At 42.9% G+C, this 121,896-nt stretch overlaps 8 protein-coding genes and 4 pseudogenes across 14 annotated transcripts; all 12 read left to right on the forward strand.

Annotated features, from left to right (window-relative positions):
• The first annotated feature begins 3,129 nt into the window (after positions 1-3,129).
• On the forward strand, positions 3,130-4,897 carry LOC307138094 (apolipoprotein A-IV-like). The gene is made up of 4 exons (XM_079836234.1): positions 3,130-3,197; positions 3,338-3,392; positions 3,691-3,841; positions 3,926-4,897. Exons 2-4 carry the CDS (start codon positions 3,353-3,355, stop codon positions 4,500-4,502), a joined length of 768 nt encoding a protein of 255 aa, XP_079692360.1. The 5' UTR covers positions 3,130-3,197; positions 3,338-3,352; the 3' UTR covers positions 4,503-4,897.
• A 24,863-nt stretch (positions 4,898-29,760) lies between these two features.
• LOC307138093 (uncharacterized protein) lies at positions 29,761-30,986 on the forward strand (the record flags this gene model as incomplete). The annotated part of the gene is given in 6 exon segments (XM_079836233.1): positions 29,761-29,880; positions 29,882-29,908; positions 29,912-29,916; positions 30,008-30,063; positions 30,169-30,319; positions 30,410-30,986. Coding segments are annotated over 6 exon segments (936 nt in total).
• Positions 30,987-42,351: 11,365 nt separating this feature from the next.
• Positions 42,352-43,592, forward strand: LOC307139014 (annotated as a pseudogene). The gene is made up of 4 exons: positions 42,352-42,507; positions 42,608-42,667; positions 42,773-42,923; positions 43,016-43,592. The product of its transcript is annotated as an uncharacterized misc_RNA (transcript).
• Positions 43,593-53,186: 9,594 nt separating this feature from the next.
• On the forward strand, positions 53,187-54,418 carry LOC307138157 (apolipoprotein A-IV-like; the record flags this gene model as incomplete). The annotated part of the gene is made up of 4 exons (XM_079836321.1): positions 53,187-53,342; positions 53,438-53,493; positions 53,599-53,749; positions 53,842-54,418. Exons 2-4 carry the CDS (start codon positions 53,454-53,456, stop codon positions 54,416-54,418), a joined length of 768 nt encoding a protein of 255 aa, XP_079692447.1. The 5' UTR covers positions 53,187-53,342; positions 53,438-53,453.
• A 1,213-nt stretch (positions 54,419-55,631) lies between these two features.
• LOC307139215 lies at positions 55,632-56,732 on the forward strand (annotated as a pseudogene). Its single transcript has 3 exons — positions 55,632-55,671; positions 56,115-56,265; positions 56,328-56,732. The product of its transcript is annotated as an uncharacterized misc_RNA (transcript).
• Positions 56,733-72,673: 15,941 nt separating this feature from the next.
• On the forward strand, positions 72,674-73,896 carry LOC307138283 (annotated as a pseudogene). Its single transcript has 4 exons — positions 72,674-72,829; positions 72,922-72,981; positions 73,080-73,227; positions 73,320-73,896. The product of its transcript is annotated as an uncharacterized misc_RNA (transcript).
• Positions 73,897-80,811: 6,915 nt separating this feature from the next.
• Positions 80,812-82,058, forward strand: LOC307138493 (annotated as a pseudogene). Its single transcript has 4 exons — positions 80,812-80,967; positions 81,078-81,133; positions 81,239-81,389; positions 81,482-82,058. The product of its transcript is annotated as an uncharacterized misc_RNA (transcript).
• A 6,252-nt stretch (positions 82,059-88,310) lies between these two features.
• Positions 88,311-90,941, forward strand: apoeb (apolipoprotein Eb). The gene is made up of 5 exons (XM_079837761.1): positions 88,311-88,584; positions 88,956-89,024; positions 89,227-89,380; positions 89,509-89,796; positions 89,904-90,941. The coding sequence occupies exons 2-5, from the start codon at positions 88,982-88,984 to the stop codon at positions 90,262-90,264; spliced, it is 846 nt and encodes a 281-aa protein (XP_079693887.1). The 5' UTR covers positions 88,311-88,584; positions 88,956-88,981; the 3' UTR covers positions 90,265-90,941.
• Positions 90,942-96,497: 5,556 nt separating this feature from the next.
• Positions 96,498-98,166, forward strand: apoc1 (apolipoprotein C-I). Of its 2 annotated transcripts, XM_079836235.1 has the most exons (4): positions 96,498-96,671; positions 97,280-97,348; positions 97,481-97,619; positions 97,795-98,166. In XM_079836235.1, exons 2-4 carry the CDS (start codon positions 97,294-97,296, stop codon positions 97,853-97,855), a joined length of 255 nt encoding a protein of 84 aa, XP_079692361.1. In that variant the 5' UTR covers positions 96,498-96,671; positions 97,280-97,293; the 3' UTR covers positions 97,856-98,166. The 2 variants fall into 2 exon arrangements, with proteins under 2 accessions (XP_079692361.1, XP_079692362.1); XM_079836236.1 differs by having other exon boundaries at positions 96,634-97,348; positions 97,795-98,094.
• Positions 98,167-99,888: 1,722 nt separating this feature from the next.
• apoc4 (apolipoprotein C-IV) lies at positions 99,889-102,519 on the forward strand. The gene is made up of 4 exons (XM_079838072.1): positions 99,889-100,199; positions 100,320-100,362; positions 100,504-100,585; positions 101,045-102,519. The coding sequence occupies exons 2-4, from the start codon at positions 100,320-100,322 to the stop codon at positions 101,226-101,228; spliced, it is 309 nt and encodes a 102-aa protein (XP_079694198.1). The 5' UTR covers positions 99,889-100,199; the 3' UTR covers positions 101,229-102,519.
• A 1,326-nt stretch (positions 102,520-103,845) lies between these two features.
• apoa2 (apolipoprotein A-II) lies at positions 103,846-105,592 on the forward strand. The gene is made up of 4 exons (XM_079837424.1): positions 103,846-104,049; positions 104,321-104,357; positions 104,802-105,030; positions 105,132-105,592. The coding sequence occupies exons 2-4, from the start codon at positions 104,321-104,323 to the stop codon at positions 105,289-105,291; spliced, it is 426 nt and encodes a 141-aa protein (XP_079693550.1). The 5' UTR covers positions 103,846-104,049; the 3' UTR covers positions 105,292-105,592.
• Positions 105,593-108,902: 3,310 nt separating this feature from the next.
• Positions 108,903-110,639, forward strand: apoc2 (apolipoprotein C-II). 2 transcript variants are annotated; one of them, XM_079836509.1, is made up of 4 exons: positions 108,903-109,027; positions 109,559-109,641; positions 109,770-109,929; positions 110,094-110,639. In XM_079836509.1, exons 2-4 carry the CDS (start codon positions 109,593-109,595, stop codon positions 110,188-110,190), a joined length of 306 nt encoding a protein of 101 aa, XP_079692635.1. In that variant the 5' UTR covers positions 108,903-109,027; positions 109,559-109,592; the 3' UTR covers positions 110,191-110,639. The 2 variants fall into 2 exon arrangements, with proteins under 2 accessions (XP_079692635.1, XP_079692636.1); XM_079836510.1 differs by having other exon boundaries at positions 108,993-109,027; positions 109,579-109,641.
• Positions 110,640-121,896: the final 11,257 nt, after the last annotated feature.

Below are 121,896 nucleotides of genomic sequence, written 5' to 3' on the forward strand. Positions count from 1 at the left end.
AACGTTAACTGTTTCATTACGTCAAAAGGCTTCGCGGTCCGGATTCGGACCGGAGTCCGCTAGTTGGCGACCCCTGGTTTAACTGCACTATAGGCGGAGTCCTAGTTTACCTTGCATGTGCACTTTGTAATTTTATTTTGTATCACCCTGTTTTGATCCCTTAGAAAGGGCTGTCGTTTGTGCAACAAAGTATTTGTTTCACCCTTTTATTGATGGGCAGTGTTACATTGTGTGAGCGATTATTTGCTCCAAGTGAGAATGTTGGTGTGAAATCGAACACTAAAGTATGCCAATGTTGTTTTCAATAAAACAAACATTTGAACAAAGCAAGCCGATCCACTTTTCTATGTTGATAAGAGCATTAAAATAAGAAAAAATAATGGGACAAAAAGAAATCAAGGGACATTTAGAATAAATAAAAATGTGCGATTAATTGTGAGTTAACTATGACATTAATGCGATTAATCGCGATTAAATATTTTAATCGTTTGACAGCACTAGTTTTTAGCTAAGAATAGACTAAAAAAGTTACACAGTGTAGCTTTAAAAAACTCACGCTAGAATATTTTCATCTTACGTGTTATTAACTATCTTGAACGATTCAGGATAACATGCACGCACATGCACAGTATTCTCTCTCCTTCTACTCTTACTTCACACGTATCTATCTCAAGAAGCTTGAACGCCATCATGTGGTGCCTTAATGTAAGGACACCACACAGCAGGCATGCCCCCTAAGCATGGCATTGTGGGTGTTTGTTCCTCGTAGCTCCATTGTCAATGCAGCGTTGAAGTTCCACTTTGAAAGGGAGCTCATTGTCATGCATCCGGTTTGACCGCACGTTTCCTTCAGACAAAAGAGTTGATTATGTCTAGTCATCTGGAAGTGCAAGTCACAGATTGTCAAACTGCTTGTGTATTTGACAAATGAATGGTGCTTAGATCAGATATTTTTATCTTACCCACAATATTCTTGGACAGCAACATTGTACTGTAAGTTTATTAATAAACAATATACATTTCTTAATAATTCTTCTTTATGGACAATCAAACATAGGCCACTTGAAACCTCATGAAAATAGGTTTACACTAATATGTTTACAAAAATAGGACATTCTCATAAGAGAGTGACACAGATGTTTTTTTTTCTGTGCTCTGAATTTCCAAGCCTACAGTAAAAAATGTTGTGTGTGTGTGGAGGAAATCAGATATCCAGTTGAAGTGTTGTAAGCGGACTCTGCCCCTCCACGCTGGCTGGATGATGGGAGAGGTGTGTCTGGTCTGGGGTTTAACAGAACATGTATAATAATGCTGAATGAGCCACTAGTATGTAAATGTAAATGTAGTATAAACTCTATAGGTTTATGTGAAAACAACAACTCTTACATGTCAATCAAAACTCAACTCAACACAAATTATCACATCAAATTATGTACACTGAAATTATACAATCTAAGGGAATGTGGGGAGTTAAAGTCGCTAATAACTGCATTTAAAGAATCTTTGGAATACAGTTATTAGTGTTGTTGTATCAAATAAGCATTTGGTCAAAATCCACCATTTTGTTTTCAACAAAATCTACTTGACAAAAGCACCATTGTCCTTGAGCAGAGCTATTGATCACTTGTCCACACTCATGTCACTTTTCAGTTAATACAAAGACCATCTGAATCAGACAACATGGCACATGTAACCCAAAACAAGTATGGCCCCATTTAATGCTCCAGTGTTTCCCATGTTGCTATTTTTTATTCAAAACCATCATTGCATTGCATAAAAGCATATTTAAAGGTTTAGTTCACCCCCAAATTAAAATTATGTCATTAGTTACTCACCCCCATTTCATTCCAAACCCGTAAGACCTTTGTTCATCTTCGGAACACAAATTAAGATATTTTTTTATGAAATCTGAGAGATTTCTGAACCAGCCATAGGCAGCAACGTCATTGGAACTTTCAAGGCCCAGAAAGGTAGTAAAGACATTGTTAAAATAGTCAATGTGACTCCAGTGGTTCAACTTTAATGTTATGAAGTGACAAGAATATCTTTTGTGAGCAAAAAAAACTAAAACTAAAAATCAAACAAAAATAACGACTTTCTTCAACATTCTCTTCACTTCAACATCGTTCTTCTACACTATTCACATAGTAAAAACAGTACAGCACTTCCAGGTTCTACGTCAGAATGCCGGCTTATTATTGGCCAGCTCCTATGTCAGCATCACACACATTGCTCGTGGTGCTCAAGTGAACAGCATCAGCAAATAATGAGCCAGCATTCTGACGTAGAACCTTTATACGTGAATAGCATAGGAGAATGTTTTTTTCGTTTTTTTTCCCCCCACAAAATGTTTTCTCGTCACTTCATAACATTTTGTGTGGAACACAAAAATTTTATATTTTGAATAATGAACTGGTCACACTTTCTCATGTAATTTCAATGCATGTGTGCTTTCAAACCTCAAAAATGACACAATGTAAAAAAAAAAATCTATTACAAAAATTATTTTCTTTGGTGTTCTTTTCACATAAACATTCAGAGCAGTCCCCATTCATTAGAAACATTTTAAAGCACTTTCTTTTAAGTCATATGTTTTCTAGAATGTATCATGACAAAATGTATTTATATTCTTAATTTTTTTTTTTTTTTTGTAAAAATCTTTTTTTTTTTTTAAGTATATTGCAAATTAAAAAAGTTTATGTAAAGATGTATTTAGGATATAAAAGATTACAAAAAACAAATAAAAATGTGATGCAGCCACATGTACAAGACAGCTGCCCCGTTCTCAGTTGAAAGTTTGCATCCCAATCTGAACTGTGGAGGCACAAAGGTCATAACTTTATAGTGCTTACTTAAAAAAAATGAAAACATTTTTTTTTAGAGAAATGGCATTTTCTACCCACTTGCTTATAAAACTAAAATACACCATGGCTCTGACTAAACTCTAGAGAAAGGTTATATTCAGGTATAGGTATAGATTCAGTATCAGTAGGTTCAAAGCACAACATCATGTGACAGCAGGCTGAAGTGACGGTGGGGGGGAGCGGCACTGACAACATGGCACTGGATGCTGGACTTTGATTTTTTTCTGTAGATTATTCAACTGCACACACACACACAGACACACACACACATATAAAGCCTCAGACGGTCTGGACTCACAGAAGCTTACAGGACAAATCCTGGGGGACTTGAAGGTAATTTAAGCTTAACAGACTATAATAAATAACTAAAATACTATTACAAATAGTATTTTAGTGTCAGTAAAATATATTGTGTAAATAAATATGAAATGTTTTAAGCGTAAATATTAATTTATTTTTTACTTTTTTTTTAGCAAACATCTGTGAAGATGAAACTGTATCTGATTCTTGCCTTTGTGGCATTCACAGGTAAATCATGTTAATGCCTTACCTATTTATCAACACATTTTGTAATATTAGATAAAGCCTATGTCAAGACTTCCATTGAATTTTGGTCTTTAATTTCATGTTGAAATACTATACCAAAAGAGCAATAAAAAAAGAGGAGGGAGGGGGAGGGGGAGGGGGGGCAATAAAACAGAAATTAATTATACAAAAAAATACAAACAAGAACAAGTACACATACTGCAATATTGAGCAGTTAGGGTATATTGGAAAGATTGGAAACTGTCTGGTGGATTTAGAACTATTTGTCATTTTTTTCCAGGTTGCCAAGCCAACCTGTTTTATGCTGATGAGCCCAAGCCACAGCTGGAGCAGCTTACTGATGCATTCTGGAGCTATGTTGCCCAGGCCACACGCACTGCAGAGGACACCCTGAAAATGATCAGAGAGTCTCAGCTGGGTCAGGAAGTCAAGTAAGTAATGTTTAGAAGTCTCAGTTTATGTTTGAAATACTAAAATCTCGAACTGCATTACATGTTTCAACTTTCACATCCCAGTACTAGACTGACCCAGAGTGCTGATATGGCTAGCGGATATGCTGTCACCCTCAAGAAACAGATGGATCCTCTGGCTGAAGAGCTGATTACCAGAATCATCAAAGAGTCTGAAGTGTTGAGGGAGCGTCTGGGCCAGGACCTGATCACTGTGAGAGACCAGCTGGAGCCCTATGCTGACAACCTCAAGAGCCAGATCCAGCAGAGAGTGGAGGAGCTCAGGGCGGCCATGACTCCATATGCAGAATCCCTGGATTCTGAGACCCTGAAGGCCACTCTGCTCCAGAAGAGTGAGGAGCTGAGAGGAAACCTGGAGCAGAGCGTGAAGGAGCTGCAGGCTCAGCTGGAGCCCTACACTGCTGAACTCAAGGAGAAGGTTGACCAGCGTCTGCAGGAGTTCCAGAAGACCGTGACCCCTCTGGCTGAGGATCTTCAGGCCCAGATTAGAGAGAGAGCCCAGATGGTCCAGCAGAGTCTCACACCCTACGCTGAAGACCTGAAGGAAAAGCTGGACCCTTACGCACAGGACCTGAAGGACCAGCTCACCTCCCTGTACGAGTCCTTCATCAAGATAAATTAAATGCTTCAAAGACTTCTTACTTTGTCACTTACAGAACTGCTTTTCCTTCCATGAGAATTGAGACTCCAAAATCCCACATATCTCCCATAACCATGACCTATATCATACTATTAGGCATCAACAAGATCTTTTTGGTCTTATGTCTTAAAGTTGATAGACCAAACACTAATAGGAAAAGTGATATTTTTTTGCTAAACTCCTGTTGTTTATACCTTAACCATTCATCTATATAGATGCAGACATTTTCTCTTTCTGTAAAAACTGTATTTATTTCAGTTTAGCAACTCTTTATTACCTCTGACATAAAATGTGTTGCTTCTTGCAAATGTATAAATGCCAAGTGTATAATTTGTATTATTTATCAACAATTAAACACCTGCTATTATTAACAAGGTTTCTGAATATTATGTCCAGTTTCGTAGATCAGTATAGCTTAATTATCATTCTAAATATTATTATAAATATATATAATCTATATATTATACAATTATGCTATTCACCTATTTAAAAAAAAAAATCTAATTAAGTAACCCTCTGAAAATGCACAAGGCTAAGGCTGGTTTGAAAGGTTCAAATGTGGCATTTGACACCATAATCAGACCGATTTATACAATATTTCTAAAAATCTGTAGAAGTGACAAAAAGAAGCAGAAATGATAAAGGTAATCTCAAATTATTTATTGTAACACATAATAAAGACTAGATAAGTTTGAGAACATTCCAAAAATGGACCTCTTCTGATCAGGCATAACATGACTACTGACATATGACTACTGACAGGTGAAGTGAATAACACTGAATATCTCTTCATCACGGCACCTATTAGTGGGTTTGATATATTAGGCAGCAAGTGAACATTTTGCCCTCAAAGTTGATGTGTTTGAAGCAGGAAAAATTTAAGGATTTGAGTGAGTTTGACAAGGGCCAAATTATGATGTCTAGATGACTGGGTCAGAGCATGTCCAAAACTGCAGCTCTTGTGGGGTGTTCCCTGTCTGCAGTGGTCAGTATCTATCAAAAGTGGTCCAAGGAAGGAACAGTGGTGAACTGGCGACAGGGTCATGGGTGGCCAGGGCTCATTGAAGCACATGGGGAGGTCCAACAATAAAACATCTGCCACATACTATTATTTTTCACTGATATGTAGAAGATTGCTATACTGTATGTCCAATTCAGAATAACCCATGAGTTTAATAGTTTCTTGATTGCACTGTTGACATCGCTAAACTATGTGTTGTAGACCTTAGTGGTCATCTTGTACTGTGTGAGCATGCAGAAATATTCTAATAAAATACATCTATGTATTATAATATAATATGTATAAAAAAACTGTTCATTTTATAACATGTGAAGAGGCTCAGCCTCCCTTGCCTCCTTGGACCAGTGACATTTTGTGAGCGGGTTTTCTTGTGATCCTTCAATAATTTTGACTTCAATAATTTTTCTCTTTTAGACTTGATTTTTTACAAATGCTGTCTTTAGCATGAGTCTAAACACGTCAATTAACTTGACATCACTTGTGCGACAGAGAGTATAAGAGGGCACCTGTGCAAAACGTCATCCACTTCTTGTCTGAAGGAGACGTGTGCAGGAATACCGAAAGGAAACTCTACGCTGCATCCCCTAGGAGTTGCTATGGGTAACGGAATAACCACGCTGCCATGCTGAGGGGATTAGTGCCCTATGGGCTGAACTAAGTCAAAGGAGACTAAAGAGAGGAAGCCTAACAACATTCATGTTCAGGCCAGCATCCAAGGAGGCTCACAGAGAGCCTACCACTCACAATCACTATCCTAGCGGAGCTCAAGAGAGTGTAGGCAGTAAAAGCAGTAGCCAAGGAGGCTCAAAGGCAGCCTAATGACTTGACAACACTGCCTACTAAAAAGCAGGGGCCTCACAGGAAGAAGCCTAATGTAACCCCTTATCCCTGTGCTGGTTATTGTACTGTAGGTAGCAAAACTACTTTAGTAACTGTAACACGAGAAAGGGCCCTGGGTCTGGTTCAAAAAAGAAATGCTAATAAAACAAATAACAGTGTTAAGTTTCTTTTTTATAACTAAAACAAAGCTTATTGGCGGTGCCTCCCTTTAGTAGTAATTTTAAGTTCCCTGAGAAAGGGAACTCGCGCTGCGTCAGCTTGACGCTACGGGGAACGCCTCCGGCGTGACAGGTGCCTGAAATTACTATTGAAAAACGTCAATCCTATTGACCGGCAACAGCCTATGATGTCATCAAGGCGCGACCAGGAAGTATATAAGGGCGCCTTGCCAACATGACAGTATCTCTTCATCTTCAGTGACTGTTTTGCCTGTTTCGCTATCGGGAAGCATCAACAGAGAAGAAAAGAATGAAGTGTGCGAAGAAGCAGCGACACTTCCGCAAGTGTGTGGATCCGTGCAACAGGTACCTTACACCTGATGACACACACACACTCTGCGTGTACTGCCTGGGGGAAGAGCACGCACGGGATGTTCTCGAGGGAGCATCCTGTGCGAACTGTGAGCGTTTTCCCATGAGAACGCTCCGCTCTCGTTTGGCTCTCTTCTCGAGGGGAGAGAGCTCAGCAGCTGGGAACGGCCCTGCTCGTGCTGAGGCTGAGCGGCGGTTACAGACTTGGGGTTCCCAGCTGGATCTGGCTCGTCGTCTGGAGACCGGTGTAGTGTTGGCAGACAACGAGCCAGATCGCGAGGGGCGGACCTCGGAGGAGGAGCAGGATCTGGGCTCCTCCTCCTCGTCCGCTGCTTTTCCATTTGAGCAGAGGATGGTTGAGGAGGCGAATGAAGCGCCTGAGGCTGAGGCTTCTCAACCACCCTGTCCCATGTATGGGGAGCTGTTGGAGGTGATGGAGCGCGCTGCAGGTAGACTGCAGCTGCCCTGGCAGCGCGCCAGGAGAGAGGACGTGCGTCCGGGTAGGCTGGACAACCGTTTTCTCTCCGCCCATGACCAACCAGCTCTCGGGAGCCTTCCATTCTTTCCCGATCTCCACCAAGAGATCGTGAGAGGATGGAAGAAACCTTATTCAGCCCGGATCCATCGACATCAGCGGGCTAATTTCGCTGATGTCGAGGGATTACCCGAGGCGGGATACGTGGCGTTGCCGCCCGTAGACGAGGCGTTTGCGAACTACCTCGCCTCCGGGCGGCTATCGACATTAAGGGCTCCCACCCTGCCGTCTGAACCTCTCAGGACGTCTGCGCGCCTGAACGGCAGGGCATACATGTCGGCGGGTCATGCCGGGGCAGCCTTACACACAATGGCGGTGTTACAGGCTTACCAGGCAGACCTGCTGGGGGACCTCGATCAGGGGGTGGGTCTGACCCCTGAGGCGGTAGCCGAGTTGCGCCGGTCCACAGATCTGTCTCTCCGGGCCACCAAGCAAACCGCTTTTGCCATCGGTCGTTCGATGGCGGCGATGGTGGCCACGGAGAGACATCTGTGGCTCAACCTGGCGGATATCGGGGGGAAAGAGAGAACCTTTCTCCTCGATGCCCCGTTATCGCCCTCTGAACTTTTTGGCACCTCCGTAGAGGCGGTGGTGGGTAAGTTCAGGGAGGCGAGGGCGCGCTCGGCAGCGTTTAGGACTTGCATACCGCGGAGGTCCGGGATAGCGCCCAGGCAGTCGGGTGTCCCGCTCCCGTCTCAGTCTGAGGGCTGGAGACAGGGGCAGCGAGCCAGCGTTGCCTCTCGAGCGCCCCCACCGTGGAGGAGCGGGAAGCAGAAGAGGCGGGACACCCGCAACCGGAAGAGGAAGGAAGCCGGGCTGGCAACCGGGACCAGCATAGGCGGCAGACTCCGCCCCCGAGGGCGCGGAGATAAATGCTGCTTTTCCCTTCCTCTCTCGTTCTCCCGGGCGCTTTACATCAGGCCGGTGGGCCTATGATGAGCAGGAAATGTACGATTCTGACGGCCCGCCTGGCTTGGTTGTCGAAGCGCCCCCCTCAGGTCGGCGGCGGATACTAGCTCGGTGGCTGGATTGATGCACCGCGAGGAGCGATTGGTGAGTCCCCCTCTACGAGGGTGAAACAATTTCAAAACTATGTTTTTCAGGACTTTTTTGACCGTCGCTCCCCTGAGGGGTTGCTTGGGGAGATTTTGGATCATCGCGGGATGTCGCAGGGCTGCAGCTCCCCGTGAGTAGGCTAAGAACGATCTTTTTTGCAACATTATGTGGTTGTGTGTGTATGCCTCACTTTTGCTAGTAGAGTCTTGCTGCCTCTCCGTGTTATATTTTCCCACTATGTGGGTTATTAATTTGCGCTCTCGCCCGAGGGCTTGTAGTGTAGAGGGCTAGCCATGTTTTCCTAGCGTAAAAGTGGGAAGTAGCTGAAGACCGGGTACGCGCTAATGCGCGAGCTGTCGTGAGATCTGCGCCCAGCTCTGCGGGGCTTTGGGAAAAGGGGTTTCGGGGCCTCAGTGTGTTATATTAGAGGTAATAATATTTCTTCCCGAGCCCTGAGTAGATCTAGTGCGGTATTCCGCACCACTTGGCCTAGGCTTTGTCAAGGATGGGGGCGTTCCCTTTTAATGAAGGTGTTCGCCCCTGGCCTGTCCTTTGATATAGAACATGGAGTGGTTTATGCATCCTTGTTTCAGCCTCCTCTTGTTACAGAGTCGTCCGGCCAAAGCCCGCCCCCTTCTCTGCGTTCTGGGGTTACGAGTAACGCAGTCGGGGTGTTGCAGCAGACAGCGACTTTGCCAGTGGTCGTGGGGCGGAGTGAAGCGTCTTTCGCTGGTTTTGCGATCAGACTTATCTGCTGTTTCCGCCTTTCAGAGCTTGGTGGCCGCCATCTTTGGCGGCCACCGGCCTCTTCCTGGGGGATGTTCGGCCGGTGGGTTCTATATTTTCTAAAAGAAAAGGTATTGTTTCACCCTTGCTCTATGTCTCTGCTCCACCTCCTTTAGGGCTCGGGTTGAACTGAACATCGGATAAACCTCTGTGAAGGTTCTGGTCGGATGCTCCCCTGAGGCCCGAGCATTACCAATGGCTGACGCCCTCGCACTTATGGTTGGCCGCTGAATGGAAAGTAAGACAGCCGCCCCGAGGCAGGTGACGTAAGTTGTACTCCCCTCGCTTTAGAGGGTCTTTGTTTAAGCACTTTCGCTGAGTACACTGCTGTTGGCAATGTGATTAGGTCCATGTTTGTAGGCGCTGCCCGAGAGACTGCGCCGTCCTAGGGGCCCTAGGACACGGCGATGCAAGTTGTACCTAGCTGCCTCTGGGATGGAGCCAGCCCCAGGTGCGGGCATAGGAGCCAGCTGGTTGTTAGTAGCCAGCTTCGGCAGTCTGGGCAGTTGGACTTCAGAACAGGTAGTAGGCATCAACCGGCCTCCCTGCAAGGAAGTCTCGACGCCGTGGCCCACGAGTGGGCCCTGGAGGCTCTTCTCCACTGGTGTCGACGTCAGCAGTAACCTCGTCAGCTACTCTCCTTGGGGATGAGTTCCCAGGTGTGAATTGGATTTCCAGGCTTTGTCAGCAGCAGACAGCTGCCGCCAGCCCAGGCGCAGCAGCCAGCCTTCTTAAGGCCGCCCTGAGGGGTAGGCTCCCGGTTTGGTTTACCTTTACTCAGATGGTAGGCCTGATTGGCCTCCCTGAGGGCCTGCTGTGGTCAGCAGGCGCTGCCTGGTCTCCCCCGAGGGGGCACGACTGGCATTGAGTCCCTCGATGGCTGGTATAAGCTGCTAGTAGGCGCTGTATGGCTAGCACGAGTGCTAGTAGGTAGTAGGCCTCAACCGGCCTCCCCTAATGCAGCCGCTGGGGCGGTGACCATGAAGTGCCATGAGTAGCACATTCTGGCTTGGGCGGCTTGCTCTGCTATCAGGTGGAGGCATTGCGCCTCCCTGAAATCGTTCCCCGGTCCCCAGGTTTGGTAACGGATCGTAGCACGGGATGCTATCAGGCAAAGCTGCACGGGGCTTCCCTGTGGGATTCGCTTGGAGTAGTAGGCCCCACGTGGCCTCCTCTGAGGGCACGCTCCTGTCTCGTGGTCTCTGGATAGGTCCAGTCACTGAGCAGAGGGCTGTGATGGAGAAATGCCCGGCATTGTTGCAGGTGGTAGGCCCGTTAGGCCTCCCTGATGATGCGAGTCCCTATCTTCCCTGCTACCTCGAGGGCTAGCACGACTGCGATCAGGTTTCAGGCCCGTTTGGCCTTCCTGAGGGCGAGCTCCGCTGTTGGACACGCGAGCAGTCGGCAAGGGTTACCAGGTGGAGGCTCCTCTAGGCCTCCATGGGGAGCGAGTTCCCCTGGCGGGAACGCACAAATGGCTTTACGCTGACAGCTAGTGGTCACCCGCTATCAGGCGCCGGTCTCTGGCCGTTCGCGAGACCTGGAGGCGGTGTTCTTACCCTAGCACGACGAAACTTACTGCTGCTATGCGGTCCCCACGGGAGGGGACTTTCATAGTTTGCCTACTGCATGGTTACCTACCAGGCAGGCTTATGAGCTCCTCTCGAATGAGGGTCTACTATGAGCTTACGGCCGCTTGGCGCTGGTTAAGGGTTGTAGGCCCTTCGGGGCCTCCCTGGCATAATCAGCCTGTAAGGCCTCTGGCCTCCTAAGCACGTTTTAAAGTAGGTGCTTGGTAGATCCGAGGATCGAGCGGCTAAACTCCCCTCGCTAGCAAGGGTTATATAGCACTTCGCTGAGAGCTGCTCTCCGGGATAACCCGTCTCTGAGATCTGGCTAGTGGATGTCACTGCCTTTTTTGCAGCACCCTAGCGGGATGCCTCTTCGGAGGCGAGTACCAGAGGCTCTGTACTGTACAGACAGGGTTGACCGTATTACGTGTCCCATAACAGACTGGGTCACCTGGTCAGGTCTCCCTGGTGGCATTCGGTGAGAACCTCCCAAATAGTGACTGGCATAGGGTTCCCTCGTAGTTCCCTTGCCACGTTCCCTTAAAGGAACCCCTTCTAAGTCGAATGGGTGGTTCCAGGCCTTCGAGCAGGGCCTGGGAAGGACCTCATGTGTGTGAAGGTTCCTTCTTGGGCGATAGCTTGGGCTATGACCGTAGGGAGCGCTGTCACTGACAGCCTATTGTGACCAGAAGGGGAGTGGTTCAGGCATTTCATTAGAACTTGCTTGTCTTGACAGTTGTCACTGCCAGAGGGCATGCACTCCCGTCGGCATGGCGGCGTGGGTAGATCGTTCCCCGTAGCGTCAAGCTGACGCAGCGCGAGTTCCCTTTCGAAAGGGAACGTCTCAGGTTACGAATGTAACCATTGTTCCCTGAGAACAGGGAACGAGACGCTGCGTCGCTGTGCCATGCCGCAGGGCCTACCTGCCGAAAACAGTCCCTTCAGACGATTAGATTAGATTAGATTAGATTAGATTAGATTAGATTCAACTTTATTGTCATTACACAAGTACAAGTACAAGGCAACGAAATGCAGTTTAGGTCTAACCAGAAGTGCAATAGCAGCAAGTGCAGGATATACAACGTTTGCATAAGTGCAGGACATGGATATGTACTGAGTATATATAAATATATCTATAAATAGAGAGATGGTTATTACTATAAACAGAATTTACAGGTGAATATGTACAGTGAATAATATACAGATGGTTAATACTATAAACAGAATTTACAGGTGGATATGTACTATGAATATAATATAATATACAGATGGCTATTACTATAAACAGAATTTTACAGATAGAGGTATACAATTATATGTTAGGCTAAAATGAGGAATATGGCAGTGGATTAAGGTAGTGCAATAAATTATGGACAGAAGCTATCCGAAAAAAGTGTAAAAGTGCAGTGGGAAGTTGTTGCATATTACAGTTAGAAGTACGGTGCAAAATACAAATGTAAACAGTTGGTACTGTAAAAACAGTCGGCAGTGCAAATGAGCATAATCCAGTTACGGTGTGGTAGTGCAAAATGAATAAGTAAACAGTTGTTACTGTAATAAACAGTCGGTAGTGCAAATAACAAAGTGAAGGTGGATGTGAGGTAGGAGAGTTATCAGTATATGAGGGGAGTGGATCAACGGGGGTTTGAGTTCAGTAAGGAGACAGCTCTGGGGAAAAAACTGTTCTTAAGTCTGCTGGTCCTGGTCCGGTGGATCCTGAAACGCCTGCCGGAGGGCAGGAGAGAAAACAGTCTGTGGGCTGGGTGAGAGGAGTCCTTGAGGATGCTGCGAGCTCGATGCAGGTAGCGTTTCCTCTGGATGTGTTCGATGGCAGGTAGTGGAGTCCCTGTGATGCGCTGGGCAGTTTTCACCACCCGCTGCAGTGCCTTGCGCTCCGCAACAGAGCAGCTCCCATACCACACTGCCACACAGTTGGTCAGGATGCTTTCTATTGCGCAGTGATAGAAGTTCACCAGGATAGCCGAGGAGAGCTGATTCTTCCTCAGTGTCCTCAGGAAGAAGAGGCGCTGGTGAGCCTTCTTGACCAGGCTGGAGGTGTTGGTCGTCCACGACATGTCCGCCGAGATGTGGATCCCCAGGAACTTGAAACTGGAGACACGTTCAACAGCCATTCCATTGATGTGGATGGTGTCGTGTGTGCCTCTTGACTCCTTCCTGAAGTCCACGATGAGCTCCTTCGTTTTGGTGGTGTTGAGGAGCAGGTTATTTTCTGTGCACCATGTGGCCAGGTGCTGGATCTCCTCCCAATAGGCAGTCTCATCGTTGTTGCTGATGAGACCAATCACCGTAGTGTCGTCCGCAAACTTGACGATAGAATTAGATCCATACACAGGCTTGCAGTCGGCGGTGAAGAGGGAGTAGAGAAACGGGCTTAGCACACAGCCCTGTGGTACACCAGTGTTAAGAGTGATGGATGTGGAGCAGGTGAATCCTGAACGAACATTCTGGGGTCTGTCAGTTAGGAAGTCCAAAATCCAGTTGCACATTGAGGTATTGATGCCCAGGTCTCCAAGTTTGGCTATTAACTTGGTTGGGATGACAGTGTTGAATGCTGAGCTGAAGTCAACAAACAGCATGCGTGCATAAGTGTTCTTTTGGTCCAGATGGGTGAGCACAGAGTGCAGCGCCATGGAAACGGCATCCTCTGTGCTCCTATTGCTGCGGTAGGCAAACTGGTGTGAGTCCAATGTGGATGTGCTGTAGGCTTGTGCATCTCCTGATCTGAAGGCAGTATTGCGTGACTTCAGCAGGAGTCGTCATGAGACAGCAGATACTGTCATGTTGGCAAGGCGCCCTTATATACTTCCTGGTCGCGCCTTGATGACATCATAGGCTGTTGCCGGTCAATAGGATTGACGTTTTTCGATAGTAATTTCAGGCACCTGTCACGCCGGAGGCGTTCCCCGTAGCGTCAAGCTGACGCAGCATCTCGTTCCCTGTTCTCAGGGAACAATGGTTACATTCGTAACCTGAGACGTTTACTTTCAATTATCCCACTAGGAATGTGACCTTTTAGTTAAACTGTTGTAACTTCAAATAACACAACAAAATGTGAATGGGAGAAATTATATACACTTTACTTAAGTATACGTGAAATATAGTATTCAGTAGAGGGAAATAAATGGTTTGAAATGGACAAAAAACAGTTAAACAATATACGATACAAAATAAAACAGTTCCAATATGACCCCTCTTTTCAACTGACACCAAGATCAATGAAAATGTAAATCATTAGAATGTTGGTATATCAAGTGGGCCCACACACACACACACACACACACACCTGCAGTGTTGGGGAGTAACGGAATACATGTACCGGCGTTACGTATTCAGAATACAAAATATGAGTAACTGTATTTCGTTACAGTTACAATTTAAATAGTTGGTATTTAGAATACAGTTACATTGTTGAAATCAATGGATTACATTACGATACTTCTCGGTTTCACGAGTTTATTCACTCTCTAAATAAATGAAGACAACTCCATGCATTTCCCAGAACGCCCTATTATGAAAACGCGCGGACGCGGTTAGCTTGATCACAATGAGTCGGAAGAGGAGCAGCGGGAGCTAGAGACAACAGAGAACAACAGAGCCAGGGCAAGAACGAAGCGTTCATGAACTTGTTGTTCAGCAAAATACAACGTTTAATAACAGAGTGTTGGCAAGCTGATATGGCTTCTTATCACAGAATGATGCAGACAATGCATTCCTATTTTATAGTATTAGTGATAAAGTCTGTCAATCAGCACTTTATTATTATGAAAATACCAGCTTGAAGAACTAAAAAGCGTTTCTATATTTTACTATATCTCTTTACATAAATATTATTTTCTATTTAAAATTATAATTTCGTAAAAACCCAACTACTCATCCGCCCTACGTGAGGGGAAAAACGTAGCTTTCTTCCACTTAAATTTTTATTTTATTGTATCTCTTTACATAAATATTTTTTACTCAAAAATTAGAATTTCGTTATTTTACTAACCCAACTAATGACTCATCCGCTTTCCATTAGTTTGCATGTGAGGGGGGAAACGTAGCTTTCTTCCACTTAAGAAGAGTTGTGCACTTTTAAGCTATTTTTATTTTACTATATCTCTTTACATAAATACTATTTTCTACATAAAAACTATAATTTCGTTATTTTCCTCACCCAACTAATTACTGGCTTTCCAATAGGTTACATGCACTTTTCACAATCCATTACGGAGCTGATCAATTTTGATCGTGTAGTTCATACAACCACCTTACAATATTTCAATAACATTTGATTCATTTTGTAGTCTATGCTTTGCACAACAAAAAGTTGATTGTGCTGGTAACAGAGTCCCATTTTCTTGTTCTTGATTTGTTGTTCTTCTGTGTTTTAATAAATGTGTGTTATCAGAATCACCTTCATTCTTTCATTTGATTTGACATTATGGCTAAGGCAAATTGTCTTTAAAATGAATAACCAGACAAGAGTTATTTGACGCTGAAGGCTGGGTTTATCTTAAACTGCCGCTTCCATGCAGGAGCAAGAGTTAATGAGCACAATCTTGTATACTAATAATTAATTAATAAGGACTGTTTTCTTGTACAAAATTAAATATTAAATATTTTAAGTTAAATTCACAGTGAGGCTAACAATGTCAAGATGCCTGACACGGTATTTTCATAACATGTCACGTCTCTGGCATAGACTACAATATTTAAAATAGTATTTATGCATTAGTTATATATTCTTACTTTAATTTACAGATAAATCCCTTCAGTACAAAGTTTTTAGGTTAACTATAGAATAGACTTAGATTAGTGACTAGATTAGTGTGTATCGCTCCTGCAAGACTCGCAACGGGGGCGGCACTCTACCGTGATGTCGGTCAGCCATCATCAGCACAACCGGAAGTAGGCTAATCCAAGTATTCAGAATACGGAATACGTTACAAATTACATTTTTGGGCAAGTATTCTGTATTCTGTAACGAAATACATTTTGAAAGTATCCTTCCCAACACTGCACACCTGTCTCTCATTCACTCAGTCTTAAACAAAAAATGTGTTGCAGGCCTGTGACATGGCTTGAGAGAGTAGTGGCCAAAAAACTAAACTGGCCGCTTCACTTTAAAAGTAAACACAAAAATAGCGTAAAGTTCTGCACAGGCTTTGTAGTACTCACACGGTAAAACATAATAAGTTGACTTTACTTAGAAAAAAGTGAGGAAACCGATTGCCTTAAAATTTTCAAGTAAAGCAGAGTATTTTTTTTTGTCGGCTAAACTTAACAAAATTTGTACAGAAAACTTGTTAATGAAGTATACTTAACTCAAAATTATTAGTTATGTTAACTTGTTATCAGTGCTCATATTACTAGGAAAATATTAGGAAACCGATTGCCTTAAAATTCTCAAGTAAGCTGAACTTAAAAAAATAAGTGAAGACAAAAAGCAACAACTGAACTCCATTCAACACTTATTTATTACTTATCAATAGTCTACAGGTACTAAAAACAATTAAGTAAGAATTACTTAATTGCATTACGTTGTTCTTACTTAAACCATTTAAGTTTTGTCAACTTAATTCTATCTGGGATCTGAGGAAGTGTACTCCCAGAGTGCATGGCATGAATAAATGAATTGCTTCGTTTTACTATTTTTAGCTTTATTTTACTATTTGTCTTTTGTCAGTATAACCCGAATAATGACAGCAAGTAAAATAGTAAAGGTCGTATTAATAATAAAAAAATTAAAAATTAAAAAAATCCTTGTTACCATTGTTGTGTTTTGCATGCTGAATGTTGAAGTCTGTGTGTGACACACTCAAGCATGGTCAAATGATATTGTGACAAATATAGAGAGATTATATCAACTCAATTAATAGGTTATGCCATAAATGAGGGCTTGAGACGAAGAACGTCTCGGTTACGGATGTAACCCTCGTTCCCTGAGGAGGGAACGGAGACGTAACGTTAGTGACTAACGAATGGGGGTTTTGCTTAGAAGCCTATCAACTTCGAGTTTTGAGAAAACGCCCAATGGCGTGCCAATGCCATGGGCATGCGGAATTTGCATACGTAACTCCGCCTCACTGCGTGAGTATATAAGGAAGTACGAGGCAATATCGCATTATGTTACCTGCTTGAGGAGCCAAGACTGAACTCCAGCGTTCCAGGCAGCACAACTGAAGTGGCAAGGGGACGTTACGTCTCCGTTCCCTCCTCAGGGAACGAGGGTTACATCCGTAACCGAGACGTTCCCTTTCGTTCAGTCACTACGACGTAACGTTAGTGACTAACGAATGGGGGTCCCAATATAATCCCGCCACTCAGCTGTCTTCCAGCGCCCTGCGTAAGTGTGAGTACCCTGTTGTAAGACTAGAACGGACGAAGGACTCCCACTTAACACAGGATTACCAAGGTACACTGGGAAGCATATCCCAGTGAGGGAATGCCAAAAATGCCTACCCGTGGGGAGGACTTAAGAGACACATATGACCCGCTGAGGGTTGCATATGGAAGATCTCTAGGGTACCAGCCGAAGGTGGATTTTTAACCCTAGGGTTGGCGGGGACACGCCAAGGGAAGAAACCCGCTCACTGCGGAGACTTACGGTGAAATACACATGTGGGGGTTGCCGGAGGGAACCATGCACATGGGGCACCTGGCCGGACATGAGGGTCTGGGCTCGAAAGGGCAGACTGAACTGATGTCGGCGTCGACAGTGCTGGAGGAGCTCAGGGCTCTCGGGGAGCTCACCTGAGGAAAATATCGCACGTATCCAGTCCGTGGAGTGGAGTGGCGAGCAAGCGAAGACACCTGAGCCTGGCCCATCACCGGCCCCTCGGGGGGGCGAGTACATAGTCGGACACTGGCTCCACTCGGAGATTGTAGAATCTGGCGAATGTGTTGGGTGTCGCCCAGCCTGCAGCTCTGCAGATGTCTGCTAGCGAGGCGCCATACGCTAGAGCCCAAGAGGAAGCCACACTCCGGGTGGAGTGTGCCCTCACACCAAGGGGACATGGTCGGCCTTGCTGCTGGTAAGCCAAAGCAATGGTGTCCACTATCCAGTGAGACAGCCTTTGCTTTGAGAGAGCACTTCCCTTCCGCTCTCCACCATAACAGACAAAGAGCTGGTCTGAGGTCCTGAAACACTGCGTCATGTCTACGTAGGCGCGGAGGGCGCGTACTGGACAGAGCAATGCCAAGGCTGGGTCTGCCTCCTCCAAAGGCAGCGCTTGCAGGTTCACCACCTGGTCCTTAAATGGGGTGGTGGGAACCTTGGGCACATATCCAAGCCGGGGTCTCAGGATCACGTGAGAGTTAGCCGGCCTGAATTCCAGGCACGCTTCGTCAACCGAAAATGCCTGCAGGTCCCCGACCCTCTTGACTGAGGCCAATGCGGTCAGCAGAGCCGTCTTCATAGACAGAAACTTAATATCGACCGACCGCAAAGGCTCAAAGGGAGGTCTCTGCAGAGCAGTTAACACTACTGCGAGGTCCCAAGAGGGTACGAGAGGAGAGCGAGGAGGATTCAGTCTCCTGGCTCCCCTCAGGAACCTGATGACCAGATCGTGGTGGGCAGATATTGCGGCCACATATACTTTGAGGGTGGAGGGAGACAGCCTTCGCTCCAACCCCTCTTGGAGAAACTCAAGCACGGACCCGATCGGGCATATCCAGGGGTCTTCTTGGCGGGAAGAGCACCAGGTGACGAAGAGGTTCCACTTCAACGCATAGGCATGCCGAGTGGACTCTGCCCTAGCGGAAGTGATGGTGGCGACCACAGTAGGTGGTAGGCCACTCAAACCTGCCGCGTCCCGTCTAGGAGCCACACGTGGAGGCTCCAAAGATCCGGACGCGGGTGCCAATGGGTGCCCCGTCTCTGAGTAAGGAGGTCCGGTCTCAGAGGAATAGGCCAGGGAGGGGCTGTCGCAAGGAGTATGAGTTCGGGGAACCAGGTCCGGCCGTGCCAGTACGGGGCGACCAAAAGGACCTGCTCCTTGTCCTTCCTGATCTTGCACAGGAGCTGTGCGAGTAGGCTCACTGGGGGGAACGCATATTTGCGTAGGCCCCGCGGCCAGCTGTGCGCCAGTGCATCCGTGCCGAGCGTGCCCTCGGTCAGGGAATAATACAGGCTGCAGTGGGAAGAGTCGTGGGAGGCAAACAGATCTACCTGTGCGTCGCCGAACTGTTCCCAAATCAGCTGAACCGTCCGGGGATGGAGTCTCCATTCTCCCGGGAGAGGCTGAAACCGCGAGAGCTCGTCGGCTGCGTGGTTCAGGACTCCCGGAATATGGACAGCACGAAGGGACCTCAGGCGCTTCTGACTCCATAGGATGAGATGGCGGGCGAGTTGAGACATACGGCGGGAGCGTAGACCGCCCTGGTGGTTGATGTACGCTACTACGGCCGTGTTGTCTGTCCGGACAAGCACATGTTGACCCTTCAGCAGCGCTCGGAAGCGGTGCAGGGCGAACCGTACTGCCAGCAACTCGAGGCAATTGACATGCAGAAGGCGCTGGGGTCCTGTCCAGGAGCCCGCGGCTGCTTGTCCATTGCACATGGCACCCCAGCCCGTGGCAGAGGCATCCGTCGATACGACAACATGCCTGGAAACTCGTTCTCTGCCATGGACGAAAACCTACAGGCTTTGGAGGGGTGCTTTGGGTCACCACGCCAGGACGAAGCGCTCTGAGGACACAGTTGCATCGCAACAGAACGTTCGACTGGGGGGACCCCAGTGTACCCATGAGCCGCGGCTCCATCGAGAGAGGTGAAGGCGGAAGAGGCCGCCAAACGTTCACGGGAAGACAACGGGGCCTTCCAGGAACGCGCGACCTCTTCATGCACCTCGGGGAAGAAAGGTATTGGAGGAGCGGCCGGACGGGTGTCCGGACGCGCCGCCCCCAAAAACCAATCATCCAACCGCGATCGCTCGGGCTGAGGCGGAGGGTTCCACTCCAGTCCAAGCGCTGCGGCGGCCCGAGACAGCATGGCTGTCAACTCTGGGTCCGACTCGGGCAATGCTGGCGCACCCGAAGGTGGCAGCACAGCCGAATCATCATCCTCAGATGACTCCAGCCCACCTTGTGATGCGGCGATAGACATCACTTCCTCTTCCGCCGCGCCAAACGCCACAGTCGGGACAGCAGGAGCCGGCCCCGATGTAGACGCCTGAGCACGGACCGGGTCAAGTGCCTGAGAGGGGGGTGTGGGCCGAGGAACTAGCGTCGGAGCTTTGTTCCACACCGTCACCCTCAGATCACCCTGGTCACCAGCCAAAGTGCCGCCTCCAGAGGAGACCGCAGATTGGGGGGTGGCGGAGGGGACTCTCGTTCCGGCATCAGCACGGAATTCACGGAGTCTCGATCGAAGCACTGAGATGGCCAGGTTCCCGCAGAGGGAACATGAGTCATCCACGAGCCCTGCCTGAGCGTGCTGAAAGCCCAAACACGTCACACAGCGCTCGTGCCCGTCAAAAGAAAAAAGCGATCTACCGCACCCAGAAGTGCACGGACGAAACATCCTGAAAAGGACGTGTCACGTGCAAGCTCTTTTATGAGAGGAAACTTTGCAGTCGATGCCGAAGCGCCCAGGGAAACACACACCAGCTGGATGCAGACCACTGCACAGATCAGCAGGCAGGAAGTATGCGATCACTGGAACGCGCCGTCACACCAACACCGACTGGAAAGCTGCTCGTCTCGAAGAAGCTGACAGAGTCTCAGAAGGCTGTAGGAGTGAAGAGGTAGGTACTCTTGGCTCCGAAAGCAGAAACATAATGCGATATTGCCTCGTACTTCCTTATATACTCACGCAGTGAGGCGGAGTTACGTATGCAAATTCCGCATGCCCATGGCATTGGCACGCCATTGGGCGTTTTCTCAAAACTCGAAGTTGATAGGCTTCTAAGCGAAACCCCCATTCGTTAGTCACTAACGTTACGTCGTAGTGACTGAACGAAAGGGAACCATATAAGTCCATATTTGCAAATTTTGAATAATACATTTTTTTTTATTTGGATTCTGAATATTATATGTATTTTTTTTTTTTTTACTTGAAGATAGACAACAAAAGCTTCCCAATTCTAATGAGATAAGATTTTTTAGTATCAATCTTAAAAATAAAAAGTTAGAGTAATTTACATTTCTGGAATGTGGAAGAACAGTATATGTCCAGTTAATGTGGAATAACAGTATAAGTCCAATTCATCCTATCATTTTAAGCCACTGGAGATTTGATTGCTTTATCTTAGTTTTAATACAGTAACAGAACCTTAAAGAAAATATTAAGCATTTCTTTCTTTCAATTTCTTTTATTTTTTGCCAACGTAAATCACAGAACAAAAACACGGACAATACGGTACGAACAATGAACAAGACATAGGCCTACTTATAGTACAAAAAATAAACATCAGTACAAACAATAAACCGTACATACAATAAACAATACATACAAACAATAAACAACAGTAATAACAGTAAACAATACATATTTACAATACATACATCATCATCATTCCATGCTATAGTTCCATATGCTAGTTTGCATATACATCTTCCTTTTTTGTTCCTTTAAGTTTTATAATACATTTCATAAATAATCACCCCATTCATTCATTTACTAAATAAATAAATACCTATATATTCCTATTATACAACATAAGATAAGGCATACAAGATAAGCTACAACTACTTTTATGATTACTTTTACACAATATACACAATATACCCCACCTTACCCTGCAGATGACCTACACATACCAGGCTACTCTTCACATTCTTATGTCCCATAAAATGCTTGGGCCTCCGCTGGCATGTAGGCTAGCATTTTCATAAGGTCACGGTGCTTCTCCTTCTTGACGGGCAGAGGGTCCTCGTAAGCACGAGTATACGTGGTGGAGAACAACGGAGCTGGAGGTGGTTGATTCTTCCTCTGTTTGGTGATCAGCCAGGTCTTCCATCCCTCGTAAAGGCTGTGGCTCCCTTTTGTGTGGACACACCATGGATCAGCAGCTGAAATCATGATTCAACAAGAAATTCAATAAAGATTCTTCCTTCACGCACATATCCCTAACACTGTTAATCTCAGAAAACCAGTTTAGTTTTAGTTTAGTTCTTCGGTTTTTTACCTGTCACTTTAAACCACATCATGGATGTGATTAGGAGGCCAGGTGGACGCTTTAATGTTGCATCAGGAAGCTGCCTGAAGTCCGCACATTTCATCTCAGTTACTTTAAATGGATGCTGCTGCCTGGCTCCACGGATCATCTCGGCAACATCGCTGGGGGTGTGGAGTGTGGACACCTTACGCCTCTTGTCCAGCGTGGCAAATGAACGGTCACAGGGAAGGAAGGAGTGACCAGACACCATGAACTTCTGCTCTATCTGACTGAAGTACCTTCTAGATACGAGTAATAAAAGTATATTTATTTACTTTTTTATGAATTTACATAATAATATTTACATATTATGTTTGTTTATGTATACAATTCTGCCAGCAGTAACGTTACGTATAACACAATCTATGAATGACGCAGCTGAGCTGGTGTTAGAGACGCACCTAAAGCGTTTCGATTCATTTCTCCGTGGTTATAAGGAGTACAGACATGTTTAAAACGTCCCCTGAATCCTAATTTTCTCAGCTTTCATTTCGACCCATTCATGAAATGATCCTTTAAACAGAGTGAGCTATATGAACTGTAGTAGACAGAGCCTACACGCCCCTCTGACTGTAACCGCTAACTTTAGGTAGATACTTTGTATACGGGTTTTCACTCACCTCTTTTGGTGGACTTTTTCCTTGTTTTTGCTCTCCTCTCCGGTTCACATATTTCCCAGCATTCCTCAAATACTTCCTTGCTCTGTCCTTCCATTCATTCACGTTCGCTCTCCTTTTTTTGCCGAGGTTTTGCCTATTAATGTCCGCAGCGGACATGAAAGCAACCGGTGTCTCCATTTTTCGTTAGTGGACATAAACGTTTTTTCCGCGTGAGACTATGTTAAATTGTAAAATACAGAGTTTTGGTCGCGCGAACACCCCCCAGAGTGATTCTGTATACAAAGTGGCACACATACATTCAAGTCACATGGTTATCTCAATTTTTGTTTTTTGGACTAATACGGTTGTTCGTCGCATGAACACAAATATTAGCAAAAATAATGTTAAAAGATCATTATTTGACATTAAGTATAGTTATGTTATACATCATTAATTGACAAATATTATATATATATATATATATATATATATATATATATATATATATATATATATATATATATATATATATATATATATATATATATATATATTAGGGGTGTAACGATTCATCTACTACATCGATGTATCGATTTATTTTCCTATGATCTAACTACATCGATCTGTGCTCGGCAAGTTGGCCTTCCGGACGACATATATCGATCTAACATCGTTTTAAAAGGTAATCAATCGATTGTATCGATCATAGGAAATAACGCATTGGATTTAAGCACGTCAGACTTTATATGGATGTTTTTTCTTAGCACTTTTAATGATAAAGGCGTTAAACGTTACTCGATTCAGTCTGCCTATCTGTGACATCATCTCCACGCACCAGCACTAGCGCTCATTGAAATGAATGGGATTGTGTCGCTTTGTCGCTGCGTGTCGCTGGCGGTGTGAACGGGGCTTGAGAAAACAAAACATAGCATGGCGGATGGCAGAGGAGAAGCCAACGAGCGAGAAATTATCAAGCCACCAGGAGAAAGAGCAAACGATACCTGTACTTTCAACCCTTGCTTGTTACCTGTCACCTGTGCATTCCTGGCACCAGTGTGCCAGCAGAGCGAGTTTTTAGCACTGCTGGCGACATAGTGAACGCACAGAGAAGTGTTCTGCGGTCAGATCATGTTGATATTTTTGAAAAAGAAATCTGTAGAGTCATTGAAGAGTAGTTGGTTACATTTGATCTTTTGTTAAATATTGTTTGTTTATTAAACTGAGAGTAGTAGCAGGTTCAGCCAGTTTATTCAACCTGAAGAAATGTTGGTTGCACTTTATTTTTGATATTAATATTGTATTTGTATTATTTTAATGTTGAAAAACAACACCAAAAGTAGCAGGTAAACCTACTATTAATTAAACCTGAAGAGAAGTTAGCTGCACTTTATTTTTGATATTAATAATGTAATGTTGGAAAACAAAAGCAGAGGTAGCAGGTTAACCTACTGTTGAAATGTTGGTTGCACTTACTGTGCTTTTATTGAAAATGTATTGAATATTGAAAATGAGAGCAGAAAAGGTTAACTTCCTGTTAATTCAACCTAAACTGTTGGTTGCACTTTATTCAAATAAAATTTGAATGCATTTGCCATTAATTGTTGTTTACTTGTTTGTTTATATCCATAATTAATTGATATACCGGATTCCCTTACAAGAAACAACAGGAATCTAGGAAACTTCACCTGCACTGACCAGTATCCAGATATTTATTTCAGTCACACAATTTTTGGCTAAAAAGTTACTGAATCGATTTCAAGTCACTGAATCGTTTCGGATCGTATCGTTCTAAATGAACCAAAATCGTCCTTGAATCGTATCGACAACCTCAAATCGTGATACGAATCGTATCGTTGTTAAAACGAATCGTTACACCCCTAAAATATATATATATATTACTTCCCTTCTTTTGAAATCATACAACTATGATTTCTTGTTACATTGCTGCATTAATATGAAGTTAATTACTATAATATGAATGAAGTTCCAAGGCTCCAACCAATCATCATCATCATTTCTCTTCATCCCCTATGGGACATAAGGCTTCAATGAGCACTCTCCATTGTATTCGGTCCCTGGCAGCATGTTGGGCCTCTCCCCATGACAGGTTCATCCGTTCCAGCTCTTGTGTCACAGTTCTGCACCAGGTGGTTTTGGGTCTCCCTGGTTTTCTTTTACCAGGTGGTGTCCATCTTAGGGCAACTTTTGTGATGCTGTCCTGCTCCATCCTTAACACGTGTCCTAGCCATCTCAAGCGTCTGTGTGTAATCTCCTTGGTGATACTCCAGCTTCCCGTTTTCTTGTACAATTCATTGTTGGAGATGTTATTAGGCCAAAAACTGTTACTGAAACTTCAAGTCTCCAACCAAAGGGAACACTAATCACAATTATGGTGAGAGGAAGTGGAGGAAATGAGTGATAAGTCTATAAAAAATTGCACCACCTCAAAAACACTTTGCCCGTCCGCCTGCTTGTTTTTTTGCTTTGGCCAAATGGTGCTCAAACCAGTAATGTTTACTTGAGTTTTCTAAGTAACGCAGGCATAGCATGCAAATAGTTCAGATTACTTAATTGTTTTAAGTAAGTTCAACAAATTATTCGACATTAAGTAAAGTATACTAAAAAAGTCTTAGTAAGAACAACTGTTGGATTTTACAGTGCACAACCTGAGCAGATGTTTGAATTCCAGTTTCAACGGACGTCAGGCACAACTGTACAGGGTGGCAAGTTCAGGCAGATGGCAGATAACAGTTCAGCACGGAATCCAGTGAAGACTATTCGACGTCACGAATCATCAGAGGGAATAGACGAGGAGGTTATCGTGTTCAATAAACAAATAACTAAAAAAACAACTGTCCGTTTCCTGTATAAAATGTTATATCATTATATGATATTTATATAATATAGTGCGATTAGCACTCTTTCCAGCATTATGTCATATTGAATATGCACAGTATTAAACACAAAAACAGACTATTTACCTTCAGACAAGTAAGCATCCCAGAAGAGCACAACGATTTGTCATCCATAATACTGGGTGTACTTTATATTATTAGAGAACTAATGCGAGAACTTTATCATATTATAGAGAACTAACGCAAGCTGCAAGTTCTTTTCACTTTTTTCCTCGCAAGCCGCAAGTGCTGCGCACATATCCTAAGCCCCGCCCACTCAAGAACAGTAAACATGGGTAATTACCCAATCAGAAAATAGTTCAATTCAATTAAATTCAAATTTATTTGTATAGCGCTTTTCACAATACACATTGTTTCAAAGCAGCTTTACAGAAAGTGCATTTCATAAATGTACATTGAAAAATGTTACAAAGAGAATGTTAAAGAAAAATGTTAGAAAAAGTTAAACAATCATGTATTAATTTAGGCCATAACAACGCTGGCGTTGAGTCGTCTCTTCACAGGCGTCAAGTCGTCTCATCACAGGTGTTGGGGCATCTGAAGTCTCCATGAGAGACTGGATACAAACTGGAGCTGACGAACTATTTACCTCTGGACTAGTGTCCCGAGATAACAACAGAAAAGCAGATGGGAAATAATTAGCATAGCTGCTGTTCAGAATATTAATGCTTTTGATCCGATTTAACTGTAGTATAAAAGGTAATTATAATGTGAATGCTTGGCTAAAGAGATTCGTCTTTAATCTAGTTTTAAACTGGTACAGCGAGTCTGAACCTTGAACAATATCAGGAAGACTATTCCAGAGTTTAGGACCTAAATGTGAAAAAGCCCTCCCTCCTTTAGTGGACTTAGATATTCTAGGAATGACCAGAAGCCTCGAGTTTAGTGATCTTAAAGAGCGCGATGGATTGTAGGACGATAGAAGATCCGTTAAATACACTGGAGCTAAACCATTTAGGGCTTGATAGGTCAGTAGCAATACTTTGTAATTGATATGGAACTTAATAGGTAACCAGTGTAGAGATGATAAAATTGGTGTTATATGATCATATTTTCTTGACCTAGTAAGAACTCTAGCAGCTGCGTTTTGGACTAACTGTAAAAATAGTCAAATAAAGATGAGCAGGTATTTTAGTGCAAGAAAGTTAGTGTGTATGAGCACATGTAAATTCTAGCACCTTAAAACCAAGCTTATTAACCCTGCAGTCTGTATTTCTATATGCATTTATGAATAAAATATTATCTGGGCTACACTAACAACACTCCAAACTCCAAAGGCCCATGGCACTTTCTAAAGGCAGTAGCCAGGGAAGCTCAAAATCCTGACAACTGAGTGGAGCTAATTGACCTATCAGTAAGCCCCTCCCCTTGAATGCAGATGAGCCAATAGCAGTTGAGTATCAGTTGCGCTGGGACCAGAACTCGGACATCTTTAGGTGTCAGCGCCATAGAGAAACATTGGAAAATCCGAAGCTCTCATCGGTTTGATGGAGTTTATGCTACAAAAATGCTAAAATGTCATGCCTGAGGTACTGTAACACTGATTCCAGGGATCCTGAGAGGATTTTCTGTTTGTCATACTCTCGTCAAGTTACGATTAAAGTCCCTGCTAACATACAAACCGAAATAACCAACTGTTCTCACGTCATGTAACACTGTAGGTAAAAAACACGAAGGTCTACATTTCAGTGCCTCTCCATATTAAACTGGTTATATGTAAAAAAAATTAATATTAGATATGTTTAAGGTCTACATTATCTGTCCTACTAAGGAGGACTCCTATTTTGATGGGTATTATAGTCTACGGGTAGTGAAAGGGAGAGCTTGCATGCAGTTTATCGGAGTTGTTTTGCAGATACAAAGTTTACCAGTTATTAACTGCACCCCCGAAAAGTCATAAGCTCTGTGTATATGTTTGTTTACTGTTAGTTGTATGAGTGTTTTTGTGTAATTTGCTGTGTATGTTAATGGTAATGCAACGGAGAGAGAGACTTTGTGAATGAGACGTTAAAGCGCACTTCTTATGCTTTGTTTGCATAGAGAAGAAGAAAGTCAAGTTATATTGTTTATGTACTATTTGAGTTTATCACATCCTGAGCAAATGGTCATCAATTAGTATAATGGGAATGGGTGTGGTACATAGAGAACCATTTCAGACAATGGGGATATGTCTCAAATTCATTAACATACAGACCACAGCTGTTACAACAGGAGCAAATTCATTTACATTAAGAGTTGTAAACTGTAACAGTATAAAAGGTTTGAGATTTGGATGTTCTGGGTGCATTCTGACACCGGTGCTCCCAAAGTGCTACATGTACTTTGTCTCTGCTGTGCAGCAATAAACTTCTTCATCGAGATATTCAACATCAATCAACATTTGTTCTTACACAACGCATTCACAACCAGCTTTCTTCTGAAAGCAGTGGCCAAGAAGGCTCACAAAGAGCACAAACTCAGCACCACTGCCTGCCGAGCTCTGAGGACGGAGGCCTGAATATGGCTATATATTTTTTTTCTTTTAAGAGGTGGTCTAGCAATGTCTTACATTCAGAACAGCTTACCAAGGAGGCTTGTCAAAGCATAATAACTCATAATCGCTGACTGGCTGGAGCTCTAGGGAGTGGAAGCCTCAAAATAATGACTTCAATAATGCCAGTATTGAAAAGGCAGTAGCCAAGGAGGCTTACACAGAGCCTGACAACCTAGCATACTGCCTAGCTGAGCTCTGAGGACGGAGGCCTCAGCATAACTCTCTAAAGTGAGAAGCGGCCTAATGACTCAGGACAGCTTACAAAGGAAGCTTACAGAAAGCCTAACAACTTGATACTGTTATCCAGGCAGAACTCTGTTATCCATAGGAGCGGGGCAATTATGTCCTGACAGAAAGGTTTTCTGCCATGTCTCATGCCACCAAACCAGATCTAATCTGTCATTGGTGCAGGCATAACCTCCTTAATTGTTATAATAATAACAGATTATTATGACGCGAAAAGTGCGTATTTAACCCCCTTGGGAATCAAGCGCACTATAGTTCAAACGTCGATACATTAACTGTGAAAAGAACATGCACGGATGCATTGCTATGAGTGCCTTAAACTCTCTGAAGAGCCGAACGTGCTTGTGCAAACACTAACTTCTATCCCTCAGGTAAGAGCAGAAAGGAAAAAAGCTCCTTGCCTGTCTCTTGCAGTCTCGTGAATGCATCATACAAAGCCCATCCAGCTTAGAAGAGTCAACAGCATTCCACCCAAATGCACGTCCCACATCCCTCAAGAATAGGCACGAACAGAGCTTTTCATAGAGAAATCCTCACAATGCGCGCATTTATTCCCTCAAGAAATAAACACGCATGCTCCTCACTTATGTACAAACAAAAAGTCTCCTGAAGACAAGAAGTGGATGATGTTTTGCACAGGTGCCCTCTTATACTCTCTCTGCCAATATCAAGTTCATTGTCATGCTTCAGACACCTGTAATGCCTCCGGCATTCCCCATAGCGACCCTTAGGGGACGCAGCATAGAGATCGCTTTTGAAAGGCAACTGACCCATATAGCATCACTAGTGGCAGTGCTCTCTAGTGGAGAGAAATGAATTTTCCCACTCAGCTCTGATTCAAATTATAGGTAGGCCAACTTATTATGTCAACTTTGGTGAAAAGGATTTATATGATAAAATTACAAACTACTTTACTGTAGTTAATAAGCCAAATATTGTTAATGAATAATTAAACAGTTTCTGTTCTTTCATCACTGGTGTTGGGATCATGACAATTCCATGGGATACAGAATAAGTTTATGTTGAGTATATTTCCTTTGAAACTACTTATTTATTACTTAATAAATGGAAAATTATAGTCATTGTTAATAAGGTTAACTCCTACATTCAAAGCTAAAGGACAAGAGTACAAATACTTAATGCCAGGAGAATCAAAAAGCTTTGAGTGACGTGTCAGATCTTATCAGGGTGTGCAGAACGTCTTTTATCGCTTGTTGTTTTATTAGGTCAAATGTTCAAACTTGGGGCTCTGTCTGGTTCTAGTACCTAAGATGAACCTTAAATAATTGGATTTATTCTGGATTTTTATTTTAAGATGTATTTTCATTTTGACCCCATTAAAACTTAATAAAAAATCATTACTGCTTTTACAGACAAAGTTCCACTGTTATCATTATCTGCGCTGAATCTGAAAGTCTGTGGTGGTTGAAGGTACAGTCAGGACGTTATGATGTGGAGTAGTGACAGCAAGGCACTCCCCACTGGACTTTGGGTTTCCACTACAGCAATCACGTCCCCATGCTATATAAATACAGATGTGAAACCGCCACCTTCACACTTGTTCTTCAGACAGGACAGCATCAATTAAAACACACTGACACAGGTAAGAACTTTTCAGTAAATTCAAAATACAGCACTATTTACATTTAAAAGACAGAGAAGTTCATTATGTGTTTTTTTTCTTTTACTTATAGACTAAAACTGAACACCATGAAGGTTATTGTGGTGCTTGCACTTGCTGTATTTACAGGTGAGGATTCAGAGAAAATTACAATGTGAAGATGTTTTAGGGTTTTATAAATTCACAGAGTATATTACAAATTAATTTGATCAAACTGAAATGCTCCATCAACAGGTTGTCAGGCCAACCTCTTCTATGCTGATGAGCCCAAGCCACAGCTGGAGCAGCTTACTGATGCATTCTGGAGCTATGTTTCCAAGGCAACACAAACCGCAGAGGAAACCGTCAAGATGATCAGGTCTTCCGAACTGGGACAGGAAGTCAAGTAAGTCAAGAATATTTACCTGCAGGACACTGATTTAAACTTTTTCTTATGCCCTGATATGAAACTCAAATGTCCTTCTCCATTTAACAGTGCTAGACTGACCCAGAGTGCCGATATGGCCAGTGAATATGCCGTCACCCTCAAGAAACAGATGGATCCTCTGACTGAAGAGCTGATGACCAGAATCACCAAAGAGTCTGAAGTGTTGAGGGAGCGTCTGGGCCAGGACCTGATCACTGTGAGAGACCAGCTGGAGCCCTATGCTGACAACCTCAAGAGCCAGATCCAGCAAAGAGTGGAGGAGCTCAGGGCAGCCATGACTCCGTATGCAGAATCCCTGGATTCTGAGACCCTGAAGGCCACTTTGCTCCAGAAGAGTGAGGAGCTGAGAGGAAACCTGGAGCAGAGCGTGAAGGAGCTGCAGGCTCAGCTGGAGCCCTACACTGCTGAACTCAAGGAGAAGGTTGACCAGCGTCTGCAGGAGTTCCAGAAGACCGTGACCCCTCTGACTGAGGATCTTCAGGCCCAGATTAGAGAGAGAGCCCAGGTGGTCCAGCAGAGTCTCACACCCTACGCTGAAGACCTGAAGGAAAAGCTGGACCCCTACGCACAGGACCTGAAGGACCAGCTCACCTCCCTGTACGAGTCCTTCATCAAGAGAAATTAAATGCTTCAAAGTCTTCTTACTTTGTCACTTACAAAACAGTTTTTTCTTCTGTGAGAATTAAGACACCAAAATCCCACATATCTCCCATAACCATGACCTATATCATACTATTAGGCATCAACAAGATCTTTTTTAACTTATGTCTTACAGTTGATAGACCAAACACTAATAATTTTTTTCACTTTCACCATTCATCTATATAGATGCAGAAATGTTCTCTTTCTGTAAAAAACTGTTGTGTATTTATTTAAGTTTAGCTACTATTAATTACCTCTGACATCAAATGTTTCTTCTTGCAAATGTATAAATACCAAGTGTATCATTTGTCTAATTTATCAACAATAAAACACCTGCTATTTATTAACAATGTTTCTGAATATAGTTGTGTAGATCAGCACAGCTGAATAATCTTTCTAAATATTACAAATATGCTATTCACATGTTTGTTTGTAATCTTATTTATTAGCCCAAGGCTAATACGACATACCTTTTAATAAAATTACCAGACAAAATAGGAGTTATAAATGGCCTTTATCTACCCATGAGAAGTGTTACAGTCAGTCACAACAGTCACTGTCTGGTTTGAAAGGTTCAAATGTGAATTTGACACAATATATAATACTCAGCCATATAATATTTCCAAAAGTCTGCAGGAATGGCAAAAAGATTATTTAAATAAAGCAACTCAACAAATATGGACATGCAGAAATGATTCATCTCATATGATTGCTTGTAATACATAATAAAGATTAGATAAGGTTGAGAACTTTCAAAAATGGACCTCTTCTGTTTGCACTAATGATAGATAATACATTATGTTAAAGTTTGTACTTCATTATCAGTGCTGACGCAGGTGTACGCAGTAACTCATGGGCCTGGTCTTTTCAAATAACATCCAGATCTGCACATCTGGTCACACAGAGCCTGTAGTCACAATATTTGTAGATAAAAACATCCTGGAGATAAAAATATATTTCCATTGCTATTTAAATACAGATATGAAAGAGTCATCACCACACTTGCTATTCACACTGGACAGTGTAAATTAAATCATACTGACAAAGGTAAGAAGATAAATTGACTATATACCAGTTTAAAATATGTTCCCCTTCGAGGGAACTCGCACTCGCAGCATCCAAGAAAGGTCTAATCCTTTAGGAGCAAAGATGGGCCAAGGATTGCCAGTTTGCCAACAAATACGTGAGAAAATTATTGAAATGTTTAAAAACAATGTTCCTCAAAGAAAGATAGGAAGAGATTTGGATATTTCACATTCAACAGTGCATAACATAATTAAAAGATTCAAGGAATCTGGAGGAATTTCAGTGCGTAAAGGACAAGGGCGCAAGCCTAAGCTGAAGAACCGTGATCTCCGATCCCTCAGGCGGCACTGCATCAAGAATCGTCATTCATCTATAAGCGATATCACCACATGGACTCAGGACTACTTTGGCAAACCTTTGTCAAGTACCACAATACGTAGTTACATCCACAAATGCCAGTTAAAACTGTACTGTGCCAAAAGGAAGCCCTATGTTAACAGTGTCCAGAAGCGCCGTCGACTTCTCTGGGCTCGGAGGCATCTGGGATGGACCATCACACAGTGGAAACGTGTACTGTGGTCAGATGAATCAGTATTTCAGGTATTTTTTGGGAGGAATGGACGCCGTGTGCTCCGGACCAAAGAAGAAAAGGATCATCCAAACTGTTACCAGCAACAAGTCCAAAAGCCAGGGTCTGTCATGGTATGGGGTTGTGTCAGTGCCCTTGGCAAAAGTAACTTGCACTTCTGTGAAGGCACCATTAATGCTGAAAAGTACATAGAGATTTTGGAGCATAATATGCTGCCTTCAAGAAGACATCTTTTCCAGGAACGTCCATGCATATTTCAACAAGACAATGCAAAACCACATTCTGCACACATTACAAAGTCCTGGCTGCGAAGGAAGAGGGTACGGGTACTTGACTGGCCTGCCTGCAGTCCCGACCTGTCTCCAATAGAGAATGTGTGGCGCATTTTGAAGCGCAAAATGTGACAACGAAGACCCCGTACTGTTGCCCACCTTTAATCTTGTTTGCAGGAAGAATGGGACAAAATTACACCTGAAACACTTCATCACTTGGTGTCTTCAGTCCCTAAACGTCTTTTAAGTGTTGTGAAAAGGAATGGCAACATTACAAAGTGGTAAATGCTTTACTGTCCCAACTTTTTTTTAAATGTGTTGCAGGTCTGAATGACAGGAAAGGATGCATATTTACAAATTACATGAAGTTGACCAGACAAAACATGAAATATTTTGTGTTCATATTGTCTGCAATGAAATACAAGTCAAAGTAAATGTAGAAATCACTTCTTTTTTTTTTTTTGCGTTTTCCATAATGTCCCAACTTTTTCTGATTTGGGGTTGTACAAAGGGACGCTGATGCATGCACACAACAGCTTTGGCTCTTCAGCTGAACGCTCTGTGTTGTCAGTCTTATTTGGTGTTGTTTGTCTACCAACGTTGTTTTCACAAGCATTTTCTCATGGCTTGCGAACTCCGTGGCTGGTCCCGTGCCTGTTGAGGCAGCACGGTTGATCAATTATGGGACTCGCAGATGGGTCTGTCAAGGGAACCTGAGAGTGCTGAGGCATCTTCTCCTTCCCTGTTTGACAGTTCCATTGTTTTCCTTCCCCGTGTGGAAGCCCGCGCTGCGGCTTCTTCCCCCGGGGTGGAGGACCCGATGCGTGAGCTGTCTGATTCTGAGGAATTAGACAGGCTCCGTATCGAGGCTTGCCATTTCACTAGTGTAAGATTCAATCTCGCGTTGCCAAGGCGGCGCGTAGGTTCGGGTCTGCTAGTAAAGTGATACAACGTGACACGATGAGAAGGCATGTGATACTGTTGGGTGCGAGGCATACAGTCAGCTCCTGAGGGTGCTGGCTGTTTTCATTGAGAAATATCTCGACGCGTACTGCCGTGCGCCTTTCGGGTGTTTCAGCCTCGCGCCTGTTTGGCTTTTTTCTCAAGGGTTGAAAGCCAATTGTATTATAACGGCTTGAGCCACGTTGCCGAGGCAACGTGTGGTTTACGAGTCTGTATAAATACGATAAAACAGTATCGTCTGATCATTATGGCTGCATTTAATTCTGAGGAATTAAATAAAATAGGATCTGACTTTGAGGAGTTAGATATTCAGCCTATCATTCAGACCATGTTTTCACCGTATTGTGGCTGCATTTAATTCCGAGGAATTAAATTTAAATATTATCTGACTTTGAGGAGTAAGATGTATTTTTTACTCAGCCTATCATTCAGACCAGGTTGCACGGGTTGGGTGATTATGGTGGCATTTAATTCTGAGGAATTGAGTGTAATGTTGGGAGCATCATGTTGCCGGAAAACCGTTTCAACTGATGCCTCCCTCACTGGTTGGGACGTGGTCATGGACGGCCGCTTTGCTAGAGGTCCGTGGGAGACCCGGCATTCTTCCTGGCACATCAACTGCCTGGAAATGCTGGCAGTCTATAAAGCTCTGAGGAGCTTTTTCCCAGACCTCCGCGGCCACCATGTCCTGAAACACTCGGAAAACACCTCGGTTGTCGCATATCTCAATCATCAGGGGGGTCTGAGGTCGCGCCCTTTATGCAGACTGGCGCATCAGATCCTCCTGTGGTCCCAGGGCAAAATGTTGTCTCTCAGAGCGATGTCCCCGGGGACCAAAACCAGGGAGAAGACGTCCTGTCGAGGCAGGGGCTGAGGCCCGGGGAGTGGCGACTCCACCCAGAGGTGTAAATAGGAAAAGTGTTTTTTTTTTTCACTTTCAGCGTTCATATATATAGATGCAGAAATTTTCTCTTTCTGTAAAAAACTGTTGTGTATTTTTTTAAGTTAAGCTACTCTTTATTACCTCTGACATCAAATGCTTCTTCTTGCAAATGAAGAAATAAATACCAAGTGTATCATTTGTCTAATTTATCATCAATTTATCCCTCAAGACACTGCGTCTCGTCGCCACACCTATCACGGGCAGAGCGCTCGCTTCATCGCAATAGCTGTTGTGTGTATACATCAGCGTCCCTTTGTATCTTCCGGGTATGCCGTCATCTACTACATCATGACGCAGCACCAATCAGTTTGGCTTGATTTCATTCATCCTTCAGACGCGCAACGCTGTGGGCGTTCCCAGAGTGTTGTCACTCGACGACGCAGTGTCTCGTTCCCTTCTCGGGGAACAAGGGTTACAGTCGGAACCCGAGACGTTTTATGTAAGATATTCTACATTACATTATATTTTTTTAAGTGAACAAGATGTATTGTTATTTTACAGGCTAATCTCCCAAAACTATGAAGGCTCTTGTGATCCTTGCATTGGCTGTTTTTACAGGTTGGATATATAATATAACCTTTGATATAAATTACTTAAAAAAAAAAAAAACAGGGCTCCAAATTCCAAACAGGATGTTAAATATTTTAACTTACCTTAATGTTCCTAGTGGATAAAACATAATACATCATGTTCTACCAGTCAAAAGTTTGGATACATGAATTTGTTGTGATCTTAAAACACTTTTGATCTTACAGTAGGCTTGTGTGTAGATTAACAAATTTAAATTACTATTTTGTAATGAAATAGTTGGAATGGCAGTGAAGGAACATTATCTTTCCTCATTGTCTGAAGAAGCTAAATTATAAAAAAATATAAGTTAAAAATATACTATTCCAAACCTGTATGGCGTCCTCTCCTCTGTGCACAAAATGTCAAAAAACATTTGTGTATAGTGCCTGGGCGTGCAGCACGCCAGGGCGGCTTTCCGCTGCGGCGATTGTGATAAGCAGCCGCTCAGGGTGCTTTGCTCACGGCTGGCCGTGTTCGATGAGGCCGGCCAGCCTCGTGAGCCCCGTGGATCGGTGCGGCGACGCCGGTCATGGGGCTCACAGATGGATGTGTCAGCGAGACTTGGGACTGCTGAGGCATCTTCCCAGTCTTCGTCTGACAGTTCAGATGTTCTCCCTCCCCGCGTGGAAGCCCGCGCTGCGGCTTCTTCCCCTGGGGTGGAGGACCCGATGTTTGAGCGGTCTGATTCTGAGGTATTAGACGTGCTCAGCATCGAGGCAGTTGAAGTTATAACGAGAGCTCGCCACTTCATATGCAAGATTCAATCTTGCGTTGCCGAGGCAGCGCATAGGTTACGGGTTTGCAATTAAAGTGACACACGCGATCGGTGTGCATGTGATACTGGTTGGGTGCGAGGCATGTAGTCAGCTCCTGAGGGTGCTGGCTGTTTTCATTGCAAAATATCTCGACACCGCTTTTCGGGTGTTTCAGCCTTGCGCCTATTGACTTTCTTCTTGAGGGATGAAAGCCATCGTTGCTGAGGCAACGTGTAGATTACGAGACCATGTAAATACTTATTAACCCTAAAGGGACCTTCGGGACAAATGTGGGCAAAATCTTTTTTTCTTTAATTTTAAAAATACTTCCCTTAAACGGAGCGGTACAAGGCTTGGCTACTTTTTCTAAGTTTGCCCCCTGACCACAAAAAAAATAAATTGACTCGATTTTATAATGTTAAGTGGTTGAAAAAAAAAATCCTTAATTGGGCCTTCGTGGACAAAAATGGGCACCCATAGGAATGAAAGGGAATTTAATAGATTTCAGAGCTTTTTTTTTTATTTGTCCAAAAAAATTAAATAAATCCAACACAATGCAGATCATACATACACATAAATGAAGGGGTGAGTCTGTACAACATTCTGAATGTGGCAAATACTCACACATGCACACACACACACACACACACACACACACACACACACACACACACACACACACACACACACACACACACACACACACACACACACACACACACACACACACACACACACACACACACACACACAAACAAAACATTCAATGAGCCTATAACAAAGCTTTTTTTTATTCATTGTGTCACTCAAACATACAAAAGCAAAGAATTGAATGAGCCAATGACAGAGAGCATTTATTTTGAATGTTCCAATCAGCCACTGCGAGCACACACACACACACACACACACACACACACACACTTGAAAGTCAGATCAAAACACTGCTGCAAGATTTGTTGTTGCTTACAAACAAAACATGTCTGCAGCATGCTACCTAAACCTCAGTGGCAGTTGCATTTTCAGTTCATTCTGAAGCAGCCCAATGCAAGGAAATGGTGCCATGTCTGTGTTAGCAACATGAAAAAAACAGCCTTGTCTGTAAAAAATGCAAAGAACACTCAATCACAATTACCTGCTGCCACAAGTGCATGTAAGCATAATAAATATAAATAGTGTTTTTGTCAGGTTTACATTGTTTATAGGCTACTTACCATAAAGTTAATACTTACTTTTTTTTTGTTATTTTTTGTTAATATGTTTATTGTTATTCTTACCTGTTTGGGTACCCGAAGCGTACCTATTTTGTTAAAAATAAAAATGTTACATGATCTCCTATTTCGTCTTTTCCTTATTGCATGGTCAGATTTGTCTAAGCATGTTTTGACATTTTTGTATAGTCTAAAACAACACAGATGCTTTTTTTTTAATTTACAATTTTAACTTGTGATAAAATGTAAAACTTAAGAGGTTACATTTGTTAAAACATTGGTTTATAGATTTCAGCCTTTATGCAGCTATGCAGCCATTGGGTACTATTGCTGTCTAGTGGCTATTTATATTTTATCTTTATTTAAATTTTATACCAACATAGGTCACCAAAGTCATCACATTTTTAGGTTTTAGCTGTCTGAACATACTGGAATTCTTTTTTTTACTGAAGTTAAATTAATTTTAAATATACATGAATTAAATATATAAAATAGATATATTTTACATAAAAATATGGTACTTTTAGTCGTAAATAAATTCAAAAATTCAACAAAAATAAGAAAAACTGCATAAATTGATAGTTTTTATATTATTGAAGACATTGATATAACATTTATTTAAAAAAATATTTGGGATCACACCTCAGACCCCCGTGCCCAAATGTGTCCACGAAGGTCCAATTAAGGGCTGTAATATGAAGGTCCCTTGAGGTCCCTTACGCGTCCACGCACTGAGAATCATTCTCGACTGCTCCCTGCCGGTCAGCCGCTTCAGGGGGTCGTGAGTTAGGCTCAGTGGACACCCGAAGCCAGCATTGAGAGGCTGTTTCCCTTAGCAGATTATCTCGGCGCATGGCTATGCCTCCGATTATATCTGCATGGGCCTGCGACTGTAGAAAAGGGGATACAGACTGCAGTTCGGTTACCTTCCCCCAAGCTTCAATGGGCTGGTCTGGACAGCAGTGGTCCCTAGGCAGGTTCAGGTAATGGAACAGGAAGTTCACTCCCTGTTGGTAAGGAGGCCACAGAACATTCTCCTCCGCCAGACAGCCGGTAACTTCATAGTTCCTAAGAAGGATGGCGAGTTGTGTCCAACTTTAGATCTAAGGTACTTGGATCATTCTCTGAGGAGATTCAGATTCAAGATGCTTACAATTCCTCCATCGTGATTCAGATCCAGTCTGAGGACTGGTTGTCACGATGGATCTAAAGAGGACGCATCCTTCCATGTATCCATCCTTCTGTGTCACAGGAAGTTCCTGAGGTTCGCCTTCGGGGGCGAAGCATACCAATATCGGGTTCTTCCATATGGCCTGGCTCTTTCCCCTCGAACGTTCTCGTGTGCATGGATGCAGCTCTGGCTCCATCTGAGTCTCTGGGGCATCCATGTGCTGAACTTCATCGACAGGGCTCATATTGGCCCAGTCGCGAGTAGCAGCAGTTCAGCATTTAGGTGTCATCCTTGGCTGCTCTCAGTGCTTGGGGTTGAGACTCTACACGCAGTAGCATTCCTCCTGGCACGTAAATTGCCTGGAAATGCTGGCAGTCTACAGAGCTCTGAGGAGCTTTTTCCTGGATCTCCGCGGCCGCCATGTCCTGATACGAACAGACAATACGTCTGTAGTTTTGTATCTTAATCATCAGGGGGGTCTGAGGTCGCACACTCTATGCAGATTGGCTCACCAGACCCTCCTGTGGTCCCTGGGGAAACTGTCGTCTCTCAGAGCGATGTATGTCCCCAGGGATCAAAACCAGGGAGCAGACGTCCTGTCGAGGCAGGGGCTGAGGCCCGGGGAGTGGCGACTCCACCCAGAGGTGGTGGAGGCCATGTGCAAGAGATTCGGCCCAGTGGAAGTGGATCGAGAGACGTTCCACTGTCCACTGTGGTTTTTCTCTGTATGCATATCCCCCGATCACTCTGCTCCCGGGAGTCTTGGAGCGTGTCAGCCGAGAAGGGATCAGCCTACTCTTAGTAGCATCCTGCTGGCCGAGTATGGGGTATGGTTCTCAGACATTGTAGCACTGCTAGACAGTCTCCCGTGGCTGGTCCCTCTGAGGAGGGATCTGCTGTCTGAGGCAGGGGGCACAATATTTCACCCCCGTCCAGAGTTTTGGGACCTCTGGGTCTGGCCCCTGAGGGGGCCCGGTACCTAGAGGCTGGACTGTCAGCAGATGTTGTCGAGACCTTGCTCAGCTCCAGGGCTCCATCCACCTGGTGGTTGTACTGCCTGAAGTGGAACGTGTTTTCCACTTGGTGTAGAGAGCGTGAGGTGGACCCAGTTAACAGCCCAGTGGCATCAGTGCTGAAGTTCCTCCAAGATCGTTTCTCTGCGGGTCTTACCCCATCCACACTCAAGGTGCACGTGGCTGCCATTGGGGCTTTCCGCGCTCCTGTGAGCGATGGGCCTCTGGGTAGGCACCATTTGGTTGTATGCTTCCTCCGTGGGGCTTTGAGGATGAGGCCTGCGACTCGTTCCAGAGTTCTGACCTGGGATCTGGTGGTGGTACTTGAAAGGCTGGCTGAGGCCCCCTTTGAGCCACTGGAGTCGGCTGAAGCAAAGAACCTGACCCTTAAGGTGGCCTCCTCCTGGCTATCACTTCTCTGAGGAGAGTGGGGGACCTCCAGGCCTTGGCACCAACTTGCCTGGAGTTTGCCCCTGGCGGAGTTAAGGCCATCTTACATCCTAAGCCCGGCTACGTGCCTAAGGTGCCATCTAGTGTGGCCAGGTCATTGGTTCTTCAGGCATTCCATCCTCTGCCTCACGTGACGGCAGAAGAAGGGAGACTTCACCTGCTCTGCCGGTCAGAGCTCTTTAAATATATTTGGGGAAGTCTACGCAGTGGAGGAAATCAGAACAGTTCATTAGGTTTTACAGCTTGCACCTCCCTGCGATGCCCGGCGCTAGGGTGCTCCAGTCCTAGATGTGCCTGGTCTCCAGCTTCACAATAGGGCAGGCGCGACCCTCGGTGTAGCCTAGTGGGTACTCGTTCCCCAAATTCGTCGTTCCGACGCAGTGCGAGTTCCCTCGAAAGGGAACGGCTCGGGTTATGACTATAACCCTTGTTCCCTGACTGCGTCTCGTTGCCACACCTCGTCACGCCTGGAGCACATGCTTCATCGCGATAAATGACATTACTATGCGCCGGCCCCCCTTATGTAGCTTCCAGGTATGCCGTCACATACTACGTCATGACGCAACACCAATCAGGATTGTAATAGTTTCATTCATACTTCAGACACGCTGTTGCTAAGGGAGCGTCCCCAAATTTGTCGTTCCGACGCAGTGCTCGTTCCCTTTCTCAGGGAACAAGGGTTATAGTCATAACCCGAGCCGTTTTCATTATATTGTGATGTTTCTAGCATTTGTATTGTTATTGCAACAATAAAACATCTGCCATATACTATTATTTGTAACTGATATGTAGAAGTTTGCTATATGTTCAATTCAGAAAATGTATGTTTTTTAATATATATTGTATAATAAGTGACTGACTAAAAACAACAGTTAATTTTATCACATCACATTTGAAGGGGCTCAGCCTCAGCGGCATTTTATGAGCATGTTTTCTTGTGATCTTAATAATTTTGACTAAATGTCAATATTAATATTGACAATATCAATATTTTAAATAAATGAAAATAATTTTCTACCACTGTTTCATTCGAGGTTGATTTTTCACTTCAGGCTTGTCTTTAATAAATGCTGATAAACCAAATAAATAAATAAATAAATAAATAAATAAATAAATAAATAAATAAATAAATAAATAAATGTTTTGCTTCTGTGCAAGAAGTAATCATATTGTTAATAATGTAAACAATTATTTAAAAATATATATATTTCTTGATAAATGGTAAACTAGCCCATATAGCATCACTCGTAGTGGCAGTGCTCTCTATGGTGAGAAATGCATTTTCCCATTCATCTCTGATTCAAATTAGATTGTAAGTAGGCCTACTTATGTCAACTTTGGTGAAAAGGAATTATATGATAAAATTACATATTACTTCTTAATACTTTATTTTGATGGTCCATTTTGAACATTCTGTTAAATGTAACTTTGCAACTACACGTCAATTAACTCCCATTAGAGTATTAGTAGACTGTCTGCTTAATATCTTTTAACTCTTTATTGTGATGGCCCTCCAAAAGACATTCCACTGGTTATAAGTAACTTTGAAACTACATGTCAACATATTATAATCCTAACCCACCTAACACTGTACTAAAACTCTAAGGTGAGCTAGTAGATATGGTGCAATATAACTTATAGTCGACAGAATGTGTTAAAGGGACCATCAAAATAAAGTGAAACCAATTACTTTCCTGTAGTTTAACCAGCCAAATATTGTTAATGAATAATTAAACAGCTTTCTGTTCTTTCATCCCTGTTGTTGGGATCATGACAATTCCATTGGATACAGAATCAGTTTATGTGGAGTCTATTTAATTTGAAACTATCTATGTATTTTAATAAAAAGAAAAATATTATCATTGTTAATAAAGGTAACTCCTAGATTCAAAACTATAGGACACGAGTAAAAATGCTTGATGCCAACAGAATCAAGAGGCTTTGAGTGAGGTGTCAGATCTTATCAGGGTGTGCAGAATGTCTTTTATCACTTGTTGTTTTATTAGGTCAAATGTTCAAACTTGGGGCTCTGTCTGGTTTTAGTACCTAAGGTGGACTTTAAATATTTGGATTTTTCTGGATGACTTAGTTTAGTCTTTAAGATTTTAATTAAATTAATGTTTCCAAATATTTTATGTATTTTTTATTTTATGTAGCCTATACCAATCTATTTTAACTTCCCTTTGATGACATATGTGTAATGTTAAGTGCTGAAATAGCCCTGAAAATATTTTGTATTTTCATTTTTGACCCAATTAAAACTTCATCAACAAAAATCATTACTGCTTTTAGAGACAAAGTTATCTGATTCTTATATCTTGTTACAGACAATCATTATCTGCGCTGAATCTGAAAGTCTGTGGTGGTTGAAGGTACATTCAGGACGTTATGATGTGGAGTAGTGACAGCAAGGCACTCCCCACTGGACTTTGGGTTTCCACTACAGCAATCACGTCCCCATGCTATATAAATACAGATGTGAAACAGCCACCTTCACACTAGTTCTTCAGACAGGACAGCGTCAATTAAAACACACTGACACAGGTAAGAACTTTTTAGTAAATTCAAAATACAGCACTATTTACATTTATGTAAAAGACAGAGTCGTTCATTAAGGGTTTTTTTTTTTTTTTTTTACTTCTAGAATAACACACTCTGAACACCATGAAGGTTATTGTGGTGCTTGCACTTGCTGTATTTACAGGTGAGGATTCAGAGAAAATTACTATGTGAAGATGTTTTAAGGTTTTATAAATTCACAGAGTATATTACAAATTCATTTGATCAAACTGAAATGCTCCATCAACAGGTTGTCAGGCAAACCTCTTCTATGCTGATGAGCCCAAGCCACAGCTGGAGCAGCTTACTGATGCATTCTGGAGCTATGTTTCCAAGGCAACACAAACCGCAGAGGAAACCGTCAAGATGATCAGGTCTTCCGAACTGGGAGAGGAAGTCAAGTAAGTCAAGAATATTTACCTGCAAGACACAGTGATTTAGACAATTTATTATGCCCTGATATGAAACTCAAATATCCTTCTCCATTTAACAGTGCCAGACTGACCCAGAGTGCTGATATGGCCAGTGAATATGCCGTCACCCTCAAGAAACAGATGGATCCTCTGGCTGAAGAGCTGATGACCAGAATCACCAAAGAGTCTGAAGTATTGAGGGAGCGTCTGGGCCAGGACCTGATCACTGTGAGAGACCAGCTGGAGCCCTATGCTGACAACCTCAAGAGCCAGATCCAGCAGAGAGTGGAGGAGCTCAGGGCGGCCATGACTCCATTTGCAGAATCCCTGGATTCTGAGACCCTGAAGGCCACTCTGCTCCAGAAGAGTGAGGAGCTGAGAGGAAACCTGGAGCAGAGCGTGAAGGAGCTGCAGGCTCAGCTGGAGCCCTACACTACTGAACTCAAGGAGAAGGTTGACCAGCGTCTGCAGGAGTTCCAGAAGACCGTGACCCCTCTGACTGAGGATCTTCAGGCCCAGATTAGAGAGAGAGCCCAGGTGGTCCAGCAGAGTCTCACACCCTACGCTGAAGACCTGAAGAAAAAGCTGGACCCCTACGCACAGGACCTGAAGGACCAGCTCACCTCCCTGTACGAGTCCTTCATCAAGAGAAATTAAATGCTTCAAAGTCTTCTTACTTTGTCACTTGCAAAACAGTTTTTTCTTCCGTGAGAATTGAGACTCCAAAATCCCACATATCTCCCATAACCATGACCTATATCATACTATTAGGCATCAACAAGATCTTTTTGAACTTATGTCTTACAGTTGATAAACCAAACACTAATAGGAAAAGTGATTTTTTTTTCACTTTCACCATTCATCTATATAGATGCAGAAATGTTCTCTTTCTATAAAAAACTGTTGTGTATTTATTTCAGTTTAGCTACTATTTATTACCTCTGACATAAAATGTTTCTTCTTGCAAATGTATATATACCAAGTGTATCATTTGTGTAATTTATCAACAATAAAACGCCTGCTATTTATTAACAATGTTTCTGAATATTATGTCTAGTTGTGTAGATCAGCACAGCTGAATTAACTTTCTAAATATTACAAATATGCTATTCACATGTTTGTTTTTAATCTTATTAATTAGCCCAAGGCATGTCGTATTAGCCTTGGTTTAATTAATAAGATTAAAAACAAACATCAGAATGACCTTTTAATAAAATTACCAGACAAAATAGGAGTTATAAATGGCTTTTATCTACCCATGAGAAGTGTTACAGTCAGTCACAACAGTCACTGTCTGGTTTGAAAGGTTCAAATGTGCATTTGACACCATATAATACTCAGCCATTTAATATTTCCAAAAGTCTGCAGGAATGGCAAAAGGATTATTTAAATAAAGCAACTCTATAACAAATATGGACATGCAGAAATGATTCATCTCATATTATTTCTTGTAAAACATAATAAAGATTGGACATCTTCTAGTCACTTCTGGTTGTACTAAAGATAGATCGTCTTGGTTACGTATGTAACCCTCATTCCCTGAGGAGGGAACGGAGACGTAACGTCAGTGACTGACGAATGGGGGGTTTCGCTTAGAAGCCATTCATCTTCGAGATCTTAGAAAACGCCCAATGGCAGTGCCAATGCCATGGGCATGTGAAATTTGCATGCGTAAATTTGCATGCGTAATTTGAATGCGTAATTTGCATGCGTAACAGAACTCCCGGCCGTTCCAGCGGTACAGCGGATGTGGCAGAGGGACGTTACGTCTCCGTTCCCTCCTCAGGGAACGAGGGTTACATACGTAACCGAGACACCGAGTAACGTCAGTGACTGACGAATGGGGGTCCCAATGTAATCACGCCACTCGGCTGTCTTCCAGTGCCCTGCATTAGTGTGAGTGCCCTGTCGTAAGACTAGTACGGACAAAGGACTCCCACTTATCACAGGAATACCAAGGTACACTGGGAAGCATATTCCAGGTAGAAATATGCACCAAAATACAAAAGGACTTAGAAATACACATATGACCCGTTGAGGGCTGCATATGGAAAACTCTGGGGAACCAGCCGAAGGTGGATTTTTAACCCCAGGGTGGCAAGGGCTTGCCAAGGGAAAGACACCTACTCAAGGAGGCTTACGGTGGAAATACACTTGTGGGGGTCGCCCAGAGGGGAACCATGCACACTGAGGCACCTGGCCTGACACGAGGGTCTGGGCTAGATAGGGCAGACTTACTGGTGTCGGCGTAAACACTGCTGGAGGAGCTCAGGGCTTCAGGGAAGGACACCAAAGGAAAATATCACGCGTATCTAGTCCGTGGAGTGGAATGGCGAGTGGAATGGAAAAAAGACACCCAAGCCTAGTCCATTACCGGCCACTAGTGGAGGCGAGTACATAGTCGGACACAGGCTCCACTCTGAGATTGTAGAATCTTGCGAATGTGTTTGGTGTCGCCAAGCCCGCAGCTCTGCAGATGTCTGTTAGCGAAGCGCCATGCGCTAAAGCCCAAGAGGAGGCAACACTCCGGGTGGAGTGAGCCCTAACCCCAAGGGGGCATGGACGCCCCAGCGTCTGGTAAGCCAAAACAATGGCTTCCACTATCGAGTGAGACAACCTTTGCTTTGAGAGAGCCTTTCCCTTCAGCTTCCCACCATAACAGACAAAGAGCTGGTCTGAGGTCCTGAAACACTGCGTCCTGTCTGCGTAAGCGCAGAGAGCGCGTACTGGACAGAGCAGTGCTAAGGCTGGGTCTGCCTCCTCCAAAGGCAGCGCTTGCAGGTTCACCACCTGGACTCTGAACGGAGTGGTGGGAACCTTGGGCACATATCCAGGCCGGGGTCTCAGGATCACGTGAGAATTGCCCGGCCCGAACTCCAGGCACGTTTCGTCAACCGAAAATGCCTGCAGGTCCCCTACCCTCTTGATGGAGGACAAAGTGGTCAGGAGCGCTGTCTTCATAGACAGGAACTTAAGATCTACTGACCGCAAAGGCACAAAGGGAGGAACCCTCAGGAACCTGATGATCAGGTCATGCTGACTTACTTGTTTGTTCTCCAAGAGGTTGTGGTAGGCTGATATAGCGGCCACGTAAACCACCTAAATCCAACCCTTCCTGGAGGAACGAGAGCACAGTCCCAATCGGGAATTTCCAGGGGTCTTCTTGGCGAGAAGAACACCAGGTGACGAAGAGGTTCAACTTCAATGCATAGGCGTGTTGTGTAGACTCTGCCCAAGCGGAAGAGATGGTAGCCACCACCTGAGGTGGTAGGATACTCAAACCTGCCTAGTCCCATCCAGGAGCCACACGTGGAGGTTCCAAAGATCGGGACGTGGGTGCCAAAGGTTGCCCCGTCTCTGAGAGAGAAGGTCCTTCCTCAGAGGAATCGGCCAGGGAGGGGCTGTCGCAAGGAGTAGGAGTTCTGAGAACCAGGTCTGGCCGTCCCAGTACGGGGCGACCAAAATGACCTGTTCCTTGTCCGCCCTAATCTTGCACAGAACCTGTGCGAGAAGTCTCACTGGGGGAAACGCATACTTGCGTAGGCCCCGCGGCCAGCTGTGTGCCAGTGCATCCATGCCGAGCGTGCCCTCGGTCAGGGAATAGAACAGGCTGCAGTAGGAAGAGTCGTGGGAGGCAAACAGATCTACCTGTGAGTCGCCAAACTGTTTCCAAATCAGCTGGACTGTCTGGGGATGGAGTCTCCACTCTGAGAGCTTGTCGACTGCACGGTTCAGTTCTCCCGGGATATGGACACCACGAAGGGACCTCTGATGATTCTAACTCTATAGGACGAGATGGCGGGCGAGTTGAGACATACGGCGGGAGCGTACACCACCCTGGTGGTTGATGTACGCTACAGTGGCAGTGTGGTCTGACTGGACAAGTACATATTGACCCTTCAGCAACGCTCGGAAGCGGTGCAGGGCGAACCATACTGCCAGCAACTCGAGGCAATTGACATGCAGGAGGCGCTGGGGTCCTGTCCAGGAGCCCGCGGCAGCATGTCCATTGCACATGGCACCCCAGCCCGTGGTGGAGGCATCTGTTGACACAACAACATGCCTGGAGACTCGTTCTAAGGGCACACCAGCCCGTAGAAATCTGAGGTTCCTCCACGGGGTGAGATTCTGCAGGCAGGTCCGAGTCACTGGGACCCGGAGAGTGCCCGACTGCCATGCCCATCTCGGGACTCAATCGCGAAGCCAGTGCTGAAGTGGTCTCATATGAAGCAATCCGAGCGGCGTTACCGTGGCTGCAGATGCCATATACCCCAGGAGCTTCTGAAATAACTTCAGTGGAACCGCACTCTTGCTCTCGATTTGACGGAGACAAGTCAGCTGCGCACGCTCGCTGGTAAGCTGCGTGCACATGGCAACCGAGTCGATATCCATACAGAGAAAAGAGATCCTCTGCACGGGGCAGAGTTTGCTCTTCTCCCAGTTGACCCGAAGGCCCAGACAGGCTAAGTGCTGGAGCACTAGGTCTCTGTGTTCGCACACCTGCTCTCGAGAGTGACTCAGTATGAGCCAGTCTTCGAGGTAGTTCAGGATGCAAACCCTGTCCTGCCTGAGTGGCTGCCTCGACAATCTTCATGAAGACGCGAGGGGACAGAGCTAGCCCGATTGGGAGGACCGCGTCCTGGTATGCACGCCCCACAAAAGCAAACCGTAGGAACGGTCTGTGTCGAGGTAGGATGGAGACATGGAAGTAGGCGTCCTTCAGGTCGATCGCTGCAAACCAATCGGCTGGATGAACGCATTCGAAAAAGTGTTTTGCTGTCAACATCCTGGACGGAAGCCTGTGAAGGGATCGGTTCAGGATGCGCAGATCTAGGATTGGTCAAAACCCACCGGTTTTCTTGGGTACAATGAAGTAGGGGCTGTAGAAGCCGGACTTCATTTCGGATGGAGGGACAGGCTCGATCGCACCCTTCGCCAGTAGGGTGGCAACCTCTGCACGCATGACAGGGGCATTGGGCCCCACCATGGTGTAGCGGACTCCCCGGAGCCTGCGAAAACTGAATCGCATAGCCGAGCCTGATGGTCTTCGCGAACCAGCGGGACAGTCCCGGAAGCTGTAGCCAGGCTCCCAGGAACTGCACCAGCGGGGTCATTCGGACCACAGATGTACCCCGGGTGGGGCAGCGAGGCAGCGTGACTGGCCCGGACGTGGGAGGCGTAGCGTCCCGGTGTGGGGGCACAGTCAGCAGCTGCGTCCTGACAGAGGAGACCAGGGAAGGATGCACGTTCCACTGGGGTCTGCTCTGAGAGGAGGCTGGCGACAGAGAGGGACGAGAGTGGCGTGGCCCGGGGGCGGGACACACTGCCATCACCGGTCTCTGGGGGCTCAGGGATGGGAGTGTCAGTTCTTTCTTTAACCACATTAGGGTGCTGCTGACCCGGGGGCCAGCAGCTGAACAAAAGATTCTCCCCCGGCCCTGGAAGGAGTGGCCCTGCTGCCATCTCCTGGAAAGAACTGCCCATCCCTGAGCAGTCCGCATCAGGAGCGCCGCTTGGCCTGGCGTTGAGCAGGGCTGGAGCGGACTGGGGCGCCTTCCTACGGCGTCCTCCACGACTCGGCCCGGGTGAAGGCTGCTGCTGGGGCCAAGCAGGAGGGGCGGGAGCCTTAGGAGGGTGCCCTCGGCGGTGAGCAGGCTGAGGCAACTGTGCCGGCAGCTGGGTGGAGGCAGCAGCTGGCCGCCGGGGCAGTATGTGTTTAATAGCCTCAGTCTGCTTCTGGGCGGTTGAAAACTGTTGGATGAAGCTAGAGGCCAGCCTGGGATATGGGGGTGTCAAGGAACCGGGTCTGCTCGCCGTCCTGCATATTAGCCAGGTTTAGCCACAGGTGTTGCTCCGGGACCACAGCTGTGGACATCACCTGACCCAGGGAGCGTGCGGTCACCTTCGTCGCCCGGAGGGCGAGGTCGGTGGTGTCACGCAGCTCATCCATGAGCCCTGCTCAACCCTCATGCATGTCCTTGAGCAACCATGCCTGGTAGACCTGCATAATTACAATGGCATGCAAAGAGGCGGCAGCCTGCCCCGCAGCTCTTTGGATTTCGCCACCAAGGTTGATGTGAATCTACAGGCTTTGGAGGGGTGCTTAGGGTCGCCACGTCAGGTCGAAGCGCTCTGCGGACACAGTTGCATCGCAACAGAGCGCTCGACTGGGGGAACCCCAGTGTACCCTTTGGCCGCGGCCCCATCGAAGGCAGAGAAGGCGGAGGAGGCTGCCGAACGGTCACGGGAAGACAACGGGGACTTCCAGGGCCGCACAACCTCCTCATGCAGCTTGGGGAAGAAAGGAATTGGGGGCGGGGACTGACGGGTGTCAGTGCACAGCGCCCCCAAAAACCAATCATCCAGCCGCGAGCGCTCAGGACAGGGCGGAGGGTTCCACTCCAGCCCGAGCGTCGCGGCGGCAGGAGACAACATGGCTGTCAGCTCAGGGTCCGACTCGGGCAATGCTGGCACACCCGAGGGCAGCAGCACAGCCAAATCATCATCCTCTGAGGACTCGAGCCCACCTTGTGACGCGGCGATCAACATCGCGTCGTCTTTCGGAGCGGCAAACGAAATGCACGGGGGGGCCGGAGCAGGGCCCGCGATCTCAGCCTGGACACTCGCGAGTTGCGGTGCGCAACAGGGGGGTGTAGCCCGAGGCACAAGCGTCGGGGCTTTGTTCCACACACCGTCACCCTCAGATCACCCTGGCCACTAGCCACAGTACTGCCTCCCGAGGAGATGGTAGATTGGGGTGTGGCAGAGGGGACTCTCAGTTCTTTACGAAGATCATCAAGTCTCGATCGCAGCATCGTGATGGTCATGTTCTCGCAGTGGGAACATGACGCATCCACAAACGCTGCCTGAGCATGCTGAAAGCCCAAACATACCAGGCAGTGTTTGTGCCCATTGGAAGGCAACAACGACCAGCCGCACCCAGAAGAGCACGGGCGAGACATCCTGAAAAGGACGTGCCACGTGCAAGCTCTTTTTGTGAGAGGAAGCCTCGCAGTGACGCCGAAGCGCCCAGGGAAGCACACAACAGCTGTCTAGCAGACCACTGCGCAGATCAGCAGGCAGGAAGTATGTGTTCGCTGGAACGCTCCGTTACACCAACGCCACTGGAAAGCTGCTCGTCTCGAAGGCTTGTCGACAAACTCAGTTTCAGGCTTGCAGGAGTGAAGAGTAGTTCTTGGCTCCGAAGCAGAAACATAATGCGATGTTGCCAGCGTACTTCCTTATATACCCACGCGGTGGGGCAGAGTTACGCATGCAAATTCCGCATGTCCATGGCATTGGCACTGCCATTGGGCGTTTTCTAAGATCTCAAAGATGATTGGCTTCTAAGCGAAACCCCCCATTCGTCAGTCACTGACATTACTCGGAGTGACTGAACGAAAGGGAACATACATTATGTTAAAGTCTGTACTTCATTATCAGTGCTGACGCAGGTGTACGCAGTAACTCATGGGCCTGGTCTTTTTAAATAACGTCCAGATCTGCACATCTGGTAACACAGAGTATGTAGTCACAACGTTTCTAGATAAAAACATCCTGGAGATTAAAATATATTCTCAATGCTATTTACATACAGATACAGATATGAAAGAGATATCACCACACTTGCTATTCACACTGGACAGTGTAAATTAAATCAGACAGACAAAGGTAAGAAGATAAATTGACTATATACCACTTTAAAATATGTTTTATGTAAGATATTCTACATTATACTAAATTATTTAAGTGAACAAGATTGTTATTTTACAGGCTAATCCCCCAAAACTATGAAGGCTCTTGTGGTTCTTGCATTGGCTGTTTTTACAGGTTAGATATATAATATAACCTTTGATATAAATGACTTAAAATAAAATAAAAAACAGGGTTCCAAATTCCAAACAGGATGTTAAATATTTTAACTTACCTTAATGTTCCTAGTGGATAAAACATAATACATCCTTTTCTACCAGTCAAAAGTTTGGATCCATGAATTTGTTGTGATCTTAAAACACTTTTGATCTTTCAGTAGGCTTGTGTGTAGATTAACGCATTTAAATTTCTATTTTGTAATGAAATAGTTGGAATGGCAGTGAAGGAACATCATCTTTCCTCATTGTTTGAAGTAGCTAAATTATAAAATATAAGTTACAAATATACTATTCCAAACCTCGGAATATTAAAAAAATTGGCGTCCTCTCCTCTGTGCACAAAATGTAAAAAAAATTTTTTTTTAAATATCCTCCAAAATGGCTAAATGACTTTTGAATCATCTGATTTGTTCAATTCCCACAACAGGTTGCCAAGCCAACTTACCTAATGAAGAGAAGCCAAATCCACATCTGGAACTATATTGCCCAAGCAGTCCATTCTACTGATGAAACTTCACTGATGATAAGGACATCCCAGTTGGGACAGGAAGTCAAGTAAGTAAAAGTATATTTACCAGCAATATTATTTTTAGTATAATTGAAAAATATTTTCTGTTACCAGACATAAATTACACTTTCCTTTCTACATCATCACACTAGACGAACACAGACTCCTCCATCTGAAGATCTGATGACCAGAATCATCAAAGAGTCTGAAGTGTTGAGGGAACGTCTGGACCAGGACCTGAACACCCTGAGAGACAAACTGGAGCCCTATGCTGACAACCTCAAGAGCCAGATCCAGCAGAGAGTACAACAATAAAATATCTGTAGAAGATTGCTAGATGTTCAATTCAGAAAATGTTTGTATTATAATATATAATGTATAATAAGTGACTGACTAAAAACAACAGTTAATTTTATCACATCACATTTGAAGAGGCTCAGCCTCCCTTGCCTCCTTGGACCAGCGGCATTTTATGAGCGGGTATTCTTGTGATCCTTTAATAATTTTCACATCAATATTTTAAATAAATGTAAATCATTTTCTACAACTGTTTCATTTGAGGTTGATTTTTCACTTCAGGCTTGTCTTTAATAAATGCTGATAAACCAAATAAATAAACAAATAAATAAAATATATGTTTTGTTTCTGTGCAAGAAGTGATCATATTGTTAATAATGTAAACAATTATTTAAAAAAAATATTTCTTGATAAATGGTTAACTAGCCCATAGAGCATCACTAGTAGTGGCAGTGCTCTCTAGTGGTGAGAAATGCATTTTCCCATTCCTCTCTGATTCAAATTAGATTGTAAGTAGGCCTACTAATGTCATCTTTGGTGAAAAGGAATTATATGATAAAATTACAAATTACTTGGTAATACTTTATTTTGATGGTCCCTTTTGAACATTCTGTTGACTATAAGTAACTTTGCAACTACACGTCAACTAACTCCCATTAGAGTATTAGTAGACTGCTTAATATCTGTTAACTCTTTATTGTGATGGCCCTCCAAGAGACATTCCACTGGTTATAAGTAACTTTGAAACTACATGTCAACATATTCAAATCCTAACCCACCAGTCTACTAACACTGTACTAACACTCTAAGGTGAGTTAGACATATGTGCAATATAACTTATAGTCAACAGATTATGTTAAAGGGACCATCAAAATAAAGTGAAACCAATTACTTTTCTGTAGTTTAACCAGCCAAATATTGTTAATGAATAATTAAACAGCTTTCTGTTCCTTCATCCCTGGTGTTGGGATAATGACAATTCCATGGGATACAGAATCAGTTTATGTGTAGTCTATGTAATTTGAAACTATCTATGTATTATAATAAATAGAAAATTATTATCATTGTTAATAAATGTAACTTCTAGATTCAAAGCTAAAGGACACGAGTAAAAATGCTTGATGCCAACAGAATCAAGAGGCTTTGAGTGAGGTGTCAGATCTTATCAGGGTTTGCAGAATCTTTTATCGCTTGTTGTTTTATAGGTCAAATGTTCAAACTTGGGGCTCTGTCTGTTTTTAGTATCTAATGTGAACCTTAAATAATTGGATTTTTCGGGATGACTTAGTTTAGTCTTTAAGATTTTAATTAAATGAATGTTTCTAAATATTTGTATGTATACTTTTCTTTTTTCTTTTATGTAGCCTATACCAATCTATTTTAACTTCTTTTTGATGACATATGTGTAATGTTAAGTGCTGAAATAGCCCTGAAAATATTTTGTATTTTCATTTTGAACCAATTAAAACTTCATAAAAAAAAATAATTACTGCTTTTACAGACAAAGTTCCACTGTTATCATTATCTGCGCTGAATCTGAAAGTCTGTAGTAGTTGAAGGTACAGTCAGGACGTGATGATGTGGAGTAGTGACAGCAAGGCACTCCCCACTGGACTTTGGGTTTCCACTACAGCAATCACGTCCCCATGCTATATAAATACAGATGTGAAACCGCCACCTTCACACTTGTTCTTCACACAGGACAGCATCAATTAAAACACACTGACACAGGTAAGAACTTTTTAGAAAATTCAAAATACAGCACTATTTACTTTTATGTATAAGACAGAGACGTTCATTAAGTGTTTTTTTTCTTTTACTTATAGACTAAAACTGAACACCATGAAGGTTCTTGTGGTACTTGCACTTGCTGTATTTACAGGTGAGGATTTAGAGAAAATTACAATGTGAAGATGTTTTAAGGTTTTATAAATTCACAGAGTATATTACAAATTCATTTGATCAAACTGAAATGCTCCATCAACAGGTTGTCAGGCAAACCTCTTCTATGCTGATGAGCCCAAGCCACAGCTGGAGCAGCTGACTGATGCATTCTGGAGCTATGTTTCCAAGGCAACACAAACCGCAGAGGAAACCGTCAAGATGATCAGGTCTTCCGAACTGGGACAGGAAGTCAAGTAAGTCAAGAATATTTACCTGTAGGACACTGTGATTTAGACTATTTCTTATGCCCTGATATGAAACTCAAATGTCCTTCTCTATTTAACAGTACTAGACTGACCCAGAGTGCTGATATGGCCAGTGAATATGCCGTCACCCTCAAGAAACAGATGGATCCTCTGACTGAAGAGCTGATGACCAGAATCACCAAAGAGTCTGAAGTGTTGAGGGAGCGTCTGGGCCAGGACCTGATCACTGTGAGAGACCAGCTGGAGCCCTATGCTGACAACCTCAAGAGCCAGATCCAGCAGAGAGTGGAGGAGCTCAGGGCGGCCATGACTCCATATGCAGAATCCCTGGATTCTGAGACCCTGAAGGCCACTTTGCTCCAGAAGAGTGAGGAGCTGAGAGGAAACCTGGAGCAGAGCGTGAAGGAGCTGCAGGCTCAGCTGGAGCCCTACACTGCTGAACTCAAGGAGAAGGTTGACCAGCGTCTGCAGGAGTTCCAGAAGACCGTGACCCCTCTGACTGAGGATCTTCAGGCCCAGATTAGAGAGAGAGCCCAGGTGGTCCAGCAGAGTCTCACACCCTACGCTGAAGACCTGAAGGAAAAGCTGGACCCTTACGCACAGGACCTGAAGGACCAGCTCACCTCCCTGTACGAGTCCTTCATCAAGAGAAATTAAATGCTTCAAAGTCTTCTTACTTTGTCACTTACGAAACTGTTTTTTCTTCCGTGAGAATCGAGACACCAAAATCCCACATATCTCCCATAACCATGACCTATATCATACTATTAGGCATCAACAAGATCTTTTTGGACTTATGTATTACAGTTGATAAACCAAAAACTAATAGGAGAAGGGATTTTTTTTTCACTTTCACCATTCATCTATAGATGCAGAAATATTCTCTTTCTGTAAAAAACTGTTGTGTATTTATTTAAGTTTAGCTACTCTTTATTACCTCTGACATCAAATGTTTCTTCTTGCAAAGATATATATACCAAGTGTATCATTTGTGTAATTTATCAACAATAAAACAACTGCTATTTATTAACAATGTTTCTGAATATTATGTCTAGTTGTGTAGATCAGCACAGCTGAATTAACTTTCTAAATATTACAAATATGCTATTCACATGTTTGTTTTAAATCTTATTAATTAGCCCAAGGCTAATACGACATACCTTTTAATAAAATTACCAGACAAAATAGGAGTTATAAATGGCCTTTATCTACCCATGAGTAGTGTTACAGTCAGTCACAACAGTCACTGTCTGGTTTGAAAGGTTCAAATGTGCATTTGACACCATATATAATACTCAGCCATATAATATTTCCAAAAGTCTGCAGGAATGGCAAAAAGATTATTTAAATAAAGCAACTCTATAACAAATATGGACATGCAGAAATTATTGATCTCATATGATTTCTTGTAACACATAATGAAGATTAGATAAGGTTGAGAAATTTCCAAAAATGGACCTCTTCTAGTCACTTCTGTATGCACTAATGATAGATAATACATTATGTTAAAGTCTGTACTTCATTATCAGTGCTGACGCAGGTGTACGCAGTAACTCATGGGCCTGGTCTTTTCAAATAACGTCCAGATCTGCACATCTGGACACACAGAGTATGTAGTCACAAGGTTTCTAGATAAAAACATCCTGGAGATAAAAATATATTTCCATTGCTATTTAAATACAGATATGAAAGAGTCATCACCACTCTTGCTATTCACACTGGACAGTGTTAAATCATACAGACAAAGGTAAGAAGATAAATTGACTATATACCAGTTTAAAATATGTTTTATGTAAGATATTCTACATTATATTAAATTGTTTAAGTGAACAAGATGTTTTGTTATTTTACAGGCTAATCCCCCAAAACGATGAGGGCTCTAGTGATTCTGGCATTGGCTGTTCTTACAGGTTAGATATATAATATAACCTTTGATATAAATTACTTTAAAAAACAGGGTTGCAATTTCCAAACAGGATGTTAAATATATTTAACTTACATTAATGTTCCTAGTGGATAAAACATAATGCATCATGTTCTACCTGTCAAAAGTTTGGATACATGAATTTGTTGTGATCTTAAAACACTTTTGATCTTACAGTAGGCTTGTGTGTAGATTAAGAAATTTAAATAACTATTTTGTAATGAAACAGTTGGAATGGCAGTGAAGGAACATCATCTTTCCTCATTGTTTGAAGAAGCTAAATTATAAAAATATAAGTTACAAATATACTATTCCAAACCTGTATGGCGTCCTCTCCTCTGTGCACAAAATGTCACACACAAGAAAAAAAAATCCTCCAAAATGGCTAATGACTTTTGAATCATCGGATTTGTTCAATTCCCACAACAGGTTGCCAAGCCAACTTATCTAATGAAGAGAAGCCAAATCCACATCTGGAACACTTAATAAATGCATTCTGGAACTATATTGCCCAGGCAGTCCATTCTACTGATGAAACTTCACAGATGATCAGGAAATCCCAGCTGGGACAGGAAGTCAAGTAAGTCATATTTACCAGCAATATTATTTTTAGTAAAATTGAAAAATATTTTATGTTACCAGACATAAATTACACTTTCCTTTCTACATCACCACACTAGACAAACACAGACTCCTCCATCTGAAGATCTGATGACCAGAATCATCAAAGAGTCTGAAGTGTTGAGGGAGCGTCTGGACCAGGACCTGAACACCCTGAGAGACAAACTGGAGCCCTATGCTGACAACCTCAAGAGCCAGATCCAGCAGAGAGTAGAGGAGCTCAGGGCGGCCATGACTCCATATGCAGAATCCCTGGATTCTGAGACCCTGAAGGAGCTGAGAGAAAACCTGGAGCAGAGCGTGAAGGAGCTGCAGGCTCATCTGGAGCCCTATACTGCTGAACTCAAGGAGAATGTGGGTCAAAATCTGCAGGAAATGAAAAAATCTTTTGTTGCGTCAACTGAAGACTTCCAGGTCCATATTTAATCTGCAGAGTTGAGTTTTCATTATATTGTGATGTTTCTAGCATTTGTATTGTTTGTATTGATGGTGGTCCAGTGGGTTAAACCATGGAACTGATATGCAGAAGCTTTCTGGTTCGATGCAGTGGTCACCACCAGTGTGTCCTTAAGCAAGACACTTTACTCCATGTTGCTCCAGGGGGATTGCCACTGTAAGTCACTTTGGATAAAAGCGTCTGCCAAATGCATAAATGTAAATGTAAATGTAATGTTCAATTCAGAAAATGTATGTATATTATGTATAATAAGAGACTGACTAAAAACGTCTCGGTTACGTATGTAACCCTCGTTCCCTGAGGAGGGAACGGAGACGTACGTTAGTGACTAACGAATGGGGGTTTCGCTTAGAAGCCAATCATCTTCATCGTATTCAACAGCGCCCAATGGCAGTGCCAATGCCATGGGCATGCGGAATTTGCATGCGTAACTCCGCCCCACCTCGTGGGTATATAAGGAAGTACGCTGCGAACATCGCATTATGTTACTGCTGCAGGAGCCAAGACTGAACTCCGCGTTCCAGGCAGCACAGCTGACGTGGCAAAGGAAACGTACGTCTCCGTTCCCTCCTCAGGGAACGAGGGTTACATACGTAACCGAGACGTTCCCTTTCGTTCAGTCACTACGACGTACGTTAGTGACTAACGAATGGGGGATCCTATTCAACAACGCCACTCAGCTGTCATCCAGTGCCCTGCGTAAGTGTGAGATCCCGCCACTTAAGGCCGTAGGACTCCCACTTATCACAGGATTACCAAGGTACACTGGGAAGCATATCCCAGTGAGGGAATGCCAAGATGCCTACCGTAGGGAGGACTTAGAGAATACACATATGACCCGCTGAGGGTTGCATATGGAAGATCTCTAGGGTACCAGCCGAAGGTGGATTTTTAACCCTAGGGGTGGCAGGGACTTGCCAAGGGAAAGACACCTGCTCACTGAGGAGGCTTACGGTGGGAATACTCGTGTGGGGGTCGCCGGAGGGGAACCATGCACACGGAGCACCTGGCCGGACATGAGGGTCTGGGCTAGAAAGGGCAGACTGAACTGATGTCGGCGTAAGCAGTGCTGGAGGAGCTCAGGGCTCTCGGGGAGCTCACCTGAGGAAAATATCGCACGTATCCAGTCCTGGGAGTGGAATGGCGAGCAAGCGAAGACACCTGAGCCTGGTCCATTACCGGCCACCCGTAGGGGCGAGTACATAGTCGGACACTGGCTCCACTCGGAGATTGTAGAATCTGGCGAATGTGTTGGGTGTCGCCCAGCCTGCAGCTCTGCAGATGTCTGTTAGCGAGGCGCCATGCGCTAGAGCCCAAGAGGAGGCCACACTCCGGGTGGAGTGTGCCCTCACACCAAGGGGACATGGTCGGCCTTGCTGCTGGTAAGCCAAAACAATGGTGTCCACTAACCAGTGAGACAACCTCTGCTTTGAGAGAGCACTTCCCTTCCGCTCTCCACCATAACAGACAAAGAGCTGGTCTGAGGTCCTGAACACTGCGTCATGTCTACGTAAGTGCGGAGAGCGCGTACTGGACAGAGCAATGCCAAGGCTGGGTCTGCCTCCTCCAAAGGCAGCGCTTGCAGGTTCACCACCTGATCTCGGAACGGAGTGGTAGGAACCTTGGGCACATATCCGGCCGGGGTCTCAGGATCACGTGAGAGTAGCCGGCCCGAACTCAAGGCACGCTTCGTCAACCGAAAATGCTTGCAGGTCCCCGACCCTCTTAGCGAGGCCAATGCGGTCAGCAGAGCCGTCTTCATAGACAAGAGCTTAATCTCGGCCGACCGCAAAGGCTCAAGGGAGGCCTCTACAGAGCACTTAAGACTACTGAGAGGTCCCAAGAGGGAACGAGAGGAGAGCGAGGAAGATTCAGTCTCCTCGCCCCCCTCAGGAACCTGATGATCAGGTCGTGCTGCTACTTACCTGTTTGTCTCCCAGGAGATCGTGGTAGGCAGATATTGCGGCCACGTACACCTAAGGGTGGAAGGAGACAGCCTTCGTCCCACCCCCTCCTGGAGAAACGAAGCACAGACCCGATCGGGCATTTCCAGGGGTCTTCCTGGCGGGAAGAGCACCATGTGACGAAGAGGTCCCACTTCAACGCATAGAGGTGTCGTGTAGACTCTGCCCTAGCGGAAGTGATGGTAGCGACCACCGCAGGTGGAGGGCTACTCAAACCAGCCGCGTCCCGTCCAGAAGCCACACGTGGAGCTTCCAGAACGCTGGACGCGGGTGCCAAAAGGTGCCCCGTCTCTGAGTGAGGAGTCTCAGAGGAATAGGCCAGGGAGGGGCTGTCGCAAGGAGTAGCAGTTCTGAGAACCAGGTCCGGCCGTGCCAACGGGGCGACCAACATGACCTGCTCCTTGTCCTCCCTGATCTTGCACAGTACCTGTGCGAGAAGGCTCACTGGGGGAAACGCAAAATAGCGTAGCCCCGACGACCAGCTGTGCGCCAGTGCATCCGTGCCGACCATAGGTCAGGGAATAATACAGGGAGCAATGGGAAGAGTCCTGGGAGGCAACAGGACTACCTGTGCGTCGCCGAACCGTTCCCATATCAGCTGGACCGTCTGGGGATGGAGTCTCCATTCTCCAGGAAGTGGCTGAAGCCGTGAGCTCGTAGGCTGCACGGTTCAGGACTCCCGGGATGTGGACAGCATGAAGGGACCTCAGATGCTTCTGACTCCAAAAAACGAGATGGCGGGCGAGTTGAGACATACGGCGGGAGCGTACTTGTACCCGGAGCGTGCCAGACCGCCATGCCCATCTCGGGACTCGATCGCGTAGCCCGTGCTGAAGCGGTCTCATATGAAGCAATCCGAGCGGCGTTACCGCGGCTGCAGATGCCATATGCCCCAGGAGCCTCTGAAACAGTTTCAGTGGAACCGCACTCTTGCCCTCGACTTGTCGAAGGGAAGTCAGCAGAGACTGCGCGCGCTCGCTCGAAAGCTGCGTGCACATGGCGACCGAGTCGATCCATACCGAGAAAAGAGATCCTCTGCGCGGGGCAAAGTTTGCTCTTCTCCCAGTTGACCCGAAGGCCCAGACGGGCTAGGTGATGGAGCACCAAATCTCTGTGTCCGCAAACCTGCTCTCGAGAGTGACCCAGTATGAGCCAGTCGTCGAGGTAATTCAGGATGCGAACCCCGTGCTGCCGAAGGGGCGCAAGGGCTGCCTCGGCAATCTTCGTAAAGACGCGAGGGGACAGAGATAGCCCGAATGGTAGAACTGCGTACTGATATGCCCGCCCCTCGAAAGCAAACCGTAGGAACGGTCTGCGTCGAGGTAGAATGGAGACATGGAAGTAGGCGTCCTTCAGGTCGTTCGCTGCAACCAATCGTCTGGACGAACGCATTCGAAAAGGCGTTTCGCTGTCAACATCTTGAACGGAAACCGGAGGAGGTAACGGTTCAAGACGCGCAGGTCCGGGATCGGTCAAGCCCACCGGTCTTTTTGGGTACAATGAAGTACGGGCTGTAAAACCCGGAATTCATCTCGGCTGGAGGGACAGGTTCGATCGCACCCTTCGCCAGTAGGGTGGCAACCTACGCTCGCATGACGGGGGCATTAGCCCCGATCATAGTGGAACGGACTCCCCGGAAGCGGGGAGGAACCTGCGCGAACTGAATCGCGTAGCCGCACCTGACTGTCTTCGCGACCCAGCGGGACAGCCCTGGAATCTGAAGCCAGGCTCCCAGGAACTGCACCAGCGGGGTCAAACGGACTACAGGTGTACCCGGAGTGGGGCAGCGATGCAGCGTTACCGACCCGGACAAGGGAGGCTGTTGGGCGTCCCGGTGTGGGGGTGCGGTTAACGTCTGCGTCCTGACAGAGGAGACCAGGGAAGGACGCGCGTTCCACTGGGGTCTGCTCTGCCAGGAGGCTGGCGACAGAGAGGGATGCGAGTGGCGGGACCCGTGGGTGGCGCGCACTGTCATCACCGGTCTCTGGGTCCTCAGAGACAGGAACATGAGTTCTTCCCAAGCGCTGCTAGCCCGGGGGCCAGCAGCGGAAGGATTTTCCCCCGGCCCTCCACCGGGGGAAGGAGAGGCCCTGCTACCATCCCCTGGGAAGAACTGGAACCCATCTCTGAGTTGTCCACCTCCAGCGTGGCGTTTAACCAGGCTGGGGAGCGGACTGGGCGACATCCTCAACCACCTCCACGGCGCGGCCCAGGTTAAGGCTGCTGCTGGGGCCGGGGCGGGAAGAGGGAGGGCGCCCTCGGCGGCGAGCGGACTGAGGCGACTGAGCCGGCGGCTGGTGCAGCAGCTGGCCGCCGGGGCAGTACGTGTTACAGCCTCAGTCTGCTCTGGGGCGGCCGAGAACTGTTGGGCGCAGTTCCCAGCCGCGCCGCCGAAGAGGCCAGCCTGGGATATGGGTGAGTTGAGGGGGCGGGCCCACTCAACGTCCTCCAAATCACCAGGTAAGGCCAGGTGTTCTCCCTGACCACAGCTGTGGACATCTCCCGACCCAGGGAGCGTGTGGCCACCTTCACCGCCCGGGGGCGGGATCAGTCGCGGCACGCAGCTCAATGAAGAGCCCTGGGTCGGCTCCACCCTTGTGCATGTGCAAAGGGGCGGCGGCCTGCCCGTAGCTCTGCAGGACCACGCCACCGAAGTAGACGAGCCTACAGGCTTTGGGAGGGTGCTTAGGACAGCCACACCACGCCACGTCAAGCCCTCCGTGGACACCGTAGTGCGCAACAGAGAGTTCAACAGTGGGGGTGAGGGGGCCCCAGTGTACCCTAGGCCGCGGCCCCATCAAGGGCAGAGAAGGCGGAGGAGGCCACCAAACGATCGCGGGAAGCCCGGGGACTTCCAGGACCGCGTGATCTCCTCATGCACCTCGGGAGCGAAAGGCATTGGGGGCGGGGCCCAACAGCTGTCGGGTGCCGTCCCCAAAAACCAATCGCGCAACCACGAGCACTCGCGACTGGGCGGAGTTCCACACCAGCGCGAGACTCGCGGCTGCCCGAGATAACATGGCTGTCAACCTTAGGTCGGATCAGGCAGCGCTGACACACCCGGAGGCGGAGCACAACTCCTAATCGTCATCCCCAAAGGACTCCAGCCCACCTTGGGATGCGGCGATCGACATCTCACTGCTATCTGGAGCGTGAACGAAACGAACGAGGCGTCAGAGACGGGCCGCTGTTTCAGTCCAACACTCGCGGGTTTAAGCAATGTGCAAGAGGGGGCGTGGCCCGAGGAATGATCGTCGGGGTTCTTAATACCACGGCACCGCACTCAGGTCACCCTGGCCACCAGCCAAAGTACCGCCTCACTCGGAGACGGTAGATTGGGGTGTGGCAGAGGGGACTCTCTCTCCTCACGGAGATCACTGAGTCTCGACCGCAACATCGCGATGGTCACGTTCCCGCAGTGGGAACATGACGCATCCACAAACACTGCCCGAACGTGCTGAAGCCCAAACACATCGAGCAGTGAATGTGCCCATAGACAGCAACGGAGATCGATCGCACCCGGAAGTGCACGGGCGAACCGTCTTGAAAAAGACGTGCCACGCGCAAGCTCTTTTTGTGAGAGGAAAGCTCTGCAGAGTGCCGAAGCGCCCAGGGAAACACACACACAGCTGTTGCAGATCACTGCACAGATCAGCAGGCAGGCAGCATGAGATCGCTGGAACGCGCCGTAACACCAACACCCTGGAGAACCGCTGGTCTCTCGAAGACTGAAGAGAAGACTTCAGAATTCAGGCTTGTAGGAGTGAAGAGATCCTCTTGGCTCCAAAGCAGAAACATAATGCGATGTTCGCAGCGTACTTCCTTATATACCCACGAGGTGGGGCGGAGTTACGCATGCAAATTCCGCATGCCCATGGCATTGGCACTGCCATTGGGCGCTGTTGAATACGATGAAGATGATTGGCTTCTAAGCGAAACCCCCATTCGTTAGTCACTAACGTACGTCGTAGTGACTGAACGAAAGGGAACAACAGTTAATTTTATCACATCACATTTGAAGAGGCTCAGCCTCCCTTGCCTCCTTGGACCAGCGGCATTTTATGAGCATATTTTCTTGTGATCCTTCAATAATTTTGACTCTATCAATATTTTAAATAGATTTAAATAATTTTCTACAACTGTTTCATTTGAGGTTGATTTTTCACTGCAGGCTTGTTTTTAATAAATGCTGATAAACCAAAAAAAATGTTTTGCTTCTGTGCAAGAAGTGTTCATATTGTTAATAATGTAAACAATTATTTAAAATAATATTTCTTGATAAATGGTAAACTAGCCCATAGAGCATCACTAGTAGTGGCAGTGCTGTCTAGTGGTGAGAAATGCATTTTCCCATTCATCTCTGATTCAAATTAGATTTTTAGTAGGCCTACTTAAGTCAACTCTGGTGAAAAGGAATTATATGATAAAATTACAAATTACTTGGTAATACTTTATTTTGATGGTCCCTTTTGAACATTCTGTTGACTATAAGTAACTTTGCAAACACATCAACTAACTCCCATTAGAGTAGAGTAGACTGTCTGCTTAATATCTGTTAACTCTTTATTGTGATGGCCCTCCAAGAGACATTCCACTGGTTATAAGTAACTTTGAAACTACATGTCAACATATTCAAACCCTAACCCACCAGTCTACTAACACTGTACTAAGGTGAGATAGTAGACATAGGTGCAATGTAACTTATAGTCAACAGAATGTGTTAAAGGGGCCATCAAAATAAAGTGAAACAAATTACTTTTAACCAGCCAAATATTGTTAATGAATAAACAGCTTTCTGTTCTTACATCCCTGGTGTTGGGATCATGACAATTCCATGGGATACAGAATCAGTTTATGTGGAGTCTAATTTGAAACTATCTATGTATTATAATAAATAGAACATTATTATCATTGTTAATAAAGGTAACTCCTAGATTCAAAGCTGGACACGAGTAAAAATGCTTGATGCCAGCAGAATCAATAGGCTTTGAGTGAGGTGTCAGATCTTATCGGGGTGCGCAGAACGTCTTTTATCGATTGTTGTTTTATAGGTCAAATGTACAAACTTGGGGCTCTGTCTGGTTTTAGTACCTATAAGGTGGACCTTAAATAATTGGATTTTTCTGGATGCCTTAGTTTATTCTTTAAGATTTTAATTAAATGAATGTTTCCAAATATTTTTATGTATACTTTTCTTCTTTCGTTTATGTATACCAATCTATTTTAACTTCCCTTTGATGACATCTGTGTAATGTTTCATTCTGAAATAGCCCTGAAAATATTTTGTATTTTCACTTTGACCCAATTAAAAGTTCATCAATGAAAATCATTATTGCTTTTACAGACAAAGTTCCACTGTTATCATTATCTGCGCTGAATCTGAATGTCTGTGGTGGTTGAAGGTACAGTCAGGACGTTATGATGTGGAGTAGTGACAGCAAGGCACTCCCCACTGGACTTTGGGTTTCCACTACAGCAATCAGGTCCCCATGCTATATAAATACAGTAGCCACCTTCACACTTGTTCTTCAGACAGGACAGCATCAATTAAAACACACTGACACAGGTAAGAACTTTTTAGTAAATTCAAAATACAGCACTATTTACATTTATGTAAAAGACAGAGACGTTCATTAAGTTAAAAAAAAATAAAAAATGTGCCCATTGGCCCCTGTCCATCATGGCCTCCTAATCATCCCCATATATATATATATATATATATATATATATATATATATATATATATATATATATATATATATATATATATATATATATATATATATATATATATATATACGATTGGTATCATCCCTCAGTCTCCTCTCCACCAATCAGCTGGTGTGTGGGCGTACTGGTGCAATATGGCTGCCGTCGCATCATCCAGGTGGATGCTGCACATTGGTGGTGGTTGAGGAGATTCCCCCCTTCTATGTAAAACACAGTCGTAACCAGCTCACAGGAACAGTGTTTGGGATCCATGCGTGCATCAGGTCTTAAAGGGACAGAAGTTATTTATTATTCAAACTACAAAAAGACAAACGATCACTTACGAGTACACATATTCTGAATGCCGTCGGCAGAATTCAAATGAGCCATTTTAATCTAGATTAATCTAGATTCGAAGTGCACGAAGGGCAAACCGAGGGACAGGGTTGCCAGGTCTGCACAACAAAACCTCTCCTTTGCTAATCAAAAGTAGCGGAATCACGGCCAAAATGTGGCAAAATATGCCGGTAGAGATATTGCTAAAATAAAGACAACTTAAACCTGTGGACTATAGGCTACAAACAACCCACACCAACAGTAAATGCAGCCTAATTCCAGACTTGGCAACACCGAACCGAGCTGCGTTGAATGGGCTAGCTAGCAGGTGTGACAGCGGGCGTTCGCGAGGAGATTTTAAAAAGAGAAATGGAGCAGAAAAGTTTTTTCTTTTTTTTGCTTTTTTTTGTGCTTTTTATCCGTTTTATTGGATTTTGACATGCTTCAAAGCCTGTGACGATGGGAGACCGGACCATAAGCACGTAAATCGGTAGCCTATGGTTAAATATTTAATCGTTAAGTTGCAACTATTGTTTATTATGTTAAAAGTAACTGTTACAATATATTTTAAACATTTATACATTTACGTCCAAGTCTTTATTTAAGTAGGCTACTTATTTTTATTCAACTCACATCATCTCAGATGTATTATGACATGGCAGCCGTCGACCAATTCAGCCCCGCAAACCTGCGGATAGTGGAAATATGAACTCATCCCAGATGAAGATGATGTCCCGCTGGCACAGGCCTGGTCTCTATTGTGCATTATTCCCCATCCCCGTCCAGCTCCACCAGCGTCTCCCGCTTAGCTCAATTAAATACAATGTTTTCTTCTGTTTTAACTGTTAGTTTAAATTTCTGTTGTTTCTGATGTTAAACTTAAGTTATATTGTAGACCTATGAATAGTTGTAAAAAGTAGCCTTCTTTAAGTAATGTATAGATCAATTTATTTTCATTTACACATTTTAATTTACATGACAAGAAAATATATGTGAACACATGAACATATAGGAATTTGTTTAATGTACAAATTATAACTTGCATTACAAAAATAAACAATGTACAGAACAACCAATTCTCTTTTATTTAGCCTATACACATTTCAAGTTAGCGAAAATGAACAATAGACAGCAATTAGTTTGTTTCATTTACAAATAACTTGCATTAAAAAAAATGTATAATAATATAGAGAAATTGTTCTGTGCATCCCGGCCACGACTTTACATTCAGCCTTTGGAGGAGACTTTCGGTAGCCTAATGGCCGTCGTCAGAGAGCGTCATTCATTCATATAAAATACTTTATTTTGCAGTACAGCTAGTAAAGTCAGCAGTTATCGTTTATTTGCATTTTGACTTATAGTTTTGAGTGACAGATGTCGCATTTGATTTAGCCTATTTTTGTCTGTGACATTTTTTAGCTACGGTGTTGACAGTATGATAAGAAAAATAAATAAATGATTGCATGGCCAACATAGCCTATTACTTTTGTTATCCCCAGTCTCTCTCTTTCTGTAGGGGAAATTTAAAAGAGAGATCCTGGAAAATAAATCTAAATTTAGCTGGATCGGTCGGGTCGGAATTAAAATAATTTATAGCGGGTGAGCACGGAGTGAATTTGAAGTGCGAGCGGGAGGGTGCGGAATAGATCCTATTGCAGGTGCGGGACGAAAAAACAGCCCCGCGCAGATCTAATTTGTATTTAAAGAAAGTGCAAAAGGGAGAGAATGGACTGATTCCTCTTCTTGAGAGAATGGATGAGAAATAAATAACATTTATGCAAGTTAAAATTGGGAAATTAAAGTTTTGCCAGGTTTCTCAGGGCAGGGAAATGTGCGAATGCACTAAACGTTATGTTTACTTCAAGTTCAAGCGGTTGCGCTGTTGTGTTCAATAGTATCCAGGCTAGACTTGCCGCCACTACCGTCTTTCACTGGGAAATGTAATCCCGCGCCGTAAGAAATCTGATCGAGTGCCGCGGGAATGCGGACCAGTCAAATCGTAAGTTATGTCCATAACTATGGATCTATGAGACCGAACGATGACCGTCACCACAGTCTTACCTTGAATGGTAGAAGAGAGGAGAAAGCTGGTGACCTCATAACTCACCCTGGGCGTAAACGGTGTTCGCCCTTTAGGAATTGAGCCACCAAAGGGTGTTTGCCAATACTTACACCGTCAACTAAGACATGAAAGTGGGAGATGGCCGCAATGTAGATTTGTATGGTATTAACAGATTTCTCAGAATCCAACAATGACTGAAGAAACCTTAGAACCAGACTGGTGTCACAATTGGCAGAATCTAGTTGTTGGTCTTGACACCATGTTGAGAACACTCGCCACTTGCTAGAGTAGTTACTCCACGTGGAGGGTGCCTTAGAACTATTTATAGTCCTCAATACAGCTTCATCTAAGTCTTTAGAGAGGGACTGAGCAGAGGCCATACCCACAGTTGTAACTTCTCAGGTCTCGGGTGCCAGATTTGGCCCTCTGCTTGGGAGAGGAGATCGACTCTCTTTGGTAACGGTAATGGGTGATCTTGGACCAAACGCACAAGAGCCGGAAACCAAGGTTTCTTCTGCCATCTCGGAGCCACAAGTAACACTCTGTGACGGCCCCGTGCTAACCTGCTGAGCACTAGTGGAATCAGAGGTAAGGGAGGAAAAGCGTACAACAACTGTTCCGGCTGGCTTGTGATAGTGCATCTATCCCCAAGGGACCTCCCTGGTTGTTCAGGGAATACCATAGATCGCGATGTGTTGTCTCTGTAGTCGCAAACAGGTCGATCTTCGCCACACCAAACTGACCCCATATGAATCTCACGACTTCTGGATGGAGACGCCACTCTCCCGGGAGAGGTCCAGTTCGAGACAGCAGGTCTGCTGCTTTGTTTGCAACCCCCGGTATGTATGCTGCTCTGAGTGATGAGAGTTTTCAAAATGCCCAAAACAGTAGCTCTTTTGTCACCTGGAGACATCGCACTGATCTGGTGCCGCCTTGGTGATTGATGTGGTACACTGCAGACATGTTGTCCGTCCTCACCAAAACATGTTTGTTCTGCAACCATGGAAGAAAAGCCTTCAGAGAAAGATACACTGCTCTGAGTTCCAGAACATTGATGTGCTCTAAGGTCCAGGGAGATTCCCAGAGACCCCTGACGGACCTGCCTTCCCACACTGCTCCCCACCCCGTCAGAGAGGCATCTGTCGTTATCACAGACCGCCTTGCTGGGATGTTGCCTAAGGGAACCCCTTGTGATAACAACGTCTTGTTGTTCCAAGGGTGTAACATCTGCACACACCTTTGTGTAACCCTTATCTTTACCTTTCTGTGTAATTTGGGGTGCAATTGGAAGCCATTCAGCCAGCGTTGTAGAGGACGGGCTCGGAGAAGGCCGAGTGGGATCACAACCGCTGCTGCCGCAATCATACCCAACAATCGCTGAAATTGAATCAACCTCATTCTCTTGTTCGTCCGAAATGACTGAGCTAGATTGATCAACTGTAACACCCTCTGGGGTGATAGGGATGCAGTCATCATTTGGGAATCGAGTGAAATTCCCACAAACACGGTGTTTTGTCTGGGATTCAGATTGCTCTTTTCCCTTTGAGACCGAGAGACTGGACATGTTGGAGTACTATTTCTGTGTCCCTCATCGCTTGACTGCAAGATGGAGCACAAATTAGCCAGTCGTCCAGGTATAATAGAATTTTCAACCCTGCACACTGAAGAGGACGAAGGGCTGCTGCAACCACCCTTGTGAAGACCCTTGGAGACAGAGACAGGCCAAATGATCTTGATAAACCCGGTCTTGAAAGGCAAAAAAAAAGAAACAGGTGATGATCCTGACATATGGGTATGTGGAAATATGCATCCTTCAAGTCTATGGAAGTGAACCATTCCCCCGGTTCTATGGACTCCAAAATTTGCGCTGTGGTCAGCATTTTGAAAGGCAATATTTTTAGGAATTTGTTCAGTTGCCGTAAGTCCAGAATGGGCCGAAGTCCACCATCTTTTTTTGGTACCAGGAAATACTTTGAATAGAACCCAGTGAGCTGTTTGCTGGTGTTTATCTGAACAATTGCTTTTTTCTGTAATAAAACCATGATCTCTTTGGCCAAAATTTGCGCCTGGACTGTATCCTGTATCCTGTCCTGATGGTATCTAGGACCCAAGGATCTGATGTTACTTTCTCCCAACAGTCCAGGCAAAGTTGGGAGCATGCTTCGGCGACTCCAAGACCGCTATGCATTACCTCCCCTGGGATTTGAAACCCCTGGAAGTACGTCTCTTAAAATACTCTCCCCTGGCTGGAGTGTGCGACTGACCAGTTTGGGGAGCTTGGTGAGACTGTCTAGAACCTCTATAATGGGATTGGTACCCCCTAGTTCGTCCTCTCTCATACCCCCAAGGTTCCGAACGAGGAAAGTGTGAGGGCTGAAAAGATTGAGCAGCTCTATGGCCATATCTGGAAGGTCCACCAAATGTCTGCTGAACTGATTCTCTCCTGCGCCTTGCCTGATCGGCAGTATCCAGTACAGACTGGGAATCAGCATGAAATACCCGGCCTGAAACAACTGGCATATTAGTCAGTTCCTTCCTAATGGTCTCAGGCAAAGATGTCTGAGCCAACCATATCTGTCTTCGGGCTAGCATAGCCGAAGACATAGATGCTCTAATATCCCTGGTAAGCTGTGAGTGGGTAATGAGTGCTGTGTCAATCAGATTTATAGAATCCTGGTCCTCTGTATTGACAACCTTCCTCAAAGCAGCCAAAACTATTGCCAAAGCATTTCCTGATCGGGCTGCCCGAGTAGCTGCATTATAAGCTTGGCACATTAATCGATCAGTTTTCTGACATTCTTTGCCAGGACAACGAGGGTTGTCCGTAACCCTATCAGGTCCCAAAGTAGTTAGTGCTGCAATCTCTCGCTCCACTGAAGGCATGTTTCCCATACCACTCTCAGGAGGGTAATTTAACTTAACTGAAGTAAGTCTGCGAACAGAGCTTTTTAATGGACAGAAAAATGCTTCCTTGAAATGTAATCCCTCAGAATAAACTATTTGGTATTTATTTGAAAATAATTATTTATAACAATACCATTAATACATAGATTGTGACGAATCACTCTTCATTAATCGTTCTCTGAAGTAAGTTTGCGAACAGAGCTTTTTGATGGACAGAAAAATGCTTCCTTGAAATGCAATCCCTCAGAATAAACTATTTGGTATTTATTTGAAAATAATTATTTATAACAATACCATTAACACATAGATTGTGACGAATCACTCTCATTTAATCATCTTTCAAAAATAAGTCTGCGCACAGAACTCCTAATCGTATGGTAAAATTATACATCCATCATTCTACGTGCGAACACGCAGTAAACAAGATGGAAAAACTACTGTCAGCTGCGAACAGCTAACCCAACATTCACCTGTAAACAAACTTATAAAACTAAAGAAAAACTCACCGACGTGCGTTCCAATGGAGCACCGAGATATATAAATGTGGAGAAATCCAACAATCCTCAGGGACGTGAAGCACCTGCACGAAAACGTGACGGATTGTAAATAGAATGTCTCCTGTAGAAATGAAGCATAAAAAACGCGCTCTACCGCTTCGGTCTCAGATGAGGCGAGAAAGGCAAGAGGAAGTGGTTGGTTCACCTGGATGTTATACAGCCAACCCCTAGGGTCAGTCACCTGACATTGTTGATATTAGGTCTCGAGGATAGGCAGAAGAATGGTGTCAAGGTAAGACCGTGGTGACGGTCTGAGTGTGGTCGAAATAGGTCCTGTAGTCACCAGTGTGCTATGAATTCTGGGATTGGGTAGGCTGCGAGGTTGTGGGAAGGTTCCATCTGCTGTACCCTTCCTTTGCCTGAGAAACGGAGGGCGCATTTTGAAGTCGCTTTCGACTTGCGGCAGCCTTCGTTGCGCCACTGTGACGCAATCGCACTTCAAATGCGGCCTTCAGAGGTGCAGCTTTCACATTGGGACACCCTTCGTAGTGCCGCTGTGATGCAATCGCACTTCAAATGCGGCCTTCAGAGGGTGCAGCCTTCACATTGGGACACCCTTCGTAGTGCCGCTATGACGCAATCGCACTTCAAATGCGGCCTTCGAAGTGCGCGCCCTTCACTTTGGGACACAGCTACAATGTATAATAAGTGACTGACTTAAAACAACAGTTAATTTTATCACATCACATTTGAAGAGGCTCAGCCTCCCTTGCCTCATTGGACCAGCGGCATTTTATGAGCATGTTTTCTTGTGATCCTTCAATAATTTTGACTCTATCAATATTTTAAATAAATTTAAATAATTTTCTACAACTGTTTCATTTGAGGTTGATTTTTCACTTCAGGCTTGTCTTTATAAATGCTGATAATCCCAATAAATAAATAAATAAAATAAATGTTTTGCTTCTGTGCATGAAGTGATCATATTGTTAATAATGTAAACAATTATTTAAAATAATATTTCTTTATAAATGGTAACTAGCCCATACAGCATCACTAGTAGTGGGCATCACTCTAGTGGTGAGAAATGCATTTTCCCATTCCTCTCTGATTCAAATTAGATTAGGGCTACTTAAGTCAACTCTGGTGAAAAGGAAGTATATGATAAAATGATAAATTACTTGGTAATACTTTATTTTGATGGTCCCTTTTGAACATTCTGTTGACTACAGTATAAGTAACTTTGCAACTACACGTCAACGAACTCCCATTAAAGTATTAGTAGACTGTCTGCTTAATATCTGTTAACTCTTTATTTTGATGGCCCTCTAAGAGACATTCCACTGGTTATAAGTAACTTTGAAACTACATGTCAACATATTCAAATCCTAACCCACCAGTCTACTAACACTGTACTAACACTCTACACTCTCAGAAAAAAAGGTACAGGGCTGTCACTGGGGCGGTACCCTAAGGTACAAAAGTGAAAAGGTACATCTTTGTACCTTACTCACCCCTGAAAGGTACATTTTAGTACCTCAAAAGGTACATATCAGTACTTTAAGAGTGCATATTAGTACCTTAAAGGTACATATTAAAACCTTAAAGGTACATATTAGTACCTTTTTTGTTATGTACCTTAGGGTACCGCCCCAGTGACAGCAATGTACCTTTTTTTCTGACAGTGTAAGGTGAGTTAGACATAGGTGCAATATAACTTATTGTCAACCGAATGTGTTAAAGGGGCCATCAAAATAAAGTGAAACCAATTACTTTCCTGTAGTTTACAGCCAAATATTGTTAATAAATGATTAAACAACTTTCTGCTCTTTCATCCCTGGTGTTGGGATCATGACAATCCCATGGGATACAGAATCAGTTTATGTGGAGTCTATTTAATTTGAAACTATCTATATATTATAACAAATAGCATTATAAAAAATATATTAATAAAGTTAACTCCTAGATTCAAAGCTAAAGGACACAAGTAAAAATGCTTGATGCCAGCAGAATCAATAGGCTTTGAGTGACGTGTCAGATCTTATCAGGGTGTGTAGAACGTCTTTTATCGATTGTTGTTTTATTAGGTCAAATGTTCAAACTTGGGGCTCTGTCTGGATTAAGTACCTAAGGTGGACCTTAAATAATTGGATTTTTCTGGATGACTTAGTTTAGTCTTTAAGATTTTAATTTAATTAAGTTTTCCAAATATTTGGGGGAATCTATTTTAACTCTCCCTTTGATGACATCTGTATAATGTTAAGTGCTGTATAATGTTAAGTGCTGAAATACCCCTGAAAATTTTGTATATGTATTTTGACCCAATTAAAACTTCATCAAAAAAAATAATTACTACTTTTACAGACAAAGTTCCACTGTTATCATTATCTGCGCTGAATCTGAATGTCTGTGGTGGTTGAAGGTACAGTCAGGACGTTATGATGTGGAGTAGTGACAGCAAGGCACTCCCCACTGGACTTTGGGTTTCCACTACAGCAATCACGTCCCCATGCTATATAAATACAGATGTGAAACAGCCACCTTCACACTAGTTCTTCAGACAGGACAGCGTCAATTAAAGCACACTGACACAGGTAAGAACTTTTAAGTAAATTCCAAATACAGCACTATTTACATTTATATAAAAGACAGAGTCGTTCATTAAGTGTTTTTTTTTTACTTCTAGACCAACACACTCTGAACACCATGAAGGTTCTTGTGGTGCTTGCACTTGCTGTATTTACAGGTGAGGATTCAGAGAAAATTACAATGTGAAGATGTTTTATAAATTCACAGAGTATATTAACAAATTATTTTGCTCAAACTGAAATGCTCCATCAACAGGTTGTCAGGCCAACCTCTTCTATGCTGATTCCAAGCCACAGCTGGAGCAGTTGACTGACGCATTCTGGAGCTATGTTTCCAAGGCAACACAAACCGCAGAGGAAACCGTCAAGATGATCAGGTCTTCCGAACTGGGACAGGAAGTCAAGTACGTCAAGAATATTTACCTGCAGGACACTGTGATTTAGACTATTTCTTATGCCCTGATATGAAACTCAAATGTCCTTCTCTATTTAACAGTGCTAGACTGACCCAGAGTGCTGATATGGCCAGCGAATATGCCGTCACCCTCAAGAAACAGATGGATCCTCTGACTGAAGAGCTGATGACCAGAATCACCAAAGAGTCTGAAGTGTTGAGAGAGCGTTTGGGCCAGGACCTGATCACTGTGAGAGACCAGCTGGAGCCCTATGCTGACAACCTCAAGAGCCAGATCCAGCAGAGAGTGGAGGAGCTCAAGGCGGCCTTGACTCCATATGCAGAATCGCTGGATTCTGAGACCCTGAAGGCCACTCTGCTCCAGAAGAGCGAGGAGCTGAGAGGAAACCTGGAGCAGAGCGTGAAGGAGCTGCAGGCTCAGCTGGAGCCCTACACTGCTGAACTCAAGGAGAAGGTTGACCAGCGTCTGCAGGAGTTCCAGAAGACCGTGACCCCTCTGACTGAGGATCTTCAGGCCCAGATTAGAGAGAGAGCCCAGGTGGTCCAGCAGAGTCTCACACCCTACGCTGAAGACCTGAAGGAAAAGCTGGACCCTTACGCACAGGACCTGAAGGACCAGCTCACCTCCCTGTACGAGTCCTTCATCAAGAGAAATTAAATGCTTCAAGTCTTCTTAATTTGTCACTAACAGAGCTACAGAATTTCTCATGAACTTTAAAATTTGACATATTAGATCCATGTTTTCCTCCATTCATTCATACTACCATGGCCTACACTAAAGCAAAAAAGTAAAATGTTTGATTCAGTCTCATGAATTACAGTATGCAACATCCAATGTCCTTTACACTGCAAATTCTCTATTTTTGTGTGCAACGATGGATATTTATTTAGAATAAATAAGAAACTTCATTATTTCTGAGAAAAAAAATGTGTGATGTTCCTGATGTTTCAATAAAAAATAAACAATAATAAAAAAATATTTTTTTAAACTTTTGTTGAAAGGTGTATGTGAGACAAATATATTAGCAAATCAAATAACACATCTCAGACTAGAAAAAAAAAAGAATAACAAAAAAAAATGGAGGAGGCAAAACCAAAGGACATTATCAGGGCACTCTTGATGAACACAACAACATTAAATATAGTGCTTGATAAGTGTTAAACATTCATAGTCCTCCACCAATCTAATCAATATTGGCCGTCACACATGTAAACAGGAATAAATTCTACCGAAACACCATAGTTATTGCTGTGACGTGACATCAAAGGCCTTAACTTGTTTTTAAGTGTCCATTGCTTTTGACACAGTCTGACAGCTTTTATGGTTTGATTTGAATGTCAGGATCTGTTGTGACAAAAAGTTCCAGTCAGGAAATTTTGATATGGAGTAATCATCACAGTCAGACACTACCCACTTAGGGTTTCTATTGCAACAATTTCTTCTCTCTGGTATATAAATGGAGTATGTAACCACTACCTCCACAATACCACTTCAGCTTGAACAGTGTGAATATAAACACACTGATGCAGGTAATTAATAAAGGTTTTACAATCATTATTTTAATATTTGTATTATTATTATTATTTATTACTTTTATTTTATTTAACAAGTTATTAATGTTAGGGACTCAGATCTGTCATTTCCCTACAGGCCAAAACTGACAACGATACAGGTTCTCCTGGTCATTGCATTGGTGGTGTGTACAGGTTAGACATATTACAAAAACAAATTTTGCAATATGAACAGAAATATCTTTTCTATTTTTTAAATATATTATATGCAACCTATACGTTGTTTTGTGTAATGCAGGAAATATATGCATAAAAGTAGATAGTAGTTAGTATGCATAAATAGTTCACCCAAAAATGAAAATTCTGCCATCATTTACTCACCTTCATGTCATTCCAAATGACTTACTTCTTTGAAGAGGGAGAGCTGTATCCAAATGCACAGTAAGATTTAATGAAAATAAAACTCAAAATAATATCTTACCAATAATAACAAAAACACCATGCAGGGAACACAAGGAGCAAAATTGAACATCAGGAGCTGAAGTGAGAACAACAAACAAACAGCCATATAGTGAGACACTTAAAAATAAAGGTTATTTGGCGGAGTGTATGGTTCCATGAACCTTAACCTTTAATATCCAAATAACCTTTCCATTGCACAAACGATTCTTTGTAGTGCAGAAAGGTTCTTTAGACTATAAAATAGTTAGTAAAAAATGGTTCTTTAAAGAACCTTTCACAAAATGGTCCTTCAGGGAACCAAAAATGGTTCTTCTATGGCATCACCGTGAAAACCCCTTTTTGGTTCTTCCTGGCACCTTTATTTTTTAAGGGTGAATTTAAAAACCTGATAAAGAACACTGGAAACACTGCGGTTTAAACACACAAAGGCTAACATCAACCATCAAGACCAATGAACACAGGGTCCAATGAACAAAAGAACTACAAACATGGCTTAAGGAACAGGAAATACTTCAACATAAGTCCAGGGGCAAACACAATGGCTGTGTCAAAAATCGCATACTCTCTTGATTAGGTACTTATTTTGAATAAGTAATTACTTCTCGGTCGCCAAAAAAGTATGTTCTATGTGCAGAATGAATGTAATCCATACTGCGTCGTGGTGTGTAACCCCTCCTGTTTGCACTGCCCCGCTCTAAGCGGGACTCGAACTCGGGTCCACCGGCATGAGAGTTGGATGCTCTGACAAGGAGGCTAAAGGCTGCAACCCCTAGCATCAGTAGCGTGAGCGTCTCTTGAGATCAGAGGAGTGAGGTTTACTCGCACAACAACTACTAGCTGGCCTCCGTCCCCCGTCCCCTGTTCCCCGTCCCCCTAGTGCGAGTAAACCGCACTCCTCTGATCTCAAGAGATGCTCTAGCGACTGCCACTAGATATTTCAGCCTTTAGCCTCCTTGTTCGAGTCGCACTTGGAGTGGGTGGATCGAAAAGGAGGGGTTACAGGTGCTCACGTGAACAGCATTGGCTGCCATAGAACTTGAAAGCGATGCACTGCTTACAACGTAAACTGCACAGGAGACTGACACAAAAAGTATTCTAGTAGCTTCATAAAATTAAGTTCCCTTTCGAAAGGGAAGTCGCGCTGCGTCAGCTGATGCTACGGGGAACGCCTCCAGCGTGACAGGTGTCTGAACTACTATCGAATCACGGCAATCCTATTGACCGGCGACAGCCTATGATGTCATCAAGGTGCGACCAGGAAGAATATAAGGGCGCCTTGCAAACATGACACTGCTTTTTCGTCTTCAGGGACTGTTCTGTCTGAATGCTTCGAGTTAAAGTAACCCAATTTCATTATTGTATACACACGAGCCGTGTGTTTCTGCCTGGGATCAAGAGCATGCACAGTCAGCTCTTGTCGAGTTGTTTGTTTGTTTGTATAATGTGAGCGTTTGTCAATAAACTGAGATCGCTCTGCTCTCGTCTGGTTCTCTTCCTGAGGGAAGAGAGTTTGGCATCCGAGACTGATGATGCTGTCCCACTCATGCCGAGGCTGAGCGCGGACGCACTTCACAGGTTTCTTGGATAAAGCTCGCTGAGATCGTCACGGGAAGGCGTTCTTCCCTCTGACGATCTGGCGGCTGGCAAGACTTGTTTGCAAATGCTCTAGGGATGGCTGTGAGAAGGGGATTAATCTCCTCGACCATCCCGACCGTGTATGCTGAGCCGTTGAATGTTATGAAACGCGTTGCAGGCGGGCTGCGGCCGCTATGTTGGCGCTTTAGAGGAGATATTGTTCATGTTGGACTAAACGATCGATTTTCTCCCCGGCCATAAATCATCGGCTCAGTTGGGCTTTCATTCCTTCCTGATCTTCCTAATTAGATCGAGAGGGCATGGAATAACCTATTTTCGGTTCATATTCACTGACATCAGCGGTATGACATCAGCCGTATGTCGCTGATGTCGGGAGGATAGGAGAATATGGGTATGTGTCGTCGCCTCCGATTAACGGGATGTTTGATCTCATATCTGGAAAGCTGAGAGCTCCAACCCTGCCACCTAAATGATGTGTCGCTTTAATGGCAGGACATACACGGCAGCGGGTCAGCCCGGTGCTACTTCTTATACCATGGCGGTGTTTCGTGCGCACCAGGCCGGTTTGCTGAGGGATCTCGATAAGGGGATGTTTTCCCTGTTGCGGTGGTTGTGCAACAGGCGGAGTCTGGGCCCGAGGGCCAGCATCGCAGAGGAATAGCGCATTTGGCAGCGTCTGAGGACCTGCATGCCACTGAGATCCGGGTCCCAGGCAGGCGGTAGGCGTCACGGTCCGAGGACCGGAGACAGGGCCCGAGGGCCAGCATTGCCTCTCGTGCGCCCCCACAGTCGAGGGTGGCGCACAGAGAGGCGGACTCCCGGGAGAAGTAGGAGCTGTGTATCACAAAACGCAGTCAGCGTTCATGATGGGTCTCCTCCCTGAGGGTGAGCTAAGGAATTGCATTGACCCTCAGTCCTCTTCTTCATCATCTCCTCAGTTGCTTCTTACATCCGGCCTAGGTGGGTCCGCGATGATGTGCTAGGGCCCGCCTGGCTGGTCTGTGAGTGCGCCCCCCTCAGGCCCGTGGTAGTGGTACACTTAAGCATACATATGGTGAATTAAGCTTGTGGGTGGATATCATGGCGCGCCGCAGGCGAGCGGGTAAGTCCCCTATAAGAGGGAAAAATATTATATATTTTCTGACTTATGCTCCCTGTAGAGGGCTTCGGGGATCACTGTGGATTTTTGGATATTTCCTAGGGCCTGTAGTTCCCCTGCTAGGATGGCTAGAACGATAAAACATAATACACCAGTTGCCTAGGCTCCGTGGTGAGCTAGTATTGCTAGTGGAGAGCCAGCAAAGAATACATATATATTTTCTGAACAGCCGTTCTGTTAAGGCTGTGGGTGTGGAATAGCCTTTATATATCCCAGACTTTAAAAATCTGTGAATAGCTCTGGAAATGCCGCCTATTTTTGCGGGTGTGTAGCATTTTTTCTCAAAAAAATAAAAAAATAAAAGGAAAGGCTTGGCGTATATTTCTCCTAGTTTAAGCTGGTAACTGGTAGCCGCCTCAGGGTTAGGTGGTCTGTATCTTCTCTCAGTATAAGTCTTCTGGTCTTCTACGCTAGAACTACAGTTAGATCTAGAGCCAGATCTAATATACGACTGGCACTTCTACCCGAGTGCCCTTTTTGTTTGGTGCAATAGTAATGGCCCTTTCGGACCTCGGGTATAGATCTAGATTGGCCAAGGCTTTCTAGGGATAACTGAGGCACCCGCCAAGAAGCGTTGGCGCTCCAGGTAGCTATTCTATTTTTGAATGTAGCTTTATTATTGTCCCTAATGTAGCCTCCTTTTATGTAGAGTCGTCCGGCCAAGGCCCGCCCCCTTTCCTGCATTCTGGGGCTTTTACTAGTAATGCAGGTTGGTGCTGCGCAGAATTGATAGCGACTTAGCCAGTGGTCGTGGGGCAGGGTTAAGGCCGTTTTTCATATGAATACGAAAAGACTGTATGAATAGCTCAGCCCTGCCCTCCAGAGCTAGTTTCTTAGAAAGCCGCCAGTTTTTTGGCAGGCTCTGGCCCTGTTTATATGCCCTGGCCAGTTGGCAGTACTCCTCTGACAAGGCAGGGTAGATTTGAGTACCTCCTCTCCTAGCTCTGTATCATTCTGCCTCACCCATGGCTTGGGTTGAGCAGCACTTCGCAACGTTTTGTTTATGTAGGTTTGGTCGTGAGCTCCCTTGTAGCCAGAGCATTGCCATGGCTGACGCCCTCGCACGGTATGGTAGGCCGCTATTAAAGCTAGGACCTCCATGAGGTGGGTGGGGTATGTGGTACTCCCCCCGCTTAGGGGGTACAAGGCGTTTGGTTTGCCGAGTACCCTGCTATGGACAATGTGATTTAGGTTCCAGTGCTTGTAGGCGCTGCCGATAAGACTGCGCCATCATACAGTCGGCTCCAGAAGATCTTCTGTACCCTCACAGCAGCGTTAACTAGTTTTTTTGTAATGTGACATAAAGGTAATATAATAAAAGTGTATCATTTATAAATATATGTACATTAAAACAAATTTAAGTATAAAAAACTTTGCAGGATTTACAATGCTGATGACCATTAAAACGCATCATCACAGTCTGTGAAAAGGGTCCATCATTTTTGGTAATGTTGCCATAGAAATGTATAATTCTGAGTCAGTGAATGTGAACAGCTCTGAGCAGAACGTCCTGGGTTGTCATATCGTAATTATGGTAATTATGACATGGTGTAAAACGCACCTAGAGCAAACAAACAGGTGTACCGGTACTTTGTGTACCGGAAGGCGGGACTACAGCTGCCTTATTTAGCGTTTAAACTATTTCTGGTACTATTTCACTTTGTGGGCTGTTTGAACATCCATAGAAACAGGGACTCTTTAAATGATGAAATGTTGATTTGCTCATCTTTGCAAACCAGTGGTAAAAAAAATTTAAAAATTAAAAAAACAGAATAAATGGCAAAACATGCTATATTTGTACTGTTACATTCTCAAATTTCAAATGGTAAATTATACATACACAATCAATATTTGGTTCAACCTACATCTAATTTCCAACTTCTGAGTATACAAGTAGGCTATTATGGCTTATTTAAGGCCTACTCATAATCAGTGTCTTAGTGAACAAACACAATTTCTAGAATCAGCTCCTTATTAGTTTCCATATCAGACAGATGAGGTCTTTCATTTAGAAAATGAAACTTCACTAGACAAACCTTATAGATTATCCCTGAAAGTCATCAGAGTCAACTTTTAGGGGTAATCCTTAAATTACTCAAATAGCATTTACAAATGTTAACTCCACTTTCTGTATGTTTTTTACCTAAAAAATGCAAGTTCCCATGTACTCTGCATTTTTTAAATGTTAGGAAGCAGCATTAGCTAGTTCTAGGTCAAACGGCCGACCTTATCTCTAGGAGTTTAGCAAGCATGTGTAACCTGGACAGAGTGTTACGTGTATTGTCCCTGACTCTGATAATAACTCCTCCTAAGAATCACTTGAGGTCCGTTTATAGCTCTGGACAGGTTCAGTAAAATAAAATGAACTGAAAGACTTTTAAGACATAAGAGTTGGAAATAGATCTTCATAGAATGAATTTATAGAGCTCAACAATTCATCCAGGATCAAAAACATATCTCTTTGAGTGATGTGTCAAATCTTATCAGGAAGCGAACAAAGTCTGGTATCATTTGTTATACTGTTATTAGTTCAAAGGTTCAAAATCAGCTTATGTCTGGTTTTATAGATTAAGTAAAAATGGCAGTATTCAAAATGTTAAAATGAATTCAATTACAATTACATTTTATGTGTTGAATCCCCTGCAATTGTAAAAAACAAAAAAACAAAACAAAAACAGAAATACTATAATTTCTTTATGAAAAAAACTATTTTGCTTAGATATTTTATTGAATAGTCAACAATATTTATATTGACATTTAGCACAGTTCATTGTCCAAGAGTAATAATATTAGTCTGTATTGAATTCAGAAATCTTTGGTGATAATAAGTACAGTCAGGACGTTATGATGTGGAGTAGTGACAGCAAGGCACTCCCCACTGGACTTTGGGTTTCCACAACAGCAATCACGTCCCCATGCTATATAAATACAGATGTGAAACAGCCACCTTCACACTAGTTCTTCAGACAGGACAGCGTCAATTAAAACACACTGACACAGGTAAGAACTTTTGCACATTTTAGTAAATTCAAAATACAGCACTGTTTACATTTATGTAAAAAACAGAGACGTTCATTGTGTTTTTTTTTGTTTTTGTTTTTTACTTCTAGACTAAAACTGAACACCATGAAGGTTCTTGTGGTACTTGCACTTGCTGTATTTACAGGTGAGGATTCAGAGAAAATTACAATGTGAAAATATTTTAAGGTTTTATAAATTCACAGAGTATATTACAAATTAATTTGATCAAACTGAAATGCTCCATCAACAGGTTGTCAGGCAAACCTCTTCTATGCTGATGAGCCCAAGCCACAGCTGGAGCAGCTTACTGATGCATTCTGGAGCTATGTTTCCAAGGCAACACAAACTGCAGAGGAAACCATCAAGATGATCAGGTCTTCCGAACTGGGACAGGAAGTCAAGTAAGTCAAGAATATTAACCTGCAGGACACTTTGATTTAGACTATTTCTTATGCCCTGATATGAAACTCAAATGTCCATCTCCATTTAACAGTACTAGACTGACCCAGAGTACCGATATGGCCAGCGAATATGCCGTCACCCTCAAGAAACAGATGGATCCTCTGACTGAAGAGCTGATGACCAGAATCACCAAAGAGTCTGAAGTGTTGAGGGAGCGTCTGGGCCAGGACCTGATCACTGTGAGAGACCAGCTGGAGCCCTATGCTGACAACCTCAAGAGCCAGATCCAGCAGAGAGTGGAGGAGCTCAGGGCGGCCATGACTCCATATGCAGAATCCCTGGATTCTGAGACCCTGAAGGCCACTCTGCTCCAGAAGAGTGAGGAGCTGAGAGGAAACCTGGAGCAGAGCGTGAAGGAGCTGCAGGCTCAGCTGGAGCCCTACACTGCTGAACTCAAGGAGAAGGTTGACCAGCGTCTGCAGGAGTTCCAGAAGACCGTGACCCCTCTGACTGATGATCTTCAGGCCCAGATTAGAGAGAGAGCCCAGGTGGTCCAGCAGAGTCTCACACCCTACGCTGAAGACCTGAAGGAAAAGCTGGACCCTTACGCACAGGACCTGAAGGACCAGCTCACCTCCCTGTACGAGTCCTTCATCAAGAGAAATTAGATGCTTCCAACAGACTTTTGACAATTGCTGCTAATTAAATTAGATCTTGGATACAGTTCAATGTGAAAGTGTTCTTCCCTTTCTGTGGTTAAAATTAACAACTGCTGCTGACATTACAGTGACCTGATGGAAGTATTTATTCACAGCCATGAAACAAAACACAAAGGTCCAATGAAAAACATGTATCTACATTTACACTATGATTTTTATGTAATATTTGAAACATTACTTTTCATTTAAATTAAATAAATATTTTGTTAAAGGAAATGAGTCTCAAATGTTTCTTTAAAAGTAACAGGGTGACAGAATGACAGATGTAAGACAAGTTTTAATACCCAGTTATGTTTACTCTAGCATTCTCATTTTCAAATATATGAGGAAAGGTATATAATCATCTATTGTCAAAATGTCAAAAATCATCTATTAAGTAATAAACTTGGTTACAAGCAGGTATATGTTTATTATTTAGGGCCCAAGCCCTACCGGGCAGTTACTCAAATATTTTTACTCTAATAATATCATTACTCTAATATCTCCTGATTAGAGTAACAATTACAGAAGAATAAAATAAAGCATATTTTGTTACCTTTTGGAGCTTGGAAGGGTTCAGTTTGAGCAGTTTTACACCATCCTCACTGTCTTCGCCAGAGTTCATTTCAACGTACGTTCAATATTTGGCTCATATTTGTTATCTCAAACATATTCTCAAAACTATCCTTTTCATCATCTTCAAAATCAATATTTTGATCACTGACAGCTTCTTCACCAGATCCACCATCAAGTGACATTGACACTAATATTTGATTGCGTTCAGTACTTGCTTTGCAGAAAATCGCTGGGCCATTTCAAGTTTTGCTGATGAAGTTTTGCCATTCTTTTGTTTTCTGCCTGCGGTAACTATGAGTGAAATGTCACTTCATCATTGTGTATCAGACATTGCCACCTTGTGGAATAAAGGTAAATTGCACTTATTCAGTCATCAAAGATTCAATTATTGTTGTGCAGAAAAAAATATACTTACACTGTTACACACCTCGGGTCGTTACAATTGTTTTGTTTTTTTTTTACCAAAAATTATTGCCAAAGAGGCATTCTTTTATAATTGTATTATTTTTTTTCTTGTAATATTGTTTATAATGAATTGATTGAGGAATACTAAGAAGGTGGATGTCTAATTAAAAAAAATGGCAACAATTTTATGTCTTCTGCATACATTGACTGATTTTGATGAAACTTCTATTGTATGTTCGTTGTAGGAGGGCAATCACATGGATGTGACTACCATGAGTCAAAGTCAAAGTAATTTTTTTAATGCTTTAAAATCACCTTCTTTTATCCAATTTGCTTCAAACTTTGTTAGAATAATGTCCATATATAGACCTGTTAACTCTTTCCCCGCCATGCATTGTTTTTTTTTAAGTTGCAAGCCATCACCAGAGGTTTTTGATAATTTTCACAAAAATGTCATGGCCCACAGAATATTTTGTTGTATGAATAGCGGAACATGCAATATATCAAAATAAAGAACAGATCCTCTGCTTCATGCATTCTGTTTTATGAACTTGAATATGATTAAATTTCATAAAAAAGCAACATTTTGAGCAAAAGGCTGAGAAATCAAGTTTTTCTCAAAGACTACATCTGGATCGGACATCAATATTACATCAATATTTCGACCCAGGATGAGCTCCAGGACCGTGCAAGCATCATCCTTGGTTAACATTTTCATTCAGTAACATTAGGCCGTTATATTTGCATATGATTATATGATACTGCTTGCAGTAAAAAAAAATACAGTAAATGTTGTTACATATTGTTACAATTTAAAGTAGTTATTTTCTATTTTAATATATTTTAAAATGTAATTCCTGTCATGGCAAAGCTGAATTTTCAGCAATTTCTTATTGGTCAGTTTTTTATATATATTTTTTTCATGAATAAAATGTTAAAAACATTTATTTGATATAGAACTTTTGATCAATTTAATGTTACCTTGCTGAATAAAATATTAATTTATTTTAACAACAACAACAAAATAAACGGTAGTGTAGTTAGTAGACTATAAAACTAAATTCATGAGTGTAAATTACAAAGTACAATTAGTTAGGATGAGACAATATAATTTGTCTTGTGACATGACTGGATAATCCTACAGTTTTTCAAAATTAGTAAGTGAAAAACAATAGGTATTATTCACAATAAATGTTTGCCCCCCAAAAGCCTATTTGATAATGGACCTCTGGAACTATAGGTAATTGGAATAATGGCCTATTTATAAAAATAAGAGCTGCACCAATTACTAAGTTATTATGTGGACAACGGTGCTGCCATGTACTATATATTTACTAGTTTTGTGCACCACACATGCCACCTAGTGGATGCTCACCATCATTTCAAGTCACCACAAAAATAAGATGCAACGCATTTGTTATTGACTGATCACCAGTTCCTTTTTAATGGATGCATTCAGGCACATGCGTGCTGCCAAAACATTCATAAACACCCACATAAATGCCAGCGGCAACATGTCGGGAGCTGTCCTTGCAGGTTTGTAAAAGTACCCGTTCTGCCATTTCCAAGAGTCTCCCCCACACTCCCATCGGAACAAAAAAACAACCTTCCTCTTCTACCTCACACAAAGAAGCTAATCCTGACATTTACAAGAGTTCATTCAAGCATGTCATCATCAAGATACTAACTTCCTGGAAAAACAGCTGTAACCAGCCTACGCTGGTTTCTAGTTGCTCTAGCTGGTCTCTCAGCCTGTATGCACAGCTGATGAGGGCCCTATTAAACCAGAAAACCACAGATAACATGAGCATCAGGCTGGTTTAAAAATCATTTTTCAGCAGTAGAGATGGTACACCAAAGGTTATAGGTTTAATTCCCAGGGAAGGTATAAATTGACTCTTAAAAGCATCTGCTAAATGTGTAAACTGAAGTGACCTTAAACAGAAAAGGGACCCAATACAGTGAACAAAAAATCCTGTTTCATTTGCATTACTGTTGGTTCACTTTTACATTTAAGTGGACTGAATTTCCATAGCAATTCTACTCAAAGTCATAATATTGGGTAGTCTGTTCGATTGTATTCTTATTTATATGGTTTTGTGGGTCATCTGCAGACACAGATATTGGGGAAACAAACCCGATTTGAACATGGAAAGCCATAAAAGCGTAAATATTCTCATAAAAGACAAGATAACTCGTCAATGGCAGGGAAAGAGTTAAAAGGAAAATGGAACACGGGCTATAGGACTGTGCAAGCTTTGGGGGTGTTGATGGACTCGATCTACTCCATCTATGATCATTGTTCTGAATCTAATCCAAAAAAACTTTTTAATTTTTTATTTTTAATGAAATGTTCCCATATTCAAGTGTTGAAGAAGAATGGATGAAGCTAGAGGGTCTGTTTAAAGCAGATGTTCTTTCCTTTTGCATCTTCAGCGATTCATACGACAAAATATTCTGGGGTCCATGGAATTTTTGTAAGAACGATCAAAAACGCTGGCGGGGATAGTAAACTTAAAAAAAAATGATGGAGAGGAAATAGTTAAAAGCACCCAAGGGGTGGATGAGGATTTGTAGAAGTTTGTGAATGTTGTTTGTTCCACTTTTGTTGAGTTTTCTGCATGTGGGCCTGGTTATTTGTACTTTAGCAGCACAAAATAACAGGTCCCATTTTATATTAAGTGTAATATACTAACATTTAAATGAATCATTTGATACAATGCACGTATTGTGTGTAAATATCTGCATGTGATTACAGCTGTAAATCATTTATGTTATTACATCTATAATTACAATGTTGACCCTTCCCTTACAAGGGTCATATCTAACTATACCACAAAACCTGTCCCACCTTAATAGCAGCCAATAGTACCTTACAATTTTTTATGTATGTACATAGTAGTTAAAGACACCTTATATAAAGTGGGACCAAATAATTTTTTGCACAGAAACAAGGGGGTCAAGACACAGATTAAGATGCAGATGACTGATTTCTCTGACACAAAGCAGCTGACAGCCCTTTGACCTAGAATGCCTGACTGTTGAAAACAATGACTAATATAGGCAATCTTCCCAAATGACACAACAATTACATACCACAGAAAGCAAGAAGAGAGAAAAACAAAGAGTCATAGTCACTAGAGTTCATCGGCCCTCACTGTAAATTACTTGTGTTGTGTTTGTGTTGGATAAATCCAGTCAGTGCATATCTGCTTGAATCATGGCTGTACTGAAGAATAGATGCTATCAGCGCATAGACCCTCTCACACGGTAGACTGGACCTAGCCGCCCCATTCTGCTAAATGATGAGTTGGCCGAGGTTACATGCATTCATTACTTACTGTTCACCTTTCACACATTTATCCAAAAACCCCATGGGACCTAAAAAAAACCAAGTCCTTTCATGAGCTTATAATTAAATCATCACGCTGAATTTATTTCTGTTTGTTTGTTTTCAAAAATCCTGCCACATTTTCTAGTGAAACCACGTCAAATATATTTCATGAGAAATTCAGTACAAAAAACAAAACAAAACAAAAACACACACAAAAAAATTTGTCCAACATTTGGCACTGATCTGCCCCTTATGAAAGAACTGTTATCAAAAACAGAAAAGGAATTACAGAGGGAGCTCTGTGTGCAATGCTTTCATCTAAATAATCCATTAAGAGGGTAATACAAAAGCATGGGAAGGGCCTAAAGCAACCATAACAGTTATACATCTTTAATCTTGCCTTTTTGTCTTTCTTTTGTAGTTACGATGTCTTTCGTGTATACACTGTCAGTCATTATAGTTTGCAGTATTCAAATGTTGCCCTATACTCTCGATTTCAAAAATGGGATGTATCTATTTTGATACAATGCATCAGAATTTTTATGACAATCAGACGTTTCATCAATGTCAGTGGTCACCAGTGTCATCTTACATTTACAATAATCCATTTAGAATATGAAGTGCAACAACCTGATTCATCCTTAGGAGGCAGAATACAAAAGAATACATCCAAGAATACAAAAAGAAAAGTTTCAAAATTGACCATAAAATAAAATATAGTAGTATTATAAGGGTTTAAAAATATTTTAATAAAATCTATTTGCTGAAGGATCAACTGTATATTGAGCGTTCAGAGGAGTATAAATAATAGTGGACGTCTGTGCAGTGATCATACTGGGCCCTCTGCATACTAAAGCTATGTTTGTTTTCATCAGCTGCAGGGGTGAATCAGACAGAGCTGAGCCAGAAGAAAAGGACAAGTTGGGACAAGAGGCTAAAGATCACTGAATAGGTGGAATCAAAGATGAGAGATAAGCTTTCTTATGTTGTCACGAAGAAAAAGAAAAAAAAAAGAAGAAAAAAAAACTTAATTACCCAAGGCTTTCTGGTCCGGAAAAAAAGATTTGTTTTACAAAAGAACATGATCATGTTGGGTGGTTTTATGTTCAGAATAGAACTGCTGGGGCAAACATAGGGCTGTATACATTATGTTAACTCTATACAGAGAATACTAAGGAATGTCTTATCTTTTAAGATAAACAGTAGGCCATAGACGTGGAAGGGCATTGTGATCAAACGGGCTTCAATCATCAGTAGTTTGTAATACATGACATTATATTACACAATAACATCATGACATAACTTACTAAACAAAATTTGCAAGGAAGGCTCTATATGTTATAATGAAACATTTGTTTTTACTTATTGTATAGGCCTTATAATATAAAATGTTTATAAAATTGTTGTTGTAGACTTTCAATGTTGTAACTATAGTACTATTGTCATTGCTCATGTGAATGCTAATCCGAATATGTGAAGTGAGCAATAGGAGGTCAAGGCCTCTATAAAATGCTAATAGGCTCATCCATGTTGATAGGCCATTGCAGTAAACCACGAGCGCCTGCAAAAAAAAGTTTACCTTCAGGCTCAATTGTCTCTTTAATCACGAGGAATTTGTCCCACAGCAACATTTACAGTTGTTTGACTTAATAAACCGTTTGAGGGCAACAACAAATTTTTATCCACGCAGCAATACTGAAACTAAATAATTAAATAAATAAAAAATAATATAAATATATATAATATTATATAATATAAATACATTGATAATATAAAATTCTTGTTATTAAAGACAAGCATGACGTTTTTGCATTCAATGTATGTATAGCCAACGATTCGTTTTAAATATCTGAGTAATAAATTATAGCCAAGGCTAAGGAACACAAAGTTGCTGTAGGCTAATACCCAGACCATGCATGAACAATTCCCGAAGACAATGTGAAAGAAGATGTGCCGTTCTAGAGAAATTATATAAATTGCGCAATTTATCTCCACCTAGTTCGAAAAGATGCGGACTTCGCACACTTGCTTGCAGTCAGTGACGCGTCGGATGATGCGCGAGCGCCGAACAAAGGCGAAATCACGTGGCAGCGATTGTGAAGGCAGCGGGTGCGTCCCGGGACTGTATAAAAGACCTAACATCCCCACTCTCTCCACACGGAGGAAAATCACTCTTCTCAGGTGAGTAAAGCTCTCTCTTCACTCATGAAGTAATCAACAACTTTGCCTAACGGTTTATATGCAGGATAACCAGCTTGTCAGTAAAACTAAACTTCCAGTTAACGGTCACTGAGTATTGTATTAGTGAAGCAAATCCTGCATGGATACTCGTATGTTCAGATGCTTTTTTGTGCATTTTTAGAAGGAACATTTAAAGAATAGCATACTGTTGGGATTTAAAGTATTTAATACCTGTGAATTAATACGTTTAAAGTTCCAATTTCCAAAGTTTATACTTTCTGATGACCTTGATCTGATTCTTTCCTCTTTAAAAAAAATTTTCAATAGATATAGCCTATTGATTTTTTGTTTCTGTGTTCATCTTTTCTCAGGTTTAGCTACTTGTCTATCCATCAAAATGAGGTCTCTTGTGGTGTTCTTTGCTCTGGCTGTTTTTACTGGTATGGAAAAAAATCTCCATTCACTCATTGTTTCGTTTTTCTATCCGTGCACAATGTTTATAGTGCATCGTATCAACTATTGCATCTCATAAATTATACAGGTCAACTGCTAAACTTTGTAATCAGTGTAAATTATCTAGCTCACTCATTTGTGAATAACTTAATTTGGCATAAAGTTAACAGTCTCTTCACACCCCTTTAGGCTGCCATGCTCGTAGCCTGTTCCAGGCTGATGCCCCTCAACCCAGGTGGGAGGAGATGGTGGAACGCTTCTGGCAGTCTGTGTCCGAACTCAACACACATGCTGACGGTGTGGTGCAGAACATCAAAGGCTCCCAGCTCAGCAGAGAGCTTGAGTAAGTTCAGCAGCCCTTTTAACATCTCTCTACAGCAGTATCACACACATCCTCACGTTATCAAATAACATATGTGCTGCTGAAACATTGTATGTGACCAGTGTTTTTTGTTTTGTTTTGTGTTGCAGCACCCTAATTACTGACACCATGGCTGAGTTGGGCTCATACAGTGAAAATCTTCAAACCCAGATGACTCCATACGCCTCTGACGCTGCTGGTCAGCTGAACAAAGATCTCCAGCTCCTGGCTGGCAAACTGCAAACCGACATGACCGACGCCAAGGAGCGCTCCACTCAGTACCTGCAAGAGCTGAAGACCATGGTGGAGCAGAACGCAGATGATGTGAAGAACCGTGTCAACACATACACACGCAAACTGAAGAAACGCCTGAACAAGGACACCGACGAGATCCGCAAGTAAGTCTGGATGTTCATTCAGGTGGTTTGAAAGAATTCAAATGCAAGCTCAAAATTTGTGAAAATTAATGAAAATGATTTTTAATCTTCACTTTCATTCCCTGCAGCACCGTGGCAACCTACCTGGGTGAGCTGCAGTCTCGCGCTTCCCAAAACGCTGATGCCGTGAAGGACCGTTTAGAGCCATACCTCACCCAGGCCCAGGATGGTGCCAACCAGAAATTGGGTGCCATTAGCGAGCTGATGAAGTCTCAGGCGCAGGAGATGAGTGAGCAGTTGGAGGTCCAGGCTGGAGCTCTGAAGGAGAAGCTGGAACAGACCGCAGAAGAACTGCGCACCTCCCTAGAGGGCCGTGTGGATGAGCTGACCAGCCTCCTCGCTCCCTACTCCGAGAAGATCCGTGAGCAGCTGAAGATTGTCATGGACAAGATCAAGGAGGCCTCAGCAGCTCTTCCCACTCAAGCTTAAGTGCTGCAAACTTATCTAGTGTTAACACCAAACAGAAACAAGAAGGGAGGTTTTGTGTTACTGAAATGTGCTTTTTTATTCTGTGAGAGGTTGATAAGTGGTTAACCGGACTCGATTGGACTAGCACTGTCCATTATTGGACAAAAGAATACCATGTACTCACCATGTTTACTTTCTCAGTATTAACCCACTGTCTGAGGATATACTTTCCATAATGTCTTTTGTTAGCATACAGTTGAGCAATTTTCAGATCAATCAACTTGTCATGGAAGTTATCTAAGAGATTTTTTTCTAGTTAGTTGGGCCAACCTGGGGCCAAATTCAAAAGTGCCTTCAACTGCTGAACTAAATCAGAATATATGCAAAGATGAGCTTTGTTAGCCACAAATCCACACAAATGCTCATTTACTTTACATGTTTGTGCACTGCTGTTTAAACTTGTTTGCAATAAATGCGCGTCCTACTACACAACTAGTTTCTCATCTGATTATTTTCAAGAGTATTGCAAAGTACTTGTGAAAACATTTCTGTTCCCACCAACCTCATGTTAACGATCCCACACACATCCTCAACACTTTAAAATGTAAACATTTATTAAACCGGAATGCATTAAATTGACCAAACATGACAGTAAAGACATTTATAATGTCGATTTCAAATAAATGCTGTTCTTTCTGTTCATCAAAGAATCATGAGAAATAGATCACTTTTCCACAAAAAATATTAAGCAGCACAACCATTTTCAACAGTGATAATAATAAGAAATGTTTATTTAGCATAAATCAGTATATTATAATGATTTCTGAAGGATCATGTGACACTTAAGACGAGTAATAGCTGCTGAAAATTCCATCAGAGGTATAAATTACATTTTGAAAAAATATATTAAAATAGAAAACAGTCATTTCAAATTGTAATATATATAGTGAAATATTATTACAATTTGAAATGACTGTTTTCTATTTTAATATATTTTTTCAAAATGTAATTTATACCTCTGATGTATATATTATATTATATTTCACAAAAGCCTTTGTGAACATTAGAGACTTCTTTAAAAACAATAAAAACGTTTGAACACTGATGAATCTTCCAAAAAAAAAAAAAAAAACAGGTAATCCTGGTGCCTTATATTTTTGGCACATCATCTGAATTACCCTCTTAATAACAGGCTAAGAAATCAGTCTGGCTAAAACATGCATTATCACACAACTATTAATATAGGCCTGTAATAAGAGTCAGAGAACAACATATATGGGCTTGCAAAAAAGCATTTAGCATAGTCTCACAATTCAGGGTTTGTATGTTTAGACTTGACTAATCCACTTTTTTTTTTTTTTTTATCTGTTTGCAATTACACTGTAAACTTTGGATTCTATTCACCCCCTTATTCCCCCATTTCTAACTTCAGCTCACTGTCACGCATCTCTCTGCTGCCTCCTGCTTTTTCAATAGGACTTGTGTGGGCAAGACCAATCTACTGGTCACACCTTTCCTTCTCCATGCAGTAACCAGAGATATAAACTATTCCTTAGTTCTGGAGTTCAAGGAAAGGTCTGCTAATGTTGGATTTTTAAATAGTTTTGTCTTCGCAGAATTATAATCAATTAGCTGAAGTTTTTTTTTTGAAAATGTAAAAATGCAGAGAGTTTTCTGTGATGGGTAGGGTTAGTGTAAGGGGATAGACTATACAGTTTGTACAGTATAAAAAACATTACGTCTATGGAGAGTCCCGACAAAGATAGTGAACCAGACGTGTGCGTGTGTATAGACTATGAGAATATGAATATGTGGAATTCTGCAAACATATTTTCGCTGTTGTTAATTTACAAGAAAAACAAAACACAACAAAACAAACTTTTTACTGGGTTTCAAAACTGCGTGTGGCACATTTTACTTTTCATACTGACTCACATTGGCAGGAACCTTTGTTTTACATTATCATTTATGAAGAGAAAAAAAAAACATTATAAACACTTTTCTGATAAACTCTCTCCTCAAACCCTTGATGCAAAGAACTTTTCACTCTCAGATCCATCTTTCTCAGCTTTGATTGTCTCATGATCAAAGGGTCTGTTCTCAAACCGCTATCCTGTCTCTCTCTCTCTCTCTCTCTCTCTCTCTCTCTCTCTCTCTCTCTTCTGCTGCTCTGAATCTCAAGAAAGACATGTTGAGATCTGTTGCCAAATTCCATTTATTTGCCTGCGGGACTGCAGCATAAAGGAACATGCTGTGCCCCTGGTTATGTTCACTGTCTTTGTTTTTCCTTTTAAATCTCTGCTATGTTGCACTCACATCTGGATAAGCAACACACATCACAACAACAAATGCACTGAGACTGCAAACCGTTTCATCTGTATAGTAGTTGGACATACATTATACCATAGATTCCACCCTTTTTATTTATCATAGTTTCAGTCTTTGCAACCTACTTGTATTATTGCTGTTTGCAATTTCTTAATTTGTTCTTCAATTCGGTATAACTAATAAAAATACTAAAAAAGATAATACTAAGAAAGAAAAGATTACATAACCCTGTTATTGAGCATCATTCCTGAAAAGATCTGTTGTAATCTTGGTTACTCCCCCTTTTCCAAGAAAAAAGAGTCCCTTTCTTCACTAAACATGGATTGATCTGCTAGTTAGCTTGTGGTGAAACAGAAATACCACAATATTCCTTTTCAGTAGCAAACTCTGTCTCGATTGAAGCTTTTAGCTTTTAATCATGCAGCTGGTCTGGCAAAACACAAAATAATCTGCAAGAGCTTTAGAATCCCAGCACCGACATGCTCCTGTACATTAGAAACACATATTAACTCTTTTTTAATCAATAACAATTTTTTTTCAGGTTTGTACAATTTCCGTTTTTGAGGAGCTAATATTTCATGTCATTAGCACGCAAAATTACATTGCAGTTTTATACAATCTTTCTTACAGAATTACTAGCCCTGAAACACATCCTTTTGTCTAAAAGGTCAAACAATGAACCGGAGATGGCACAGCATGTCGCCGCCTAGACACGCCGACTATTCTCACATTAAATGAAAGGCTATGAATATGTGAAACAAAGAAAAAGAAGTGGCAAATTATGCATGCATGACAAGCAAAGCTGTAAGCTGTCAGCAGGATTGTCTGAATGGCTTTGGTCTAAAAGGTGCTGCAAAGATTACAGTATAAGTAACAAAAGAACCCCTTTAAGTCCCCCCTCCACAGACTAAATGACTGATCAGATGTGAGCAGAGGTTACTGCAGATCACTGCCTCTTGGTGTGATCCCGCATAAACATTATGTCCTCATTTGCACAGAGCCTCACTTCCACTTTTTTGAGTCTAGACGCTTTCAACACTTTGCATGCTGCATTTGAGCATTCTGAACACTTTTCTCCGTCAGCATTTTCTATCACGGTCAAGTCTTTTAATAGATGTATCATAAAGAAAGCATGGTATTTCGCAAAAAAGAGAAAAAAAAAATCTATAAAAGGGCAGAGAGATCTTCTTGACCAAGAGAATAAAAAATACACAGGTCACTGGATGTTGGCCATAAAGAACTGCTGAGTTTGTGTGTGTATGTGTGTACCTGGTATTCCTAACATTGTGATGATCAAATGTGCACAAGGATAGTAATACCAGTAGATTTTGACCTTACAGGGAATTTATTTTAGTCCCCATGAGGAAAACAGCTTATAAATCATACTAAATAAAAGTGTTTTGAAAATCTAGAAATTCAGAAAGTTTACTGTGATGGGTAGGTTTAGATTAGGTTAGTGTAAGGGGATAGAATTTACAGTTTGTACAGTATAACCAGGTTGCTGGTTCGATCCCAGCGGTCACCACCAGTCTGTCCTTGAGCAAGGCACTTTACTCCATGTTGCTCCAGGGGGATTGTCCCAGTAATAAGGGCACTGTAAGTCATTTTGGATAAAACCGTCTGCCAAATGCATAAATGTAAATGTAAATGTATAAAAATCATTACGTCTCTGGGAATCGCCCATAAAACATGGAAACCTGTGTGTGTGTGTGTGTGTGTGTGTGTGTGTGTGTGTGTGTGTGTGTGTGTGTGTGTGTGTGTGTGTGTGTGTGTGTTTGTGTGTGTGTGTGTGTGTGTGTGTGTGTGTGTGTGTGTGTGTGTGCATGTTTTCGTGAAATATCAGGACACAAATGTGTATAATGACATGGGTATGACATAGGTATTACAAAAAGAGGGTGAAATATGAGGACGTTCCCCATGTCCTCACTTTTCAAAATGCTTATAAATCACACAGAATGAGTTTTTTTTCACAGAAAGTGAACTGCACAGTCTCCTGTGAGGGTTAGGTTTAGGGACAGGGGCAGTGTAAGGGGATAGAAAATACGGTTTGTACGGTATAAAAACCATTACGCCTATGGAATGTCCTCACATTTCACAAAAACAAACGTGTGTGTGTGTGTGTGTGTGTGTGTGTGTGTGTGTGTGTGTGTGTGTGTGTGTGTGTGTGTGTGTGTGTGTGTGTGTGTGTGTGTGTGTGTGTGTGTGTGTGTGTGTGTGTGTGTGTGTGTGTGTGTGTGTGTGTTTGACAGATTTAAGATCAGTGGTGCAAGATTGTAACTCTTGGCTTGGGAACTTAAAGTGTATAAATACTAACATATAAAGTGAATTTATTAATTATGATATTTTAATGTTCTTGAAAAAAGTAATTTATTTGATCAAATAAACAGTAAAAACTGTAATAATGGGAAATATTATTTATTACAATTAAACTGTTCTATATTTATCCATACAACATTTAAATATTAGCATACATAAAATGTATTTTCTATTATAATATGTATTTTAAAATGTATTCCACAGCAACTTCAGCAGTCATTACTCCAGTCTTCAGTGTCACGTGATCTTTCAGAAATTATTCTAATATTCATGAAACATTATTATAAATGTTGAAACATTATTGAATATTTTTGTGGAAACTAATAAAAATAATATTTGATGATTTTAAAGTAAAAACAATTACAGCATTTATGTTTAAATTAAGTTATGATTAATACATCCCAAATAGAAGTATTTTCTATCAACAACAAAAATCATACAGACCTCAGTGGGTTTGAATGTGCCTATATTTTACAGTAGTATATTTCAGCCATAAGTAAATAAATAATTAAATAAATTCCCAGACCTGTAGCTTAATGAAAATGAAGTAAATTAACAACTAAATGTATGCTTTTCATTAACTTGGCATATAAGAAGGTGATGATGTGTTTATACATTTAAGCACAGTATGAACATACAACACTTTCATTTAACGCAATTAAGAAGGCTATGCATGACCGTGGATCAATAAAGTTAAGAGATCCAATCATCTTGCTGACCTAAAATGCTATAGGAATGAAGCAAGGTTGTGCAACTACACTGAGATAAACAACTTCAGTTTCCAAATCCAGTCTCTCTAATCTCATGTTATGATGTGGCAAAAAGGTTAAAGAGCTGCGGACAGCAAAGTGGATGGTGTGGGCATGCCATCCAATGACGTGACTGACATGCAATCTGTTTGCATTTCCCAAGTGTTGGCATTTTGCCCTCTTCCTCTCTTTTCTCCTCACATGGTACAAGGCCTCCATAATGATACAAAGAATACATGATACATTAGAGGTTCCTCCAAGAACTAGTTCCAGTTACAGCCATACAAACAATAGCGTAACTTGATCATTATGAACCACTTTGAATAGACAGTAATTCAATTTATATTTGTTTTAAAAAGGCTCTTAGCTACAATGTTAACTAAAGTTTTAGATATTTTTATTAATCTTGAATATTCAATAAATAATGACTTTACCAATGAAGAACAATACCAATTTTATTTTTTGAGCATTACATAATAGTTTTGTGCAGAATGGGCCTGTAGACAGTAGACACAGGTTTGCTAGAGGAATTTGACGGAGGAAAGGTTTAAAGAATTTAGTCCACGGACACTGTTGTTTTGACTTTCAGAAGAATTTAGAAATATGTAAGTGTTGAGAAGAGCATGTAAGCAATTGTAAAATCCCTGATAGCAAATGAACGTTGAACCATAAAGTGCACCAGAGTACCAGATAAAGAAAATGCAGACTTTTTTGTAACATTGTTTCATTTAATGGCACTGATAGTCATTAATGTTATGCATCAGGAATAGCCGAACAAAACCTCTGGGAATGCAGCTGTTATGGCAAACAGTTTACTCACCTCTTAAATGTTTACTAAAGCCATTTGCGACATGGCAAAACAGAAAGAAGAACAACAGAGAGATGTAGGCCTACGGGAACAGTATGATCGCAGGAGGCCTTGCTAGGTCAGAGGTTGCGTTATCACACTACGTCAGCTCAGTACAGCTATAAAGGGCTAAGCCATCTGTGGGTCATCACAATTTCAACCCAATTCTCTTGAGGACTGCAAGAAAGGTATGACAACTTACATTAAATTTGTTCTTCTCGTGAAAAACTTTCCAAAATTTTAAACGGAGTAAACAGCGAATCTAGCGAGCTTTTCGGTGAAACAATAGAGTAGGCTAGACGCTTTTTTTTTTACCTTCAAGTAAATATACAGTATATTGGCGACATCTAGGCGTCATTGCGTGCCATAATCGGTACATTAAACAGTTTTTACATTCTCCCCCATGTTAAAACAGTATTTCACAATTACACTGCTAAGAAATTATGGAAAAACAAGCATTATAATAAGTGAAAGAAGCATATTTGTATTTATTTATTTATTTATTTAGGAGCCTATTGTTTTGTATCTTTACTTGTATCAATCCATTATTGGTTTAGTTTCTTCATTATCATATGCACATCTAACTCTTCTCGTTGAAGCAGATTCTAATATATAATTTTATATGATAAAATATATTTCGCTTCAAACAATTACGAAGTCCCTAGCAAACGTCTACGCGCTGGCTGTGACGTAGCCTGTTACGTTCTTTTGTAACGTTTGATCCTAAATCGGTCGAAATGACCACTGTCCATAATCGTTGGCTCTCTAAACTCGTTTTATTTTCTGTGTGCTACAGGAAAGACTGAAAAGATGAAACTGTACCTGGCTGCTGCCGTGCTGATGCTTGTACTTGCTGTACACACAGGTAAAATCATCCATCTACGATATACAAACGTATTTTTATTCGCAAGATAATTGTAGGCCTATATTAAATGCTGTTTCACATCAGTACAAATGAAATGTATGCACTTACAACGTTTACCTGAAATTTAAACAGAGGCCCAGGATGAGCCCACACTGGAACAGCGTTTTGCCACGTTCCAGACCCAGGTGAAGGCGATTGCAGATGACCTGACAGAGAAAACCAAGAGCACCTTTCAACAGTTGGATGAGAGCGAGTTTGCTACTAAAACCAAGTAAGATCATTATAATCCTTTTTATTTTTTTTTATAAAATGTAACTTAACTTTGCATGTTATATTTATTTTAATAAAAGGCTATAGGCCTATTTAAAAATGCATTTGATAAATAAATATAACATAAATATAAATCAGTATATTTCTAACATGAATTGGTGTTTTTGTCTTGGCAGGGGCTGGTTTAGTGAGCAGTATGAGAAGGTGAAGCTGAAGCTGTCTGAATCCTTCAATTAAAATAAAAACTGATGACCACTCATCTCTGCAATCCTGCAATTACCACCCCCACCCTGTCATGCTGACTGGCGCATTTGTTACAGTTCAAAACGACTTCAAACTGTGATGATCTGCTTGTCATTTGTGTAATCTGTAAAATAGTTTACAATTTTGTGGGATGCTTTTAAATATTATGGAAAATTTTGAAATCTAAAAATGCATTCTGAATTTTTTTTTTTTTTCAAAACAATAAATGGTGGAAAAAAGAACCCGTTTGGTTTTGTATCATTTGTAATTTTTTCACATTAACAATTAAATATTGAAGTATTTTGAATATAAATGTATTTATTTGTATGAACCTGCATAACAATATGCTACATAATTTATAAATCAGTTATTTATAAAAGCAATAACATATAAAGAGCAATATACAAGCACACACCAATTATACATTAAGCCACCGCATCAACATAACATCAATGAAGGGTCAATCAATATATAATATATAAACCAATATGCAAAGTTGCAAATCATAGGTCAAAGGGCTTCTAGCATCAGACCACTTGAGGCTAAAGTCACTGTTTGCCCTCAGTTAATGATCATTACATTTCCATGATTAATATCAACCCATGCAGTTCAGCAGTCAAGAGGACTGACTAACTGACCCCTTTTCTTTGAATTACATCCCACTATTGAATTTCTCTGGCCTAAATGCAACAAATGTAAACTTGTTTTTCTGTTCTGTGCCTCAAAGGATCAAGGTTGAAATTTCCTCCATATGTGCTAACAGTCATCGGACAACAGCTGGTGACAGGAATCATGCTTATATAATAATATCATATGTATAGACCTTTTGTAGAAGGCTATGCTATACATCTGCACTTAACAGGTACATATACTAAAACATAAATATATATTATTATACCAATATACAGTGTACCAGTCAAAAGTTTGGAAACTGTACTATTTTGATTGTTTTTGAAAAAAGTCTCTTCTGCTCACCAAGGCTGCATTTGGGTCATTAAAAAAACAAAAAAAGCTGTAATATTGTGAAATATTATTAAAATGTAAAATAATTGTTCTCTATTTGAATATATTTAAAAATGTAATTTATTCCTTGATGCAAAGCTGAATTTTGAGCATCACTACTCCAGTCTTCAGTGTCACATGATCCTTCAGAAATCATTCTAATATGATGATTTGCTGCTCAATAAACATTTATGATTATTATCAACGTTTTTTTAGGATTCGTTGATGAATAGAAAGTTCAAAAGAACAGTATTTATCTGAAATAGAAAGATTTTGTAACATTGTACTACCGTTCAAAAGTTTTGGGTTGGTAAGAATTAAATTGATGCATTAAAGATGCATTAAATTGATCAAGTGACAGTATAGACGTATAATGTTGCAAAATCTTTATATTTCAGATAAATGCTGTTCTTTTGAACTTTCTATTCATTAAATAATCCTGAAAAAAAATTTGTACACATCTGTTTTTAACATTTATAATAATCATAAATGTTTCTTGAGCAACAAATCGGCATATTAGAATGATTTCTGAAGGATCACGTGACTCTGAAGACTGGAGTAATGATGCTGAAAATTCAGCTTTGAATCACAGAAATAAATTACATTTTAAAATATATTCATATAGAAAATAGAAAAAAAGTTGTTTTAAATTGTAAAAATATTTCACAATAATACAGTTTTTGCTGTATTTTGGATCAAATAAATGCAGCCTTGGTGAGCAGAAGAGACTTCTTTCAAAAGCAATCAAAATAGTTTCCAAACTTTTTACTGTGTAAATGTAGAAGTACCAGATGAGTTTAACATGATGGCTGCTGAATCAAAAACCATCATTCTGTTGAACTGATCTTGATACTGCATATTATTCTCCATATTTTTCTTGCATTTTCTTTGGCCAAAACTATTGCCTTAAAATATCGCAAGATTAATGGAGAAAGAAAGTCATATGGCTCAGGGCCATATGGACCCCGACCCCACCTTCAAGTGAACACCCCACAAACAAAACAGCAAAAAAAAAAAAAAACGATATCAAATGTAATTGTGATTTTATTAATGTATATATTATTTATTAAAATGGTACCCCAAACTTCACAAAGATCCACTTCTTTTTTCTCTTTATCTAAGTAAACAGAAGACAGTGCCTGCTCAGAAATGGTGTAATCTGTTTCTCAGAATGTGAATTGATTCAAATACAGCATTGCTGGAGCAAGTTGGCACTCATCAAAGAAAACACTGAACCAAAGACAGCCTCATCGCAAAAGAAAACAACAGTGAGTCTGGCTGGTAGTTAAAAAAAAAGACCACATCTACTTCTGCACTTCTACTATAAACTCTAAAGGTACATATATACTATATATGTTTAAGTTTTACTTGTTACCATCAAACTGTAATAATGTAAATGTAAGCAATTCCAAATCTATTATCAGCAATTGATTTACTCAATTGATTTTTCTGCCAGATGCCCAGATTGGTGCTCTTTGTTCTGGTCGTGACGTTGCAAGGTTTGGCTTTACATATGCATGTATATATTTTATTTATTGCTGCTTTTGATATAAAATACTTAAGATTATATAGATTGAAATAATATCAAGGGATATATATAATGCAACTTATTTCTAAATCTGTAAATCTACGCTCCCTAGTGTGTTTGACATCATCCAACCCGTTACCTTCTACTGCTCCAGACAATGCTGGACTTCTTGGAAGAGCACAACAGGTGTACAGGTACAGCTAATATGTGACCCTGGACCACAAAACCAGTCATAAGGGTACATTTTTTTGGAATACAGAGATACAACTATTTAACTATTATAAAATCTGGAATCTGAGGGTGCAAAAAAATCTAAATACTGAGAAAATCGCCTTTAAAGTTGTCCAAATTAAGTCCTTAGCAAGGCATATTACTACTAATAATAATTTTATATATTTACGGTAGGAAATTTACAAAATATCATCATGGAACATGATCTTTACTTAATATACTAATGATTTTTGGCATAAAAGAAAAATCGATAATTTTGACCCATACAATGTATTGTTGGCTATTGCCACAAATATACCCGTGTGACTTATGACTTGTTTTGCGGTCCAGGGTCACATATATATATATTGCTTATTCTCTGCTAAAATTTAATGCGTGAACATGTTGTTCTACTTCTGTGTTTGTTTGTGTGTCTGATACAGGGACACAAAGACTAAAGTTCTAAATGTTGGCAGCACAGTGGCTGGTTTCTCTGGCATGTACTATGAGGAACATCTCAAACCTGTAGCTGACTCTTACATGGAGTGGGCTAAAGATGGTGCAAGTTCCTTTTGGGAGAGACTGAAAAACAAAGTGCCCACCTTCAGATCAACCCAAGATAAATAAGCAGAACAGACCTCCAGGGACCACAAAGACCCCGGATCAAACCTCATATAAGTTTTAAGAATACTGATATTGTGGAATTAATGTACTTAATCACACTTCCAATGTAGTCATTCCATCCTAATAATGCAAACATGAAGTATCGTAAAAACTTAAAGTGCAACTAAACTGTGCAACTAGTGAGAAAAAAAGGTTTCCTTTTAACACCAAGATAATAAACGATAATATTACAGAACAAATGGATTGTGGAATCTTTGCATGAGAAATGGTGGATGAAGTAGGAAATAGGGGGGAAAAGAAAGGGGGAAAAAAGTGAATAATGAATGAATGAATGAATAATGAATATAAGTGATAGTGATAAATAGTGATAAATATTTGCAATATAATTTAATCTAATTAATTATAAAAAGGAAAAAAAAGGTCAACAGGTTGTAAATTAGACACGTTATGTTCCAAAGTGGAAAGTTCACTGGGTCTGCTTCTGTCAATTTAGCATGTGGAAAGCTTTTCACAACCTTTGGACAGCCTTTGCTCAACCCTTATTAGTTTATGTACATGAAAGTAAAGAATATTGATTCTGGCACTTATGCAAGAAAAAAAAAAAAGAAACTGATGTACAAGCACAATCAGAAAATGTTGTGCTGAATAGGTTAAGAGATGTGGAAGAAAATGAGAAATGTTTCTGTGAATGTCTAAAAACTGTAAAAGTGCATTTTGGACATTTTCAGATTACTTAGAGACTTCTATGTTGAGAAGTATATTCACATATTTAATCTATTAATATGTATAATTTTTTTTATTAAAAAAGCCATCATATACAATTTAACACATATCATTGCAACGGTTAACTAATACCAATGGTGTTAACTAAACCAATGGTGATACCAATAAAGTTGTAATAAGATGACTTTTGGAAACTGGGATATGGGTTCACCCAAGAGGTCGCAACAGGGTTCTATGGAGTCAGTGGAAAACCAGCAAAATGTATAAAACGTCTCGGTTACGTATGTAACCCTCTTCCCTGAAGGAGGGAACGGAGACGTACGTCGAATGTGACCGACTGAAAGGGAACTATAATGACAGTATTGTGAAAATAGCTATGCAAATAAATTTGAATTGAACTGAAAATGTTTCTCTTTAATTTTATACATATAACATCACTCTGATAATGGGTATAAAAGAAAATATATAGTTAATAAAAGAGTAAACATTTTCCAGATAATATTTAATCATTTGTAATGATTACACTAAACTGGGTGACACTGTAAAAAATAAAGACATTTTATTATCCAGTACATTATCCAGTAATTTTACGGAAATTTCCGTTATCCTTAAAACACAACACAATGCAATGCGGCATTCAAATTACTAGTAAAATACCTGTAAAAAACAAACAAACAAACAAAAATCCTTCATATTTATACAGTAAATTGTTCCCTATTTTTACAGACTAGTTTATATATACATGCACTACTGGTCAAAAGTTTGAGAACAGTAAGATTTTTTAAAATGTTTTTAAAGAAGTCTCTTCTGCTCACCAAGTCTGCATTTATTTGATCCAAAATACAGCAAAAACAGATTTATTGTGAAATATTTTTACAATTTAAAATAACTTTTTTCTATTTGAATATATTTTAAAATGCAATTTATTTCTGTGATTCAAAGCAGAATTTTCAGCATCATTACTCCAGTCTTCAGAGTCACATGATCCTTCAGAAATCATTCTAATATGCAGATTTGCTGCTCAAGAAACATTACATATTATTATCAATGTTGAAAGCAGTTGTGTAAAACATATGTTAAGGATTTTTTTTTCAAGATTATTTAATGAATAGACAGTTCAAAAGAACAGCATTTATCTGAAATATAGAGCTTTCGCAACATTATAAATATACTGTCACTTGATCAATTTAATGCATCCTTGCTGAATAAATTAAATTCTTTAAGTTCTTTCCCCAAAAAAAAAAAAAATTCTTACTGACCCAAAACTTGAACGGCAGTACAATGTTACAAAATCGTTCTATTTCAGATAAATACAGTTCTTTTGAACTTTCTATTCATCAAAGAATCCTAAACAAATGTTTTACACAACTTTCAACATTGATAATAATCATAAATGTTTCTTGAGCAGCAAATCATCATATTAGAATGATTTCTGAAGGATCATGTGACACTGAAGACTGGAGTAGTGATGCTCAAAATTCAGCTTTGCATCAAGGAATAAATTACATTTTAAAATGTATTCAAATAGAGAACAGTTATTTTACATTTTAATAATATTTCACAATATTACAGCGTTTTTTGTATTTTTACTAACATAAATGCAGTCTTGGTGAGCAGAAGAGACTTTTTTAAAAACATTTAAAAGTCTTAATATGTAGATATATGAAGGGGGTGCTTTGCTTAGGGATCTTTTGAAAAGTCTTTTGAAGCTGCTTAAAAGTGCCTGCTAAGTGCATTCATCCCTAATGCATCTTTAAACACTGAGAACACATAAACATCTTCAATTAGTGATTTCATAAGTCTCCTCATATGCCTTATTAATACACATACAAGGAACAGTGGACTTTGAGTGGGCAAACCATGGTGTACATGTTTGCCCTGTAGGAACAGTAGGTCCACCCGCGTGGGTGTGTGTGCATGCAGCACGACTGTGTGATTGATTGTGAGTTATTGAGTGTGTGTGTGTGTGTGTGATGACGTTTGTTTGGTCAAGCGGTCAAGCAGATATAGGGATGGACGGCAGACAATATAACTGCAGACTCAGCTGGTGCAGTTGACTCCAGTCCTTCATTTCTCTCTACAGCAATCTCACTAGCACAAGGTAAAGTGAGTCTTCACTATGTTGCTCTTATTAATACATGCATGCATGCTTTAAAAAAGGGATAAACTACTTACAATGCCTCGCTATTTAAAGAGAATTTAAATGCATCTATTTTTTTTGCAAATGCAAAACTATGCATATTAAACCATGCATACTGCATTATAAACATATTTTCTTGACTGTTTATACATTTGAATTTTTGGTTTGTGTATGTTTCAAATAACTTTAAGAGAAAACTACTGATATTCTACATTTCTTTCTCCTCTCCTAGATGAAGCTGACATTTGCGCTCATCCTTGCACTCCAAGGTAAAAACTAGTTATTTAGTTCTTGAAAAAAAATGTATCTCTTAGTTAACGGGTGCACAACTGTAAAAAAAAAAAAAAAAAAAAAAACTTTTTAGAACAGAAGGCCTGGGGCCTGTTCATCTCGCTTTGTTCATCAACATTATGACCTTAAGGGAAGTTAAGCAGATTTAATTTAAACAAGAAGTAAAATAAGCCACAAGGCCATTTGCATTTAGTATTGTATAAATTAATGACTGACATGTTACCTTTAAGTGGCAACTCAGCATTAAGATGAACAGCAGTTTACTAGGTGCACATACTTGTGCAGAGCTTTATCTGGTCCAAACTCTGTTTTTAGACACATAATAACCAGAAATCCTTCAATGAATGTGGGTAATCATGCTGTTTTAGGTGGAGCACAGTGCTCTTTTATATAATTCTCAAGGTCTTTTCTTCCTCTTGCAGTGTCAGTGTGTGTCTGGGCACAGCAATGGCCTGAGCCTGACAAGGAGTTGGTTGAGAAATATGAGGGACTGAAGGCAGTTTTCTTTAAGAGGCTTGTCAACGCTTGGGAAAAGGCCAAAACCTCCTATCAGCCAGCGCTAGAGGGCACACCAACAGGAGGAAGAGCCAAGGAGATTTTGGAAGAAATTAGGCAAAGCCCAAGAGGCCAAAGCGCCGTCAAAATTATCACGTGAGGGCTGCCTCAAGCTAGTCACCCTTGCTCTTACTGCATCATTCTACCATCATTCATTCATGTGAGTAAATCCATTGTGTTTTGTGTTCTTCTTCCAGCGGTCTGGCCACTGAGCTCGAGCCTATTGTGGACAAAGCTCGCTTGGCTCTTCTCGGTGCCTATGGCCATTATCTCCGGCCCTACGTTGGCGAACACCTGGACAAAGCAATCACCAACATCAAGCCAGTGCTGGATACCATCCTGCCTCATGAGGGTTAGAGTCCACTGATCATCAACCAACTGACTACTTCAACCCAGCAAACATGCATTTTCATAGCTTCAGTAATAGATACAAATCTGAAACTATCTGACAGCTGTGTGTCCAGCACATGAATCATGTCAGAATAGTTTTGTGGCATGTATATACTGTATCTGTGTATTTGATACTGTTCCGTTTAGTGCATGGGGGACAAAATAACATCCGGTCCAGCATTAATAGATTATGAAATATGTGATTTTGTGTGCCTCATAAAGAAACATGACTCATTCTAAATAAAAACCTATGGAAAACGCAAACCCTGGTTTTGGATGTGATTAATCAGAACGTGTACTGTTCAAAACTAAAACATGGGTATATAATGTATTTATTGAACACCTGAAAGGTCAATTTTCACATGTGCATTGAACTCTTGCGTAATGACCACTGATATGCTCCACAGTCCCGCTCGAACATGAACATAAAAATCAGATTCTTTAATGTACATACAAAATCTGGAACATAATATATTCTAATCGACAGAATAGAAATCAAAGAATTATCCAAAGGATTATTATAATATATAATATTATTAATAATAATAATAACAACAACAAAATACTTGCTTTACTATATTTGTTCATACTTTGTGAACAAACCCCTAATGATGATCAATAACCTGGAATAGCATAACTTGTCCATTGTTTGTAACATAGCAATGCCTGAAATTGTGCATTAATTGTCTACTTATTGAGAGGTGTGATATTGCTGATGGGACATGATTTTCACCTAAAGATACAATAGAAGAAAAAATCCCAAAGTCATATTTAGGGGTTGAAATGTCATAGAGACTTAGAACAGTAAGCAGCCACCTAGAACAGTCATGCAACCATCTAGCAAAGTCTTAGCAAACATATAGAACACCTTAGCAGTCTAGTGTCCATTTTGGTCCATTTTTTTGTAAGAGATATAACCATGTAAACTAAATTGTTACACCATTTGTGTTTGAAAGTGAACTGGGGATTTACACATGAAATTATGCTGCTTTTTAAATTTATGTATTTATTTATTTATTACATATTAGTTAGATTTGTCTCAAATTACATTTAGCCTCTTTTCTACACTTAAACACACATTTTATCTTTCCCACTGGGGCTGCATTTTTTTTTCAAACACACACACACACACACACACACACACACACACACACACACACACACACACACACACACACACACACACACACACACACACACACACACACACACACACACACACACACACACACACACACACACACACACACACACAGGTTTGTTTAGCTATTTAAGTGAGGACATTCCATAGGCTTATGGTTTTTATATTACGTACAAACTGTACATTCGATCCCCCTACACTACTATTAACTGTTTTTAAAGCTATTTTAAATACGAAATATAAAATGTCCTCATATTTCACGTTTACATTGTAATACCAGTGACCTGTGTCATTATACAAATTTGTGTCCTCATAAATCACAAACACACACACACACACACACACACGCACACATGCACGCACACACACACTTATGGAATTAAAATAATATGACAAATTAAATTAATGTCTGTTACTGTATGTAGACCAAACATTCATAGATTGGTCTAAATTTGAAAAAACTCTGCTGCCACCTATTGATGAACCATTGCAGCATGGAATTCTTTTTTCATCTAAAGTTTATGCAAGTAAAATGAAAATATATTTTTTTAAACGTTTCAGAGTAATATTGATGCTGTTTTGTTGTTGGTTTGTTAGGAAAAATAATGTGTAGTTTTCTTGCATCACAAGTCTTTTTTTCTTGTTTTTATTATTATTATCATTTTTATTTTTTTGCTATACTTGTACAATTGTAAAAAAAAAAATTTGAACATGAACATTAACATCAGTCAAAAAAAATGAAGTTTTAACAGTCATATGTTTTAGTTGTTACCCCTTTCCCCTGCATAATCACCCCTCCACCTCCCAATACACAATATAAAAAGTAAGTAACAACACAAAGATATTTTTCTTTTTTTATAATACATTCTCAGTTATTGAGAGAAAGGAACCCATGAAAACGTCATATGAAACATTTCATATTTCATCATGACGTCCTGAGGCTCTAAATATCACACTTTCATAACTAGCAATATTTTACATGAGTTCCATACATTTCTCATATGAGGAAGGCATGTCTGACTTCCAATAATTGTTCATTTTTAAGTATGTATTATAAGGGTGTACATGTAGTAATAGCATAGTAAAAACATGGCAACATTAAAAACATAAAACACTGGTTTAAGTTGAAAAATATTACGTTTTTTATAAGCTTTCTTTTTTGGGAATGCAACAGATGTATACAGCTTTAAATTCATTATAAGGGTTAAGGTGTTATAGGGAACAATCTGAACGACTGAAGCTTTGCCTGTTTTGTTATTATTATTATTATTATTTTTAATTTATTTAATAATGCCCACAAGAGTGCAACAAGTGTGTTTTATCTGTGGCAGTCAAAACCAAAGCTCTCAATGGTTACCACCTGCTGAGGTTCAGGGTATATTGTGTAACACATGCATTTCCCGCTCTCTCTTGCTCGCTCGCTCTCATAAACACACAATAGAATACTATCAACTATTTAATATTATATGGGTTTTGGGCATTTTCAATCACCACAGAACCCCTAATATCCCTCTAAGGAACAAAAGTGTCACTGGATTATAATTAAAGTTCACCGAAACGGCAAAACCTCATTGTGATTTCTTACTATCTGTCCTGCTGCCATGGTTATCATGACTTGAGTCCTCTTGTTTAATGATCTCATTCATGAACACCTGAATCATTCCACCGAAACTAAAAATACAAATAAAACAGCTGGTGTCTGCCTTAGAAATCCTGCTTTAGCTAATAGCTTTGTAGCTATATTTTGCAATATGATAGCTGGTTATTAGCTGGTTGACCAGCCACAATGTTCCAAACAAAAGCTTGACTGCCTCCAATAGTATGGCCAACTGGCAGCTTGTTTGTTGCTTGTCCAATATGATCTAACCACTTGGACCAGTGAATGAACAGCTAGAAAGCAGCGACCATATTCCAAAACACAACTATCCATGTTGTTCAAGAATATCACAACATTTCCACATCATGCTATTACACAGTGTGTGAGGAAATTGATTTCATTAACTCGAAAACATCCCACCTTGAATGCAGATACAATCACACTTTTACACAAATAACCTGGAGTAGCCTTAACAGGCTGACGTGTCTATGTTGAAACAGACTTAGGACTTTATTTGGAAACGTGTGGAAGTTCAATTACGCAAGACAAGAGCCTGTGAGCATTTATCTGTCTGCTGGTGGATGGGGCACAGAATATAAAAGACGCTATCATGTATTATCATATTAAAAGAGCTCAGCCATGAGCTTTCCTTATTCTTAAATGTCCGACTGTTGATCAAAGCCAGCAAGTTTGTATAAAGTGATAAAGTCAGTTTGTCTATTTATGTGAAGAGCCATATCTTTTTAACAGGTAATCTCATTTTAGTCTTTCTTATCTTACAACAAACCCCAGCAAAAAAACACAGCTCTATATAAACACACACACACTCACATAACATTTATCTGAGACGGTTGCACTTTGGCACTTGGGTTATCAGGTCAATAAATCTGCACCCATATATATAAGATAGGCCAAAGAGTTTTTGCCGCTAACCGATCTGACACACTTTCAGCAGAGGAGAAACTGTGAGTACAGCCATATTTTCCCTCTTGTATTAAAGGGCATTATAAAAATGTTCAGATAATAGGACATATTTTATGATACTTAGCACCTATGAATCCATAAACCTGCTGCATTCCTAAAATACACATGACATAAGGGGACTAGAGGACTGTATTAATGACTGTATGGGGAATATTAAAGCATTTTGTGCAAATATAACAATATGTAGATAAAAAACATTTCCAGAGTACAACATGACTTTTGCATTCATATGATGTTTGTCTAGTTCCATTAGCAAATTTTTTCATATATAAAAAACTAAAGCAAAAGTAAAATAAAAAATAAAAATAAATATTTGTTTCTATAGGCTACTGCTAAAACTGCCTTGCAATGTTCAGCAACACAAGACATAATAATATAGTATAACAGCATATTTATGCATTTATATAGCTTGTTGATGACTTAATTGAGTTTAGATTGTCAAATGAAATAAAATACTGCCCTCTTGCGGTCATATTAATATTTTCATTCTTGTGCTGTCATTATCCGACCAGTGCTTTACTGAATCCCTCAGACCTACCTGGCATTATGAACAAGCTACTGGCGATCACAGTGCTCGTTGCTTTCCTTGCTCTGGGTACGTATACACACTCTTAAACACACACAATTAGATTATTATTATGTCCGATTTGCTGCTAGTTGACAATGAAACGTGAAGATAAGGAAGAATTACTTATCTCCCAAACTTTCTCTCACCCACTGCAGGAGCGGAGAGCTTCCGTGTGCCCAGGCAGGCAGAGGAGGAGGAGAAGGGAACCATTGCCACTGTGGTGGACACCCTGAAGTCCTACTACGACCAGAGCGTTGGCACTGCCAGCGACTATGTAGACACCTTGAAGGGCTACAAGCTGGAAGAGAAAGCCAAGTAAGTCCAATTATTTTATATGTTACCCTAGTCCATACTTACAAACATTCCCTTTATCAACTCCTCTGGGTTTCTAGACACAGCTACATGGTCAATAAAGAGATTTTAATGTTCACGACTCATTATCCATTTCGTTCTGACATTTTCTTTCCTCCCTCATCAAGAAACCTGTATGACGACACAGTTCGTGCCGTCAGAACCTACGCCGGCATCTTCAACGACCAGGTGTACCACATTTTGTACCCTCAAGACAGCTCTTAAGTTACATAGTATCACACCTCAACACCGCTCCATCTGTTTCTGGTCCTGAGAATCACAATTACATGCATCCCGCAAGAAGACGACCCAGTCTAGGGTGAAAGCATGACTTTTGAACTCTTATCTCCCAATGGCCAGTTACCTCAGCCCTGTCAGCAATACTGCAAAAGCACAAAGCACCCTGACACACATCAGTGGAAAAGTATGATGTTAAGTACTGGGGTTAAATCAGGTCTAATGCTCAACCACAAGCTGTTTTTGGATGAAGATCAGAGACTCTACAATACTGACTGTTACCTGGTGCCCTCTAACACGCGTCTAGGTTAAAACATAATCATTGACCTTTTCATTGTAGTTTACCTGTATAGATGAAATAAATCCTTGTATGATATCAGCTTTTAGTGGTTCTGTGTCCATGAGCTTTAACACATTGCAATAAACTCCATATTTGTAAAAAATCAAGTCACTTTCTTTGCTTGTAGGCCTTTGCGTAAGTAATGCCAAACAGATCTAAACTATGAACACTCTAATTATTAATCATTTGGAAGCATAAGTGCTACAAAATTTACAAGTTTAAACATGACCATGAAGAATTACTTGTAAAGGGATTAATTCCCATGGTGTCTGCGAATATAAGTATTTTTAGAGGGATCAAAGGGTTATTAGCAACTGTTTACATCAGACCTTATGACTGAATACAAACAATCTCTCTCTCTCTCTCTCTCTCTCTCTCTCTCTCTCTCTCTCTCTCTCTCTCTCTCTCTCTCTCTCGACTGGTTAATCAGTTAAGTACAATTTGTCATCATGACTGACTGGAATTAAGGAATTTCAATATAATTACCTTTTTAAATGAAATAACCTTTTAGCATCATGAGTTGATCCTCTTTTAATAATTCTAAGATAGCAATATTACACAAAATAAGTCTATCCATCATTAATCTGCCATCAGACATTGCTGAAACTGATAAGTTATAACATACAATTATCATGCAACATCCATTACCATTATGCTGGGAAATGAAACAGAAAACCTTTCCTCTAGTAGCCATCCACATATACAAAAAAGGGAATTCTTTTTATTTATATATTTATTTATGGTTACTTTACAGAATGTTCTGTCACATTTCATATAAGATATTCAGTATACTAAATGATAAAATAAAGCATGTCTATATACACTATCATTCAAAAGTTTGGGGTCATATGAATTTTACTGTTTTTGAGACTTTTAAAGCTGCAGTAGGGAGTTTTTAGAAAACGTTGACATAGCCTGAAAATTTGAACAAGCACAACTCACAGGTCACTCCCCCTTGCTCTCTGCTGCTCTACAGCCCTCCCTCCACAGCTCCTCCCCCATCACAACGGAGCCTGCCGTGAACGCGCAGGTTAGTAACTAGGCTAGTAGAACGTAGCAGGGCCATCGATGACGGCGGATAAACAGTTATGGCTCATTCACTGGACGAAACATCAACAATATGATTTACATTGACTATGGCCTGCCCATACTTTGACTACAGACTTGGTCCTCAAAACATTACGTATTTTGAAATACATGTAATGTAACTATATGACGTTGCACTATTTCTATAAGTAATAAATAGCTAGTAAGATAATATAACGGTAACTAACGTTACAGTATGCAAGTATTTATTCTACTGCTAAATAAGGTTTGCTAGTACATTATTTCAGCAACATGACAAGCCAATGAATTAGTAGGTTTCAATAGTTGCTTTGCACAGTGCGTGACATTTTATCTGTATGTTATGCGGCTAGAGTTTTGACACCGATTCAATGGGCTCCGACGAGGAATTCACACCGACAACGACTTTGAGGAGTCAACGGGCGGGGAGAAGAGGAAGCCGAAATGTTGAAAAGCCGAAATCTTGTCAAGCAGAAATGTGGCTAAGTCTGCATCGGTTTTTAATCCTTTCAGGACACGTAGCCTAGCTCCCTCCACCTCGGAAAAGCCGCTCCGATATACACTTGTTTTATTTTGGGCTCTATCTAATTCTTTCTTTTTGTCTTTTTTATCATCGTCATGTGTCTCTTTCTGTTTACCCGTCTTTATTTTATGACAGGTGCCACTCGAGATATCAGTTTGGATTGTTTGTCCGCCATAAGCAAAGCTGCGGTACACCAGTAATCTTGGATTTGATTTTGAACGCCTGTACACGCTCGCGCTGTGCATGAAGGCCCGGGTATACTTCGGCCGTCCGCATTCGTGCACCGCCCGCATGACGTAATTTTCGTCATTCGGAGGGCTCGCGGCCGGCCGCACACCCCGTCCACGCGCAGCCCAAATTTCGAGACCGCGCGGACGGTCCGCGTGCAACAGCGCATGCGCCAGCATTACAGAAGAGTCCACTAGGTGGCGCACAGTATTGAGCACAGTGTTCAGCCGTCGAAGAAGAGTGTGCAAAGACCGGTTTCAAAAAAACACCATTGAAAAAAAAGAGAGAATTTTTGATTCTTCAGTGTTTCTTCCAAACTATGTTGCAATGGTAGATGCACTGCAGTTCTTCTCCGATCATGCCCAGCGAATGTCCCGTTGATGACAGAACTCAGTGCTGCCCTCCGATGTCTGGTAGAGCATAGAAAAAAAATGACTGCGCATGTGAGGGGTATGATCAGCGCGCACACGAGCTTGATTGACACTGCTAAGACACTCCTCCTGGCTCTGATTGGTTGTTTCTTACCGGGAGCGGTGTATTTCTGCAAATGGCAAAAGGACCACTGGGAGGAGCCAGAGGAGCTTGATTTTTTCACAGATTATCTGTCTCATATTCTGTCAGGACATAATGACAGGTTTAACAAAAATGTAAAAAATAAAATGTTTACAAAAGTTACCAACTGCAGCTTTAATTGAATACAATTGTGCTGCTTTAACATTTTTGTTTCTACTTACCTGCATCATTACAATCGTTTAGTTTCCTGCATAACACTAGCAGCAAACCTGTGGTGGTTTCAGTGGTTATTAAGATTATCAGAGAATTTAAATTTCAGTCTGTTCTTAGAATATAGTGATTGAGTTAAATGATTTAGTCCTTTTTGGAGATTGTCAGATGTGGTCATGATGATCATTGTATGGTTCAAGAGCAGCTTGGGGGACCCCCCCCCCCCCAAAAAAAACAATAGAGTTTGGAACAACATGAGGGAGAGTAAGTAATGACAGTTCTATTTCTTTATGTTTCACCCTATATGAACCCTACATTTCATTGACTAAGCCTGATAAGAAAAAAAAATGTGAATGTACTCTGATAAAATTGTGCAACAGTGACGATCAATTATTAACTGTTACTTACCATCTAGTTGGCAAAACTATTGCCTGTCCTTCAGTATAAAAAGTGGTGAAAAGGCAGCAAAAAGTTAACAATGATGTCGATTTGCACTATTTAATCCCTTTTGACGTTATTTTTTACTCATTATTTATATTTATTCAATTTACAAATTGCTGGTAAAGATAATAAATATATTATATTGGGCCTTCCCCTTTAAAAAAAAAACATCTTTTAACACATTAACCTTTAAAATAGATTTATTTTTCTTAGCATTCACAATTACAGCGAGAAGTATATAATATATGACAAATGCAAGCAGCAAACGCACACACATGTTGGGTTTTATGGGGACATTCCATTTACAGTATGATTTTTATACTGTACAACCCTTATATTCTCTCCCATAACCAAACCTACCCACTACAGACAGCTTTCTGCATTTTTGCATTTTCAGAAAAACTTGTCTGTCATTCTATCTGTCATTTAGCATATTTCCCTCGTGGTGACCGCTGGCTGGTCCCCACAATGTAGGTGATCATAGGTTTTACTATACTTGTGGGGACATTTGCACACACACACACACACACACACACACACACACACACACACACACACACACACACACACACACACACACACACACACACACACACACACACACACACACACACACACACACACACACACACACACACACACACACACACACACACACACACACACACACACACACACGCATACCCCATTTGGAAACAGCCCATGTAACATTTATTTCTCACTTAACCTCACATTCAGCCCAGATGGTGAAACTCTTTAATGGCTGCTCTGTGTCTGATTCTAGACCTCAGGTCACAGTGATGAATTAGGGAAGACTGATTTGATCATGACCCTTAAGGTTCCCCTCAGGATAACACAGGTGCTCAAGCACAATAACAAAGGCATAGACACATTTTTGACAACCAAAGACTGTCCAATTATTTAATCTTAATTTTGAACTGTATAGTAGAGAGAGCATTTACACGACACCGTTTTCAACTAAAAACTTTTTATGCATTTTGGCCATTCATTTACGTGACAACGGCTTTTGGGGGCCAGAAAACACAAATTTTTGAAAACAAGTTTTAAGGCTCATTTCCACCGAGTGGTACGGTTCAGTACAGTTCAATACGGTTTGCAATTTTTGCTAGCCTAGAAATCTAGACGCACCCCAGTGGCAGCAAATCTAATTTTTGCAGCCAGGGTAGTCTAGCGACTCTCCGTTGGCTTGCGAGCTGGAAAAACCAAACTCTGGTCAGGCCAATCACATCATGTATAGAGTCGGTGGGCAGGCTTAACATAATGACGGCAGGGTTTCAGCTGTTCCCTTTCGTTCAGTCACTACGACGTAACGTTAGTGACTAACGAATGGGGGTTTCGCTTAGAAGCCTATCAACTTCGAGTTTTGAGAAAACGCCCAATGGCGTGCCAATGCCATGGGGCATGCGGAATTTGCATACGTAGCTCCGCCTCACTGCGTGAGTATATAAGGAAGTACGAGGCAATATCGCATTATGTTTCTGCTTTCGGAGCCAAGAGTACCTACCTCTTCACTCCTACAGCCTTCTGAGACTCTGTCAGCTTCTTCGAGACGAGCAGCTTTCCAGTCGGTGTTGGTGTGACGGCGCGTTCCAGTGATCGCATACTTCCTGCCTGCTGATCTGTGCAGTGGTCTGCATCCAGCTGGTGTGTGTTTCCCTGGGCGCTTCGGCATCGACTGTGAAGTTTCCTCTCATAAAAGAGCTTGCACGTGACGCGTCCTTTTCAGGATGTTCCGTCCGTGCACTTCTGGGTGCGGTAGATCACTTTTTTCTTTCGACGGGCACGAGCGCTGTGTGACGTGTTTGGGCTTTCAGCACGCTCAGGCAGCGCTCGTGGATGACTCATGTTCTCTCTGCGGGAACCTGGCCATCTCAGTGTTACGATCGAGACTCCGTGAATTCCGTGCTGATGCCGGAACGAGAGTCCCCTCCGTCCCCCCCCAATCTGCGGTCTCCTCTGGAGGCGGCACTTTGGCTGGTGACCAGGGTGATCTGAGGGTGACGGTGTGGAATAAAGCTCCGACGCTAGTTCCTCGGCCCACACCCCCCTCTCAGGCACTTGACCCGGCCCGCGCTCAAGCGTCTACATCGGGGCCGGCTCCTGCTGTCCCGACTGTGGCGTTTGGCGCGGCGGAGGAGGAAGTGATGTCTATCGCCGCATCACAAGGTGGGCTGGAGTCATCTGAGGATGAGGATTCGGCTGTGCTGCCACCCTCGGGTGTCCCAGCATTGCCCGAGTCGGACCCAGAATTGACAGCCATGCTCTCTCGGGCCGCCGCAGCGCTTGGACTGGAGTGGAACCCTCCGCCTCAGCCCGAGCGTTCGCGGTTGGATGATTGGTTTTTGGGGGCGGCGCGTTCGGACACCCGTCCGGCCGCTCCTCCAATACCTTTCTTCCCCGAGGTGCATGAAGAGGTCGCGCGTTCCTGGAAGGCCCCGTTGTCTTCCCGTGAACGTTTGGCGGCCTCTTCCGCCTTCACCTCTCTCGATGGAGCCGCGGCTCATGGGTACACTGGGGTCCCCCCAGTCGAACGTTCTGTTGCGATGCAACTGTGTCCACAGAGCGCTTCGTCCTGGCGTGGTGACCCAAAGCACCCCTCCAAGGCCTGTAGGTTTTCGTCATCTCTGGTGGCGAAGTCCTATAGAGCTGCGGGGCAGGCCGCCGCTTCTTTGCATACCATGGCAACTCTTCAGGCTTACCAAGCCAAGTTGCTGTGCGATATGCACGAGAGAGGGGCTGATCCAGGGCTCAGCAATGAGTTGCGTGCCGCCACCGACCTCGCTCTCCGGGCGACGAAGGTGACCGCGCGCTCCCTGGGTCAGGTGATGTCCACAAATGTGGTCCAGGAGAGACACTTATGGCTCACCCTGTCTGATATGCGCGACGCCGAGCGAACACGTTTCCTCGACGCCCCCATATCACAGGATGGGCTATTCGGCGGAGCGGTCGAGAGCTTCGCCCAACAGTTCTCGGCCGCTCAGAAGCAGACTGAGGCAATAAAATACATCCTGCCCCGGCGGTCAGCTGCTGCCTCCACCCCACCGCCCGCGCAGGTGCCTCAGCCTGCTCGCCGCCGAGGACGTCCTCCCGCGGCTTCCTCCGCCTCTGCGCCACCCAAGCAGCAGCCTCCACCCGGGCCGCGCAGAGGCAGCCGCAGGAAGGCGTCCCAGTCCGCTCCAGCCCCGCAGCCCGCGAAGAAACGCCAGGCTAAGCGGCGCTCCTGATGCGGACGGCTCAGGGATGGGCAGTTCTTTCCAGGAGACGGCGGCAGGGCCGCTCCTTCCCCCGGTGGAGGGCCGGGGGAGAATCTTTTGTTCAGCTGCTGGCCCCCGGGTCAGCAGCACCCTAATGTGGTTAAAGAAAGAACTGACAAACCCATCCCTGAGCCCCCAGAGATCGGTGACGGCAGTGCGCGCCACCCTCGGGTCACGCCACTCTCGTCCCTCTCTGTCGCCAGCCCCCTGGCAGAGCAGACCCCCGTGGAACGCGAGTCCTTCCCTGGTCTCCTCTGTCAGGGCGCAGCCGTTAACCGTGCTCCGACCCGGGGACGCCCAACAGCCTCCCCTGTCCGCGCCGGTAACGCTGCCTCGCTGCCCCACCCGGGGTACGCCTACTGTCCGTATGACCCCGTTGGTGCAGTCTCTGGAAGCCTGGCTTCAGCTTCCGGGGCTGTCCCGCTGGGTTGCCCGGACCGTCAGGCTCGGCTACGCGATTCAGTTCGCGCAGGCTCCTCCCCGTTACAGGGGAGTCCGCTATACCGTGACCGGGGCCCATGCCCCCGTCATGCGTGCGGAGATTGCCACTCTACTGGCGAAGGGTGCGATCGAGCCTGTCCCTCCAGCCGAAATGAGGTCGGGGTTCTACAGCCCCTACTTCATTGTACCCAAGAAAACCGGTGGGTTACGGCCAATCCTGGACCTTCGCATCTTGAACCGATCCCTTCACCGGCTTCCGTTCAAGATGTTGACTGCGAAACGCCTTTTCGAATGCGTTCGTCCGGACGATTGGTTTGCAGCGATCGACCTGAAGGACGCCTACTTCCATGTCTCCATCCTTCCTCGACACAGACCGTTCCTACGGTTTGCTTTCGAGGGGCGGGCATACCAGTACGCAGTTCTCCCATTCGGGTTATCTCTGTCCCCTCGCGTCTTCACGAAGATTGCCGAGGCAGCCCTTGCGCCCCTTTGGCAGCACGGGGTCCGCATCCTGAACTACCTCGACGACTGGCTCATACTAGGCCACTCTCGAGAGCAGGTTTGCGGACACAGAGATCTGGTTCTCCACCACTTAACCCGTCTGGGCCTTCGGGTCAACTGGGAGAAGAGCAAACTCTGCCCAGTGCAGAGGATCTCTTTTCTCGGTATGGAGATCGACTCGGTCGCCATGTACGCGCAGCTTTCGAGCGAGCGCGCGCAGTCTCTGCTGACTTGCCTCCGACAAATCGAGAGCAAGAATGCGGTTCCACTGAAACTTTTTCAGAGGCTCCTGGGGCATATGGCATCTGCAGCCGCGGTAACGCCGCTCGGATTGCTTCATATGAGACCGCTTCAGCACTGGCTTCGCGATCGAGTCCCGAGATGGGCATGGCAGTCTGGCACGCTCCGGATCCAAGTGACTCGGGCCTGCTTACAGACACTCACCCCGTGGTCGAACCTCAGCTTTCTACGGGCCGGTGTGCCCTTAGAACGAGTTTCCAGGCATGTTGTCGTATCGACGGATGCCTCTGCCACGGGCTGGGGTGCCATGTGCAATGGACAAGCAGCCGCGGGCTCCTGGACAGGACCCCAGCGCCTCCTGCATGTCAATTGCCTCGAGTTGCTGGCAGTACGGTTCGCCCTGCACCGCTTCCGGGCGTTGCTGAAGGGTCAACATGTGCTCGTCCGGACAGACAACACGGCCGTAGTAGCGTACATCAACCACCAGGGCGGTCTACGCTCCCGCCGCATGTCTCAACTCGCCCGCCATCTCGTCTTATGGAGTCAGAAGCGCCTGAGGTCCCTTCGTGCTGTCCATATTCCGGGAGTCCTGAACCACGCAGCTGACGAGCTCTCGCGGTTTCAGCCTCTCCCGGGAGAATGGAGACTCCATCCCCGGACGGTTCAGCTGATTTGGGAACAGTTCGGCGACGCACAGGTAGACCTGTTTGCCTCCCACGACTCTTCCCACTGCAGCCTGTATTATTCCCTGACCGAGGGCACGCTCGGCACGGATGCACTGGCGCACAGCTGGCCGCGGGGCCTACGCAAATATGCGTTTCCCCCAGTGAGCCTACTCGCACAGCTTCTGTGCAAGATCAGGGAGGACAAGGAGCAGGTCCTTTTGGTCGCCCCGTACTGGCACGGCCGGACCTGGTTCCCCGAACTCATTCTCCTTGCGACAGCCCCTCCCTGGCCTATTCCTCTGAGACCGGACCTCCTTACTCAGAGACGGGGCACCCATTGGCACCCGCGTCCCGACCTTTGGAACCTCCACGTGTGGCTCCTAGACGGGACCCGGCAGGTTTGAGTGGCCTACCACCTACGGTGGTCGCCACCATCACTTCCGCTAGGGCAGAGTCCACTCGGCATGCCTATGCGTTGAAGTGGAACCTCTTCGTCACCTGGTGCTCTTCCCGCCAAGAAGACCCCTGGAAATGTCCGATCGGGTCCGTGCTTGAGTTTCTCCAAGAGGGGCTGGAGCGAAGGCTGTCTCCCTCCACCCTCAAGGTATATGTGGCCGCAATATCTGCCCACCACGATCTCTTGGAGAACAAAAAGGTAAGTCAGCACGACCTGGTCATCAGGTTCCTGAGGGGAGCTAGGAGACTGAATCCTCCTCGCTCTCCTCTCGTACCCTCTTGGGACCTCGCAGTAGTACTAACTGCTCTGCAGAGACCTCCCTTTGAGCCTTTGCGGTCGGTCGATATTAAGTTTCTGTCTATGAAGACGGCTCTGCTGACCGCATTGGCCTCAGTCAAGAGGGTCGGGGACCTGCAGGCATTTTCGGTTGACGAAGCGTGCCTGGAGTTCGGGCCGGCTAACTCTCACGTGATCCTGAGACCCCGGCCTGGATATGTGCCCAAGGTTCCCACCACTCCGTTCAAGGACCAGGTGGTGAACCTGCAAGCGCTGCCTTTGGAGGAGGCAGACCCAGCCTTGGCATTGCTCTGTCCAGTACGCGCTCTCCGCGCCTACGTAGACATGACGCAGTGTTTCAGGACCTCAGACCAGCTCTTTGTCTGTTATGGTGGAGAGCGGAAGGGAAGTGCTCTCTCAAAGCAAAGGCTGTCTCACTGGATAGTGGACACCATTGCTTTGGCTTACCAGCAGCAAGGCCGACCATGTCCCCTTGGTGTGAGGGCACACTCCACCCGGAGTGTGGCTTCCTCTTGGGCTCTAGCGCATGGCGCCTCGCTAGCAGACATCTGCAGAGCTGCAGGCTGGGCGACACCCAACACATTCGCCAGATTCTACAATCTCCGAGTGGAGCCAGTGTCCGACTATGTACTCGCCCCCCCGAGGGGCCGGTGATGGGCCAGGCTCAGGTGTCTTCGCTTGCTCGCCACTCCACTCCACGGACTGGATACGTGCGATTATTTTCCTCAGGTGAGCTCCCCGAGAGCCCTGAGCTCCTCCAGCACTGTCGACGCCGACATCAGTTCAGTCTGCCCTCTCGAGCCCAGACCCTCATGTCCGGCCAGGTGCCCCATGTGCATGGTTCCCTCTGGCGACCCCCACATGTGTATTTCACCGTAAGTCTCCGCAGTGAGCGGGTTTCTTCCCTTGGCGTGTCCCCGCCACCCCTAGGGTTAAAAATCCACCTTCGGCTGGTACCCTAGAGATCTTCCATATGCAACCCTCTCCGGGTCATATGTGTCTCTTAAGTCCTCCCCACGGGTAGGCATCTTGGCATTCCCTCACTGGGATATGCTTCCCAGTGTACCTTGGTAATCCTGTGTTAAGTGGGAGTCCTTCGTCCGTACTAGTCTTACGACAGGGAACTCACACTTACGCAGGGCGCTGGAAGACGGCTGAGTGGCGGGATTATATTGGGACCCCCATTCGTTAGTCACTAACGTTACGTCGTAGTGACTGAACGAAAGGGAACGTCTCGGTTACGGATGTAACCCTCGTTCCCTGAGGAGGGAACGGAGACGTAACGTCCCCTTGCCACATCAGCTGTGTTGCCTGGAACGCAGGAGTTCAGTCTTGGCTCCTCAAGCAGGTAACATAATGCGATATTGCCTCGTACTTCCTTATATACTCACGCAGTGAGGCAGAGCTACGTATGCAAATTCCGCATGCCCCATGGCATTGGCACGCCATTGGGCGTTTTCTCAAAACTCGAAGTTGATAGGCTTCTAAGCGAAACCCCCATTCGTTAGTCACTAACGTTACGTCTCCGTTCCCTCCTCAGGGAACGAGGGTTACATCCGTAACCGAGACGTTTCGCATGCTACTCGTAAACAAAGAAGCTGCCGAACAGCGGTCTTTTGAATCGGCATTGGCCGCAACTCTGGAAGACTTAGAGTTAAGCTTTTCTTTGAGAAAAGAACAAAGAACGGCACTGAAGCCATTCTTCTGAAAGGAAGATGTGTTCGGAGTTTTGCCGACCGGATACGGCGAAAGTCAACTACCGACTAGCTCTGCTTCACCTTCTTTGTTGCTCTGGTTGGTTGTAGCGCTATCCTATTACGTGCAGAAAGACAACCGTTTATGCCGCCCCTCGGATTGAGCACTGCCAATGGTGAGTTCCCAGACCCAACATCTTGATGTTGGTCTGGCTTGTCAGGCAAAATGTTTGCCATTTTCATTGTAAGAAGTTGTGAATGGTACCCTATTTCCGAACCGTACCGTACCATTTTTTTGGCACCCTTCCGTTGGGGTACCTGGCACAGTAGTCAGGTACTAAAGGGTGGAGCTTAGCTCATTGCAGAACGTTGATTTGTTGACAGAGAATCATCACTTGCACATGCAAAAAATTGTCAAAAATATTGTCATCAATTACAAATTTAAGAAAGCATCAAACATTATATATAATTATTATATTTAGTTACACAGATTTCTTATATTTTCAATTCCAATACTCTTCAGATGGGTGTTGCCTTGTGAGAACTGAATCTTACAGATTTCCCGTCTTCCTCCCTTCTCTCTGTCTTTATCAATCTCTCTATCACTCTCTTTCTCCGAGACGCTGAGATTCTCTATGGCTCTGTGATATAAACTTGTTTCGTTGCAGACACCTGAAAAATATATATCTAATAACCAGAAATATCAAACAATAAAATTATGCTAATGTGTCCTTTCTTTAATGGGTTCTTTATCTGGAGGAGTGTCTCCAGGCAAATTTTCTGCTCTCAGGTGTTGAGCGGGTG

Source organism: Gobio gobio, assembly GCF_949357685.1.
Source record: "Gobio gobio genome assembly, chromosome: 15".
Lineage (NCBI taxonomy): Eukaryota > Metazoa > Chordata > Actinopteri > Cypriniformes > Gobionidae > Gobio > Gobio gobio.

Excerpts from the sequence above, each read along its gene's own strand:
- apoc1 (XM_079836235.1), top strand. The coding sequence starts at position 97,294 with ATGAAACTGTACCTGGCTGCTGCCGTGCTGATGCTTGTACTTGCTGTA. Across the intron at positions 97,349-97,480 it reads TGTACTTGCTGTACACACAG|AGGCCCAGGATGAGCCCACA; the intron begins GTAAAATCATCC and ends AAATTTAAACAG. Across the intron at positions 97,620-97,794 it reads GAGTTTGCTACTAAAACCAA|GGGCTGGTTTAGTGAGCAGT; the intron begins GTAAGATCATTA and ends TTGTCTTGGCAG.
- apoeb (XM_079837761.1), top strand. The coding sequence starts at position 88,982 with ATGAGGTCTCTTGTGGTGTTCTTTGCTCTGGCTGTTTTTACTG. Across the intron at positions 89,025-89,226 it reads TGCTCTGGCTGTTTTTACTG|GCTGCCATGCTCGTAGCCTG; the intron begins GTATGGAAAAAA and ends ACACCCCTTTAG. Across the intron at positions 89,797-89,903 it reads GACACCGACGAGATCCGCAA|CACCGTGGCAACCTACCTGG; the intron begins GTAAGTCTGGAT and ends CATTCCCTGCAG.
- apoc2 (XM_079836509.1), top strand. The coding sequence starts at position 109,593 with ATGAACAAGCTACTGGCGATCACAGTGCTCGTTGCTTTCCTTGCTCTG. Across the intron at positions 109,642-109,769 it reads CGTTGCTTTCCTTGCTCTGG|GAGCGGAGAGCTTCCGTGTG; the intron begins GTACGTATACAC and ends CACCCACTGCAG. Across the intron at positions 109,930-110,093 it reads AAGCTGGAAGAGAAAGCCAA|AAACCTGTATGACGACACAG; the intron begins GTAAGTCCAATT and ends TCCCTCATCAAG.
- LOC307138094 (XM_079836234.1), top strand. The coding sequence starts at position 3,353 with ATGAAACTGTATCTGATTCTTGCCTTTGTGGCATTCACAG. Across the intron at positions 3,393-3,690 it reads TGCCTTTGTGGCATTCACAG|GTTGCCAAGCCAACCTGTTT; the intron begins GTAAATCATGTT and ends ATTTTTTTCCAG. Across the intron at positions 3,842-3,925 it reads CAGCTGGGTCAGGAAGTCAA|TACTAGACTGACCCAGAGTG; the intron begins GTAAGTAATGTT and ends TTCACATCCCAG.
- apoa2 (XM_079837424.1), top strand. The coding sequence starts at position 104,321 with ATGAAGCTGACATTTGCGCTCATCCTTGCACTCCAAG. Across the intron at positions 104,358-104,801 it reads GCTCATCCTTGCACTCCAAG|TGTCAGTGTGTGTCTGGGCA; the intron begins GTAAAAACTAGT and ends TTCCTCTTGCAG. Across the intron at positions 105,031-105,131 it reads AGCGCCGTCAAAATTATCAC|CGGTCTGGCCACTGAGCTCG; the intron begins GTGAGGGCTGCC and ends TTCTTCTTCCAG.
- apoc4 (XM_079838072.1), top strand. The coding sequence starts at position 100,320 with ATGCCCAGATTGGTGCTCTTTGTTCTGGTCGTGACGTTGCAAG. Across the intron at positions 100,363-100,503 it reads TCTGGTCGTGACGTTGCAAG|TGTGTTTGACATCATCCAAC; the intron begins GTTTGGCTTTAC and ends TACGCTCCCTAG. Across the intron at positions 100,586-101,044 it reads AGAGCACAACAGGTGTACAG|GGACACAAAGACTAAAGTTC; the intron begins GTACAGCTAATA and ends TGTCTGATACAG.